The sequence below is a fragment of the Lissotriton vulgaris genome, chromosome 4_1 (assembly GCF_964263255.1).
Source record: "Lissotriton vulgaris chromosome 4_1, aLisVul1.2, whole genome shotgun sequence".
In the NCBI taxonomy this organism is placed as follows: Eukaryota; Metazoa; Chordata; class Amphibia; order Caudata; family Salamandridae; genus Lissotriton; species Lissotriton vulgaris.
In genome coordinates this window covers 23,931,357-24,075,535 of record NC_141691.1, presented here as the reverse complement: position 1 = coordinate 24,075,535, position 144,179 = coordinate 23,931,357, and the positions used below count along the sequence as shown (strand labels likewise).

Sequence of the window (144,179 nt, the reverse complement as noted above, 5' to 3'; positions counted from 1 at the left end):
AAATCGATTTTTGAATAACATGTAAGAAACACTGCGCAGGACTTATATACTAACATACAATTTCACTTCTAAAACATAACTATCTGCTTCCAAATATTTTGTCATAGAGCAAATAAATCTCTATCTAAATTAAATGAATCATTACTTACCTTTACAAATGCTTTTGGAGATTGAAAACAGTGTCAGACACACACACCATTTTTTCTTTAGCAGAGCAAAAGGTGTGCTCTCAATACACTGAAACCAAGACTGGCATAGAAAATCTCTATCTTTGTACACATATGCCTTAATTCAACCAATGAAAACTCTTCCCTCACTATTTTCAAACCAACACCCATCCCCCTCTCAAACCTTTCTATCTGTTACCATAGCAACTCCCTCCTAACTGAACTGTAAGGTTCAAAAGTTTATCTTACAATGTTGCAAATTAACTCAGCAAGGATGTTTGACCTCTCAATACAGCAGCCTATACAGGGTATTTTTGCTTTTGGTGACTTTTTTTAAACCATTCAAATTGCTTCTTTCACACAACATAACCATGCACCCTAACTTTCAGTTTTCAACTATCTGAATCCACCAATCATTGCTTGTGATTCAAGAGCAGAGAAACTCCACAATTATTTTTTTGTAAACTCCTACTGTTCCAACTGCCATTTCATTCCCACACTTCATCTGACTGGACCACAACCTTCTCACATCATGTACTCTGTTTGGATTATTGGACATAGCTACATCCACTGGGCTCAAAGGTATGCAGCTAGCAGAAATTTTCATAACCTTGATTTATCAAATGTGGAAATCAAGTGGATTGGCCACAGAGGATTAAAATGTCACCAATTGATACCATTGGTGAAAACCTTTTTGCATCTGCCAGAACCTGACCTTATAATTGTGCACTGTGGTGGAAACGATCTAGGCACATTGACTGGGGTAGGTCTGGAAATGCTTTTAAAGGACACCTTTCATCAATTGATGATACTTTTTCCCCACACTGCCTTGGTATATTCCAGTACATGCCAAAGACAGAAATGGAACTGGTCCAACCAATTTTGTCCACAATTTGAGAAAGCACGGAAACATGTGAATAAATCTGTTTCTGCTTACATGAGAGACTATGGAATGGGTTCAATATACAATAATAACTTGCGTTACAACATGCAAGACATCTACAGAGGAGATGGAGTGCACTTCTCAGATGAGGGGAATAGAATATTCCTCCTGAATTTAAGAATGTGTATTGGAACCTACTTGTAGGTACCTAAATCAACCACAGAACCCAAAAGCTCTTTTCAGAGCTACCCTACCTCTGATCATTCAAAGCGTTTATTTTTTTCTAACTTTTTTCACTATTTTTCACCAAAGTACGCTTTCCGGTACGCTTACCGGTGCGCGTACCGGGCGCTCCCCCCGCGAAAAATATTACAATTTTTTTTAGGTTTTTACCTTTATGAGCCTCCTAAGACCCCCTCAGAAAACCTAGAGGGTCAAGAAGTCTCTACTGTGCCCCCTTCTAGCCATACCGAACATTGATTGCCCTCCATCTTGTGTCTCGATTGTACCGAAACACAAAATGGATGACTCCCGTTACGCTGCCGGTGCGCGTACTGGAGCGCGCACCAGTAAGCGCAAAATAAAAAAAGGTGGGAAAGTAATTTACGGAAAACCCAATGGAGACACTTTCATCAAATATAGAATACACCCTACTATATAGCAGTCCCTACCATTTGCCCAAATTTGGTGAAATTCCATTGAGACATTTAGGCTACAGGCCTGTCTAAATATCCTGAGGTAAATTACATGACAAAAACACACTTGTAATGTTAGAATTTACAACCAATTAAAAAGTTTCTTTCATTTTCTACGATTATTTCCTGACGTTTGATTGGTTAAGTACAAGAATATATATAAAAGAAGAGAGGGAAACACAGCCATTTTGACTACTGCTTCCAGAAGTACATTTGAAAACAAATATCACTGACAACTTCAACTGATTTCTCTAAGGTAAGTTCTAATTATGGAAGTATATTGTACACTTTAAGTTAATTTCTGAAAAAATATTCTGTTAGTTATATGCTATCCCTCTTTAATAGTTAGAGATAGAGATAGACTTCTCTGTAATAGTTATGGATTGAGTTAGGCTTCTCTGGTATACAGTACCCTAACTCTACTAATATAGTTAATTTGTATGCAATTTTCAGAAAGAAAATGGAAGGAGAAAATCAGGCAAATGATACTTCAATCAAAGTAAAGGTGGAAAAACCAGAAGATCAAAAAAAAGAAGTTGATTTCATGGATGACTCTTTGGATGAACAGTTTATTGAATGTTTGGAACAAATGGAATCATATACTAATAATTATGAAGAAATTCCGGACAATATTATGTTAGAAATTTTATTAAATTATGAAAAAGAATCAGAGGAATAAATTTATATTTAATAATTTCAAATTGTTTGAGACAATAATCATTTTTATATGGAATTCATAAAGTATTACCAAAAATGTTTAAAATATAAAGTGAGACTTATAGTATACTGTTCAACTATTTTTCTGTTACATAGTAAGTTTACTCATAGTTACTACCTTTCTCACACTATATTATCTCCTATGTATATTTTACACCTCTTTTTCATAAGGGAGCAGGATAGACTACTCATGATCCCCTAGAAATTCTCAGGGAGTGCTTAAAAGATCTGTTTCTGCTTTCCAGACAGACTATGTTATAACTTCCATATACCACAAGAAATACAATAACAACATGCAAGATATCTACAGAGGAGATGGTGAACATTAAATTAAAGTCTCTGCATTGGTACCTACATGTAGATACTTACAAAAAATAAAAAAAACAATTAATAAACATACAATTTTTTAAAGTGATTATTTTTTCATAGTACCCTCCTTGGAGCGCTTCCCAGTGCGCTCCCCGGTGCGCGTACCGGGCGCTTCCCCCACGAAAAACGCAAAAAAAAAATTTTTTTTGGAGGCCCCGCGGGGCCCTTTAATGGCCCCCATATCAAACCTAGGGGGTCAGGGGGGGTCTACCCTGCCCCCTTATGGTCAATTCCACCCTTTGTTTTTGCCACCTCTTATAACTAGATTTTACCGATAGACAAGATGGCGGCCGCTCCGGACTGTTTAGAATGTTTACAGACAACTGAGAGCCAATCAGCTTTCTGCGCGCAAGTCGCGTGTCGCGCCCGGTGCGCGTACCGGTGCGCGCACCGGTGAGCGGCTACAGATATATATATTTTTTTGAACGTTAATTTCTCAAAATCCACTGAAGCACATATCTTGAGACATAGCAAAGGCACATCAGGCTACCAGTCCCTACAATTTTGCCAAGTTTGGTGGAAATCCATTCAGCCGTTCGGGCTAAAAGTGAAATCGACCGCCCTATGGAAATTAACATGGGGAAAACGCGTTTTGAGACCCCCCTTTTATCTCGCCCCCCGCTTGACGTATCCCCCCCAAACTTTCAGGGAAGGACCGGAACGCCGCGAGGCCATTTTCAGGAAATTTACAGGCAGATTCGTCAACCGGCGCAAAAGTTATTCCAAATAGAATTTTGAGATTTAACATTGAAAAAAATCCTAACTATAACTACCTACTGGCGACCGCCAGTAGGTAATATATATATATATATATATATATATATATATATATATATTCACTGAAAAAACCATAGGTTATAGACCATAAATAGTTAGGAATTCGCATTTACAAAACCTTATTTTATTCACACAAAACCATTGAAATTCCATAAATAGTTAGTTGCACTAACTATATATCGCGCACCCGCAATCCACTGCTGATGATGTCACATATTACATCATTCATGACATGGTCAGTGACATCACTGATGACATCACTGATGACATCTCAAATGATATCACTGATGACATCACTGATGACAACATCCAGTGACTGTATGTTTCTGTAAAGTTAAAATATGACTTACATCTTAAAGAATGAGTGGATGTATAAGTGTCTGGATGAAGGATTTAGTAGGTGCATGACTGACTGTATGAGTGAGTGATTAAATGTGTCTCACTGAGTGCATGGGTTAGTGACTAAACTGTCTTAATTCGTGCATCATTATGTCTGTTGTTCTGTAAACTGTTGCATGTGTTGATAAGTAGCTATATGAGTAACTATATGGGTTATTGATTGGTTGCCCAAGTATTTGTATGGGAGACTGAGTGTGTGTGTGGGTGGCTGGGAGGTGTATGACTCTGTGCAAAGATGTGTGAGCAGTTGATTCACTAGATGTATGGTTTCAAAAGTGCATGTGGAAACAGCTGTATGGGCGGTTGACTGTGTGCATGAGTGTATTTGTGAGTGAATGGATATCTCAGTGCTACATGTCAAAGTAAGTACATATGTAAAACACAGTACATGTGAGAGTTGACATATATAAATAACTGTGCATAAGAGCCAATGAATGTGTGAGTGGCTGTATAGATCATTGTGAACTTGTATCAGGGATTGTATAAGAGAGTAAATATGTGTTAGTATATGTTTGAATAAGTAAAGTTTGTATAACTGTATAGTTGAGGAAATGGAGGTGTGATTGATTCTTTGCATGACTGACTAGGTGTGTGAGTAACTCGATGGATGAGTGACAGTCTGTGAGTGTCTGTTTACACTGATTGTATCTAAGGTTATATTAGAGTCTGAAGAGGTTCATCGTATTATCACATGAATGATATCATCAGTGATGTGATCAGTAATGTCAAATGAGATGTCATCAGTGATGTCATCAGTGATGTCATTTGAGATGTCATCAGTGATGTCATCAGTGATGTCATCAGTGATGTCACTGACCATGTCATGAATGATGTAATATGTGACATCATCAGCAGTGGATTGCGGGTGCGCGATATATAGTTAGTGCAACTAACTATATATGGAATTTCCATGGTTTTGTGTGAGTAAAATAAGGTTTTGTAAATGCGAATTCCTAACTATATATGGTCTATAACCTATGTTTTTTTCTGTGAATTTTCAAGGTTTTGTAAATGCTAATTCCTAACTATATATGGTCTATAGCCTATGGTTTTTTCAGTGAATATATATATATACATACATATATAAACATATATCATCTGTATATCTATATAAATACAAACATAAATGCATGCATACATATACTTATATGCATACAGATGCATGTTATTTACATGAAAGTTGAAAAAACACTAATAAAAGCAAAGCTAAAAAGCCACCTCATTACAAACAGAATGGCTTTAACTTAAACGAGTGCGAGATCATTTGCATTTTCAATGCTTGTTTACTTTGGTTCCATCAAGAAGGCATTCAGATGTGTCACACATTTGCCATAAATTCTGAATGTTAGCACTCTAGTTGCACATTATATCACTGTAGTAAAGCTACTGCTCACCAGGGACGTCTGCTGCTGGTATTCAAAGTGCATGTTTCAGTCTGCATGTCAGAATTTTTTTAATGAAATAGAAGAGGATTTGAGAAGTCACTCAAAATGATCCCTAATTTTTCTTTCTGAAGCACTAATCATACTTTCTATGGCAAAATTAACCCCCTCATGTTGTTCCTTTTTAAATTGAGTGTTTTCAGACTTACCACTTCATTCCAATCAAGATGGCTTCTGGTGTGCCATACTTTTGTCATAAGTAGGACTGTTAGCGCTCTAGTTGTTCTTTAGAACACTCTGGGACATTCTGTCATTGGGCTATACTTGGGCTACATCTGGGTGATATTTGGGCTACATTTGGGCTCTTTTGTCTCTGGTGGCCATTTTGGGAGACTGCATGTCAGAATTTTTTAATGAAATAGAAGAGGATTTGAAAAGTCACTCAAAATGTGCCCTAATTTTTCTTTCTGCAGCACTAATAATACCTTCTATTGCATAATATACCCCCTCATTTTGTTCCTTTTTAAATTAAATGTTTTAAGAGTTACCACTTTATTCCCATCACAATGGCTCCAGGTGTGCTATACCTTTGTAATAAGTAGGACTGTTAGCGCTCTAGTTGTTCTTTAGAACACTCTGGGACATTCTGTCATTGGGCTATACTTGGGCTACATCTGGGTGATATTTGGGCTACATTTGGGCTCTTTTGTCTCTGGTGGCCATTTTGGGAGACTGCATGTCAGAATGTTTTAATGAAATAGAAAAGGATTTGAGAAGTCACTCAAAATGTGCCCTAATTTTTCATTCTGCAGCACTAATCATACTTTCTATGGCAAAATATACCCCCTCATGTTGTTTCTTTTTAAATTAAATGTTTTAAGAGTTACCACTTTATTCCAATCAAGATGGCTTCAGGTGTGCCATACCTTTGTAATAAGTAGGACTGTTAGCGCTCTAGTTGTTCTTTAGAACACTCTGGGACATTCTGTCATTGGGCTATACATGGGATACATCTGGGTGATATTTGGGCTACATTTGGGCTCTTTTGTCTCTGGTGGCCATTTTGGGAGACTGCATGTCAGAATGTTTTAATGAAATAGAAAAGGATTTGAGAAGTCACTCAAAATGTGCCCTAATTTTTCATTCTGCAGCACTAATCATACTTTCTATGGCAAAATATACCCCCTCATGTTGTTTCTTTTTAAATTAAATGTTTTAAGAGTTACCACTTTATTCCAATCAAGATGGCTTCAGGTGTGCCATACCTTTGTAATAAGTAGGACTGTTAGCGCTCTAGTTGTTCTTTAGAACACTCTAGGAGGCTGCAGTAGAACACAAAGGAATCAACTGACAGTCTCTGTCCTTGTTGGATGTACATGTTTTACTGAGAATGTCAGACTTCATTTTCACATGACTGAGAAAGATAATGTGAATTTACAGAAAATATGCTTTCAGTTTAGCTTATAGATCCCCTTCCAAACCACTGTTGGAAAATCATGAGATATTAGTTTTCTTTCAAACAATATTCATGATATCACAGCAGAAAGTTTTTTCACATGGTAAAATCACCTTAGAACTCACCACAATTCCTAAAACGAGTATGGTACCATCAACAAATGATTTATAATGTAACTAAAGTCCTAAAACCCTCTATTAACTACAATGCTTTTTAATGAGGTGCTATCATGTATATTGGTCCCAAGAAGGCTGCCAACACTTAGGCTCATATATGTTGATATATGTCTTCCAGCGGCTGTGCGGCCGCCATCTTGTCTCTCGGTAGGATCGAGAGAGAAGAAGAGGTGAAAAACGAAGGGGGAATTTAATGAAAGGAGGCAAGGTAGACCCCTCTTGACCCCCTAGGAATGATGTTGGGGTTATTAAAGGGTCCCGTGGGGAAAATAAAAAAAATTGATTTTTCACGGTAGAAGCGCTTCCCGGGCCGCGAATTGGGCCGCAAACTGGTAGCGAAACGGGAATTTGCCATTTTGTGTTTCGTTTTAATTAAATTACTAGGTATAAGGGGGTGCGGGAGACGTATCCTGATCCCTTATGTTTTCTGAGGGTGGCTGAGGAGGCTCATATATGTTGATACATGTCTTCCAGCGGCTGTGCGTGAGCTTTTTTTTTTTTTTTGCTGCGTGACGTCTGTTAACGTTCGATTCGATGGAAATCAGGAAGTGTTGACCGCCAATTTGTCAGTGCGATAAAATATTTTGTTATAAATGAGTCCTTATTGATAAACATTGTCTGCGCCATCTTGCCTTTTTACCAATGCCACAATTTTGTCGTGCACGGCAGCCATTTTCGATGCCTTGACCAGACCCACTCTCTGCACGCCGTCGATTCTCAGCACGGCTCCCCACCCCCGCAAGCATCTCCCCCACGCACTGGTCACCCCCGCTCTCTCTCTCATGCATGGGCCATAAACTTCCCCCCATCTGCGCTGCTCTTCCCTGAGAATCACACCCTGTGCCCGCCCGACACCTCCCTTTCACCCTATTCACTCCCGCACCCTCTGACACTCCTCTTCCTCTGTGTCTGATTCTCCAGGCCGGTCCCAGGCTATCACCTAGCCCTGCGGATGTAGTTCATGGCCCCAGCTGTAGAGAATCCAGACATGCCAACCCTCCCGATTCAGGCGTGAGACTACCGATTTCAGTGCTAGTCTCCCGCCTCCCGATTCCTGCAAGCAAAAACCCGGGGGCATATTACCAACAACTAGCGATAATTTTTGTCTCTAACTTGTTTAGAGACAAAAATTATCGCCGCACATCGGCGATTTTTATCGCAGATAAACCTTGCTATTAGCAAGGTTTATCGCAAATGCGATAAAAAACGGCCGCAATGCATGAATATCGCTGAAAAGTCAGCGATATTCATGCATTATCGAGCAAATGCTCTTAGCCATGTTATCCACCTCCCATTGGATAACATGGCTAAGAACTGCTCAGGGCAGGTGTTAGCTGTTGGAGATATTCGCGCTTAGCGCAAATATCTCCAAAAGTTGGTAATAGGAGATAGCGATGTTAGGGACTGTTTCCAGTCGCTAACATCTTGGCACGCACACTTTGCATGTCATTAGTGATAAATATCACTGACATGCAAAGCGGGGCCCAAGATGGTAGCTATCTCCTTTTAGCTGTCACTAACTGGTGTTAGCGACAGCTTGGTAATAGGGAGATAATTGTATCCCTTTTTTTTGGGGCTTTTAAAGCCCAAAAAGCGGAAATAAACCCCCTTGATAATATGCCCCATGATTTCTCGGGGGTTTCAGCTTACAGGGCTTGGTATTGTGTTACGTGCTAATTTTTCCAGGAAACGTCAGAGGGTCGATGCAGGGGTTCTAGAAGGGGTGATAAACCATTTAAGCCTCATGAACAAGCGCATGGTCTTTTAAAGATTTGTGAAGTTAGATTTTAAAACTTTATTAACATTTAACTATAATGAACGGAACAAAAACTGTAAAAACATTTAAACATTTTTCACCCAAAAAAGCAACAATGGTCAGAAGCTGTCTTTTGTGCGAATAGTCCCAAGGCAGCACAACGTGCAGAGTTCTGGACGGCACCCAGGTGATGTCGCCTGGGTGCCGCACTGGTTTTGGGATCCTACAATGCTGCTCCGAAAATTGGCGTGGGGCGTCCCGGGTGGGGCGGGGGGAGGCCTCGTCAGTAGCGGTCTGTTGTGCGAATAGTCCCAAGGCAGCAGAACGCGCTGAGATGTTGATGGCACCCAGGTGATGTCCAGTAAACTGCCGCACTGGTTTTGGTATCCTACAATGCTGCTCCGAAAATTTGCGTGCGGCGGCCCGGGGGGGGGGGGGGGATTGGCGTGGGGGAGACGGCGTGAACGGGCCTCCCCAGGTGGCGGCCATCCAGCTGAGTTGCGCCCGCTCTTGCGGCTACAGCGTCTCGCTCACCATGTTGTTGAGTTGCTCCCACTCTTGCAGTGCAGCGATAGGCGCCTGCCACATGACTCTCAAAATGGCGGACGGCTCTTCGGTTTTGGGCCTGGTCCACTGAAATGGCCCTGGGACACCTTGGAACTCGGACGCTTGCCTGCTAGGGCTTGGGCTCCATTCTCGAAAAGCGTCCCCTCAGCCGTGAAGATTCTACAAAAGTCTTGGGGGCCCCCGACTCCCGCAGGCTTCCGGTGGGGAGCGGCTGCCATGATTGCTCGCGGAATGACCACGACGGAGCCACGAGATGGTGGTGCTCTCATGCTGACGCCAGCTTCAGTCTGAATGATCCAGAAACAAGGTGGGGCTTTCATCGTTTGGGAAAAAAAAATGTTCCAAACCAATGAAAAGTGTTATTTTTAGGTCATATGACCAAGCCTTCCATCTTTAGGAAACCAAAAGTAAAATGATCCAATGAAAAGTTTTATAAACAAGTCACATGACCTGTTATGCGGCATAGGGCTACAAAAAGCGTAGAAAATCCGTTGGCACGTGAGGCGGCGTCAGTAGCGGACCGATGTGCGAATAGGCCGAAGGCAGCACAACGCGCCGAGATCCGGATGGCACCGAGTTAGTGTCCAGCAAGTTGCTGCACTGGTGTGGCTATCCTACAATGCTGCGCCGAAAGACGGCGTGTCCAGCTGAGTTGCGGTCACTCTTGCGGTACAGTGACTCGAACGCGCCGAGATCCGGATGGCACCGAGGTGGTGTCCAGCAAATTGCCGCACTGGTGTGGCCATCCTACAATGCTGCGCCGAAAGACGGCGTGTCCAGCTGAGTTGCGGTCACTCTTGCGGTACAGTGACTCGAACGCGCCGAGATCCGGATGGCACCGAGGTGGTGTCCAGCAAATTGCCGCACTGGTGTGGCCATCCTACAATGCTGCGCCGAAAGACGGCGTGTCCAGCTGAGTTGCGGTCACTCTTGCGGTACAGTGAGTCGAACGTGCCGAGATCCGGATGGCACCGAGGTTGTGTCCAGCAAGTTGCCGCACTGGTGTGGCCATCCTACAATGCTGCGCCGAAAGTCAAATGAATTCAAGTGAGAGGCCTAATTTCACTTGTGTGTGTTGTCGTCGCACTTATTATAAGAATCAGACTAAGTTGAAGACTGTCTGAAGCTTATTTGCACCTGCTGCAGCTTCACTATTGCCCTGGTGTGGCCAAAGGTCGCACATGACATAGGCGGCCGGCTCCCGAGGTCCGGCGGAACTTTTTTCCTTTTCCTTTCTGCTTCTTTTCCCACAATCCGTTTGACCTGAAGACACGACCAGGTCCCTGAATGTGTGCAGGGGGACGCTATTGATTGAATGAAAATGGCGGCTTGACACAAAGCTGACTCAAGCGTTGCTGTTGATGCTATACAGACAAAAATTGGTTTTCAGTTTGTACATTCTTCAGGATTTTTTTTTCTATCCAAGTCTGATTGAGAGTTTGTAGAAAAATGGCTTCAGATTTTCCACATACTACTCTTCAACATTCTTCCTAAATGAAACAATGTGAAACTCACTAGGAGAACGGCTGTTTCTGTTTCCTTTCAAAATGCTGCCAACAATATTTTCTGAATGGAAGACACCATCTTGTAGCATAAAGGGCCGAAAGGGGTTCTGGTCTGGCCGATGGTTGGTGGAGACATTTTGACTATATCTTGGACCTGCCCGGCCTCGCCCAAAATGGTGCCGGTATAAATGGGACTCGTAACTCCTTGCCCGCAAATGTATATCTAGAAAATGTTATTGTAAGTGGCCCTGTCGTATTTTAATTACAAAATGTACGTCCACCGATTCCGCAACTGTTAGACACCTTTGTTCTTGCAACCTAATGGCCCGCCCGTTACGTTCCTCTACAGTGTAAATGTCTCCTCATCATATACGATTTCAGTTTGCTCCGTGGCCGGCCCACGTGGTTATAGGCCCGTATTTGTATACTGACATTTTCACAATAAAGGTTTTTAAAACAAAACACGGTAGTAGTATTTACATTGGTAAAGTTTTTACTTTTAGTCACTGTTTTCGAATCAGTAAAAGGCAAGTGAAATAAAGCAGTCCAATTACATGACGGATAAAAGGTATAATATGTAGGAACGCAGTAAAGATAAATGGTCAAGGGCAGTTGTGTTTTTCATTTCTGCAACATAAAGTGATCGATAAGAATCTGATAATCAGGCGTATCGGCGACTAAGACAGCAGGCCGAATCTCTTTTACTCAACGGCTCCGTCATGGAAGGAAGAAACGCCCTTTTTCTCGAAAAAGGAATATATTTTACTTGCACGACAGTTGTAAATTTTCCGGGAAAGTACATTACCCTGGAATATTATAACATATGTTTAAAAAAAAATAATGTTCGAAAACAATAAAAAGCGTAATTTTTAGGTCATATGACCAAGCTTTTCATCATTAAAATAACAAAAGTAAAATGAACCAATGAAAAGTTTTATTAACAAGTCACATGACCTGTTATGCTTACGTTACGCGCTGCGTGCCGCGCCTCGGATCACTTCCGGGTGCGCTAACGCGGCGTGTCATATAACGCATTACGCGACAACGTAGGTCAAGAATATAGTCAAAATGTCTCCACCAACCAGCGTTCGGAACACAACCCCTTTCAGCAGTCCAAAAAGTTCTGTTAAATGATAACAGAGGGGACAGGCAACAAGAACCATCAGTCAAAGAGGGGAGGGCAAGTTCTTCTCTTCCTGGTCATGTTGGGGCGCTACCGGAACTGATCGAATTGTAGTCTACAGTGTTTCTGGATGTTTCAGACTAAAGCTGGCGTCAGCATGAGAGCACTACCATCTCGTAGCTCCGTCGTGGCCATTCCACGAGCAATCATGGCAGCCGCTCCCCACCAGAAGCCTGCGGGAGTCGGAGGCCCCCAAGACTTTTGTAGAATCTTCACGGCTGAGGGGACGCTTTCGAGAATGGGACCCAAGCCCTATCAGGGAAGCGTCCGAGTTCAAAGGTGTCCCAGGGCCATTTTAGTGGACCAGGCCCAAAACCGAAGAGCCGGCCGCCATTTTGAGAGTCCTGTGGCAGCCGCCTATCGCTGCACCACAAGAGCGGGAGCAACTCAACTACATGATGAGCGAGACGCTGTAGTCGTAAGAGCGGGCGGTAAACAGCTGAATGGCGGAAGAGGCACAGTGTAGCAAAAGCGGGCGGAATGGCAACTGAAACGGTAAAGGGGCGCCCCACTACAGCGTGTCTTCAGGTCAAACGGATTGTGGGACAAGGTCCAGAATTGAAGAGTCATCAAAAGGCAAAAAGTTCCGCCGGACCCCGGGAGCCGGCCGCCTATGTCGGGGGCGATCTCAGGCTACACCAGTGCTATAAGACTTGGGGAGGGTGTCGGAGCCAAGCGTCTTCTCCGAGTCCATGGCCATCACACCGCCCCTCAGGGGCCTCCGTCAAGCTGTTTAGGAAGGTAACATATCACATTGTTTTCTAATGCAGTCAGGTCCACACACGACACTCACTTACTTTGAGAATAGTGAAGCTGCAGTAGGTGGAAATAAGCTTCAGACAGTGTTAGAAGCACTGCTCAGAACTCTTAACTATGGCACCCAACATCCAGAACTTATGCCATTTGAGAATGGCAGTGACATTGAAGCAACTCAGGGACCAAAACCATTAACGTACTTTCACGTATGAAAATCTTACTTGGGGAGGGGGCAGGAGCGAAGCGCCCCCTCCCAGTCCGCGCCACCACACCGTATGTTGAAAATCTGAAGCCATCGTTCTACAAAGTGAACCAACCTTGGATTGAAAAATCTAGAAAAATGTACAAACTGAAAACCAGTTTTGGTCTGCATAGCATCAGTAGCAACGCTTGCTATCAGAGTGCATGAGTTTCATGCTCGATCGATTGAGCTAGCCGGATCGGGCAATAAAAAGTATAAAATAGTTATGTAAATAGTTATTTAATAAAATGTTTTACCCTGTTTCTTTGCTGGTGTGTTGTCTATATTTTTAATATTTGCATAGGGTTTGTCGTTATTTTGGGCGGGATGGGTGACGGAGTCGAGCTGTCTTGCAGCCCTCATGGTGTGGAGCTCAGTTCATCTCACTATTTTCGTATTTCTCATGAAGGGTTGTTCCTAATATTTCTATTTTAGCGAGGTCAAAAAGAGATCCAATTAGTGGCCTACTGATTTTGCTCGATTACTTTTATTTTTTTACACGATTTTTCATGATTTTTCACTATCTGCAAAGACTAAACAGAGTATTGCGACTTTGTGCTTGTTTGTAAATAGAGAATGAACCAAAGAGAATCAATTGTAAAACAGTAAATGCTTGGATAACAATCAATCAAATGGAGAGACAAGCAGGCACGACGGATTACAACGGGGGTAAAGGCCTGCGTTAACTACTCTTCACTATCTGCAAAGAGAGAGTACTACTAAGAGAAAAGAGGGGAGGGGGGGGGTGCAGCGTTCAAAGCACATCAGCGTGCATAAATACGAAAATGTTTTTATCTATCACGTACTTGACATTTTAAAGCTTTTCATATTTGCTATTAAAAAACCAATGAAATTCACAGAAAAAACCATAGGTTATAGTGGATATATAGTTAGGAATTTGCATTTACAAAACCTTGAAAATTCAATGAAAAAACCATTGGTTTTAGGCCATATATAGTTAGGGATTTGCATTTACAAAACCTTATTTTACTCGCATAAAACCATTGAAATTCCATATATAGTTAGATGCGCTAACTATATATCGCGCACCCGCAATCCACTGCTGCTGATGTCACATATTACATCATTCATGACATGGTCAGTGACATCACTGATGACATCACTGATGACAACTCAAATGACATCACTGATGACATCTCAAATGACATCACTGATGACATCACTGATGACAACTCAAATGACATCACTGACAACATCACAGATGACATCATTCATGTGTTAATACGATGAACCTCTACAGACTCTGATATCTCCTTAGATACACTCAGTGAAAACAGACACTCACAGACTGTCACTCATCCATGGAGTTACTCATACACCTAGACAGTCATGCAAAGAATCAAACACACCTCCAATTCCTCAACTATACAGTTATACACACCTTACTTATTGAAACATATTCTAATACATATTTACTCTCTTATACAATCCTTGATACATGTTCACAATGATCCATACAGCCACTCACACATTCACTGGCTGTTATGCACAGTTATTTATATATGTTAACTCTCACATGTACTGTGTTTTACATATGTACTTACTTTGACATGTAGCACTGAGAAATCCATTCACTCACCAATACACTCATGCACACAGTCAACCGCCCATATAGCTGTTTCCACATGCACTCTTGAACTGATACACCTAGTGAATCAACTGCTTACACATCTATGCACAGAATCACACACCTCCCAGCCACCCACACACATACTCAGTCTCCCATACAAATACTTGAGCAACCAATGAATAACCCATATAGTTATTTATATAGCTACTGATCAACACATGCAGCAGTTTACAGAACAACAGATATAATGATACACAAATTAATACAGTTTAATCACTAACCTATGCACTCAGTGAGACACATTTAATCACTCACTCATACAGTCAGTCATGCACCTACTAAATCCTTCATCCAGACACTTATACATCCACTCATTCTTCAATATGTAAGACATATTTTAACTTTACAGAAACATACAGTCACTGGATGTTGTGATCAGTGATGTCATTTGAGTTGTCATCAGTGATGTCATCAGTGATGTCACTGACCATGTCATGAATGATTTAATATGTGACATCATCAGCAGTGGATTGCGGGTGCGCGATATATAGTTAGCGCATCTAACTATATATGGAATTTCAATGGTTTTATGCGAGTAAAATAAGGTTTTGTAAATGCAAATCCCTAACTATATGTGGCCTAAAACCAATGGTTTTTTCATTGAATATATATATATATATATATAGGAAGAGGTCACCTATATAGCTGACCCATAGTATGATCTTCTCTAGAGCTTGATGGTTATTTGGCCCCAGGATATTTCTCTTTCCCATCACCCCATGGTGAGATTAACATAATATGGTGAGAAAGAAATTCCCATGGCGGTGCCGCAGAGTTGATGGTACAGACTCTGATTGAAGAGAAACACATTATGTTTGATGCATATTTCAATCATTGAGATCTGCATTGCTGACTAATGGAGTTTGCATATACTATGTTGTTTCAAAAAGTATGCACAGTCCTATATGCCTATGTCATGATCTACCGATGTGTATAAAGATACAACTTCTATTGTTGCCATCATGTATGTAGGCCTCGTGTGGTATCTGCCAGAATACTGAGAAAGTCGCCTGTGTCTCTTAAATAGGAGCAAAGATCATGTACTATCAGCGCCTAGTAGTGATCTACATAGGCAGAGACATTTTCATACAGAGAGTCACACGAGGAGACAATCAGTCTCCCTAGTGGATCATTAACTGTTTTGTGGATCTTCAGTAAGAAATATAACATTGGGATGGTTGGTTGTTCTTTGAGTAAGTTTTGTAATTCTTTCTTGTTGATTAAGTTCATCTTTTTCCACTCTTGCAGTATCTCTTGGAGAACCCATATCATCTGATTTATGGGGTTTTGATCAAGATTTCTATACTTAGTTTCATTGTTGAGTTGTCTGTGGGCTTCTTTAACATAGTCTATCTTGTTTTGGATGAATATGTTTCCCCCTCTATCCACCGGTTTTATAATGATATCCCTGTTCTCCTTTAAGTGCTTTGGGGCTGCACGCTCCCTTATGAATAGATTTTCTCATTTGATGTTAGTTTGACCTTTCTCCATTTGTTCTATTTCCTTCATGATAGATCCCCAGAAAATGACAAATGTATTCCCTGTGGATAGAGTGGGATGGAATTTTGACTTGTGCTTTAACCCACTTGGGGGATGTTTTTGAGTCTCGACAGAGAGCTTTTCAAGGATTTGAATCTCTGTTTCATTGTCTTCTAGATTGTACATAAGATCAAACATAGTTTTCATATCTGGGATTTGTTTGATGGTCCGCATTGTCCATTTGTTGACTTGTTGATTTGTTTCATTTTCAAATAGAAATTTCTTTGTGTTCACTTCTGGACGAGTGCCGTGGATTTTTTCCAATTTAAATTTTCGTATGTATTTGCATACGTCTATTTTGGTATCAATGAGGTCAAAGTGTTTCTCCGGGCAGAACGATAAGCTTTTAGTGAGTAGAGTATTTTCGTCTTTTGTTAATATGTATTTAGAAAGGTTGACAATTAGGATTTATTCTTCCTCTGTTGATGTTACTTTTGTTCCCTTTTGCCAAGTTGCAGAGAGGCTTTTGTCTTCTTTCTCCTAGATCTTCTTGTTTTTCGTTTTCTTTAAAGATTTGGAACCTCCTCTTCCACGCCCTCTGCCTCTTGGTTTGATTCCTTTCCGACCCCTTGTTAGAGTCTGGTCCAGGAGAATCAGCCTCATCATTCCTAAAAAAGTGATTCCTTCGGTTGAGCCTGAGGCATTTGCTCCTTTATTTTCACTGACATCTGATTCACTAGTAATTTTACCTTAAATTATGGGTGTACCCTTGGCATAATTTTGTTTGGGGGCGTCAAACTTTCTGGCCCGGGTCAGTATTCTTCCTTCCTTGTAGTCTTTCTCATCTCTCAGAAATTGTATCTGTTTCCTTTCTTGAATCATTTCCTCATATTTTTCAAGGCGTGCCTATATCTCTTTCCAGTGTTTCACTCCTTCTTTTTTGTGAGTCTGTTGTATTTTTCCTTCTATTTCTTGAATAGATGTATTCAAATCATCAGATCAATAGTTGCACGTTTGATTAAGACTTTTTAACATGTTTAGGGAACATTGGAACACTTTCTGGGAGATGCCGATTGGCTGAGAGATGGCCGCGACCACTCCCCCTCACTTCCTCTCTGACCTCAGATGGCAGCAACAGCTTCGAGGAGCTGCGAGGAGCTGCGAAACCGCTGCTGCATCAACGCCGAGGATCCGGAGCTGTGGAGCTTCAGGAGATGGTTTATTTGATATTCCAGCGGGCAGGCAGGCAACCGGCAACTGGCTGCTCCTTACTTCATTAAGAAGGGAAAATATCTATATCTCTCCCCGTCTGGAGGCCAACCCTTTGTTTAGCTTTTTTTTGTGCTTTTTTATTTCCGCTCCTGGCCTTAGAAAGCACTAGGAACCAGTAGGAGGAGCCAATTGCACCGCAGGAACAGGCCAGAATAGTAGGAATAGAAAAATCTGGAGGTGGAGCTGGCGTTAGTAATAATGAAAGACAAGATTCTTCCTGCTTTAGTGCCATGGTACATCGGACCTTGGTTGGCTTGAACGGACGCTGACTGCAGTGGTACGAGGATTGGGGATCATTGTCTCTGGGGCTCCAGGTTTCTCTCCAAGAGGGGGTAAGTGAAGATCTCATTCTTACTCACCTTGGTTGAGGGTCGCTAGGGAGGCCCCATAATGCCCCTTTAGTAAATTGGGCAGAATTCCTGATCAGTAACTGGCAGAGGGGATTTGTAAGCAGTACATCATGTGAAAATCTAGCAAAGGAGCCAAAAGGATTGTTCAGTCTGAGTCTCTGAATCTTGGCCAAAAAGCGAAAAAAGTAGTCTGCCAGGCCAATGTGCGGTCGAACCATGCAGCCGCTTTCAGCAAAGAACTTCCCCTTCTATCGGAATTTGTTGAGACAGCATGTGCGGAGACTTCTAAACACAACCTTTATGATTAGCTCCAGCAGATTCAGACACTTCCATGAGCCCTAGTGAGATGGCTTACTTAAGGGTGGATACTTCAATCTCCACTGCATTGACTATACATCTGGTGGCACTGTGCAGGGATCTACAGAGTTTAGAAAATACCCTATCTTTAAAAAAAAACAGACAGGATGGGCTCTCAGCTGAAGCCGAGCAGGAGATGGAAGGGTACAACTAGCTGATAACTCTTTGGACTTAGGCCCGGAAAATGTAAACATCGAGGGTGGTAGTCATCCTTCCGTCGCCACCCTTCCATCTTCCAGCGTGATAAACCCGCTAGCTGGAGAGGAGTTCATGGGTCATTCTTTTCCAGTGGCTCCAGAAGTATCTATTCAGACTTTACCAGAGACAGCTGTGCTAATTGATCCGGAGTGTTCTAAGGAGGTGGATAGTTGTAATGTAATCAGATTAATCCTTATCTAGACAGCAGCTCTTTTTCCATGCAATGGGACGCAAGAGTCCTCTTAATTTTATTTTTGAAGACATTTGTGAGTTAAAGACCTCCCAATCTGCAGAGATTGCAGCATTCCATGCCCAATACAGATTGAGGAAACCATGGCTCCGATCCCGCACGGCTCTCGGCAGCAGAAACCAGCATTTCTCAATTGGAAGATCATGTGTCATCTATGAATCTCAAAGTTGACAGCTTTCAGGCCAAGAAAACCACACTGGAATTTAAGCTGGAGGAGTTGGAAAACCTTTCTAGGTGCTTAAATATTTGAATCTTGGGTATCCCAGAGGGCATTGAGGGTCAACAGATGCTACACTGGATTGACTTATTAATAAAAAAAATGTCCTGCTGGAATTTAACGTAGATCTGATGATAATGAGAGCTCATCATGTTCCAGCACACCTCCCTCCTTATCCCAATTTCCAAGGACTATCTCGGTTAACTTTGGGGACTTTAGGGTCAAGGAACAGATTTTATCAAAAGCCATTAGACAAAGACAGTTTTCCTCTGCAGACGTACCATTATGCCTCTGCAGCAAAAGGGAGTAAAGCATTTGTCAAAATGTTACATTTGTTTAAGGCACTAGGGCCGCAAGCTATGGTAGCCCAACAGAGGAACTGAAGGTGCTAGTTAAGGGTAGATTCTACATCTTTTGCATTGTCCCAGATGCACAGGAATTATTGCAGCAGATATCTATGGACAAACCCTAATGGTGTTACGTTAGTTCTCAGTTAGGAGACTGCAAGGGACTATTTCTTGGAAAGGTAAATAGCTACTTGTTCTGAGTGGGTTGTTATTGTGTCTTCTATTTTTGTCCTTTTCTTGATTTTTTTTCTATTTTGATGTCAAAATACTGTTAACACGTTGCTTTTTATTTTTTTGGGGGAAGGGGGGGAGGATAGGAGGAGAAGGGCTGATGAGCAGCACTCGGTACTAAGTCATTGTGCCAGTTGAAGGGTGGGGGGATAGGTTGTCTGGCTCTGAGCAGGGGCGGCTATCTACTTGGACGACAATGGACCAAGGAAGGGAACACAGACTGGAAAGGGAGCATGTGGGAAAAAAATAAAATCCATATTTTAGATTCCAAAACATTGGTTCATCACTATTTAGATATGAAGAAGGGAGGATGAAGGGGGGCAAGTTTTCTTGTTTACCTTGAAGTATACATTGTGTGTCAAAGTAGGAGTTCTAACATTTTTGTTTTGTCTATCAGGGAATATAAAAGCATGACTTTTTATCATAAATGGCAAATTGCAAACAAGATAACTGGGAAATAGGGAATGTCTGAAGGTGGTCTCTTTTCATGTAAATGACCTTAATAATAAGAGGAAAATGAGGGCCTTTCAGGCCTGGATTAAGACAGAGAATCCCTCTGCTATCCTGTTACAAGAAACCCATATTCCAGCGGGGAAAATAGTAGATTTTTCAAAGTTCAAAGCTTGGGCAGTGTATAGGGGTTTCTCTTCATCTTCTGCAGCGCAAAGGGGATCAGCAATTTTTCTCAGTAAGAAATTTCAGGCCTCAGCGAGTGATCAAAAGGGAAGATAGTGTTGGGTCAACTGTAATCTAGGACACAGATCTTTGGCGCTCTCTGGTCTATGTGCCACGGTAAAGGATAATCCTACACCATATGAGGAATTCTTTCAATCATTAATCCAAGTTTCACGTGAGCTGATTGTGGGGGGATTTCAATTTGCTAATGTATCTAAAATTGATTCCTCATCCAATGCAAAAATACATTAAAAGGAAAAATATTTTAAATTGGTTTAAAGCTGTAGATTAATGCTTGATACGGCTGACCCATGGTGAGACGCATTTGCCACTGAAATCGTTTATACTTGTTTTTGAGGTACATTCAATACTTTCTCGCATATTGATTTTTTCCTTATCTCAAGGAATTTGTTTTTTAAGTAAAAAACAATTCTCCAGAGCGGGCTCTCCGATCATGTACTGGTTATTTTCGATTTGGAACTGGGCAAATGTATGAAACGGCCAAAAGATGGCAGCTAAATTGACAATACCTATTTGAGGAAAATCGGGTTTCTTTTATTAAATTAGAAATCAGAGAGTTCTTCTAGAAAAATCATGGCTAAGCTCCACTACATGTGGTCTGGGATTTGTTTAAAGCCTTTTTTTGTGGGCTTGCTATTGCTAAAGACGCGGTGAACTCAAGGAGTAGGAAGGCGGAAAAACAAACACTTGAGCAAAAAGTGCACAGGTGTTTTGATAGATTCCTCTCTACTCCCTCTGTTGAGAACCATCAACAGCTGGAGCAGGCTGAACAGAATCTAGCAGATAAACATTATGCTAAAAGTGAATCCCTATTTCAGAAGGATAGGCAAACGATTTATGAGGAAAGCAAATTTACAGGCAGATTTTTGGCATGGCAGGTAAGGAAACAGGCTGTAAGCAATCAAATGATCGCACTTAGATGTCCCACTTCAGGTGCCTGTTCGGAGGATTTAGGAGCAGTAGGTAACATCATGGTACAACATTATGAGAGGATATATGGTCAACATCAATCACTAGATATGTCAGCTTTGGGAGACTTTCTCCAGGTAAATGAGTTACCTGTCTTAACAGACTTAGAAAAAAGGAACATGGCAAGACCATTTGCAAAAAAGAGCTAGGTGGGGTTTTCAAAAACCTCCTGAATGGTAAAGCCTGTGGGCCCGATGTCCCCCCTCCTGAGTTTTTAAAAACATTCTCTAGTGTAATTATGGATTATTTTCTTTTATTGGCATATTCAATTCTGAGAGGAGGTTCTATACCTCCTTCTTTTAGAAAAGGGAATGCAGTCAGCTTTTTAAAAAAAGGTAAAAATAGTGAGGACCGTAACTCTATTGCCCAATAACGCTTTTAAATTCTGACTACAAATTAATTACTAAACTCTTAGCCAATCGTAATAATGAGAGCGGCTCACATTTAATCCATCCTGATCAGAACGATTTTATAGCCGAGAGGCAGCTCTGAACCGATATGCATTTTTTAGTGGAGGTACTAGACTACTTAGAGACCTGGAAGATTCCAGCATTAGTAATTTTTTTTAGACGCTGAGAAGGCATTTGCTTTGGTTATTTGGGAGACTTTATTTTGTATTTTAATTACATTTGTCATACCCTCTAAAATTACAGGGATGGTTGATAAATTATATATGAATGCAGAAGCCAATATTTTCATCTGTGCCACTAAGGTTGGCCAAGTCAAAGTCAAAAGTTGAACCAGACAAGGATGCCTGTTATCCCCGGTGCTATTGGCCTTTTTCATTGAGTCCATTACAATAGCAATCAGGAATAATGGGGATATTTTCCCTCCACTTCCAACCATGGGGAAAGTTAAACTATACGCCAACAACATTATGCTTTGTAGCCAAGGCTTATCCCAATCAATCAGGGCAGTGATTCTGGTACCATATTCATCCTGCAGCCAACTGGACTCACATAATATTACAGTGCCCCCTGATTCAATACTTTTGAGTATCTGGCAACAAAATGCTTGATATCAATCGGGTTTAACGATCGACTGATAGTGTGGGGTTATTGCCCAGATCTGCAGTTACCCGAGAAAATGACAAAACATTTATATATTGGCATGACTGTCACCAGATCATTTCTACTGCAAAGATGGCGAACAGATTTAATTCCATCTAAAACAGAATGGGTTCATAAAATGGGTCAGGTTAAAAGAAGCAAACAAACTTATGCTTCACGAATTGAAGGTCTTAAGAAATTTGAGAAGATTTGGGCACACATTTTGTTTTGATCTCTAAAATTAGTATATAACCCACTATATCCCTTGAATCTGTCCTTCTTCTTATGAATCCTAGAACCTAGAACCTCGAATCTTAATATTGATAGTATAATTCATGTCATTTGATCAGATTTCCTTTTCTTTCAATCTTATGGTTTGATAATGTGTTTTTGGATCCCCCTGTTTATTCATTAGATTTGTTGTGTATTGATTAATTGATGCTATTTATTACCCCTTCGAATGCTATGATTGGATTTTAAAAGATGTATATTTGGATGTAATTCTATGTATTTTCCATGGTTTTCAATAACAAAAATGTAGAAAATGTTTAGGGACATTCCATGTTGTTAGCTCCCCAATATTCCAGAAGTTCCGTCTTTGATTCAGGATGTGAAGGCATAATGAAAATGATTAGGCTGCTTGGGATATGGTTCACTTCCACATATTTTTTTAATGCAATCAATTCCCAACTTTTATCTATTTCCTTCTTGTATATGTATTCCACTTGAGAAAAGAGCTGTTTTACTGATGAGTCTTTTGTTTTGTGGTATGGATGGCGGATTCATTGTGGACATTGCTAAGCTAAAATGAGCTTCACTGCCTTGAGGCTGCTTTTGCACATGTTACTACACGCCTTTATTTTGTAAAACTGTGTTTGTGCCTTTCACATGAGAACTGTCTACTATACGCGTTCTCTGCTGTTCTCTGAGGTTTAGTCTGCAATCAATGTATATGGTTGATAAACAATGCACTTTGTTATTCTGTTCTGGTCAGTCCCTCGCACCTAGACTTAAAATGACCCACAGCTGCACTACTAAAAGTGGAGTGCTTTTAATATTGATGGCATGCACGTTATTCTTACATTCGGAGAGACACCTTTCGAGACAGAAGAGCTGTGCTGGTGCTGAGATGTATGGGGTCTGCTGACTGAGCCACTAACTTTTTCTGGAGGGTAATCCCTAATACCCAACCCAAGCAGCTATTTGAAGACAACCTTCTCAAAACATGCTGAATACATTTACGTCAAATAATGAAAAGCACCGTTTCTGAGTAATGGTCTAACTACATTTGGTGTAAATCCATTCCGCTCTATTCTCCGTCTGAAACTGATATTTTGTCCCCTCCTCTTTTCTTGGCCTGTGCTTGACAGATAAGTGCCAGATGTTCCACGGAGGAGTCAACAAGAATACACTGTTTCGGGATAGTTTTGTGTTGATTGAGTGAACAACGAAAAATATAATATTTAAAAAATAAAGCCTTTACAATAGTATCCGATTCTTTGGTTTATAATTAAAACCGAAACATGTGAAGTCAGTAGTTCTCATAAAGAAAGTCATGTCGACTAGTTTGTTTGGCGTCATTGTTTATTGATTGGATTTATGAATCAACTACTCACAAACAGTTGTAATCACTTTTATTACTCAACACATTATATTCAGCTTGATCTAGCATGCTTCGCTTTTAATAATGCTTCAGTGTGATTTTAATGAAACTACTAAAGATTTAATGAGACAAATGCAAAATAAATGTCATGTTTGCCTAAGCTTGCTTTTCCATCAGTGTGCCTTGTGGCCATTTCTTCTACAGGAAGATTACATTTCTCTTTCTTTGCGCGCTTTTAAAAAGGCAAGATATTTATAATCTGTTACATCATACAACTTTTCTGAATCCCGACCATAAATGTGAAATTCCTCAATGACATAACCAGCCCCCTTGACAGCATCCTTCAGAAAATCTGCCTCCAGGCAGAAAAGAGGAAACTTAAAGTCACCACACATGTAAAATGTTGTTTGGATAGCTGCAGTCATTATTAGAATTCCACCGGTCTTTACCAGTGAAGAGACATTTTTCAGAGCTTTGCAGTAGGACTTCTCATCTGTGACAAAGTGCTCCAAACAGTGTGCCAAGACGAGGCAGTCAGCCTGGGGGTGGATGACTGGAGACAGCGGGTTACAGCTGGTGACATCATGTGTGAGAACTTGTTTGATTTTTTTTTTAAACATATCTTGCTTCTCAATCCATTTTTCACTGAAAGAAAAGAGGTACAACTTGATTAATCATGCTTTTAATTGCTGACTCACAGGTGATTCTGAAATATACTGCCTTGATGGGCATTGTATAACAATGTATATAAATGTTCAAGATTGCTGCCTCCATAACCAGTGCTTTGGACTTTGTACCACTCTTTGAACCATTTACAATCTATGAACCCATCATTTAGATGTCTTTGCTTTATATTAAAGAGCATTGTGTACGTTTATGAGTAGGCTTCATAGAAATTCCAAAACCTAGGCATTTTGAGCAAGTCATGGACTGATACATTTACAACTAGTACCTCTTACACATCACAGACTATTAGGGCAGTCATTTCCCTCACTGTTAATCAACCTTTCATGCAACTTAACCTTCTCACGCCCAAAAGAAACACAATGTGAACCAATTTAAGAGAACTACTTCCAAACTATTCTCTAAGCACATTGATGGACATTTGCTTGCATATCAAGATGCAACACAAAATAGTCCCCACAGTAGTTATTTCTAGATACTGGTCACACCTAACACTAAGTTAGTAAGTAAGTTACTTACTTACCTAACACTAAAAAATGGATGTCCTCCAAGACCTGGCACAAATGGTACATGCCCCTTAACCTCATTCAGGCAACAATAGCATCCACCGACCTCAAAGAGAATCCTCTCCATTCAAGTGTCTTCAGGATATATTTCACTCAATTTCAAACATCATTTTGACACGACAAACTTCATCCACAACAATATCCTTGACCTGCACTCCCTAACAGAAACCTGGTTAAATGTCTCCTCCCTCGTGATATTGGACAACCCCAACTCCACAAGGTGGCACTCATTCACAGAAACCCATTTCAGAGTTTAAAATATAAACACGTCTCTACCTATAAATCTCTGTCAGCACAAATGAAACTGGATATGAGGTACATCAAATGTATGCCAGCTACCAACCTCCCAATGATAACTCTGTCTTTGCAGAACAAGTGATAGAAATCAGAATAAAAAAAACAAATCTGTCCTCCCAGGGAACTCCAACTAACAATAAACAGTAGAGTTGAAAAAGCTGTTTCGTAATTCTATCTCTCTCTACTCAATGAAGATTTTCCTTACCTAGGCTTCATGCTCACTCATGATAAGATCCCGCACTTGGATTGATAATCACCAAGGAAGGAATCCTGAAAACTGAGCCGGATCTTAGTAGATTGATCAGAGCTCCACTTCAATATGTTCTCTCTCCTTTTTTTCAATATGGTGACTACTGAACACCAACATCAACCTAAGTATTGGGTAAAGACTACAAACGTGTTGATAAGTCCAAACTTGCTTCTCATGCCACTTTCAACCTCAAGAAGACCACAACTACTACAACTAAACAATGTCATAAGTCAGGAAGAATTGACACCCAAATCAAAAGAGACAAAAGATCCAAATGGATCTCAAAAGATATGATCAATAAAGACTGTGATTCATATTTACAGACACAGCTAGGCATTATAGACAAAGACTGAACAAAATGAAAACACATTTGAAACCAAGGTGACAACCATTTTGAGGGGAAATGACTCTTAAAGAAAACAGTCCAGATAAATTGAAAGAGGATGTCAAACTAAACACAAACAGCCCAAGGCTACTTATGTCAGACAGCAGAAGTGAAAGCTGTCAAAAATAGTCACTTTTATTTAAAAATAAAAATGATAAAACAATCAACTTTCTCTCACCCAGTCAAAGAACAGCTCAAGTTAGCAAAGTTTTGAAATCAGTAGGCACTTGGTCATCTTTCAAAGAAACAACCTCAAGCATACCATATCACTACAAGGATTGTATAACAGGGAATACCACCTCTCTTGCACTCCTTAGAATAATCTGACTACTGCCTTGCTGCCTTAGTGCAAGCATGAGACAATATAAAAAAAATTGGTTAGATCTCACCTCTATAAAAACAAACAAATCAGGAGCAGACCTAGAAGAAGTGAACAATTTCTGTTCTATCTCGTACCTGCATCTTCAAGACAAAGCACGGAGAGGTCATGTGGAAACACAACTAAATCAATTAGTTGCAGAGCATAATGTTCTCAATGACTTCCAGTGCATGTTTAGGTCTGAATGGAGACTGAAATCATGCCCTCAAATACTCAGTAACAATCATATTTCTACTAAACGCATACGTAGCTTTTAATGTAGTCAAACAGTGCTCTTTCTTAAAAACCCTGAAATAATTTATGGACATATAAAGGGACAGTTCTTCAATGATTCATGTCTCATTTTCACAATTGCGTACAACAAATTAAACTGTGTGATCATCTCCCACACCAGTCCTCCCTGCTCTGGGTAAAGGAGGCAATACTTAATCTTATCCCCTCCTAGCTTTTCAGTGCACATCTTTTCATTACGGCCTCTCTTGAAATTCTACAACATCCATATCATCTATCGAATGATAACACAGAGCTTCTCTTGGAGATTTTGCAGCTATTGCAAACACTATCCTTTTGTTGATACAATGCAGAATACGCTATTCTTGTCAAGGCCAGGCTTCAAAATCTCAAACTACATGAAGGGAAATTGCAGTAAATCTGGGATCATTCTTCAGTGAAACTTTGATTTCACAGCAAGAGAAAGGTCTGTGTAAAAAGAGCACAATAACACATCCGACTCCTCACGGAGGATAAAAATATTAATACAAAAGGGCCCGTTCACAAAAGTAATCTTAGACAAAATCCTAACATTACAACTTTTGGTATTCATAAAAGGCATTTAGAAGTACTAAAGTTAGAATTCCTAACTTTACTACTACTAAATGCCTTTTGTGAATACCGAATGCCATAAAGTTAGGATTTTGTGTCAGTTTAGTAGTAGTAAATTTAGGAATCCTACCTTTAATACTACTAAATTACTTTTGTGAATACCAAACATGTTAAAGTTAGGTTTTTCTCAGTTTAGTAGTAGTAAAGTTAGGAATCCTACTTTAAACTTTAATACACTAAATGCCTTCTGTGAATACCAAAAGTCGTAAAGTTAGGTTTTTGTCTCAGATTACTTTTGTGAATCGGGCCCAAAGATTTTAGCCAGTTATACAGTCTGTAGTTCTCTCTTGAGTCAACTATGGGAACATTCTACTGACAGGCACTACCATAATCCACCGAGGCACTGAAAGGCTCCTCTACATGCAGCTGTAATTTTTCCGCCATGAACGGAATGTTTGAATATGTCATTCTACCTCTTTTCCCCCTGAAATTGTAATCATGGAGTCAGGAAAATTGTTTTAGTTTGTATACATACAATCCAATATTCTATCACCTGGCACATAAAATGTGAGGTGGGCAGATGTTGCAGAATCTGACTGAATGGAATTTAACAGTCTTACATAAAATCGCTGCAAGATTTCACTCTGTTCTGTCAATTGGCTGAAATATGCATGTTGCACTGCTCGAGCTGTGGTGCAAAATCAGTACGAATGACAAGACATGGTGCACCAGGGGGTGCAGATACTATTTTTGATTTTGCTGCCACTCAAGTAGATTTTCTACATCAGTGGCAACCTTCTGACCGCAAATGGTAGTGACAATCCACAACAGCCTGGGTTTCAAAAATCTCAGTGAATGTCCTCCTTGGGACCGGAAATTATGCTAGGGGAGGTCAAATCTCACTCACACTTGCCAACTTACAAACCTGGAGCCGCGCATGAGTAACATTTCTGTCAGGTAGAGATTGGAGGAACTCTGTGATACTCAACAAAAATCAGCCAATGTTCCTGATGGACTATTTTACCCTCCCCTAAAAATAATAATGGAGGCAGCCCTTGGCTTCAGAACTCGTGAAACCTCCAGTAAAGAAAAGAAGAAAAATTAATCATTCTTTCCCCGAGAGCAAATCCAAGATATTGAACTGTACCTGATACACTCAGATACAATTCCTCCTATGGAGCTTTTAAAAAGGAGCTGTGAGAGCTATTCGAGCAAAAACACTACAGCCTTGAGTAACTGACTTCTGAATGTTTTCATAAATCCAGCGGATTTTCTGCCTGATTACCTATGTTGTTTTTTGACACTTTGATTCTTACATTTACAGGATAAATAAACAGTCTACCCTCTTGAGGATAGTTCAGAAAGTGACATCCAATGTATTGGGTACCAGTTACCAGTTCCCATATTCACTCTGAATCTTGTGAGTTTGTCTGTCCACTTTTTTGTAAGTGGTCTGTAACTCTAAGGATTTTCATGCACTATATGAAATCCTAAACATAAAAAAGTACAGCATTATGTCATTATACAGTGAAATGCTAAGGCAAGTGTTATGTTTTGGAAAGGGAAACTAACTAGGAAAACTAAGTAGGAATGTGAGACAGGGAAGAAACTCATTTCACGAGGGATAATATTTTAGACTGTTTGTCTCAGGAAGGTTGTAAAAACGTTCCCTGGTTAAGCTATATTGCCAGTCTTCTGGAAGAATGCAGTTTACCTGTGAATGATTTTCAACCAGGAGATGTACATCATCCTAGCAAGGCTAAACTAAAAAGGAGTTTCTTGAGTGTTAGCGCGGTCTGTAGAGACAAGGTCTCAAATTCCAAGAAAACTGTTGTAACTTATCTTGAGGGACCCTTGGTTACGGGTTTACAACTTTCCTCGTTTTTGTAACCAACGTACAACATAGATTCTACCTAACCAGAGTAAGATTGTGTACTTTACATTTCTTATTTGCATTTCCTAATAGGGGTAAGTGGTGCTCAATCGTGCCAAATTGTCCGTGTGACGGCAGGTCTAAACAAAGTAGCCTTCACTTTTTATTGTTTTGTAAGTTTTATACTGAAATTAGAAAAATGTATCTCCGTCCTATTTTTAAAAGCAACAGCCTGTACTCCTATAAAACTGCTTTTAATTATGTACACAACTTGGAAAAAATCTCAGTATGTAACTCAGTTATTTGTTATATAATGACGGAAATGAAACAAAGGAATGCACTTGCTCACTTAGAAAGACTTAATTATGAAGTACTGTAAGCACACCTGTCGTTCGGAGTCTGTGCTCATATAATTTATGTGATGAATTGGTGTCTCCTGATGTTTTTTATTCATATGTGTTTCTTTTTCAATTGTAAACGGATTTCAGAATTTTTATATAGCATGCTTTTGTGGACATTTTGTATGATCCAAATAAAGCATTTTTTGACTTTGACTTTGAGACAACCACATTCTTAGCAAGAATCCCCAAAGAAAATAATGTCATAATGGATCCGACATGATTTAGGTGTGTCTGAGTTTTCCTGAATTGGCACACAAAGTCAAAATAATTGGCATTACCAATTGTTGTTCAATTTGGACTAAGAATTTAAAACTCATTGTTACACAATCAAACCGTTCCTGGGATTATTGGCTCCATTTCTTTTCACGCAGTTGGTTGCAAGGAGCATGGCATTCTTGCAAGCTGCAGAGATTCAAATTAGACCTTTATTGGATGAAGCTGCCTTCTACTTCTTCACCTCTCTAGCATACAGAGAGGCAATGTCTTGACAATAAAGATCAAATAATAATAAAAACCTACATAACCTCAGTAGATTCCTGGGATCTATTGATATTAAAAGTAAACAATCTTCAAAGTGAAAGGGGTTAACCCCTTCTGTGCTCATGACGAATTCAGCGCGTCATGAGGCACAGTGCTCGTGTGCTCATGACGAGCTGAGTGTGTCATGACCACACCCATCTTCTTTGACTTCCAGCACAGGGGAGGAATATCATGAGCATCCAAGGAGTTAAATTGTATTCCCTGAGTTCAACAGTACAGTGTTAGTGACCCAAGGGAGTCCAAAGTGGAATGTACAATATGAGAAAACTCTCTCAGACCCACAGCAAGGCAATACATGCAACACTGGCACCAATGGAAAACTGTACCTGCAGGCAAGTTTCAGACACTTCGGAAGTCCAGATGAGGTTATCACCCAGAATACTTGAGGAAGAAGTAATCTCTGATCATTAATGAAGATCGCAGACATTGTGTCTTCACAACCAGAAATTAAAGACCACTAATATTTTACCTGGCAAAGACTGATCTTGATGTTTTTATGACCTGAGGAAGTCAAAGGTGAATGTACCACAATAACGAAACATGTGTTTGCTGTGTAGAGTGTAAAATGTATGTACACTAACTGCTGCATAAGACAAAATAAATCATAGCATTATCTGTGGATCAAATAAAAAAGACAGAAACATCATGACTCCTTGTAGGACATTTAAACTTAATTCCCTTTTGAGTGCTCAGAACAATTTATATATTACATTTTATATATTATAAATTCCATTTTCAACCCTCCTTGTTTGGGTCATATTTGGAATGACCCAGAAAATGTGTATTGATTTGATATTCAGTCACATTCTGCTATTACGTTGTGGATAGCACCCACTTGCCTGGCAACAGGCCCTCTTATTCATTGTACATGTTAACATTTTAGGGTTAGGGTAAGATTACACAGTATCACACACCTTACATTCTCCAGCAGTATCAAAATCAACTTTAGTCTTTACAATGTTGTGAGTTACATGTCAGAAAGGTCAGCCCACAAACAGGAGCATTATTTTCCTTTCTAGCCTGCTCAATGAAGGTGCAGAGGTGACTATCAGAGTAAGACAGAAGGACATGTTGGAAGAGGAGGGAAAAAGTACAAATCATCAAAGAGCCAAATGCAGTACACTAGTCACCAAACAGCTGCTGATACCGTGTAATGGACCTCTGTGTAATGGAGATGGTAAAGGGTTTTTGGATCAACGCCACATATAGTATGTATCCTTTGTAGTCAAAAGAGGTCAGAGTGTGGTAGATGTGCAGATCAAACCCCTTTTGACAGGTGCAATTGTCTCATCCCCCAGCAATCATTAGCTACAAGCAGGCATTCCTGCAGTATTCTGCCCCCTGCCTGGATGTGATCACAGATGCACCGACCCTTCTGTATTTCCAGGTTCATCAGAGCGCGCTTACACTCAGACAAATTGGACAACTCCCATCTCCACTCCTTTATGGAGGGAACTGTTGGGGACTTTCAAAATATGGACAACTGTTGACGGGTCATAACTAAAACTAGGTCAGCAAATTTGATGGCGATGATCTTAAATTGCGATTCAGTAAACATCCCTTGTAAAGAGAAAGCTGGAGTCCTATTTAAGTTCCAGACGGTGGCAGCATTGATAAGGCATAGCACCTTGTCTCAATAATCTGTGAGGGTCAGGCAGTCCCAAACCATATGGTAGAAATATGCCCCACCTAGATGGCATCTTGGGCCAGGCGCCTGCGATCCCAGGAAAATCCTATTGATGCACTTTGGGGTTGAGTGTAATCTGTAAAGGCGATAGCATTGAATTTGCTGAAAAACGTATATTGAATGGTGATGGAAATTATCCAGCATACGGATAGTCTCCTCCATGTCGGAGTGCTCACCCCGCATATGCAGGAGAAAATAATCTACATATAAGGAGACATAAAAGGCTGACCTTCTATTCCAACCCACAAAAACGGGGTCTGATGGGGAGCGTGAAGGCAAGGGCATCCATTGCCAAGGCAAAAAGAAATGCTGAGGAGGTCAATCCTGACAAGTGTCCCTCTCGATTGGAGTATCAATCTTTATATAAGCCACTAGGTTTGTATATAGCAAATGGCTGTATCCACTTGAGGAACCGGCCGGCCTACCCATACTTGATATAGTAATATGTAGGTAATCTCACTTTGAGGAATCAACAGCTTTCTTAATACCCACGGTGAGTACTAGCGCTTTGAGAAGCTTATAAAATAATCCATTTATTACATGTACCAATTTTGGGATATCAGTCACTGTGTTCAGAGTGGAGATACAACCTAATCGATCTTCATGGACGAGGTCACCTACATGACAATGTAATCTATTCTCCAAGACTTTTCGCAGTATTTTAGAGTCGATACCTAGGATGGAATGGGGCCTATAGGAGGACACTGTTTCATATACTTCATCCGTCTAAAAATGGAAAACTCTTGTATTGTTGGAGTAAGATAACCAGAGGCCATGGGCTCATTAAATCATTTGGTTAGTATAGGGAGAAGGGTATCATCATTCGCTGAATAAAATGTGTTATGTAATCCCTCAATTCCAAGTACTTTTAGCTCCTAGACTGATGCTTTCTGCCCCAGGGTAGTATATCCAATTCTATTTGGAGGTCCTCTTGCTGGTAAATATATCCTTAAAAATATACTTATATCCTCCCCAGTTCTCATAGTACATATAATGGGTGTTTCAAGGAATTTCGGGATTTGTGCTTAAGAAATGCATGCCAGTGAAAAAGAGAATGCTCCATCGAGCAGCAACCCAGATTTAAAGAAGAGACAGCCAGCTGCGTTCAGTCAAGTAGTGGTGCCAAGCATTCTGTAAAGTCTGATCCAACTGAGGATGTCTTAGAAGTTCTGACCAGGTATTACTATGCATAACAATGTCATTCAAATAGGCTGATAAATACCTTTGGTGGTTTTAGTGTAGGGTGTTCAGAAGCCTTTGAAAGGTGGCAGGAGCACTGTGTAGGCCGATGGTAGGTCCATGAAATGGTTTAGGCCATTATGGGTGGCAAACGCTGTTCTGTCTTGGTCACAAGGGTGAAGGGAAACTCGCCAATACCCTTTGGTTAAATTGATGGTGGTGATACATTGGCTATCTAATAGTTTCTAGACCAGTTCATCCAGTCTTGGAAAGGAGTATCCATTCATTTTAGAAATTTGTTTGACAGCTCAAAAAATCAATATAAAACCTCAGGCTCCCATCTACTTTTTGCACGAGTATGATTGGAGTACACCAATCTCCTATCGAAGGAACTTTAACTCCCATTTGCAAAATGTCATCTATTTTTGCCTGAAGAGCTGCTTTTTGGGTTGCTGGAACCCTGTATGTTCGCTGAATCACCACAACACCCTCTCGAGTAGGAATGGAGTGTGATGCTAGGTTGGTCCTACCAGTTCATCTAAAAACAATTCTGAAATTAACTGTAGTACTTGCAAAAGGCTTGTCCTTTCCTCTACAGAGAGAGTACTGTTGATGTTTGTGTTTACTATGGTAAGGCCCAAAGGATTCAGCGGTATCACAGTTTGCACTGCTTTAGGGGGTAGCCCTAGCCATTTCTTTAAGATGTTAACATGGCATATATAATCCCTCCTTGTTGAAAGCTGTAAATGGTAAGTCACATTTCCTATCTTTTAGGTTATTTCATATGGTCCATGCCAGCTGACTTTCATCTTAGCAGTGGAGGTAGGCGGAATAACCAAGACTCATTCATCCACTTTGTACTCTCTTCACTTTTCCCTTTGTGATGGAACAATGTTTGTTTTTGTTGGCTTTTTTCCACGTTTTCATGTATTAGGGCCTTAGTTTACCAATATGAGTTTTTGAGTTGATTGGTATACCCAAGAAGTTAATCTGCCTCCTCTTCGGCATCCATCTCCCATGCTTATTTTGAGATTTCGAAAAGGGGGTGAGTTTTCTGCCAAACAGCAATTCAAATGACAAAATCCCTAGACTATCTTCTCCTTGGTTTGCAATACAAACAGCACCAGTGGTAGCAGCTGTTCCCGGTTTTTACCATCCCCACACAACAGTATTTTAGTTCAGTTTGAGGCTTCCCTTATATCTTTCAATGAAACTGTCTGTCTGGGGATGATAAGTCTTCAAATGATTTACCTCTAGTTGCTTGAAGATTTGTCTCCTCAACATTGCGACAAAGGCCGTACCTTGATCTGTAAGGATTTCTCTAGGAAACCCACAAGCAAAGGTATGGCCTCTGCATACCTCGTAACATGGTCAACTATGACCAACACGTACTGAAATACTTTTGTGGGATGAGGTAGAGGACCAATGAGGTACATTCCTATCCAATTTAATTGTTTTCGCATTTTGTCAGATGGCACACTCCTAACAATATTGATTTGTCTAAATGTGTATGCTGGGCCAAAAGAAATGTTGTTAATGTTATTATTAATGTTAATGCCATTTGTAAAGCGCTCTGTTACCCAATGGGTGTCCTGGCGCTGAAAGATCGGATGTCCTACAGAGGCCTAAACAAGACAGAGAAGGCAGATTAACTAGACTGGAACAGCCACGTCTTGAGAGCTTTCCTAAACTCCAGATGATTTAGTATGACTCTAAGCTGAAATGGCAGGTCTTTTCATGCCTTAGCTGCTCCGACCATGAAACGTCTACATCCCCAGTTAGATTTTCTAATCAAGGGCACCAGTATCTGTTTTTCTTCAGATGAGCCAAGGGTTCTCCTAGGCACATACCACTGGAGGTTCTGTCAAAGATGAAGGGGTCCAAGTCCATAGAGGGATTTATGGACCACACACAAAGCCTTAAAGCTAACACGCTTCTTAACGGGCAACCAGTGAAGCTTTTTTATCTCTGCTGATATAGAAGCATGTTTAGGTATTTTAGTAGGCAGTCTGGCTGCCGCATTCTGAAAAAGTTGAAGCCTTTACATAAGTCCTTCCTGGATGTTTAAGTATAGACTGTTACAATAGTCCAGTGTGGACATGACTAAGACAGTGATGACAGTTTTTTGACTATCCGTAGGAAGAGGCAGAATTTGTTTTGCAGGATCTTAAAGTAAAGGATGTTGTTGAGACCACTGCATTGACCTGGTCCTTACTATCAATATAAACTCCCACATTCTTTACTTTCCCAACGGGTTGAGGGAGAGGGCCCATTTTATCCGGCCTCCAACCAGGTGACCAAAAATTAGCATTATTGCAAACCAGAACAACCTCCGTCTTACTAGAATTGAGCTTAAGGCAATTTTGATTCATCCAGCATCCTACAGCTGTTAAGCAGTCCTGGAAGCGGGTGGTCGTATCATGTAACATGTCAGGTAGCAGTGAAACAACAATTTGCGTGTCATATGCGTATGAGGTTAAATCGAAACCAATGGACTCGATCAGTGGTGCGAGTTGAGAGACATACACATTAAAAAGAGTCGGACTAATGGAAGATCCCTGAGGGACTCGGCATGGTAACATGAAGGGTTTTGATGTGAACTTCCCAAGGGCAACCGACTGAACCCTGTCGGAAAGAAAAGATTTAAGCAGCTTCCAAGCTGCCCGATCTCTCGCAGCCTGTCCATCAATAAACTGTGATGGACAGTATCAAAGGCTGCTGAGAGGTCCAGCATGATCAGGGCTATTTTTCCCCCCTGATCCAAAATGGTTCTAATCTCATCTGTGGATTTGAGGAGAGCGGATTCCGTACTGTGTCCACCCCGAAATCCATATTGAGTAGGGTCTAATCTCTGGGAGGCTTCCAGAAATGCACTATGCTGTAAGTTCATGATTTTTTCAATTATTTTAGCCGGTAGAGGAAGTCTAGAGATCAGTCTCAAGTTATTGGAGTCCTTGGGATCAAGATTGGATTTCTTCAATAGGGATATTATAGATGTTCTTTTCCAAATATTAGGAAAATAGCCTTCTTCAAACATCGCATTGAAGATGGGTGTTAAAATAAGTGTGATGCTTCTGCCACTAGTTTAAGTGTAGCCAATGGGCATGGGTCAGTGGATGAGCCCGATTCGGCAGACATGATCATTTTAAAAATCTCCGGGACTAAAACTGGGAAGAATTTATCAAATTGGACCAAGGCTTGAGGTGTTGGAAACAAGTCTGTATCAGCTTTAGGGTGGATCTTAGTCATGGAACCTGACAACGAGGCAAAAATAGTGTCAACTTTATTTAAAAAAAATTCCGCTCTGCTATCACACAGCTCTTGACTAGCCACACTGGGAGCGGGAACTGGATGAGCCAAGGCAGTGACAGTTCTGAACAATTCCTTTGTCACATTTTTTGCTTGTTTGATTTTATTTACAAAAAAATCCTGCTTTGTTTTTGCCAACAGCTTTGTATATTATGCCAGGGTCTGTTTGTATTCTTTTCTAGCTGTTTCATTGTATTCCTTCTTCCATGCTCAAGTCAAGTTGTAGTATGTTTTTCTCCTGCTCTGAATGGTCGGCCATAAGATGGGAGGGTACAAAAAAGAGGACTTGCTCCTGGAATTCAAGCAAAAGCAGAAGTTGGGGCATATTGTCCTTCTTCCCTATTTGAGAGAGTTAGTACTTTTGGAGAAAGAATCAGGGGTATATAGGATTAGATGTGTCTTCCATCTATTTGGCACTCTGCCATGCAATCTGTAAAGTTAGATCGATTAGTGGAGACACCCTCAACCGTTTATCCAATACTCAAGGTTCAGTTGTAACAAGTACATTCTGGGCGACAGCAGATTTGTCTATCTCACATTTTATGCTAGAGTTCTCAAGGGGGAAGGGACCCAGGTTTGTTACTTTTTCTGTAACAAGTCAAGAAAGTAAGGGTTGTTTTTTTCTGATAAAAAATGTGGGTGTAATCGTTCCTTCTGCATTAGCTACGTTTAGGTGAGCCACTGGAAAAGATTTGGTATCACCATAGACACAACACATCCCCACATACTTTCTTGGCATTATTTGTGAGAGATATTTCATAGATTGATTGACTACATTTTCCCGATACCCTGAATCTAGAAGAGTGGTAACAAAATTACAGTTGACCATTAGACTCATGTGAGATATAGGTCCATCTCCTGGGCAAACTGGAAATACTGTTGTCCATAGATGATGACCGTAGGATCTTCTTCTCTCTTATCTTTTTTCTTCCAGCAGAACTCCGTAATGTGACCCCATTCCCTACATTCCAAACATTGTGGACCAGAATGTAGTGTAGACTAAGGGAAGGCTGTTTAGAATTTTATTGGTTCTGGAGTAACTTTGCAAGGTTTTCTGTCAAACTTCTGTCCTATCGATGGAAGAGGTTTATTCGTTTTCTCAAAGTCTGATGGGGTTGGATGGGACTAAGCCCAAAGCGACAGTGGTAGTCAATTGTATGGCCAGTTCCAGAGTTGACCTAGCAAGTTGCCCTAACCACTTTTGAATGTGAAACGGAAGAGTCTCAAGGTATTGTTCTAAATACAATATGTTGATTATTTTGTCTCTTGTAGATTCAAGGGGCCTTAAAAATCTGTCAGCAACATTTTTTTGTTTGTAGAAGATTGTATTTGGGGTATCACCAGGTACTCCCCTTTCTTTGAGGAACTTAAGTTGATTAGTCTTGCCATGGACCCCAGATGGACCATTATAATTTTCTTTACATGGCCATCTGTTGTGGCACCATCCCTGTTTGAAATCTGAAAGGCTGGTTGTACTTTCCCTGGTAGAAAGGGGGCCAAGTAGAAAGGCCAGCGATCAACTGTTCAGGCACTAGCCTGGGCTAAGCATTCAAAGCAGAAAAATAAAGATACTGAGTCTTCCCCAGAAACATATTTTTGTAGTGGAACCATGGCCCCTGGCACCACTGGCCCTCTTCCTCAAACATCTTGGTCTCATGTTTCTCCTTGTGAGCGGATAACATTTGAAAAAAAGGTACGGTCAATTTATTCTTGATTTATATGCTTCTATACTGCCAGTTCAAATGGTTTTGCTCCTCCTTTAATGAATGTATAAAGTTTTCCATCTGGTATAAGATGGCTTCTCCATCACTTGTTAGACATGTGTAAAGTTAAAGCCAAGCACAAGAGAGTTGATTGCAATTAGTTAGGACTTTTTATTTGTATTATGCTTTCTCTGTACATCATCTGTCAAGTAAACAGGCATCTTTTCTTTCTCTTCTTATTTCAGGTCTGGTCCACAGGAAGCCTCCCACTGTGCCCTTGAAATAAAGAAAGTGCAGGTAAGTAAATATATCCTTAAGAATATACTTGTATTCTCCACCAGTTCTCCTGGTGCCTACAATGAGGGTTTCAAAGGACTTTAGGTAATTGTGCTCAAGGAATGCCTGCCGGTAAAAGAGAGCAGAAACCTGCCTTTAGGGTAGAGATACACCACTGGGTTCAGTCAAATAGTGGTGCTCGTAAGTCCCTGTGTAGCACCCTCCCACTGACCCCAACCCCAAAGTTGGTCATACACCTGTCTAAGCTAAGAACATCCAGGTACATGGTTAAGATTAGTGGTGTACCAGCATGACTCTTTCGGGGTGTTGGATGATTGGGGGCTGACTGTCAACACAGCTCCTAGAACATTTAGTGTACCCTCCTCTAGAAGTTGAATCCTGCTCGAAGTTCCCTCTGGGTCAGTCTCTCTCCACCGTCCATCTCGTGGTTGCTGCAAACTTCCTGTAACAGTCTGGTATCTAAGGTAGGGGTCCAATTTCCTAGGCCAAGTTTCAAGACCTGCCGCCTGAGGGCTTCAAGGTGAATTTATTAAAGAGACAGGACTAGGAGAAACCTTGTGAGCAAATAAAGAGGGCATCTTTCATATGAGCGTAGCGGGGGGGTCATATGAGCAACCTACCTCCTCACATACCTACAAGTGCAGGCAGTTGTGTGGAGCCCTTCTTCACATGGATCATGTGTCCCATGGGGCAGTGTGGAAAGAATGGGGCATGCAATCACAGAGGGCTGGACAGTTAGGGGATGGGCCTGACACATTAGTTAATGCAGTGTAAATCAGTGCAAATGGGGAAGTTTAACTGTGCTCAATGTAGTTTTAGTAGGTGAGTAGATCAGTGGGTAGAACTCACATAGCCTGTGGCCTCAGTGTCACAAGCTTTTGCCCTTGTGTCACCAACAAGGAGCAATAGTTCAGGCAGTTATACAGTTTGCCCTCCAAGCGTCCCTAGAAAACTAACACTGAACAGAAGGTTGAATCTGTGGGGATGAGTGTATTTTTAAAGAAAGGGCACTCCTTCGCTGCCTTTCGAATAATATATCCAGGTTCCAGTAACATCAACATGCCCTCCAAGCGTCCCTAGAAAACTAACACTGAACAAAAAGGTTGAATCTGTGGGGATGACTGTATTTATAAAGAAAGGGCACTCCTTTGCTGCCTTGCGTATAATATATCCAGTTTTGTCGGATAGTATTTACACCCTTTAACAATGGCGCCGGTTTACGAGAGATAAATACATACATACACGCATGCGCGACAATTCCTGCATTCTGAGGTGAATATAATCGTCTATTTACACATCTTAATAATGGCGCCCAGGTCCGCCAGGAAACTACATGTTTCTACGCATGCGCGTCGAATCATGAGAAAAAAAGCAGCTGTAAACAATTATTCGTAATGGCGTTTTCTCCACATATATACAGCTACGCCATAGCCTCACTTTAGCAGAGAGGCAATAGAGAACTGGACGTACCCGTGGCTGCGTGTCCTAGCACAAGACCAAAGGTAAGCGGAAAGAACTGACGCTGTTTGTTTGTTTTTCCGTTTCCGTTCGTATAGCGTTCAAGACAGGTCCCTTTGCCCTGTATATATTTTTTTCACGAGGCGCGTAATAAAGCGTCTGCTTAGTCGTAAAGGGGCATTCGTTTGTAGAATAGGAGGACGGTCTGTTAACAGGAGATACGAGGGTTATTATTAATTGAAACCCCTGAACGAACGTTAGTACAAATATGCTGAAGAGCTTTAATAAAATAACGGTAGATGCGCCACCGCTGATAGCAAGGGGTATTTCTCAAGACTTAACCCTTTGAAAATACCAGGCACTCCACATAGCTTAACCCACTTAAAATACATGGAGTGCAACACGAGCAAATGCCAGAAAAATGAGGGAGCAATAGAATGTTGCTAGTAGATAGAATTAAATAGTGAAACTTACCCAGAATACCGGCTGTCTAATAAGGGGGCAACAGGTATGAATGGATGGTATATTCCACACATAGTCGAAATTACTTAAAAAAATAAATATAATAAATTAGAACTAAAACCTAAAAACTAACCAAGGGTAACATTTAAAAATTTGGGTTACAAATTGCAATTTGCTCCCCATGCAGATTAAACTAACGCTACAACATATCCCGTTACCATTATCCAGAGTGGAATGGGAGTGAAATAAAGGAAAGTAAACCACGGGAAGGAGGCAATCCCTGACTTTTGAAGGTATGTATACACCTATGGGGTGTTAATGGGGCAGAAATAACTATAGGGCATATTTACTCTAAAGTAAATGTCGTTATCATCATATATAGGGGCTCCAGTGGACTAAGTAGTACAAGGAACACCTGCTAGTCCTATGATCCAGAAGGCCTTAACCAGTGCCAAAATTCTAGATAACGTCTCATCGAGAAGCAAGGCAAAGCCTAACTCCTGAAGGTAATAGGAAGACTGTATCCCTTTAGCCAGAAATGTTTCCATGTTATGAGGGATTTATTCAAAGGAACACATAGAATCCCCGTAGGGATAACACTATCCAATGTGTATTCTCCATCAGATTTTACTCCACAAAGAGAAGATCAAGCATAATATCCAACACTTCGTGGATACGACTCTCATATTAGTCATATGAGCCTTACTAGACAAGGTCAGTAACTATGGTGTGAATGGTGGGATTTAGTTCATCTATGAATAACTGGTCACAAACTAGGTTATAACGGAGGTTGTAACACAAAAGCTAGAAACCAACCTTAAAGGCAATTCTTGCTTTACGGGAAGGGTTGAAAATAAATGGAAGGAAATGGTAGATTTTTATAGACTTAAAGTGTCTGTCAGAATGGTGTAGATAAGGTAGGAATAGAATCCTAGATGTTATAGATGTACTCAAATGAGACAATACCAATGTACTGATTAATCCTTTTCTACACACAGGAAGGATACCATATTTTAAACCCCTAGCCATCTTGAACTGTCCTGAAGAAGGTGTACCAATATCCAAGGGCAATACACCGAAACGCGTCGACGCATTTCTTGTTCTATAGAATTCAAGCCCAGGAAATTCCTAAGATCAGACGTACTGTCATATAGGATATATATGAATATGTAAACAGGGCTTTTTGAATCTTATGATCAGTAACAGACATATGTACTCTGCTTACATTAGGGGTTTCAATTTCTGTTTTGGTTCATAGGAAACATCTCTTGCCTTAGGTTAATATATCGTTTCCACTTATGTCTGAATATGTTGACACTTTGGCATTTGTAAAAAAATTGTTTCTTTCCCTGCCTCATCTGTATATGTTTATGAATATTTTTTAATGTTGCTTTTTATTGTGTGCACAAATTGATTTTATTTATGAATTGTATTGTGTAATGATTTTTTTCTATATGTATGTTTTTAATAAAAGTCTGTGAACGGTATAAAATAGTTTCTGACCAGTCACTTAGAACAGGGAGTGTGAGTGAATGTAAGAGTTTTCCAGGGATTATCTTTAGACTTTCCAGTTATACAGTTTGCCCAAAGAACAGCTGGAGCAGTAAGGAGGCCGGGACCCCCAGGTCTCTTGTAAGCCCAGCTCTGGTCCTCAGCAGGATCCCTTTATGGCACTGGGCATGGATGTGGCCAGGCAATCAAAGTGTGTACCTCACGCTGCTTGTACAATGTCATATCTGAGGATGGTGGAGTCACTATTTTCTTAATAATATAGCCTCCAATCTGATGGTAAGATTCACCAGGCAGCCAGCAGTATTTGAGGCACATCAGTTCCTGAGTAGTCCTTTCCAGGAAGCCATGAAGCCACCTCCACATCCGGTCCCCAAGTGATGGGTCCTTAAGCTCCAGCCAATCACACCGACCTCTCTTGTGGGTCCACAATGGCTGCTTCAACCAGTGTTACGATTGCCTCAAAGTCCCCAGCAGATTTTGTGCTTTCAACTTATGTGACTCTGTGGTGCATCAGCAATGCTCTCCCAAGCAGCAGCAACAACAGGAGTGAAGGACTCCCTACAACAGTCCCCTCATCCCTCAGGCAGGTTTTGATACCGTCAGTTCACAGAAGGAGTCCCAGGCAGGAAAGCAAGGTGGTAAACTTTGGGGGTAATTGGGAGCTCTGATTCGGTATTTCTCATGTCATGGTGGGTGGCTCTGCCTCCTTGGAACAAGTTTGACTTACTTAAGTTCTACCTGGAAGAAACCACCAAAATCAATGATGGAAAATGCAATGAACCAATGTGACACATTTGTACACAATGTAAAAAGCCCTCCCTTTGTGATTGTTAAGGGGTGGTGAATTTTCAGTTCCACCAGTAGAATTGGAAGACTTTTGGCGACTCTACATTACTCGTGTATCACAGTTCCAGCCAAATCCCAGCATTTTTTGAGTAAGGTGTCCTAGTGTAACTTCTGGTTCCAATGAGGACTTCTGGAGACATTTTCCTAACATGGGCATTTGGGTGGTTGCAATGATTTGTGGTCAGAAGGCAGCTGCTTGATTATAACATCTACCCAAGTGGCAGCAAAATCAAATTGAGAAGCTGTGCACTCTAGCCTTAATACCACCATGAGCAGTGGTTCCACCGATTGGCTGAGTCTAGCAGAGTTTTTGTGTTACTCTGAGGAATTCAGAGTGCAACCTACTACTACTGATTACTAAATATGTTGATTATATTCAGTGAACAACACACAGAAGTGAAGGTTTTATTGCAACACAACACTTACAACATATTCACAATCATGATAATTTATTTGCCTTTATAACTCATTCAGAAGTGTGCACATTGCGCTTTGCACTGCTGAATGTATTTGTTTTAAAGGATTAAGGAGCATATTTATCATGTATTCTATCATGCATCACCTAATGGTGCACATGGGTTATGCAACTACGAAGCATGATTTAACAAGCCACGTAAGGTCACCTTGCATAGCCCAGCATGGCTTGATAAATTTAGAGTAATGCACCACTGCGCAAATAACTGTATTGTGTTACTCTGCACATAGCATAGTGTAGAGTGGTTGTTCCCTTACATTCTCCCATGGATTGTTATGCATTGCTTTATTGATAGACCAGGGAATTTGTCAACATGCTGCACCTCCTCCATTGAGGTGCATTTGCCTGTTGAGGTAAATTCTACAGCACACACAGAAAGAGGAAAATGCTTACAGGATGGTTTTTGTACAGGGAGGTGCCCATTCCTACATAAAAACAATCCTGTCTGAAAAGCATCACAGTTCAAGGATCACTGTAGATTTTTGTCCACATAGGGTATCCACACTAAGTTTGCATCCTTTTTTGTCAACACCCTGGGGGTTCCAAAGGTACGCAGGGTTTGTGAATTACCCCGGAGGTGACTGAGAAATTAGCCAGAATACAACTGCTGTAGAAGGAATTGTCTGTTTTTTCCTCCTACAAATGGTAGCAACAAATGTTTTGCAGTGCTACAATCACTGTCGTCCCAGCTTCAGGAACAAGAAGACTTTTATGAGACAACCAAATGTTTCCACACAGTTTTGGCATTTTAGTGGCACACAGCCTATGTTCCTATAATTTGTGCTTTCAACCTCCTTAGGATAGGATAGTATTTATGTTGGTGTTTTATAGAGGGCAAACTTGACCCGTTAGGGTTTCAGAGTGCTTTACATAGCCAAAGAGTCATACAAAAGACATGATATCACAAGAATATACTGTACATTAGGGAGGGGTACTGCATAAAATAGGGGTGAGGAAATACACAGACAGTCAATATACCGTCTCTGAGGACCCCCAGTTTCTAGGTGAGGCAAGTACGAAGGAGGAAGGCAATAGTCTCTGAGGTGGTCGTGGGATTGGGTTTAGCTAAGGAATTTACCAATGAGGAAGGATTTAGCCTCCTTTTTGAAGCGTGCCAGAGAGGGGACTTTTCTAATGGCGGGTCGGAAGGAGTTCCATATTCTTGGTGCAGCCCCAGTGAACGACCGTTTATAGGTTTTTTGTTTCCGAAAGCGTGCAGGCTGGAGAAGGAGGGCACTGGCCGATCGTGGGTTTCTGCTTCCTCCGGATATCACCAATTTCTGTGTAAGATATGTGGGGGAGTTTGTGTGTAGGGCCGTGTGCGTGATGCATGCCAGCTTGAGGTGGATTCTGGCCTCGAGAGGAAGCCAGATCAGCGCTTTCAGGTGAGGAGTGATGTGATCAAATGTTCTTGTGCCGGTAAGTAGTCTGGCTGCTGCATTGAGGCAGGCTTTCAAGGGTGCTAGGGAGATCTTGGGTAGAACAGAGAGGGTGGAACAGTCATATTCCAGCCTAGAAATACCTAGTGCGTGGACTGCCAGTTTTAGGTCGGGAGCGTCCAGAAAGGGTTTCAGTTTCCATCGGTCGCTCCGGCGGAATCTGGATAAAACTCATAAAGCCCACTAATACCCGAGGTGTTAAGATGCTGGGCAGGCGGAGAGGAGAAGAAAGGCACAGATCAGCCAACTATTTTGAAAATAGCCACGTTTTCAGCAGCTTTCTAAATGCCGGAAAGTGTTCAGTGTTGGGGATAGAGGGGGGCAGGGTGTTCCAGTGTTTGGCGGCTGCTACTGAAAAGGAGTGTCAGCCCCATCTGACCTTGCGGAATTTAGGAGAGATCAGTTTTTTTCTGGAAAGAGGATTTCGGGGTCCTCACAGGGGTGCACCTTTAGAACATGGGTTTCAGCTGCAGCAAGCCTTTAGTGTACAAGACTTTGTATACTGTACTAAGGACCTTGACGAAAATGCGCTTCCTAATGGGGAGCTGGTGCAAAGCACGGATCATCTCCCTGGCTGATTGTTTTTTTAGAATGTTAAGGATCATCCTGGCTGCTGTGTTCCTGAACAACTTGTTCAGGAAAGCCACATTGATGTTGAGGTGCAAAGCATTTCAGAAATGAAGCTGGGCGGTGACAAGTGCAATAATGGTGGGCTGATGCAATTCAGACGAAATATACAGTAGCACCTTTATAAGGGTATTTCAGATATAGAAACAGGTGCTGACAGTGTGGCTGACCGGGGCATCTAAGGGTAGAACCTCGTCAAAAGTGACCCCCAGGTTTTTTGCTGTCCTAACCGGAGGTCAATGGGTCCTTGTGCCATCTTTGTTTTTTTCTACGGCTGTCATGCCTAAAGGAACTGATTTATTCTGAGAACCGTGGGGCCAATGGTTTAGCCTTTTAAATAATGCAATTTTAAAAGGTGCAACAGAGTCAAGGGCCCTGTTTATCCAGTTGCGGAAACCCTTCGCCTTGGGAGGGAGGGAATGGGATGTGCCTACTCACACAGGCCGTGGCCAAGGCAGCCTCCTATTTTGTGGCGTGAGCTTGTTCAGTCTCCTACAGTGAATGCAACTTGGTGTGCTGCCCTCCTTCATCATAATGGGAAGGGTAGGACAGACTTTGAACTCAATCACCCAGGTGTCCACCCAGCTAAAGGGCTGCACATTCTCAATCACTAAGTATTGTGGTTGGTGAAAAGGCCATCCAAGGTATGGCCAGCGATATGGGTAGGAGATTGAAAAAGTTACTCATGTCCCAAGGATCGTTACATGAATGGGCAAACCCCAAAATCACCGGGACCTGGGTATAGAACAGTACAATAATGGGTGGTCCCAGTAAATGTACATTCAGCAGTGTATACAAATTATATAAACAAAGGTTTCACAAACTCAAAGAAAATGTATGTAAATTGCAACAGTGTTATTTAATCACACTAAACACATATTGATTGCAAAAACACTTTTAAAAAGTGCCCCGAGGAAAAGGGTGGGAAAGAAGAAGTAGGGAAAGATCAGTGATTTAGGTGAGGGTAACGGGGTACATGAAGCTAGAGTATTGTGCACATCACATTATTCTAATTGCATGTCACATCATTTAGCCAAAAGTTTCAGAATTCCATTTGTAATATATTGTATTCTATAGCCATGTCTAGGAAGCAACACAACAGCAAAAAAGAATCAGCAACATTCTGATTCTTTTTTGCTGATTTACACCTTCTGACCTGCGTTTATCAAGAAACCCTGACTGGGAACCCCCTTCTATTTTGTAGGAAGCAACACAACACAGTAAAACTATTACTGCTGATTATACTGGTAACATTTGAAGTGTCGGCGTTTTGACCCCAAACAGAGTGTAGGTCCTTGCAATCCTTACAAAGGGGGTCTTTCTCAGGACTGTAGTGAAGGGAGATGAGGGGGGGTATCTAGAGATTGATTACAGCAATATAACTTAGCACTCAGATGACCTCAAAACACTAAAAACATTCAAAGTAACAGAAGGTCATCAGTCCGTATTATTTACCTTGAAAGGCCCCGCACAGGGAGGCTGGTGAAACAAGTCGGGCTCAAAGGTTCCAATCAAAGGAGAGCTAAAATACGCAACTGAAAAAACAAGGGGCATATAAATCCACCCATCTATTGTGTTGGGTTGGGATACATTATGGGCAATGGTAAATTATAGCCTCTTACTTGGAGGGTGAATCAAAATAATAATGTCCTTTTCACCATATTCGCTTAAATGAGAACCAGAATCCTTGGTTAATTCAAGTAGTATTGATATATAAAATAGAGCACAGGAAAGAAGTGCTATCAAAGACCCTTAAAAATGGTGGGTAGTGTATTAAGGCCACCGTGTCATAACCAATATGTATAAATACCTGTCAGTTTCATGAATTACAGAGTCAACCATTTGTCACCACAATCTGAAAATAAGTACAAGTAGAGTGTAAGTCTCCTCTGACTAATTAGACAGTCATAACACCATTGCTTGATCAGGCGATCAGCCTGGGAACTAGGGAAATACAACTGCACTAACTGCGTCAACGGGAATGCCGTGAAAGCGACTGGTGGCGCTACGGTGCAAAATCTGCAAATGAAAGCATTAGGCAAAAGGATCAGTCATTGCTGATGTTAAAAGGTAAAGCGAGGCATCAGTAGTGATGTCTCTACTCAAACAATTCCGCATCTTGATAAAGAACTCACCGCTACTCGCCGGGGATGCTCTTTGTAATGGAAGGGAACCGGTGCGGTGACACGTGATTGGCTTAAATACAGCCGAAAATCGCCGCGGCCTTGTGCATGATTTCGGACCGCAGACACTAAATGCTTCTGAAAACGAATAGCGTGTGCCATCAAGGGAAACCTACTAAACCCAGGTATTTCTGAAAACTTTGCAACCCAGGGAGTCTAAGGATGTGTCGCTAGTATGGACCCCCAAGCATTTTCTTAACCAGAATCCCCTGCAAACCTCAAATCATATTTTCCGACTATTTCTATCAGTGATCACAAATTTCTACCAAGCCTTTCCCTCGATCTCCCGAGTAAAATGATACCTCACTTTTGTGGGTGGGCCAAGGGTCTGTGACTGGCAAGGGCCAAAACATATGGGGATTGAGGGGATAGCACAGCAAGCTCTAAGCACTATATTTCATATTTATAGGTGTTTTTAGGCTGATTCAGCATTGGACACCAATATAAGTGAGGTATTATTTTTATCAGGAGACCAAGGGGAACTCTGGGTGGTAGGACATTTGTGCTGGTGCCGTGATTCCAGGAAGACATGTAAGAAAAATTCAATTTTTTGTGTTAATTTGAGGTTTGCGAAGGATTCTAGATAGGAAAAATGTTAAAGGTGGGCGGAATTTGCGGAATAGCTTTACGCAAATCTCTGCGAAATTGTAACAAATCTCTGCGAACACGTGGAAATGCTTGCTCGCAGTGCTTTTTCCTGTTTGCAATTGCTATTTGCGTGCTCGGGGGGTAATATCTCACGAACACGCATTTTGAGAACGCGAACAAGCAAAAACTTTGCGAAGTCGCTGAACGCAGAATTTTGGGCAATTTTGCGTTCAACGCGATTCAAAATCCTAATTTTATGACTTTCGGTATTCACAAAAGGCATTTAGGAGTAGTAACGTTAGGATTCCTAGCTTTTCTACTCCTAAACTGAAACAAAATGCTAACTTTATGACTTTTGGTATCACAAAAGGCATTTAGGAGTAGTAAAATTAGGTTTTCTAACTTTACTGCTCCTAAAATTAGACAAAATCCTCACTTTACAACTGTTGGTATTCACAAAAGGCATTTAGGAGTAGTAAAGTTAGGATTAACCCCTTGGGTGCAGCCGCGATTCTGCGCCTGTGCGGCGTTTTTTGAAGTGGGCGGGTTAATGGCGGCCCCCAGCTGTCATTAGCACAAGAGCACCGTGATGCATGACGGCTGGGGGCCGTCATCAGCACCAAAGGGGTTAAGTTGTACAGTTAGGATTTTGAAGACTCCACAGTATGTTTTGGCCTATGTAATGTCATGGGCACTAAGCCTAACCACACAAGTGAGGTACCATTTTTATCGGGAAACTTGGAGGAATGCTGGTTGCTCGGATGTTTGTGACGCCCCACAGATCAGGAGGAAAATGTGTTTTTTTACAAGTTTGAGGTTTGCAAGGGATTTTGTGTAACAGAACCTGGTGTAAGTCAAAACCCCATCCTGGATCACCCTAGAAGTCTAGTTTTAAAAAATGTAACTGTTTGCTAGGTTTTACTATGTTCCGGTTGAGCTAGGGTCCAAAATCCACAGCTTGGTACACTTCAAAAAAGAGTTAGATTTCACTGGAAATATTTGTTGTGTCCAAGTTGCATTTTGAGGCATGTCATGTCACAAGCATTAGGTCTAACCACACAAGTGAGGTATACTTTTTATTGGGATACTTAGGGGAATGCAAGGTAGGTGGCTGCTTGCATATTCCAGAAATTTCCATCACAGAAATATGAAGAAAATATATTTTTTTACAAAGTTTGAGGTATGCTTGGTAACAGAATCCAATTGCAGCCACAAAAATCATTCCATCCTGTATTTCGCCAGGTGAACAGTTTTAGTTTTAAACCTGTTTTATTGGTTTCAAATGCGAAAAAGGGCGTTTCAATACAGCAATCAAGAAGCAGGCATATATTGCGAGCGAGACAGACAGGCACGTCTTCTCTAAACGTCATCAAGGAAGTGAAAACAATATGCCAACAGAGACATGTATAGCCAGTGCTGCAACTTAGGTGCCATGTAAAGGGGTCAACCGACCAAAACAAGAAGAACCAACCCCCCCTCCCTCTTCCCAACATCCCTTCCCTCCCTCCACCCCGACCATTATGCCATGCACTAGGGACCTGCGGTATGACACTGTTAGAGCTGTGTGTTGTAGGGTGTTCGAGCTCACTGAGGATCCTGCGGTGGCCCTGTGAGTCGCAGAATGCGAAGATATTTGGGGCAAGTGATTTCATGGAATTCTTTGGACAGTAGGGATAAAAGTGGCTGCCAAGTTTTCTGAAAGGAGTCTGTGGTGTGTGTCAGTGTGGCCTGGATACACTCCATGCCGAGCGTGAACCACAATTTATGCAACCATCCAGTGTGGGTAGGGGTGGTGGGCGATCCCCAGAGTGACAGGATATGTTATGACGCTGCTTTCATGGCAATGCCCATCTGTTTGCCGCGCGTGGACCTCAAGGGAAATGTGAGCAGGTTTGGCAGTCCCAAAATGGTATACGCGGGGAAGCGTGGGATTTCGGTCTGGAAGGTGGAGTCAATATCATCTAGGACCGCTTTCCAATAGTCCCGGACAGTGCGGCAATCCCATAGCAGGTGGGTCAAAGTGCCCTGTCCGCCGCAGCCTCTCCATCACAGCGCGCTCCGAAGAGGGTTGCCACGATAGAGTCTGACTGGAGTGAGGTGCCAGTAGATGGCCAATTTCACCGCTGCTTCACTGGCAGTGGTGTTACGAGTGGTGTGCGCCGCTCTGTAAAATATAAACCCCCATTCCTTAGACAACAATGCCCTGCCCACTTCCGACTTCCAGCGTTTCTGTCCCGCCGTTTTGCCCGGGCCGGTCGCAGGTGAAAGCATCTTGTAAAGGTCTGAGATAAGATGTCTGTCAGAGTTTTTTGTGATCAGCCACTTCTTGAACGGCGTCAGCTGCCGACTTACTAAGGGGGCGCAGTCTGGGCTCGACAGCCAGTGGCGGAGTTGGAAGTACTGGAACAGGTGGGGTTTGGTTACCCCATAGTCCTGCACAATGTCGTTAAGGGGAAGAAAGCTCTCTGATTCAAAAAAATAGCCAGCAGACTGGTATTCCTTGTCGCGCCTTTGTGGAAAGGCGCAAGGGTCGTTGCCCGGTGGGAATTCCGGATTGTCTAGAATCGGGGTGAGCGGGAAGGGGAAAGTTGTTAAACCTTTCTTGACCGCCACCATGTCCCAGGCTTTCATGATGGTGCGCATGATGGGGAATCGAAGGTCTGTGTTGGCGAGTGAGAAATGGTATCTTCCATAGTGACGTTTGGGCCATTGCCCTGTCCTGGAACAACCACCTCTTCTCGGATTCTGGCCTATACCATTCCACCAAATAGCGTAGTTGTGAGGCCTGGAAATATTGCAGGAGGTTGGGAACTCCAAGACCCCCCTCATCTACAGCTCTGTGCGCTACTTGTTTATGCAGGCGCGCACGTTTCTTTCCACAGATGAACTGGTGGAGGGAGGCTTGTAAATCCAGCAATGCACCAGGCGGCGGCAGTATCGGGAGAGTTTGGAAGATATACAAAATCTTAGGCAAGGCTGACATTTTCACTGCCGCTATGCGGCCTAGCAGTGAGAGGGGTTGTTTCGACCAGCGGGCAAGATCGGCTCGGATCTGGGAGGTGAGCGTTTTATAGTTAAGGGATGCTGTCGCGTCGGTGGTGGAGGTAAGAGTGATTCCCAAATATGGGAGCTGCGAGGATGTGTGTAGGCCGCACCTGAAATCAGGTGCAGGAGTGCGAGGGTGGGCATTACTGCCCAGCGGCAGAATAAGGGACTTCCCCCAGTTGATTTTAAAGCCAGACACTGCCCCAAAGTTCTCCAGTTCCTCCAGGAAGGCAGGTATAGAGTGGGATGGTCTGTTCAGGGTGGCAATGATGTCATCGGCATACAGCCCCACCACGTGAGATTCATGGCCGAAAGTGATACCATGGATATTAGGATTATCTCTGAGCTTCTGCGCAAGCGGCTCCACATAGAGGGCGAATAGGAGGGGTGAGAGAGGGCACCCTTGACGCGTACCTCATTGTATTTCGAAGGGGTCTGATTTAAGACTACCCAAGCGAACCTTGGCTTGAGGGTGGTAGTAGCAGCTCACTATCCAGGTTTGAAATCGGTCGCCCAGTTGGTATCGTTGTAGGACCTTTAGCAAGTATGTCCAGTCGACACGATCAAACGCTTTCACTGCGTCTATAGCCAACAGCGCCGAATCCGAGTCCTGGAAGTGGCCTTTATCCACTAGGTGCAGGAGCCTTTTAGTATAATCGCTGCACTGGCGATTCGGAACAAAGCCCGATTGATCTGGTTCGAGGATACCTGGAAGACAGGGGCCTAGGAACAGTTTTAAGTCCGGATTAAGTAACGAGATGGGACGGAACGCTGAGCAGTGTGTTGGGATCTTACCTGGTTTGGGCAGCACCACTATGTCTGCTGCTAGCATATCTGGAGGTATGGAGCTCGGGACTTCGAATGAGTTGAATAATCTTGTGAGTATCGGTGCCAAGAGGTGGCCGAAGAGTTTAAAGAAGCCTGACGAGAAGCCATCAGGACCAGGAGATTTAAGTGGGCGCAGGATGGAGATAGCGGCCAGGACTTCGTCCGAGTGAATAGGAGCGTCTAGGGCTTCCGTATTCGTTTGGGACAGCGGTGTAATATCAGCCGATTGTAAGTATGCGTCTATGTCAGCAGGCAACACATTGTCTTCCTTGTATAGGGAAGCGCTAAATGAGCGAAAGGCGTCCGCAACCTGCGCTTCGTCAGTAAGGCCCTCTCCAAGGTCGTTCAGGAGGGTGGTGATTTTGGAGCGCTGGGTCTTGGCTTTTAGGGCGCTATCTAGAAGGCGCCCAGTGTGGTTGCCCCCCACATAGTAGGAGTGGCGGAGTCAGAGGGCGGCGAACTCAGCTCTGTCGGTATCAAGGCTGGCCAGTTGGGCCCTAGCGGCCTTCAACTGTCTCCAGATTCTCGGAGCTCCGGTGCGGCTGTGAACCCTTTCCAACTCGGACACCTTTGTCATGAGATCATCTCTTTTTTCTTTGCGAAGTTTGGCGTCTGCAGCTGTTATAGCAATCAGTTCCCCCCGCACTACAGCTTTCAGGGCACCCCAGAGAGCTGATATGGAGGTCACGGAGTCATCATTGATGGCGAGGTAGTCCAAAATGCATTTATGGATTTGTGAGGTGACAGCCGGTCTCTGCAACATGGTTTCGTTAAGCCGCCACGAGCCCGGGGTGCGCGTGGTTGTGGGTATGGTAAGTGTCAGTTCCACCGCGTCGTGGTCAGAGAGGGCCGCCGGGACAATGGAGATATCAGTGATGCGGGCCGCGAGTTTTGAGGAGCCTAGGAAATGACCCAAGCGTGCGTAAGTGCGGTGTACATGTGAGTAGAATGTGTAATGTACTGTGTTGGGATGTATCGCCCTCCATAGGTCTAATAGGCCCCGTTCCCGTAGCCACAGCCCACCCGCTTCAGATAGCGCCCCTGTGTCCCCATACCGATGTCCGGACCTGTCTTTGTGCGTGTCCATAACTAGATTAAGGTCCCCCACAATGAGCAGGAGGGAGTTAGGGGGTTGTAGGGCTTCCAAGAGTGGGTTTTGGAGAAAGGTTTCTTGGCCAGTGTTTGAGGCATAAATGGAGCCAACTGTTATTGTGCTGTTCCCTATAAGGAGGGTGTATGCCAGGAGGCGGCCCTTGATTTCTCCCACTTTGACCCCCACTCGGCCCCGAAAGCGTCGAGACACAAGCATGGCCACTCCCACTTTTTTAGATGGGAGTGATGAAAAAAATCGTTGAGGGAAGGCCCTGGATCGCATCCTGTGCCAATCCTTAGGTAGGAGATGAGTCTCCTGCAATAAGCAGACTTCTGCCCCTGAGTGTTCCAGGTACGAAATTACAGCCCTCCTCTTAATTGGATTGTTGAGGCCCTTCACATTGAGGGACAATACCTTAAGTGCATCAGACATCGTGGAGTAGTACAGGTGTATTACAGCGTAGCAGCATACCCATCGACATGCACAGGGAATAATTGTCGGCGCACCAGATCTGTCGGTGTCCCTTGGCATACTGGTCCCCTCCCTCATTCCCACCCCTGTCCCCCCGGCAAAACTGAACCCCATCCCAACCCCAAACAACCCTCCGGGCGGCAAGCTGTCTGTCCTCCCTCTTGCCCGGAGTCAACCCTGTCCCTCCCATCCAACAACGTTTGCCTCCCTTTCCCACCCTAACCCCAACTCGTGGTTCCCAACCCAAAGTCATAGTCCCAGGCCTATCCAGAGTCAGTTCAGGCCCGTAGGTTGAAGAAGTAAAGGAGACTGTGGCAGTGGCAACCCATGCGGCCCCCCGCCCCTCTCCCACCCCCCCACTCAGAGAGAGTGCATCAAGTATGGCCCCCAGTCCGAGACACACTTAGGATTTAGTGGCAGTGTCTTTAACGGCCTCTTCGATGGCCGTGGCCTTATCCTTTGCAATCGTCCCCGGGTCCGGGCGGAGGCGGTTTTTCGGCGCGCGGCGTCTCCTCACTTGTTGCCAGCCTCCTCCAGACGGCTGGGTCCGGACTGCTTGCGAGGACCCCGGATTGGAGTCCCCGTCAGAAGTGTCGTCGGGAAGCTCGAGGCCTAGCAGGGCGCAGGTGTCTTGAAGTGAGCGGAGTTGGTGCAGGGTACCCTCCCGTTTGAAGATCAGGCGAAACGGGTGACCCCAGGAGTATGGCACTCCTTTGTCTCTTAGGAACGTGGTGACGATCCTGAAATCTCTGCGCTTCTGAAGAGTGATAGCTGAGAGATCTTGAAAGAGTTCAATGGGGCTGTCTCGGAAGCGGATGGGTTGCGCCCAACGCGCCTCCCTCAGTATCCTCTCTTTCAGGGGGAAGTCAGGGAGGAACGCCAAGATGTCCGATGGGGGGGCTGGAGCCCGGCGGGGCAGTCCCACTCGGTGCGCTCGGTCGATGCGAATGGGGAAGTCAGCAGGTTCGTTGAGGACCTCTCGGAAGAGGTCTTGGAGATATTCCATGACGCTGTTCCCCTCCGCTTTCGATGGCACTCCCCGAACCCGTATATTGTCCCATCGAGAGTGGTTCTCAAGGTCCTCTGCGTGGGCCTGGAGGCCCACCTGCTGCTCTTGAAGACGGATAACTTATTGCTGGATATGCACCAAGTCTTCACATCGCGTATGATAAGATTCTTCCACCGCCACCACTCTTTCCCCCAAACCATCCAGGTCCTGGTGCATTTCCCTTTGTTCGCTCACCAGTTCCTGCTTTAGAGTCTGAAAGTCTTCATGCAACGTGTTGAAGAGGGTTTCTAGAAATGACTTTGTGATAGGGGCATCTTCAGCCCCCTTGGTCGGGGTGGCTGTCTGAGCCGTTGGTGATGTGGGCGCTTGGGATTTCTCTGATTTAGAGGAAGTTTTCATAAGTAATTCATTAATCAGCCGGCCCCCTCTGCGGTTGGTATTGGACATTGTGGGGTGAGAAGAAGAGCCGCCTATGTCCCAGTGGGGTTGAAGTGCAGTGTCATATTTGGGCTTGCAGTTCCAGTCTCCTGATCGCCCTGGCGATGTGCCTTGAGATGTAGGCGAGTATTGAGTGTGCCCTATCCCCGCCGGAGGCTCGGTTTGGCAGGGGGCAGGGCAGACAAGGGCAACACACCACTGTCCGAGTGGTCCACAGGGCCCCCAGCACGCGCCCACGGCATATCTGAACCTCAGCTCTCTCCCACCTGGGCACTGTAGGCAGTTTTTAGTGGGTCCAAAGGGGGATTCGGCCGTGGTCAGACACCAGCTCTCCTCCCGCCAGGGGCGCAATCACCAGGCCCCCCGAGCACCCCCCAACTCCTCACCTCAAGTGTTGCCGTGCTTCGGATCATCCACTCTGCTAGGCGGGATGCATGTGTCACTCCAAGGCCCCTCAAAACTGGGTAGGAGGCCCGATTCCACAGGTCGGGGCAGACCCCGAGTATGCTCAGCAGCCACCCCGAAGCGGGACCGTTACTCCTGGCCTCCGTCGAGCCCGCAGTCGCATTCCATGAGCTCAAGCCGGGGCCTGGATGAGGCGCTTCTATGTGGGGCCTGATGTAGGGCATTGTGTGCTGCAAGGGGGCTCTTCTGGAGACGGGGAGCCTGGGCGCACTTCTGTCGTGCTTGGCGGGCTTCCAGCGTCTGTGCGCCAATCGTCCCTCTCTGCCTTGTAGGCCCAAGCCGGGGCCTGGCGTGCAGCGCACCCCGGCCGCAGTTTGCCTCGGGCGGTCGTTTGCCAACCTCGGCGTCCACCGCCCCACAGCTCAAACCCAGAGGACAGCAGTTCTGTGCCGGCTCCAAGTGTATCCCTTCGTCGGCAGCCTGGGCGGCCCAGAGTGGCATCCGTGCACTCCCTCACCGCTGGTTCCGGGGCCCGCGCAGGCCCAAGCCGGAGGTTATATTTGGGTACCGCCTGGGACCCGGCGCGCCCCAGCCGCGAGACGCCTCTTCACTCCAGGCGGCCTACCTGTGTCTTGGGGGGGCACCTCACGCCGGGGATTGGCCTCCGATCAGCTGATACAGCACCGCGGTGAGTTCCTGGTGACTGTAGGGCCGCGGCAGGCCCGACCAGCGCAGAGCCCGTTCCTCGACACCTTCCCGCCTCAGTCAGCGGTGGCAGCGGACATGGGCAGTTGCGGCTCCATAGGCTCGTACACCGGGGCTCCGGGTCTGCCCCGCGTTGTGCAGTGCGTGGGGGCCAATTCAGCTATTTTTAGGGGCTATCGTGGGGGTTGCAGGGGATCGGGGCGAGGAGCTCCGCGGCTACACATCCGTCCCGATCGCCATCTTGGCCACGCCCCTCCAGGTGAACAGTTTTAAAAATGTACAGGTTTGCTAGGTTTTCCTTTGTGCCGGCTGAGCTATGGTCTAAAATCCAAAGCTAGGCACAATGTGAGAAAAGGGGACGTTTTCACAGGAAAAAGGAGATGTATCCATGTTGTGTGTTGGGCTGTTTCCAGTAACAGGCACAAGGCTTACCCAGACATTTTTTATCTGGAGACTTGGGGGTATGATGGGTGGGTGGAATGTTGTGGTTTCTTACAGATTTCAGAACTTTCCATAAAAGAAATGTGAGGAAAATGTGCTTTTTGGATAGATTTGAGGTTTGTAAGGGATTCTGGACAACAGAAACTTGTGGGAGCTACACAAATCACCCATCTAGGATTCCCCTGGGTGTCTAGTTTTCTAGAATTGATAGGTTTTATAGGTTTTCCTAGGTGCCTGCTGAGGTAGGGTCCAAAATCCACAGCTATGCACATTGGACAAAAGTGGTCAGATTTCACAGGAAAAATTTGATGTCCATGTTGTGTTTTGGGATGTTTCCAGGCAGAATGCCTACCCATACAAGTGAGGTAGCATTTTTATCAGGAGACTTAGGGGAATGCTAGGCATGGTGAAGTATTGGCTCGCCACAGATTGCAGAACTTTCCTTCACAGAAATGTGAGGACAATTAGTTTTCGATTTTACAACATTTGCGGTTTGGGTTTGGGTAAGCAGAACCTGGTATGAGCCACACAAGTCACCCCATACTAGATTCCCCTGGGTGTATAGTTTTTAAAAATATACAGGTTTGCTAGGTTTCCCGAGGTCCCAACTGACTAGGGTCCAAAATCCGCAGCACTGGAAAATTTGCTGTGTCCTATTTGTGTTTTGGTCCCTTTCCTGTTGAGGGCAATAGGCCTACCCACACAAGTGAGGTACAGTTTTAATAAGGGATTTGAGGGAATGCCAGTTGGTTGGAAGGTGGTGGCTACCAACAGATTCCAGAACTTTTCATCGCAGAAATTTGAGAAAAATGTGTTTTTTGTTTGGGTTTGCAACAGATTCTGGGAAACAGAGCCTGGTGAGAGCCACACAAGTCACCCCATCTTGGCTGGGCATGGGAACAAGAAACTAAAGATAAAGAAGGAAGAATAGTCATTGTTTACTAATTGTCTGCACAACTTGTGAAATTATATAGCGTGTGCTCATGGGTTATATATTTATAAGTGCGCGGATCCTTAGGATGTACAGTCTTGCCAGGTTTCGCTAGGTGCTAGGTAATCTAAGGCCTGAAATTCATAGATAGGCACATTGCAAAAAGAATGTCAGTGCCTACTGGGCTTTCTGTCCCCTTATTGGGGCAGATTGGAGGCTACTGCACAGATATGCCCCCAAAGGTAGAGCAGAAAGACTGTACCATTTTGTATGGGGAGTGGGGTCATTGGCATGCCCAATCTGGCCACCCACCACTTCTTGTGGCCCGCCGGGGACATATTGGGTACTATTGCCCCACCTACCCACTAGGGGAGGCAGAACAACCATGGTCCCCAATTATGTAGGGTGGAGGTATGGCCATGCCCATTGTCTACAGCCCACCCCTCTTTTTATATAAAAAAATCCCTGGTGGCTAGTGGGCTTTCTGCCGCCTTGGGGGGGAGATCTGGGGTAATTAACCCATTTTGCCCCACTGGGGGCCAGATGACTGTCCCAATTGTATGTGCGGGTGGGGCCATTTAAATAGCTATTTTGGGCAGCCCCGCATGCCTACATACTCAAACAAAATATTCTCTGGTCCCTAGTGGGTTTTCTGCCCCAGGATGCATTTTAGGGGCTAAGGTACCAATTTCCCCCCTCCCCCACATGGGGCAAAAAGTATGGTAAATATGTAATATAGGTGGGGCATTGTCTTGCCCATTGTGGGCAGCCACCACCACTCTCTCATAAGAAATAAAACCATCCCTGGTTTCTGTGCCCTCAGAGGGCTGATTTCGGTAATAACCCCAATGTGCAGCCTGGGGACAGAAGACTGTCCAGTTTATTTGGGGTTTGGGCGCATTCCCATGCAAACTTTAGGTATCCTTAATCCCTAAATGTACATAATACAATCCCTGGTCCCTAGTGCGCTGTCTGCCCCCCCCTTGGGAGCAGAATGAAGGCGAGGGGGACAGAAGACTATTTTCAATTACAAGTGCAAGACCACTGACTCATTGTCAGTGAAATTGCTCTCCCACCCTCGCAGCTTCACCATTAAGTGAGGTGCCCCTGCACTCTTGAGTTGACCTCTGTCTCCTTTCTCTCACTCTGCTCCTTCACTCGTTTTTCTATCCTTTGTATCTTTCACCCTTCTGCACTTTTCTGCACCTCTGCTCTTTCTTGCCTTATTTCTGCCCATTTTCCCTTTCTCTCCCTCTGCTCCTTCACTCGTTTTCACTCGTTTTTGTACCCTTTCCATCTTTCACCTTTCTGCGCTTTTCTGCATCTCTGCTCTTTTGTGCCTTATTTCTGCTTATTTTCCCTTTTTCTTTATCCCTTCTTTCCTCCCTTTACCTTTCCCCGCCGCTGCTGCCCCCACGGCCCCCCCCCCCAGCGCGACCGGCCCAATCCAGCTCCTCTCCTCGCTCCCGCCTCCCAGCTGCCCAGCCCTCCCCGACCCCTACTTAATGGCGGCCACTGCGGGGACAGGCGAGCAAGACCACTGACTCATTGTCAGTGAAATTGCTCTCCCACCCTCACAGCTCCACCATTAAGTGAGGTGCCCCTGCACTCTTGAGTTGACCTCTGTCTCCTTTCTCTCACTCTGCTCCTTCACTCGTTTTTCTATCCTTTGTATCTTTCACCATTCTGCACCTTTCTGCATCTCTGCTCTTTTGTGCCTTATTTCTGCCCATTTTCCCTTTCTCTCCCTCTGCTCCTTCACTCGTTTTCACTCGTTTTTGTACCCTTTCCATCTTTCACCTTTCTGCGCTTTTCTGCATCTCTGCTCTTTTGTGCCTTATTTCTGCTTATTTTCCCTTTTTCTTTATCCCTTCTTTCCTCCCTTTACCTTTCCCCGCCGCTGCTGCCCCCACGGCCCCTCCCCCCCCAGCGCGACCGGCCCAATCCAGCTCCTCTCCTCGCTCCCGCCTCCCAGCTGCCCAGCCCTCCCTGACCCCTACTTAATGGCGGCCACTGCGGGGACAGGCGAGCAAGACCACTGACTCATTGTCAGTGAAATTGCTCTCCCACCCTCACAGCTCCACCATTAAGTGAGGTGCCCCTGCACTCTTGAGTTGACCTCTGTCTCCTTTCTCTCACTCTGCTCCTTCACTCGTTTTTCTATCCTTTCTATCTTTCACCATTCTGCACCTTTCTGCATCTCTGCTCTTTTGTGCCTTATTTCTGCCCATTTTCCTTTTCTCTCCCTCTGCTCCTTCACACGTTTTCACTCGTTTTTCTACCCTTTCTATCTTTCACCTTTCTGCACCTCTGCTCTTTCTTGCCTTATTTCTGCCCATTTTCCCTTTCTCTCCCTCTGCTCCTCCACTCGTTTTCACTCGTTTTTGTACCCTTTCCATCTTTCACCTTTCTGCGCTTTTCTGCATCTCTGCTCTTTTGTGCCTTATTTCTGCTTATTTTCCCTTTTTCTTTATCCCTTCTTTCCTCCCTTTACCTTTCCCCGCCGCTGCTGCCCCCACGGCCCCTCCCTCCCCAGCGCGACCGGCCCAATTCAGCTCCTCGCCTCGCTCCCCCCTCCCAGCTGTCCAGCCCTCCCCGACCCCTACTTAATGGCGGCCACTGCGGGGACAGGCGAGCAAGACCACTGACTCATTGTCAGTGAAATTGCTCTCCCACCCTCGCAGCTCAACCATTAAGTGAGGTGCCCCTGCACTCTTGAGTTGACCTCTGTCTCCTTTCTCTCACTCTGTTCCTTCACTCGTTTTTCTATCCTTTCTATCTTTCACCCTTCTGCACCTTTCTGCATCTCTGCTCTTTTGCCCACCACCGGCCCATTGGCCGAGCTGCTCCCGCCACCCAGCTGACCCGCCCTCTCGTCCTCTTCCTATGACGCCCCCAGAGCGACCGCGCAGCGGACGCGCACAGCGGGAGCACCGACTGAGCGCCAAAGGTGCGCCAAAGGTAAGCCTGTCTGCGCCCGTCCGCGCCTGGACCGCGCCCAGCGCCAGGACCCCTGGCCCCCGCAGACCCCAGCCCACCCGCCGGACGTACGACGCCGCCACCCTCAACGCACTCAACGCCGGCCGAATCCCAGGATGCTACAGAGCCACCCCGAGACGCACCCACGGACCCTTCTGCTGCAACGCCTGCAAGTTCACCTGCATCCGGACCAGCACTACTCCAGCACCAACCAAGACCAAGACGAGCAACAGCAGCAGCCTCCTGAAATGCATCCTGCTCAACACCCGCTCCGTCCACAGACACGCCATCGAGCTCTGGAACCTGCTCGACACAACCTCACCAGATGTCGCCTTCCTCATGGAAACCTGGATGAACACCTCTTCAGCGCCCAACATCACCATCGCCATCCCATCCCAGACGGATACAAGATCATCCGAAGGGACCGCATCAACCAGACCGGAGGAGGCATCGCCATCATCCACAGGAACACCATCCACATCACGACCAACACCGACGACACCCTCGCACCCGCCGAACACCTGCACTTCCAGGTCCACATCAACCCCAAGACCACTCTCAGAGGCACCCTCATCTACAGACCCCCGGGAACACGCACACAATTCAGCGAAGACATCGCCGACTTCATCAGCCCGCACGCCCTCCTCTCCACTGACTACATCCTCCTCGGGGACTTCAACTTCCACCTGGAGAACAACAACGACCGCAACACCACCACCCTGCTGGACAACCTCGCAAACCTGGGACCACCCCCACCGTGAACCTGGTCACCACCCCCACCCACTACGCCGGACACACACTCGACCCCGTCTTCTCATCCAGCAAGGACATCGCCTTCAGCCACGCCACCGGACTCCACTGGACGGACCACAGCTGCGTCCACTTCAGCTTCAGAAGGACCACGATCCACCACCACCAGCAACAGTTTGCACGCAGAAGCTGGAACAAGATCACAGCCGACCAGCTCGCGACCTCCCTGAGCATGAACCCTCCCACCAGCGCAACAAACCCAAGCCAGGCGGCCACCAACCTCGCGAAGTGGATCAGCAACTGCGCAGACGACCTCGCCCCTCTGAAGACCCCGCCTAGCAGACCCGGTAGCAAGAAAGCCCCATGGTTCACCGACGAGCTCAAGAGCTCCAAGAAAAACTGCAGAGCCCTCGAGAGAACATGGCGCAGAGACCCAACACCGGACAACATGACTGCCCTCAAGCTCGCCACCCGAAAACACCACCAACTCATCTGCGCGACCAAGAAAACCGCATTCAAGGAACGACTGGACAACAACACACACAACAGCAAGGAACTCTTCAACATAGTTTAAGAGCTCTCTAACCCCAACGCCGGAAACAACGACATCACCCCTTCGCAAGACCTCTGCAACTCCCTCGCCTCCTACTTCCACAACAAGATCGCGGACATACACAACAGCTTCAGCACTCAACCAACGCATGCCACGACCGAACCACCGCCCCCCACCACCACCCTCCGCGCCTGGACCCCGATCAGCACCGAAGACACCGTCCGCACGATGAACTCCATCCACTCCGGATCTCCTACCGACCCCTGCCCTCACCACGTCTTCAACAAGGCCGACTCTGTCATCGCACCCCACCTGCGGAACATCATCAACACCTCCTTCGACACCGCTACCTTCCCAGAGAGCTGGAAGCACGCCGAACTCAGCGCTCTACTAAAGAAGCCATCAGCCGACCCCACCGACCTCAAGAACTACCGCCCCATCTCGCTGCTCCCGTTTCCTGCTAAAGTCATCGAGAAGACCGTCAACAAGCAGGTGGCCGCCTTCCTCGAGACGAACGGATCCCTCGACCTCTCGCAGTCTGGCTTCCGGGCCAACCACAGCACCGAGACCACCCTGATCGCAGCCACCGATGACATCCGAGCACTGCTTGACAATGGAGAAACAGCAACCCTCATCCTCCTAGACCTTCGACACTGTCTGCCACCATACACTAGTGCAGCGACTCAGCAACGTCGGAATCCAGGAGAAGGCACTGGAGTGGATCATCTCCTTCCTCGCCGGAAGGACACAGAGAGTCCGCCCGTCGCAGCCACATCTCCGGACACCTGAGAGACCTGCACTGGCTCCCGGTCAACAAGAGAATATCATTTCTTTCTCCTCACCCACGCACACAAAGCCCTACACAACCAAGACCCAGGATACCTCAACAGCCGCCTCAACTTCTACGCTCCCAAAAGCCAACTTCAATCGACCGGCCACGCCCTCGCCGCCGTCCCCCGCATCCGAAGAGCCACCACAGGGGGACGGTCCTTCTCCTACCTCGCCGCCTAGACATGGAACTCCCTCCCGACCCACCTCCGCCTGACCCAGGACCACCTCGCCTTCAGGAAGCAACTCAAGACCTGGCTGTTCGAGCAGTAGCGGACTCCCCTCCCCCAGCGCCTTGAGACCCTCTGGGTGAGTAGTGCGCTATATAAATGCTTTGGTTGATTGATTGTTTTGGGTTGGGGCTGCACCCCTCCTTTATAAAAAAAATCCCTGTTGTCTAGTGGGTTTTTTAATACCCTGGAGAGGCATTTCAGGGGTAATAAAACCCCTATGCCTCCAGGTGGCAGAAGGAATGTGAAGGTTGTTAAGCAACATTGAAATGCCCATTTATGGGCACGCCCACCCAGAATTTTCACTGAATAAATCCCTGGTGTATAGTGTGCTTTCTGCCCTCCTGGGAAATTTGGTGGCAGTTGCTCCCATTTTCCCCCAGACAGATTGAATATGCTCAGAAACCTTGGGGGGAGCCATGGCCTTTGCCCAAGGGTCCGCTCCCCCTCACTGGCATGTGGTGTCTAGTGGGTGAATCCCTGCTTACCATTTGGAAATCAGAAATTGTTTTTTTTTCCAATGACATCTCTCCCATTTGCCTTGGAGCTCAGGGGGCTGAGATAGCGAAAGTGAAATGAACACATCAGCTCATTTCACTTTTGTTTTCAGTGAAATTATTAGGCCTGGGCGATAAATTCCGTTCCGCTCGAGGAATTTGGGGAATTTGCATCATTTCACGTTCTGCGGAGAACGCAAAATTGCCCAAAAATCGGCGTTCCGTGACTTCGCAAATTTTTTTGCTTGTTCCCGTTCTCAAAATGCATTTTTTATGAGATATTTCTCCCCGAGCACGCAAACAGCAATTGAGAACAGGAAAAAAGCATTGTGAACAAACAATTGTGCCTGTTCGCGGAATTTCTGCGTGTTCGCAGAGATTTTTTACTGTTTCGCAGAGATTAGCGTAACGCGATTACGCAAATTCCGCCCACTCCATGAAATTATGTCAGTATGACATGCCTGCTGTTTGTCATTTTGCTTAAAATCCAGAACAGCCTCAGGAACTGGAGAAGCTATTCCCCAGCTCCTAAGGCTGTTTTGGAGTAAATTAAATACCTCTGGTGCTTATAACAGATTGATTTCCAGTGCTATTGGCATATGAGCACCGTAGCATCAGACGGCTCCTGGCCACTTGACATATGAAAGGGGTTAACATAAAAACAACAACTCACAATTTATGTTATAACTATTTTTTTTTCCCACCTACAATTTTCACTAACCTTTTTGCTGGTAATACATCCAGTACGAATGAACTGTGTCTATTTTTAATTTTGTTAAGCGTGTTGGGTCTAAGCATATACAGACTTTGATTGAAATATATAAACGTAAGTATATTCCAATTTTAACTTACAGTTTGGTCATTTGGAAATATAGGACAACCAATAGTTTTGAAGTTCAAGAAAGAATGATTCTGTAAGTGACTGCTAGATTTCTCACCTAATAGTTCCCACTATTTTGCCCATGGAGAACTCGAACACAGATATGCTTGAGATCAAATTAAACTTGCTCCCTTGTTACTGTGACTGTTGGTGTGGGATAATAAATATGCTTCCTTAAATAAGGACATAATACAGGGTTGTTTGGACTGTGACAATGGAAACACAATCCACTATGAAACTTCCTAAGGAGGCCTGGTCAGTATTTCACATCCACAAAAATAACCCAGAAAGATAAAGGTTCAAAGAGGTTTTAACTTGATATTTTTATCTGCCTATGATTTCGTATTTTTGTATTTTAATGACATTTTAATGAGAATGAGAATGATGATATGTGTACTGCATGTGCTTTAACTGTAGCAAAATAATTATTTTTGATAATGATAATGAGTTCCTAAGTTGGTCAGTTTTTATAGTTACTGGTCGAATCATGAACTTCTTCACATTTGTAATGAAGGTCTTAGTGGTCACACAAATTGTTATTCCTGGAATTCTTTAAAAAACAATGATGTGTTGATTTATGAAGCCAGTACTGATCGTACAAAATACCTACCTGCATGTCATTTGTAACTTTCTCAATCGACACTGTTTGTGTTGAAGCCAAATAGATCATTACCCACTTCCTGTCTTGATTTGAGGTTTGCTATTTATTTCATTCATGTATCAACCAATGCATGCTAGTTTGCTGCAGCACTTCCATAAATATCACTTGCTTAGTTGTATAATCCTCATGCTCCTCTATGCTTTACTACTCATATCCCAGTACAGCGCATGTGTCCTGCCTTGCAATAATTTGTGCCCCTTTCAACTCTTCCTATCATGTCTCATAAACATGTCACAGGAACGGAGCATGAGTCCCTGCTGTGTGCTGTTGTTCCTGTTTTGTTGCATTTAGTGCTTTTTTCATCAGGCATACAACATCTCAGGGTCCATTATAGAAGTGAGGGTCCCTTTTGGGCTGAGAAAAATGCAGGCTTACTCTCCTCACATATTTTGATGTAATCTCACAAAGGTTTCCTGTAATTCCACAAAACTACATTACAGCAAACTATGAAAAGCTTTGCCCACTCCTACTCCACATCAGAACTCATTCAATACAGACCTCCTATATCCCTGGTATGCACTGAATTCCTCAATATTCTCATGAACCTGCACTGCTATCTAACACTTTCGCTAATGTTGCACTCACTGGAGTGGGAATAGTACATTTTAATTCTACGCTATCCAATGCTTTCCCTAGTGTTGTTCTCAGTGGAGTGGTAATAGTAATTTTTACCCTCCCGCTATCCAACGCTTTCCCTACTGTTGCACTCATTCGAGTGGGAACACTACTTTTGACCCTCCTGCTATCCAACACTTTCCCTACTGTTGAACTCACTGGAGTGAGAATAGTAATTTTTACCCTCCCGCTATCCAACGCTTTCCCTACTGTTGCACTCATTGAAGTGGGAATACTAACCCTTTCGCTATCCTATGCTTTCCCTACTGTTGTACTCTCTGGAGTGGTAATAATAATTTTTACCCCTACGCTATCAAACACTTTCGCTACTGTTGCACTCAATGGAGTGGGAATAGCAATTTTTACCTCTACGCTATCCAACACGCTCCCTACCGTTGCACTCTCTGGAGTGGGAATAGTAAATGTTACTTCTACGCTATCCAACGATTTCCCTACTGTTGCTCTCACAGGAGTGGGAATAGTAATATTTACCCTCCTGCTATCCAACGCTTTCCCCACTGTTGCACTACCTGGAGTTGGAATAGTAATTTGTACCTACCTGCTATCCAAAGCTTTCCCTACTTTTGCACTCATTGGAGTGGAATGGTAATGTTTATCCTCTCTCTTTCCAACGCTATCCCCACTGTTGCACTCACTGGAGTGGGACTAGTAGTTATTACTCTTCCACTATCCAATGCTTTCCCTACTGTGGCACTCACTGGAGTGGAGATAGTAATTTTTACCCTCCTGCTATCCTTCGCTTTCCCTACAGTTGCACTCACTGGAGTGCGAATAGTAGTTTTTACCCTCCCTCTATCCTACTCTATGCTTTTGTTTACTTACATTATTATGTATTTATTTTAAGGTCATTTAATTATTTCTAAGTATGTTTTAGTTAGTTCTATTAATTATTTTATTCATTTGACATTACTTTTAAGACATTTAGAAACAATTATATTTTAACAAGCTACATTATTTACAACAATATTTCTGGCATTCTATAATTTTGCCTCAATATTTTGGCAGGTCAATATTTTCCTCCTCGATATTCTGTCAGTGATCCTCTCCATAGATCTCTTTGAAGTCAAACATGGATTTTCTAGCGGAGTAAAATTATATGTTGGCTGAAAGAGAACTTCGGGCCATCAAACTGGTGTTCACTGAAAGGAGGCCATGCCTACAGGGGGCTAAACATATAGTCACAGTATTCTCAGATCATAAACATTTTCAATTCGTTAGCTCTGTCAGGGCTCTCCCCCCCCATCGAGAGTGATGGGTACATTTCTTTAGTGTGTTTGATTTCATCATTGCCTATCGCCCAGGGACCAATCAGGCACAGTATGATGTTCTTTCTAGACGTGGAGTATGCTAACTCTTCCCATTATAATTCAGACTCACCTATTTTCATTCCACCGGACAAGATAGTCGCAAACAGAAAGGGTGAAACCTTTATGGTGGCCTTACATAAAGAATATTAAAAAAATAAAGTCCGAAGAATGGATCAAAACACCTAACCATACTATCATAAAAAAGCTGTTCCTTCATGCTTAAAAACTGTACATTGGTACTGTAGAATTAAGACATCAGGCAGTTCAATGTAATCATGACACAGCTTTAGCAGGGCACCCAGGTATAACAAAAACCTTAAAGAATTGTAATAGAATCACCTGGTGGAACAACATGTGGATGAATATACAAGAATATGTATCTGTTTGCCCAACTTGTGCACAAATCACGACCACTAACACTGCACCTGCAGGCCTTTTACAGCCTCTGCCTGTATCTCCATTAGTCTGGATTGTATTATTAACCTTCCTTCAAGCAATAATAATATTGTTATGTGGTATCTCCCACCCTGACCTGTTGTCACCCCCCTGCCCTTCCCTCGCCCTGGTGCACTCCGTGGTGACATCACATAGAATGTCACGACCGCGAGCGTTCTAGGGTGAGCGTCGACGGAGCAGGGGTGAAGAGAAGTCGCAGCCAGACTGTCACCCGTGGCTGGGGTCGTTTGTCAGTATCTACCGATTTGCTGTGATACTAATAAATCCTGTGTTGTACCCAATTTGGCTGCTGGTTCGTATCCTTTTCACAATGGCGATGAGGACCGGGAGCAGGCATACGCGACCCCAACACGGGAGGCTGGCGAGGAATATAGAGGACGGCGTGACGTGCTAGAAGGAAAACAGTCGGGAGGTGAACTGAATACCCGGTCTGTGAGTAACGTAATGTGAACTCCAAGAGGAAGAAATGGTGTCTGTGTAGGCGCACCTCGGCGGGTGAAGTATATGTAAGAGGAGAAGCGCAGAGCGACAGCTGGTCCGAAAGGTTGCAAGTCAATGAAGGATCTTCAAACTGTACATTGGTACTGTAGAATTAAGACATCAGGCAGTTCAATGTAATCATGACACAGCTTTAGCAGGGCACCCAGGTATAACAAAAACCCTAAAGAATTGTAATAGAATCACCTGGTGGAACAACATGTGGATGAATATACAAGAATATGTATCTGTTTGCCCAACTTGTGCACAAATCACGACCACTAACACTGCACCTGCAGGCCTTTTACAGCCTCTGCCTGTATCTCCATTAGTCTGGATTGTATTATTACCCTTCCTTCAAGCAATAATAATAGTGTTATGTGGTATCTCCCACCCTGACCTGTTGTCACCCCCCTGCCCTTCCCTCGCCCTGGTGCACTCCGTGGTGACATCACATAGAATGTCACGACCGCGAGCGTTCTAGGGTGAGCGTCGACGGAGCAGGGGTGAAGAGAAGTCGCAGCCAGACTGTCACCCGTGGCTGGGGTCGTTTGTCAGTATCTACCGATTTGCTGTGATACTAATAAATCCTGTGTTGTACCCAATTTGGCTGCTGGTTCGTATCCTTTTCACAATGGCGATGAGGACCGGGAGCAGGCATACGCGACCCCAACACGGGAGGCTGGCGAGGAATATAGAGGACGGCGTGACGTGCTAGAAGGAAAACAGTCGGGAGGTGAACTGAATACCCGGTCTGTGAGTAACGTAATGTGAACTCCAAGAGGAAGAAATGGTGTCTGTGTAGGCGCACCTCGGCGGGTGAAGTATATGTAAGAGGAGAAGCGCAGAGCGACAGCTGGTCCGAAAGGTTGCAAGTCAATGAAGGATCTTCAATCACCGCTCAAACCGCTATGAGTGTGGCGTTCGTTGTGAGTTCTGAGAAGAAGTCTGCCTGGCAACGCACACTCTAACGAGGAACACTAACAAACTGAACGTGCGGCAAAAGGAAAATAATGTGTGTGGAGCAAGAGGAGGGTGCTATCTCACGTAATAGCTAGAGCAGAGATCGGTGAAGAAGAAGTGCAACGCGGGGGGTGGAGGCTGCGCAGTGCGGCGTGAATGGACTGGTTCAGGAACGTAATTCACGAAGAGTATCTGAAGAAATCCCCGTCATCCGAATAATCCCTGTGAAAGCCAAGCTAGGGAACACATCACCATCTCGCCTTATCTGGGCTCCGCATGCAGTCGTGTAGCAAAAAGACTCACAGTAAACTCACTCGGTAGCTTGATTGAAGCAGGAGGGGCCTTCTCCCCACCGTACTGTCATTTTTTGGGAAACTAAAGTGAACATCTGCGCAAGTGTGGGGAATCTGTCCCTCATAGAGATAAACATTTCTTGATCAACGGTGCCACCTTGTGGATGCATCAAGTAACAAAAAATTTAAACTCATTTCAAAAAAGAGAATGCATTTTCAAAATTGAGGAAGGAGTTTTGTTGAACGTGGTTAGCACAACCCTTATAATATAAGTGGCATTACCTGTTTGCTAGTGATATAAGGGAAGGATAATGCAGAATGTAACGCCACCCCCAATGTTTTTAGTAAACCCAGGGGAACCTGCAATACAATGGAAGAAGTGGAAGAAAATGTTTTTGAACTATGCTGTTGTGTGCGGGCCAAATCTGGGGTTGGAGAGGAAAGTGGCCTTGTTAGCATACTATTTGGGAGCAGAAGGGGAAGAAGTTTTAGAACACCTCTCAGAACTTAGTACTCAAGAGGCGAAAGGGCTGAACGAGTTTGAGATAAGCATTAAAAAACTGGACCTACACTACCTCCCTAAGACTAGCACCATCATGGAAAGGTATCATTTTGGGAAGAGAGGTCAGAAGGAAGGGGAATCCATGAAGGACTTTGTGTCTGACCTACGTAAAACTTGCTGGGACATGCAAATTTGGGGGCTCTTGTGAAGAAAGGATCAGGAACCAGTTTGTGTTAGCATGTAGAACGGAACGGGTATGGGAGGAGTTGTGGCTCACGGATGACCCTCCACTAAGAGAAGTACTTATTGTAGCCAAGCAGGTGGAGCACATGATGCAATGTGTGAGTGAGATAAAGCAAGACAGTGAGGGCAAAGATAGCGAGGGGAAGGTTAAGGTGAGCGAAGTAGTGACAGAAGAGGACAAGGTATTGGAAGTCAAAGGACAGAAATTGGGTCACAAAGAGCAGAAGGAAGGTAAGGTAGGCTGGTCCGTTAAAGGGAATTGTTATAGGTGTGGAAAACAAGGCCCCGCACTCCGGTTCACATGCAACAAGTGTGGCAGAAAGGTACATTTCCGACAATTTTGCAGGAGTGGTCAAGGGGTCAAGAAGCAGTCTAGTCCACTGACTCATTGTCAAGTGTTGGTGATCGAGGCCCTCCTCCACCCGCAGGTTTCCCTGCGCCTCATCCCTGGTGGTCCAGTGGACCTCTGTCTCCTTTATTTCTTTCTGCTCCTTCACTCGTTTTTCTCCCCTTTCTATCTTTCACCTTTCTGCACCTCTGCTATATTGCGCCTTATTTCTGCCCATTCTCCCTTTCTCTCCCTCTGCTCCTTCACTCGTTTTCACTCGTTTTTTTTCCCCTTTCTATCTTTCACCTTTCTGCACCTCTGCTCTTTTGTGCCTTATTTCTGCCCATTTTCCCTTTCTCTCCCTCTGCTCCTTCACTCGTTTTTTTACCCTTCCTATCTTTCACCTTTCTGCTCTTTTCTGCATCTCTGCTCTTTTGTGCCATATTTCTGCTTATTTTCCCTTTTTTCTTTATCCCTTCTTTCCTCCCTTTACCTTTCCCCGCCGCTGCTGCCCCCGCTGCCCCTCACCCCCCAGCACGACCGGCCCAATCCAGCTCCCCTCCCCACCTCCCAGCTGTCCAGCCCTCCCCGACCCCTACTTAATGGCGGCCACTGCTGCACCGAAGGCGAGTCAAAGGCAAGCACGTCTGCGCCCGTCTGCGACCCGTCCGCGACCAGCACCAGGAACCCTGGACCTCCGCCCCGCCAAAGCTACGACCCAGCAGCACTCCACGCACTCAACTCAGGCTGCAACAACAACTGCAAGCTAGCATCACCAGCCGACACCCATGGACCCTTCAGCTGTCACCGCTGCCGGCACACCTGCAGCACCGCCAAGAACACGGATCCAGCACAACCCGCCCACAAGACCACAACCGAACCGAAGACCCTGCAATGCATCCTCCTCAACGTCCGATCCCTCCACAAACACGCAACAGAAATCTGGGACCTCCTCGACAGCACCACCCCAGACGTAGCATTCTTCACCGAAACCTGGACCAACACCACCTCGGGACCGGACATCGCCATCGCCATCCCCCAAGGATACAAGATCTCCAGGAAGGACCGCCCCATCCACCCAGGAGGAGGAATCGCCATCGTCCACAAATCCCACCTCCGCCTGAGCACACTCCCTGACGAGTCCACAGAACTGATGGAACACCTTCACTTCAAGATACTGGCCAGCCCCACCGCCGCCCTCCGAGGAACCCTCATCTACCGACCCCCTGGACCCCGCGGACCCTTCGCCAACTCCATCACAGACATTATCTCCCCGCAGGGCATCGCATCCACCAACTACACCCTGCTGGGAGACCTCAACTTCCACCTCGACAATCAACTGGACCCCAACACCACATCCCTCCTGGACAACCTCCACAACATTGGACTCCGCCAGATCGTGACCGAGCCCACGCACTCAGCAGGACACACCCTCGACCCCCTCTTCACTACAGGAAACTCCATCACCTTCAGCCACACCACCAAACTCCCATGGACCGACCATCGTTGCGTCCACTTCACCTTCAGAACACCCACATCCACAGACACCAGCACCTGCTTCCACAAAGAAACTGGACCAAAATCACTGATGACCAGCTCACCTCCTCACTCAATAACTCCACCCCAACCATCGCGGAAAACGACGACCCCAACACCGCAGCCCGAACCCTGCATAGATGAATCTCGGACAGCACCAACACCATAGCCCCCATCAAGAAAAACAATACCCGTGCCAAGAAAGCCAGCTGGTTTACCACCAAACTTCGAGAGTCCAGGCGCACATGCCGCCGCCTTGAAAAGGCCTGGAGAAACACCAAATCCACAGAAGCCCACAACAACTTCAGAGCCGCCACCAACGCCCACCATCAATTCATCAGAGAAACGAGGAAAAAAGCGATTGAAGACAGAATCTCCACCCACGCACACAACAGCAAGGAATTCTTCAGCATCATCAAGGAGTTCGCCCAACCCACCAGTGAGTCTACCGACATCCCTCCCTCCCAAGACCTCTGCGACAAACTCAGCATCTTTTTCCACCACAAAATCAAGAGCATCTACGACAACTTCGACGAAGACAACCAACACACTGAACCCTCACCAAACACCCCCGACACCCGGAAACCAGCGATTGATGACTGGACAGCCCTCACCACCGAAGACACACTGAAGACAATGAAGTCAATCCACTCAGAGGCCCCCACGGATCCCTGCCCCCACCACATCTTCAACAGAGCCGCCAACACCATCGCACCCATGCTCCGCCAAACCATCAACCGCTCCCTGGCGACCGCCTCGTTCCCCGACGACTGGAAACACGCCGAGGTCAACCCCCTCCTAAAGAAACCCTCAGCGGACCCCACCGACCTCAAAAACTACAGACCCATCTCCCTGCTCCCGTTCCCAGCGAAAGTCATCGAGAAAGCCATCAACAGCCAACTCGCCACATTCATTGAAGAACACAACATCCTCGACTCCTCCCAATCCGGCTTCAGAAAAAACCACAGTACGGAAACCGCCCTCCTCGCCGCAACAGACGAAATCTGCACCTTACTGGACAAAGGAGAAACAGTAGCCCTCATCCTCCTCGACCTATCAGCGGCGTTCGACACAGTCTCCCACCGCACCCTAATACGCAGACTCTACGATGCAGGAATCCAGGACAAGGCCCTCGACTGGATCTGCTCCTTCCTCTCCGGCAGGACGCAGCGGGTCAGACTCCCCCCTTTCCTCTCGGACCCCACACCGATCACCTGCGGAGTCCCCCAGGGTTCCTCCCTCAGCCCGACGCTCTTCAACGTCTACATGGCTTCACTTGCCCCCATCGTCAGAACCTACGGACTCAACATCGTGTCATATGCAGATCACACCCAGCTCATCCTCTCCCTATCCAACGAGCCCAACACCGCCAGACGCAACTTTCGAGAAGGCATGGAAGCCGTCGCCAAATGGATGAAAAACAGCTGCCTTCAACTAAACACCAACAAAACAGAAGTACTCATCATGGGCCCAAACCCCGACGCCTGGAGCGACACCTGGTGGCCCACCGCCCTCGGAAACCCGCCAACCCCCACAGACCACGCACGCAACCTGGGAATCATCCTGGACTCCGAGCTCAAAATGGACCGCCAGATCAACTCTGTCTCATCTTCCTGCTTCCACACCCTCCGCCTCCTTCGTAAGACCTTCAAATGGATCCCCCTCGAACACCGAAAGACAGTCACTCACGCCCTGGTCACCAGAAGACTCGACTACGGCAATGCACTCTACGCCGGAATAAACAAAAACCTCATCCGCAAGCACAGAACATCCAGAACGCCCCCGCAAGACTGGTCCTCAACCTGCCAAAACACATCTCCCAGCACCTGCGCACACTCCACTGGCTCCCCGTTGAGGCGAGAATCACCTTTAAGATGCTCACCCACGCACACAAGGCCCTCCACGGCACCGGACCAGCAAACCTGAACAGCCGACTCAAATTCCACGCACCCCAAAGGACCCTACGATCAGCCCAGCTTTCCTACGCCGTGGTCCCCCGCACCAGAAAGACCAGATCGGGAGGCCGCTCCTTCTCCTTCCTCGCCGCCAAAGCATGGAACGCACTTCCGCTCCACCTCAGACAGACAACATCGCTCCCCATCTTCGCAAGAAACCTCAAAACCTGGCTCTTCGACAGACCCCCTCCTGATGGAATGAAACCTGCACCCCCCCCACCCCTAGCGCCTTGATACCCTTACGGGTGAGTAGTCGCGCTTTAACAAACTCCTGATTGATTGATATAGGAAAATTTTAACACAGTGTGTGATGAGATTGTCCTTCAAGTAGGGAATGGTCAGGTCAACAGTCCAAAAGACTACATTGAGATTGAGGGGACAAGCATTAAGGCCATGTTTGACTCGTGCTCGAAAATCACGATCATCAATGCTAAAGAGTTTGAAAGTGTGGCAAAGGGCAAGATCAGGTTGAGCAGAATGGACCTTAGACCAGGGGGATACAGTGGTCAACCCATTAGCATGAAGGGTTTTTTCTGGAGCACAATAGAATACAAAGGTAGACTCACTGCAGAGAAGGTGTATGTATCCTCCAAGGGAGACAACATCCTGGGGTGGAAAGCACAAAAGGAGTTAGGCATATACCTTGACCCTAACAAAATCCCACAGATCTTGATCCATGAAGTACAGGGAACCAGGGGCGACATTGAGACAGAATACAAGGAAGTGTTCAACGACGAGTTAGGGTGCCTGAAGAACTATTCACACAGGATAAAGCTGAAGGAAAATGCAGTGCCTGTTGTAGCCAAGGTGAGGAACCTACCACTGGCTATTCAAGAAGCGGTCAAAGATGAACTGGAGAAGCTGTGCAACCTGGGGGTCATAGAGCCAGTGGAGGCAACGGAGTGGCTCACGCAGATCGTCGCAGCAAGGAAAAAAGATGGATCTGTCCGCCTATGCATCGACCTCAGGGTGTTGAATAAGAAGGTGGTCGTGGATAAATTTCCCCTGCCCAACATCATGCAGATGATGAGCATGCTGGAAGGTGCGAGGGTATTTTCAACGTTGGATCTAACCTCAGCCTACTTCCAGATTAGGCTCCATGAATCTCACAGGACCTAACTTCGTTTGTGACGCCCATGGGTGCTTTTAAATTCAAGAGAATGCCGTTTGGGCTGGTCTCCGCTGAAGCGGTGTTCCAGAGAATCATGGGGAGCATACTTAGGGGTATCCCCGGAGTCTTATGCTACCATGACGACGTACTCGTGTTTGGCAGAGACAACGAACAACATGATGGAAGGTTGAGGCAAGTGTTGGCGAGATTTAAGGACCAGGGCCTCACAGTAAAAAAGGAAAAGTGCAAGATCAGGTGCAACGAGCTAGACTTCCGGGGGCACAAGGTGACCCAGGATGGTATCCGGCCTAAAGCTGAGCTACAGAACACCATAGCGAATTTGATGCTGCCAAAGGGTAAAGAGGAGATAAAGTCTTTCCTGGGAATGCTAGAATTCTACAGTAAATTTGTAAGGAACTTCGCTGGCAGAACCTTTACCATTCGACTCCTGCTCAAGAATGACGTAGTGTTCAATTGGGACGAATAATGCCAGAAGGAGTTTGAGGAGGTAAAGAAAGCACTGGCAGAAGCCACCAGCCTGAAAGCTTTCGTTCCCAACAGGAAGACCGTGGTAACTACTGATGCGAGTTCGAAGGGACTAGGGGCGGTCCTTTCCCAAGTTGGTGCGAAGGGAGAAGAAATCATAGCCTTTGCATCCAGGTCACTACAGAAGTCGGAAACCAACTACTCAGTGATCGAGAAGGAAGCATTAGCGGCACACTGGGCCATGAGCAAGTTCATAGACTTCATCTGGGGTACCAAGTTTACCCTGCGTACCGACCACAAGCCCCTAGTAGAAGTGTTTACCAAGAAGGGACTCAACGCGATATCGAGCCGAATCAGGCATTGGGTTGTAAGCCTACAAGAATACACGTTGTGCGTTGAATACGTACCCGGAACGAACAATCTTGCTGCAGACTGCCTTTCGCGACTGGTAAATGATGAGGCAAAAGACGAGCCCGAAGACTTCAAAAATTAAGAAAATGAAGACTTCCAAACAGAAAACGTATACGTGATCACACAAGGGGCCATAAGTGAGGAAGCGTGGAAGGAGGCCTTGGAGGCAGACGACCTATTGAGAAGAGTGAGTGAAAGAGCAAGAGAAAGGTGGAGACATGAAGACAAGCAAAGCGAAACGCTACGCCCATACTGGATGGTCAGGGAAGAGATATCTGAGAATGACGGATGTCTGTTCAGGGGTACAAGGTTGATCCCACCCAGAACGGTGAGAGAACAACTGGTAGATTTGGCCCACGATGGACATTTAGGCATCACCAAAACAAAGCAGAGAATGCGAGAGGATTACTGGTGGCCGTGCATGGACCATGACATCGAAAGGAAAGTAAGGGACTGTATCCTGTGCACAGTTAGCGACAAGGTCTTGAAACAACATACTCCGCCAATGGTCTGCAGGCCACCTCCCTCGGGACCGTGGGATGAGGTGGTGCTAGACATAATAGGCCCGTTAACTGGAGAAACAAGCACACTATACATCTTAGTCCTGGTGGATTTGATTTCAAGATGGCCAGAGATGAATATTGCGCCAGAAATCACCACAAAAGCTGTTGTCGAGTTCTTACGGGAGCTATTCCTCAGAGAAGGAGCACCAAGCAGTCTACTGACAGACAATGGAGTACAGCTATGCTCAAAGGAGATGAAGGAGTTCCTCGAGAGTTATGGGATCGTACACATGCGATGTGCACTTTACCACCCCGAAACTAACGGAATGGTAGAACGTTTCAATAAGACCCTGAAGGATAGCATCCAACTAGCCAAGTCTAACGGTTTGAACTGGAAGGGAGAAATCATGAAACGTCTGGAAGCCTATCGCCTAACTCCACACCAGACGACGGGTGTAACCCCGTTTGAACTACTCAAAGCGAGAAGACCTAACACCAAACTTACACCAGGGTGGATGGGTTGGCAGAAAGGTTAGACTGATCACTCTAGAAAGGCTACATCACTTGATAGACAGGAGAAAGCCATGCTAGAGAGGAATGAAAGATTCGATAGGCTGCACTCCACCCAAGAAGTAGGTTTCAGGGTGGGTGACGACATAAAAATCAGAGCACCTACAGGGAGGGCGAGTTGGTTGGTGTTCAGCAGACCCACCAAGGTTGTAAAGGTATTCAGGAATGCAGTGAAGACCCCGGAAGGGAACATTTGGAACTTGGGAAGAGTAGTGAGGTACCACCTCCCGAAGAAAGTTTCTGTAGAGGGGGAAGCGAGGAGAGAAAAGCCCCTAGTGCAAGGTGAACAGCCCTCTTGGAAGCGTGAAGAATTAACCCATCCAGTCAACTGTACTAGTCAAAGGGTGGTCAGAATGCCCAGACATCTGGAACAATACTTGACTTAGTTTGCAGAATTTTGTCTGTCACCGACATGATGTTTTACTGTTATATTTTTGTTTTGTAGGGAAGGTGGATGTGTGATATCTCCCACCCTGACCTGCTGTCACCCCCCTGCCCTTCCCTCGCCCTGGTGCACTCCGTGGTGACATCACATAGAATGTCACCACCGCAAGCGTTCTAGGGTGAGCGTCGACGGAGCAGGGGTGAAGAGACGTCGCAGCCAGACTGTCACCCGTGGCTGGGGTCATTTGTCAGTATCTACCGATTTGCTGTGATACTAATAAATCCTGTGTTGTACCCAATTTGGCTGCTGGTTCGTATCCTTTTCACATGTTAGCCTTCTTACCTGCCTTCCACCCACACACCGACGGGTCAAAGGGCCAACCAATCCCTAGAAACTAAACTAAGATGCTTACTATCCATTTACACAGGACAATGAGACCAGGCCTTACGACTAGCTGAATTCACTTATAATAATAGCATGCAGTCAACCACAAAGTACACACACATCTTTTTCATGTCAGGACAACATTCTTGGGCCTTTCTCATTGATATAATCAGTTGTTTCTGCTACACTACCTTCCGCCACAGAAAGATTAGAACAACTGCATGAGATTTAAGAACCTGCTAGGACAAGTTTATCAAAAGCCAAATTGGTCATTAATTTCAAGCATAGAACTCCAGCACCTATATACAAGGAAGGAGACAGGGTATGGTATTCAAATAACATCTACAATGGGAAGGCCCGAGGAAACTAAGACCACAGTTTATAGGTCCTTATGACATTATCAAGATAATGAATCAAGTTACCGTCAAGCTATTGCTTCCCCCTGTTACACTATCCACCCAGTGTTTCACTAATCAAGCCATACAAAAAGATGCCCCACCAATTCTCATTAATGGACAACAAGATTATGTAGCTCACTGTATCCTGGGCTCTAAATGATCTAAGGGAAAACAATATTACTTTATAGATTGGAAGGGTTATGACCCTTCAGAGTGTTCCTGGGAACTGGCCTCCTCAGTTTATGCCCCCATCAGGTGAGATGATTTCATACCCTCCATTGCACCATGTCACAACCTGTAAGACTGACTTTGGGAGGGCCGAATGTCAGGATTCAAGCAACAGCTCACCTCTCTTGACTATCACAATATACCAGCATGACTCATATCATTTCTCCAAACACTTATGAATGAATACACGTTTTGTGCCCTGAATTGTGACTATATTATATGTTGTTAGTAATAGCTAGCTGCAACTGAGGTTCCCAGATTGTTTGAAAAGGCTTAGTAACTTTTACAAATGTTTTACAATGCATATGCAAATTCAGGTTTTAGGTGCCACAGAAACAATTGGAAAATCCACCGGAATAAGCGACAAGCAACCAGCATAGATGACCTCAATGTGAATCTTCCCAAAGAGAGCCCTAATCAAATTAATCCCCTGCGCCTGTTCCTTGCTATAAGCAATTGGAATGCAACCCTTGTGAACATTTTAAAAAATTTTTTAGAAGACAACCGCGTCAAAATAATCATCTACACCTTTCCTGGCTATAAGCAATTAGAACACAGCATTTGTGAACATTCTAAAATACCTTCTAGAATACATCCTCATCAAGTTAATTATCAGCACTTATTCCTTGTTATATATTAGAATGTGACCTTTATAAAAATATTAAAGCTGTGTTCTTTAAAGACGATTCACACTCCTCCCCTACGATTAGCCTCTTTGCCTGCCACTAACCTGTTTCTGAGCTTTTAGGACTCTGTCTCGACACCTCCCATGATCCTCCTGCTTCAACCTCACCACAAAATACATCCTGCAAAAGCCACGGACCTTCTCAAAAAAAGGAACAAGAAGGAAAGGAAAAACGCATTAAAAGACTTGGGGCCAGATGTATGGACATTTTTTTGGGCCGGAAACTAAGTATGGGCGAAATATGCGAATTTGCGGTCCGCGAATTCATACGAAATGGCAAAAAAACACCTGCGAGTTGGCGAATTTTCACGCAAACTCACGGATTTGTATGCCATTTTCACAAATATGTGACCACGTGTGCCTGTAACTTTGCCAGCGTGCCAAAAGGCTCCGAGGTCCCTTGAGTGAGCTCAGACGTGAGTCCCATGCTCTCCACACCACTGGAGTCAAGCTATCCTGGCTGAAGACGGCTGATAGCCAGAAACAGGTCCTAGGATGCTTGATTCCGGTCCAGGAAAGACATGGCTTGGCAGTTCGGGCTGGACTGTTCCCATGAGGCACAGGGTCAATGCTGATTTGCATATGGCCATGTCTGAAATGGGGTGCTGTGGAGTGCAAAAAAACGATGGATTTAGGCCCAGATCTCTGCACTGGGGTGAATGTATGACATTGTTCTGCATTCTGTCCATCAACTGTTGTTTTTGCAATTGTCACCCCGAGAGGGAAGGGTATGCTCAGATGTGAGTCCCATGCTCTCCACACCACTGGAGTCAAGCTATCCTGGCTGAAGACCGCTGTTAGCCAGAAACCGGTCCTAGGATGCTTGATTCCGGTCCAGGAAAGACATGGCTTGGCAGTTCAGGCTGGACTGTTCCCATGAGGCACAGGGTCAAGGCTGATTTGCATATGGCCATGTCTGAACTGGGGTGGTGTGGAGTGCAAAAAAACGATGGATTTAGGCCCAGATCTCTGTACTGGGGTGAATGTATGACATTGTTCTGCATTCTGTCCATCAACTGTTGTTTTTGCCCTTGAGTGAGCTGGCCATTATAGTGGGGACGGGTGGGAAGACGTTTCATACCGCTAGTGTGTGGTGAACGGGGCCAACCGGGGCAGCAGATGAGGAGAAAGCAGCCTCCTGCTCACAGGAGCTACACGGGGATGGCGCTCTGGAAACTCATGGATGCAAAAATAAGTTTGGCACAGGACCCCAGAATTCTTCAGATGTCCAAGGTAGCTCTGCTGCGCGTGTTGGTACAAAGCCATTCTGATACTGCTCAGTGGGTTCAGGCACATGCAGCTGCTGCTGCTGGACAATGTCCCATCTCATACTAAACTGCCCCGTACAGGCATATGCTGGCGCTGGGCAGTAGGGTACAGTGGCATGCGGGTGCTCCACGCCTGGTACATGCACATACCGGTGCCAGGGGGGAAACGTGTTTATTGGTGCTGTGTAGCAAGTTATGATTTTACATTTTGACTGCACCAGACGGTGGTACCACCTACATGGATCAGGAGCATCCAGGCACCAGACTTCATGTTGCAAGAGCATAATGGTGCTGTGCGGTACAGGTATATATGTACTGGGAGTAGGGGGGCACTTAGCACAATGTGTGCTCACACCCAGAGGGCTCCCAGGCAATTGAGCACAAATGATTTTCACACTGAGAGGGCCCAGGGGCAGTTCAGCAGCATGGGGGCTCACACCCACTGGGCCCCAGGGCAGTTCAGTAGCATGTGGGCTCACAACCCCTGGGCAGCTCAGCAGCGCGGGGGCTCACACCCACAGGACTCCCAGGCAGTTTAGCAGTGCCACCCTCTGGTTCATCACAGCACCCTCTGGTTCACCCCTGCCACCCTCTGGTTCATCACTGTCACCCTCTGGTTCATCACTGACACCCTCTGGTTCACCACTGCCACCCTCTGGTTCATCACTGTCACCCTCTGGTTCACCACTGCCACCCTCTGGTTCACCACTGCCACCCTCTGGTTCATCACTGTCACCCTCTGGTTCATCACTGCCACCCTCTGGTTCACCCCTGCCACCATCTGGTTCATCACATCACCCTCTAGTTCATCACTGTCACCCTCTGGTTCATCACTGTCACCCTCTGGTTCATCACAGCACCCTCTGGTTCACCACTGCCACCCTCTGGTTCACCCCTGCCACCCTCTGGTTCATCACTGCCACCCTCTGGTTCATCACTGCAACCCTTTATTCACCACTGCCACCCTCTGGTTTATCACAGCATCCTCTGGTTCACCACTGCCACCCTCTGGTTCACCCCTGCCACCATCTGGTTCATCACTGACACCCTCTGGTTCATCACTGCCACCCTCTGGTTCACCACTGCCACCCTCTGGTTCATCACTGCCACCCTCTGGTTCACCACTGCCACCCTCTGGTTCATCACTGTCACCCTTTGGTTCACCACTGCCACCCTCTTGTTCGTGACTGCTACCCTCCGGTTCACCACTGCCACCCTCCGGTTCACCACTGCCACCCTCTGGTTCATCACTGCCACCCTCTGGTTCTTCACAGCACCCTCTGGTTCACCACTGACACCCTCTGGTTCACCACTGACACCCTCAGGTTCACCACTGCCACCCTCTGGTTAATCACTGCCACCCTCTGGTTCATCACTTTCACCCTCTGGTTCATCACAGCACCCTCTGGTTTACCACTGTCACCCTCTGGTTCATCACTGCCACCCTCTGGTTCATTACAGCACCCTCTGGTTCACAACTGCACCTTCTGGTTCATCACAGCACCCTCTGGTTCACCACTGCCACCCTCTGGTTCACCACTGCGACCCTCTGGTTCATCACAGCACCCTCTGGTTCACAACAGCACCTTCTGGTTCATCACAGCACCCTCTGGTTCACCACTGTAGATTATGGGGAGAAAGCACACCTGCCCAGCCGCAACCGGCGGCTGGTTAATGTGTTACTAAATTTGAGCTTCAAGTCCGGCACCTGCTTCCTTATCTGTAAGTGCTTCCTGTTGTGATTTAATTTTTATGACAGCCTGGAGCATTGTGCCATACTTGTAACTATTCTCTGACCCTGCTTCAAGGGTCAGAGCAGGGTCAGAGAATAGTTGCAAGTAGGCAACAACTCTGGAACAACCATTTTGTAAATGGTTACAAAGAAATTAGCTTCAACTTGGGCACCTGCTGTAACCCTGTAAGTGCTTCATGTACTTCAGTTTTTGAAATCCGTCCCGCACGCGATTTCGCAGATTTTTCTTCAATTTCGCGAGATTCACGGACCGCGAACTTGCAGAAAATCTGCAAATTCTACGAACGGAACGGATTTTACGCCCATGCTAACCGCAAACGGGAAATCAGCCTGTTTGCGACTGCAAGAAAGGGTGCTGGCATGTACAAAAACTGTTTTGCGACTCTTGCCATTAGAAAGGGTCATCTATCCCTAACTGCAAGTCACAATGGAATATACAATTTTGTTGTGACCACATTGGCAGCTGCAAAACAATTGCAGTTTACCACCTACTTCAATTCAAGTATGTGGTAAGCGTTTTCCCCTTTGTGAGTGTGTGCAAAATAATTCTTAAGAGCAGGCAATGGTCCAAGACACCACTGCCTGCTCTTCAAAATTTAAACTGAAAGGTTTTATATTTTCTATTTTAAATGCATCCAGTTTTCCTTTAAGGAAAACAGGCTGCATTTAAAAAAATATATATATATATATTATTGAAAAAGCAGTCACAGACATTGTGGTCTGCTGACCCCAGCGACCCCTTTAGGAATCGCTAACAGTGTCTGCAAGTCGCAAAATGTAAGGGTCGTACATCTGGCCCTTGATTTTTACTATGCACTGAGCTCAGTTCCAACATTGTGCTGCAAATAAAAGTAACCATTGTTTTTGTTCAACTTGTACATACTGTTGGTAGGGCTATTCCAGAAAAAACTTGGGTGAAACTAACCCATCCACATTTTCTTGTGGGTTTGAGGCTAAAATCATACTCACAACAGTGTCTGCACTTTTGATAAAGGAGCCTCTAAAGACAATCTAAATGAAAGCAAAAACATTAACGAAACTAAAGGTTGGTTGAGATTTGAAAAGCTTTCATGAGGTGATACCTTAAGTGACAGAGTTAATACTAAAGTATTATAATTTGTTTGTGTATAGGTACCATATCAATCAATCAATCAATACATTTGTAGAGCGCGCAACTCACCCGTAGGGGTCTCAAGGGTCTGGGGAGGGGGGGAGAGGTGCCGCTACTGCTCAAAGAGCCAGGTCTTGAGGAGTTTCCTGAATGTGAGGTGATCCTGGGTCAGTCGTTGGTGGGAGGGCAGGGAGTTCCATGTCTTGGCCGCCAGGTACGAGAATGATCTTCCTCCGGCGGTGGTTCTGTGGATCCGTGGGATAGTGGCGAGGGCGAGGCTGGCGGAGCAGAGTTTGCGTGTTGGAGTGTAGAACGTGAGGCAGTTGTTGAGGTATTCGGGACCTAAGTCGTGGATCGCTTTGTGTGCGTGGGTGAGGAGCCTGAACGTGATCCTTTTGTTGACGAGGAGCCAGTGCAGGTCTCGCAGGTGGGCTGATATGTGGCTGTGGGTGGGGGATGTCGAGGATGAGTCGTGCAGATGCGTTCTGTATGGGTTGGAATCTTTTCTGAAGTTTGACTGTGGTTCCTGTGTATAGGACGATCCCATAGTCTAGTTGGCTGGTGACGAAGACCTGGGTGACCATCCGTCTAGTTCATGTAGGGATCCACTGGAAGATCTTACTGAGCATGCACAGGGTGTTGAAGCATGATGATGAGATGGCGATGACTTGCTTGGTCATTGTGAGAGAGGAGTCCAGGATGAATCCTTGGTTGCATGCGTGGTCAGTGGTTGTCGGTGCAGTGCCCAGTTCTGTGGGCCACCAGGAGTCGTCCCAAGCAGAAGGGGATGGGCAGAGAATGAGGACCTCCGTCTTGTCTGAGTTCAGTTTCAGAATTCTGAGTTTCATCCATTCAGTGACGTTTGTCATTCCTTCCTGGAGGTTGAGTTTGGCGGTGGCTGGGTCTTTGGTGAGGGAGAGTATCAGCTGGGTGTCGTCGGCGTATGAGATGATGTTGAGGTTGTGTTTGCATGCGATGGTGGCGTAGGGGCTCAGGTAGATATTGAAGAGGGTTGGGCTGAGCGATGAGCCTTGGGGTATGCTGCAGATGATGTGGGTGGCCGCGGAGCGGAAGGGAGGGAGGAGGCGTCTCTGGGTACTGTCGGAGAGGAACAAGGTGATCCAGTCCAGAGCTTTACTTGGATACTGGCGTTGTGGCGGCAGGTTATTAGGGTACGATGGCAGACTGTATCAAAGGCGGTTGAGAGGTCTAGGAGGAAGAGGGTGGTTGTTTCCCCGTTTTAAAGTAGGGTCCTGATGTCATTGGTGGCTGCGATGAGGGCGGTCTCGGTGCTGTGGTTGGCTCTAAATCCAGACTGGGATGCATCGAGGAATGCGGTCAGCTGTTTATTGACGATCTTCTCGATAACTTTTGCAGGGAAGGGAAGAAGAGAGATGGGGCAGAAGTTTTTGAGGTCTTTATTGTCCGCTGTGGGTTTCTTCAGTAGGGCGTTGATCTCTGCATGCTTCCAGCTCTCCGGGAAGGTGGCAGACGTGAGGGAGTTGTTTATGACGTTCTGTTGGTGTTGAGCGATGATGGTGTCGGCTTTGTTGAAGATGTGGTGAGGGGATGGGTTGGAAGGAGAGCTGAAGTGAATAGTGTTCATAGCGTGGGCGGTGTCTTCAGTGCTGATGGGAGTCCAAGCGTTGAGGGTGGTTGTCGGAGGTGTTGGTTCTGTGGCTGGGGGCAGAGTCTGGGCACCAAAGCTGTTGTGGATATCGGCAATCTTGCAGTGAAAGAATGTGGTGAGGGAGTTGCAGAGGTCTTGCAACAGTGTGCTGTTGTTGCTGTTGGCGCTGGGATTGGAGCGCGCTTTTAAGATGCTGAAGAGTTCCTTGCTGTTGTGTGTGTTGTCCAGCCGTTCTTTGAACAATGTCTTTTTGATGGTGCAGATCAGCTGGTGGTGTTTGCGGGTGGCGTTCTTGAGGGCTGTCATGTTTTCTGTCGTCTGTTCGCGGCGTCAGGTTTTCTGGAGGGTTCAGCAAGATTTCTTCGATTCTTTGAGGTCGTCGGTGAACCATGTTGTTTTCCAGTTGCCGGGCTTGCCTGGAGGGTTCTTCAGTGGTGCAAAGGCATCAGCGCAGTTGATGATCCACTGTGTGAGGTTAAGGGCTGTGTTGTTGGTGTCAGTATTGTTGATGGTGAGTTCAGGCTCAGTGATGTGGTTAGCTGGTCTGTTGTGACTTTGCTCCAGCATCTAAGGGGGATCTGTTGGGGGCGGTGGTGGAATGTGGTCTTCTTAAAGGTGAAGTGGATGCAGCTGTGGTCGGTTCGGTGTAGTCCAGTGGAGTGGCTGAAGGCAACGTGGCTGCTGGCAGAGAAGATGGGGTCGAGCTTGTGGCTGGCGTGGTGGGTGGGGTGTTCACCAGTTGCTGGAGTCCGAGGTTGGCGAGGTTGTCGAGCGGGGTGGTGGTGTTGTTGTCATTGTTGTTCTCCAGGTGGAAGTTCAGGTCCCCTAGGAGGATGTAGTCTGATGAGGCGAGGGCATGTGGACTGATGAAGTTGGCGATGGCTTCACTGAATTGTGTGCGTGGCCGTGAGGTGTGTAGACGAGGTGGTCTTGGGGTCGGTGTGGATCTGGAAGTGTAGGTGGTCGGCCGTGGTGAGGGCATCTTCGGAGCGGGTCGTGATGTCGACGGTGTTCCTTTAGATGAAGGCGATTCCTCCTCCGGTTTGGGTGACGCAGTCCTTTCGGGTGATTTTGTAACCGTCCGGGATGGCTATGGCGATGTCGGGGGATGAGGAGGCGTTCATCCAGGTTTCGGTGAGGAAGGCGACGTCTGGTGCTGTTGTGTCGGGGAGGTCCCAGAGTTTGGCGGCGTGCTTGTGGACGGAGCAGGTGTTGAGCAGGATGCACTTGAGGTAGTTGTTGTTGTTCCCTGCTCTGGGTGGTGGGGTGCAGGTTCGGACGCAGGTGAATTTGCAGTATTGGCAGGCGAAGGGTCCATGGGCACTCTTCGGAGTGGCTTGGTAGCAGGCAGTTGGTTGGCCGGTGTTGAGGGCGTGGAAGGTGGTGGTGTTGTATCTCAGTCGGCGTTCTTTGGCGGGGGCCAGCGGTTCTGGTGCTGGGCACGGTCCAGGCATGGATGGGCGCAGACGGGCTTACCTTTGACGCTCCTTCGGCACGCCAACTGCCTTCATATGAGGGGCTATGGGAGGGAGGAGCAGCTGGGAGGCAGGAGCGGGGTGGCAAAAGGGGCACAAGGGAGCAGGGCCGCAGGGAGGCAGCGGCGGGAAGTGCAAGGGAGGGGAGCGGGTAGGGCCCAGGGGGGAGGGCACAGGGCACTGGAGACAGTGGAGAAGAAGGAACAATAAGGGGCAGAAAACCAGGAACAGTGGCAAAAAGGAAAGAAACAGTAACAGTTGGCACAAAAGGAAAAGAAAGCAGACCGAGGCAGAGGAGAAGAGGACAGCAGCAAACAGAGGCAATCAGGCGAGGACACAGCGGGCAGCGGCACAGGGGGACATTGTGACAGCTGAGGGGGGCGACCTACCTGGTGACAGATTCAAAGGTCGCTCCCTTCACACCGCGCGGCCTCCATAAGAGGGATTATGGGAGGGAAGATTAACTGGGAGGCAGGAGTGGGGTGGTGAACAGGGCACCAGGGGGGCGGGCCGCAGGGAGGCAGCGGTGGGAAGTGCGAGGGAGGGGAGCGGGTGGGGGGCAGGGGCGAGGGCACAGGGCACTGGCAACAGTGGAGAAGAAGCAACAATAAGGGGCAGAAAACCAGGAATAGTGGCAAAAAGGAAAGAAACAGTAACAGTTGGCACAAAAGGAAAAAAAAGCAGTCTGAGGCAGAGGAGAAGAGGACGGCAGCAATCAGAGGCAATCAGGCAAGGACACAGCGGGCAGCGGCACATGGGGACCGTGTTGTGGCTGAGGGGGGTGACCTACCTGGTGACAGGGTCAAAGGTCATATCTGCTCGTACCATTCATCAGACTGGCAATAATGCCTGCTGCAGTTTTGCTGTTGAATCGAAGCATGGTCTCAGAATCTCCCAAGATAGGCCTGATACTCCACACTGACAAGAGTCTGATGACTTTGCCCACTACCGGGTTATCACTCACCTACCAGCCAATGTCAAGACCATTAAAACAGAAGTCCCAAAATCAACCTTTCCACCATGGCTATCAGTACATCTTTAGACCGCACTACAGCATAGCGACAGCTACCTTGCAAATCATAGACAATGCCCTCCTGACCATAGATAAAGTTACGCCTGTCTCCAATATTGCTGGACCTGTCAGTAAAATCCTGTACTATTGATCATCACCTCCTTATCCACACCCTGAAATCTGAAATGGGATTAATTAATTACATCTTTCACTGCTTCTCCTCCTACCTCTTTACCAAATTATTCCCAGGGACACTTCTGGGTTGCATACGATCTCTTTCCCCTGCAGAGTGCCCTATTTATCCATCTTACCCTTCATGACGTTGCCCTCTATCTGTGCTTATGAGTTGCTGAGTCGGTGATCATAGAGGCTCATGTATAGCACATAGAAGAACATTACATTTCTTCAGCTTTCCCCCCTGCCATGAGCAAATCAGAGTTTGAGCTCCAACAAAGCATCACAGTCTAAAATTACTCACAAAATTGGCGAAAGTTCCAAAGTATATGCTTGTTTGCTGGTAGGCTGGTATAACTGCTGGTTGATGTGTCTGTGATTACCTGCTCTTGTATTTCTCCAGAGATCTTCCAGCAGGGCAGCTACTGAAGGTGGTCCATTGTTCCGAAGCAAGGCCTGATAAGCTTGTTTACATCTGATCTACGTCATCGCTGGACTGTGAAATCTAAATAGTGTCACTGCTAGAGGGTAGACTGTGCAAGGCCTAGCTTAGGAAACTACCATGGGTTAAGCAGAGGTGATCAGCGTATCTTGAATTTAATTCTTTCATAGCAAACACTTTAGTTAGTACATTTGTGTATGCCAAGTTAAGGATAGGAAAAACAGTTACCTATAACTGATGCAATAGTTCTCGGTAAGTGCCATTAGGAATGGGATATTATCGATGAAATATGAATTATAACACTCAATGATTTTGGTAATCCCAATTTGTAAGCCACCAGGCAACTGCAGAGGTCACCACATTCTGGCATATAAAATGCTCCAGATAGGACTCTCAAGTGCTTCTTTCCACACCGTTTATGATTTCCAATTTATTCATTTTTGGCAAAATAGTGAAGAACTTTATGTTGCATTTTGCATCTCTGCACATGGTGTGCAACATTTCACCCTATCCATGAAGTTGTTGCTTACACTTCTCCACATTTCTGGGGCCATATCTTTTATGACATGTACTTTCTGTGCATAAAATAATTAAGATAATCAAACGTTTCTGTCTATTAGTGCTCATTTTAGAAACAGAAAGCAATAACCCTTGTTCATTTCCTTTGGTCTGTCCCTCTGTCAATTGGGCATGTCACTGTGGGGGTAAAATTGGGCAGTCTCATATTGTCAGTTGTTGCACTTGACACAAAAACGTTTAACATAAACAAAATTTAAATTTGAATTGGTCTAAAAAGGTTTTGATGCGGTAGCACTGTCACAAACTAAAATACAAACTTAGGGACCATTTGGATGGCGGGCGGATGGCTTGCCAGATGCTCTCTCATCACCCCCACTATAGTAGTATGGCGAGAGGACCGCAGTGGATGGAAAGGCTGTCCACCGCTTTACCGCTGGTCGTATTTCTGACTTGGGGAAAAGGGCCTGAATATGTGGCATATTTCATGCCATTCCATGGCGAAGACTCCACAGTGGAAATACATGCAGTGTTTTCTATGGGGGCCCGTTGAGGGCCCCCAGGGGGTGGAGGAGTGGGGGGTTGCACTTGGGGGCACCCATGGCACCCCCCTACATTGACAAGGACAAGGTGGCAGGCCTGTCACGATGTGCATGCGCCTGCACAAAGTCCATTCACAGCATTGTGGCGGGCGAAGTTGTGAATGCAGGATGCCACTGCCACAATGGCGGTGGCATCCTAATAGACGGTGTCGTACTGCCACACCACTGGCAGCCGGTTCCAGCACTGCTAGGGTGGCAGGCGGACAAGAGTCCGCCTGCCTTCCTAATGGAGCCCTCAGTTAGCCAATCTACAGACCCTGCACGTTTTATTTTTTATTAAAAAAAACTCAAACTAGAATTGTTAACTACAACCAAGATGCTATCCATGTTACCGTCATGTTGACTCCACCCTGAATGATGTAGTCATAGGTCATGAGGCAGGAGCACATTGGGTGCCTCCAATTGATAGATGTTTATGTTCCTGTTATAAAGAATGCCACATTATGTGAATGAGGATTCATCATTTAAAATGATAATCCTATAAAGATTTAGTCACCAAGAGGAGAATTGAACTTTGTATATTTTCACAATTAAAGTGGGGCATATGACAACAAGCCAAAACATCACCTCCCTATCACTCCTACTAGTATTCAACATTCATCACACAGGCTGAGGACATGAAGGTACCAGTAAATATTTGGGTGCATGGAAATGGTGGTTTGATCAGCTCTTGATCAGAACTTTTATCAGGACCTAGAATTATAGTGGAATTGTATTATGTGAGGAAAACTATGTTAACATGGAATCATTGGTAGTTTAGCAAGAATTTGGTTTATCTGTGTTTCTGAGTAAATGAGGCTGTGATCATAGAAGCCCAAGTATAGCACATAGAAGTGTATTCCTTCTTTTACAGTTCACAGCAATGACATAAAATCATTATTTTCCTTTAATTCTCCCCAGGCCATGTCTGCTCAAGTCTATGAGCAGTAACCTTCATAAAAGGGGATCTAAAAGAAGAGAGAGAATAGTAAATCACAGTCGGACCGTCTTACTAGAGAGCAGGACTCTTACCCACAGCCTTGAAGCTCACAAATCATCTTTATTATATGACTCCAGTCCAAGGCATCAGGTTCATTCTTCAGCCATTTCTGTATCTCCTGGATGGAGTTATTATCTGCACAGGCAAAGGTGATCTCATTGAAATTGTCACAGATTGGGAGGGTGTATTGAACAAAGGGACCAAAGGAAAGTCCGATCAGGGTTTCTCCTTTAACATCACCTGTGTTGATTAGAAAAAGGTTCATGCTTAAGCAAACTCCAAACCTAAAATGTCACATGTTCGTTCCTTATCAGCAAACCGTAATACATGTATGTTTGAAATTGGGTTGCTAGTTGAGGGGGGTGTGAGACCTTCAGAAGCAACAGCCACAGACCTTGTCATGGTGAACTACAAAAGTCAACAACTTACCTGTGTTTAACCCTCTGGTAGCTTGCCTCAAAAGCAGTCAGACTTAATTTAGCTGCAATGTGTACAGTATCTATGCACTGCTTAGCCTGTAATTAGCTTAAAACACGACACAAGAAAAAATACAGTATTTATTTATTTATTTATTTAAAGGTTTTATATAGCGCTAGCTGGATCCAAGAGTATCAGAGCGCTTTACAGAATTTGTTTAAACATAGCGAACAGGCTGAACTAAATACAATTGCTAAAATAAGGTAAGGCAATCGAGTTTCAGTGTGACTAAAGATAAGAAGTTCAAAATCATGTAGCAGATTGTAGATAGTAGATCAGGAAGACAGAGAAGAATTATATAGTAAGTTATTAGTTGGAAAAAGGCGAGAGATTTAGGTAAAATTGTGGGAGGGAGGGATGAGGTGAATTATAGGTAGAGGGGAGCCTGTATAAGTAGTGAATAGAGGAGGAGTACATGGCCAGAGACAGTAAGTATAATTAGTAACCCCAATATTTGTTGGGAAAAGCAGCTTGAGTTTTTTTTGAAGGAGTAGGATGGGTTACAACGAAGATCTTTGGTAAGTGAATTCTAGATAGAAGGGGAATTACCAGAGAATGAGCAAGATTGAGTTGCTTTTTTTAGCTGAGGACAAGAGCGTTAGTGCTCCTCAGTATTCTAGTACACCCGGCTTTTTGGAGTTTGACGAAAGGTAGGAAGGGGTATTTTGGTGTAGGGCTTTGTGTGTGATACAGGCATTCTTGTAGGTGGATCTGCCTTCAATTGGCAGCCATTTGAGGTGTTTTAATCTGGGGAGATGTGATCGTATCGCTTACAGTCAGAGATAAGCCTGGCAGCGAGGTTAAGAACGGATTTGATAGGGGCTAGGTGTTCTTTAGGGGTGCCAGAAAGAGTGGCATTGCCATAATCAATTCTAGACAGGAGCAGTTAATGTACAACTGATTTAAAGTCATCAGCTAGAATGAAGGGTTTAATTTTTTTGAGGTGATGAAGAGTGAAGAGAGCACCTACATAGACAAAGAAGCAGAGGCCTCACAGTGGAATGTTGGAAGACCTTTAATATGACAGACAAATTGGGAATAATGCATTTCTGCTTACGAGCCTTCTTCAGATGCCGCCATGTTTAGGGTACTGCATCTCACAATCTGGTCCCTTATCATAGAGTCAGACAGTGCACCAAATTCACATGTAGCTGCTAATCCCTTCAAAACCGCTACATAATTTGTGATTTTCTCATCTTTCTTCTGGCCCCTTTTATAGAACTTATGCCTCTCCAGCACAACATTAAGTTTCATTTTAAAGTGTTCCTCCAGTTTTATCAAGGTATACTCATATACATTCACCCCTTCAACCTCTTCTTGTTCATCATCTACTAGCCTTCCAGTTATGTCTTCGAACACCTTCCTCCCATGTATGCCCAAATTATGTAACAGAATGTGTTGTTTCCTAACATTGTTATAACTTCCTCCTCCAATCGCTATAAGATAGGATTTGAAAATCCCGACCCACCTCTTCCATGGTATTCCCGGCTCCCCCAGCTCATTTAGGAAGGGTGGGGGCTGGCTCATTCCTGCACCTGCCATGGCCATACAGTAGAGGAGCCTAAACCACTGTGATTATAACAAATTCCCAATAAACCTGCAGCTGGAGGTGGAGAAAAATGAGCCTCACTGGTTTGGTTAATAGGTGCAATTTTGTATGGGCAAAATACCTAGATGTAACTAGAAGAGTGTTACCCACTCCCCTAAACTCTTAAATAACCTAGTTGGCACTTAACACTGGCTTTCATATCACATTGCTGAGTGAACAATCCGAGTCCTCTTTCTGCCTCTTCGTTTCTCTCAGTTCTTGGATGTGGGCGGGAACTTCCTGTGGTGAGCGTTGTCACCTCCCCGAGCCTCGCCGTGAGGAAAACTACTCTGCCACGGTTCAATGCCCTTAACGCCTAGCTCCCATTCGCTAATCCTTCGTGCGAAGACAGAATGGGGTTTAATGCTTCCACCCCTTCAGACAAACGAAATGGAGACTGCGTGGCAATCGCGTCAGGCGTGGGCTGTTCACTCGATGTCTCCTCGCTTCTCACCCCGACGTCTCTTCACATAAGCGGTGTCTGACTAATTGCCTCAGCGGGTTGCGCAGTACTCCCAGTCAATTACAGTTCACCAACACGGCAGGAGCCGTTATTATTTCACTGGCTCCTCGCCGGCTTATCTCTGCACCATGGTCAATGGATCCCCCGCTATTGCTTGCCTCAGGCACCCCTCCGCACACCGCCTCTCACCTCAAGCAAGTCCCTTGACATGCGAAGCACGAACCTCCTTTCTGCTGCGAACGGTTTTCTCGCAGCACACCCCGCCGCCAACACCAGCTCTACCTCAGCTTGTGGCACCCAATTCAAACTGGCCTGGGTTGTCACTTTCTTCATGTAGTTTTTGTTTTTCTGCGTGCTGTGGTGAAATGACGCGATGCTGAAGAGGGACTCAGCGGAGATGCCGGGCAAGTTTTCACACATATGGTAAGATCTTATTTCTTCAAATCTTCCGTCCCAGCAAAGGTTTGTCCAGGGGGGCACACCACGCTGACCCTGGCTCAGCTCCTTGACCCTCGTCGCCAAAAAGTGTAGTAAGGACGCTCTACACAGGATAAAGGTTAGTACGATTTATTGAGCATTAATCTTCAGGTGCACCCAGCTGGGCGGCATAACAAATCTCAACATTCCAAGGCTGCCTCCAGGCTGACAGCTTGGGTTATACCATCATGGGGGAAAGGGGAGGGGGGGAACGGCAGGCAGGGAGAAACCAATTTAAAGTTACAACACCTTCCCTATGTAAAAATTCCCGACCCATCTCCCTCATTATTACTGATTGTAAACTGTATGCGAAAATTCTGGCTTTACGGATTAATTCCATTGTCCCTGATTTGGTCAACATTCATCAATCCGGCTTTGGTAAGGGAAGATCCATTACAGACAATTCTAGAACCCTTCTTAATATCATTCATCTTTCTGCTAAAATGGACAGTCCCTTGGCTGCCATTACTCTAGACGCCGAGAAGGCATTTGACCGTGTCAACTGGGATTTTATGTTTGGCGCCCTTCGCTGGCACGGTTTCAGTCCCACTTTTCTTAAATTTGTTCGGTTGCTTTATTCTGCTCCTTCCACTTTTATATGGATTAATGGTATGCAATCTGATTATTTTCCCCTTCATAGAGGAACCAGACAAGGCTGTCCACTTTCCCCCCTTCTCTTTATTCTGGCACTCGAACCCTTCCTTGAGAAAATTCGACAATCCCCTTCCTATTCTGGCTTTCTTTATAAAGATGTTGAGATTAAGTTTACTGCTTATGCAGACGATATTTTGCTTTACATTTCTAACCCTGTTGTTGCCCTTCCCGCTTTCTTTTCTTTATTACATGATTATTCCTCTGTGTTTCTGGATATAAATTAAATATTGATAAAACTGAAGTCCTTCCCCTCAATAAATTCTGTCTTCCTCACATGTTTCAGGGTTCTGGTTTCCAATGGAACTCTGGCTCTATCAAATGTCTTGGCGTTTTATATGCTAACACTATTAGAGAAACTATCAAAATTAATCACTCCGATATTCTTAAAAAGCTCTCTTCTCTATTAGAACGTTGGTCCCCTCTTTTTCTTTCCTGGTGGGGTCGTCTCTCCACTATTAAAATGATGCTCCTTCCTATTGTGAACTTCTGTCTCTCCATGCTTCCTATCTCTCTCCCCCATTTCTTTTTTAAGTCTATCAATAGTCTTTTTTCCAAATTCCTGTGGAATAAGCGTAAGGCTAGAGTCTCTCTCCTCCGTCTTCAACAACCTAAACATCTTGGTGGTGTCAACTTCCCCAATATCTCACGCTTTCATTCTGCTTTTACTCTCAAGCAAATTTGACCTTTTCTTGATACCTCGTCTCCTCCTTCTACGGCTTGGAGCTCTCTGGAATTGGCTGAACTTCACCCCTTCTCCTTCCGTATTGCCTCCAATCTCACTCAACCACCTCCTAAACTACTTTCTCCTATTTTCAAACACTCCAAAGCTTTAACACTCGCCCTTTTTTGTTCATTCTCTGTACCATCTACTCTTCATATGAATACCCCACTTTGGTATAATAAATCTCTTAAATTACGCAATCGTTCGCTCTTTTGGAAGGAGTGGATTGACAAAGGAATTCTCACTTACCGCCATCTTATTTCTGACAATTCCTTATTAACCTTTCCAGCACTTTGTGACTCCTTCGGTATCTCTAACAAATACTGCATACACTTTCATGAACTTCTGTCCAAACTATCCACTGTTATCCTACACAACACTCCTTCATCCTCTTCACCTCCCCTCCTTGCCTCTCCACCTAACTTTCAGGTTCCCCTTAAGGCCTCTGCTATTTATAAATTACTTTCTCCCTCACTTATTGACAGGCCTAAAACTAATCTTGAACTTATCTGGGAATCGGACCTCAATCAAACTTTCCCCTCACTTACCTGGGACTCTATTTGGTCCAAACTTCATTCCACCTCTCGTTCCGCTAGTACCACACAAACCCTTTATTTTTTTTATAATAGAATATTTTATACTCCCTGTGACTTGTTTAAATTTAAATTGTTAGACACTAAGAAGTGTTGGTCCTGTTCATGCACTCCTGGTGACTTTGTTCACATGTTTTTTCTTTGTCCTAAGGTCCAACTTATGTGGTCCCACATTTGGTCTACACTTAATAAGATTTTATCTACTAATGTTCCCTTTGTTATTTCTTCTGTATTCCTGGGTGGTTTGGCCCCAGTTTGGGATGTCCCACTCCATACTCGTAAATTTATTGATCTTTGCATAGCTATCGCTTTTCAAATTATAACAACTAATTGGAAAGACACTACAAACGTGGTTTATAATGCTTGGTGGAATTTGCTCTGCCATCATCATTGACTAGATCGTACATGTGCTTCTTCTATTCCATTGTTGATAAAACGTGATTTACTTTGGTCCCCTTTAACAGACTTTTTATCTAAAAGTGCCTCTTGATCTCATGTTATTGTTATATTTAGTATTACTGTTATTATTATTACTGTGAACTTCTCTGTATTTCCTACCTCTTTATTTCTCTTACCATCTATTTTTCTATTGCTGTTCCCCTTCCATTCCCCCATTTTCCCCTTTCTTCCCTCTTTCTTTCTCTCTTCCTTCCCCACAAAATGAAAAGTTATAAAAGCATTTTTTCTTTGTATAGCGTTTTTCCCTTTTGGGGCCTTTCTTGTTTATTGGCACATTATTCTCCACAATTATTTTAATTCCTATTTCTCTTTATTTGTGCTGTTGTACTGATGTTTTACATTTTTTTCTTCATCTCAATAAAGCTTTTCAAACTTAAAAAAAAAAAATTCTGATATGCAGTCTCCCAAGATGGCCACCAGAGACAAAAGAGCCCAAATGTAGCCCAAATATCAGCCAGATGTAGCCCAACTATAGCCCAATGACAGAATGTCCCAGAGTGTTCTAAAGAATAACTAGAACGCTAACAGTCTTACTTATGACAAAAGTATGGCACACCTGAAGTCATCTTGATTGGAATAAAGTGGTAACACTTAATACATTTAATTTGAAAAGGAACAAAATGAGGGGTTTCATTTTGCCATACAAATGTTATATATATATATATTCACAGAAAAAACCATAGGTTTTACACACGTTATAGTTAGGAAGTAGCATTTAAAAAACCTATGAAATTCACTGAAAAAACCATAGGTTTGACACATGTTATAGTTAGCTGGAAATTTTACTGATATAAAACCAATGAAATTCCACGTTATAGTTAGTTGGACTCACTATAACTTGCACGTGCAATGCACTGCTGATGACGTCACATATTACATCACTCATGACATGGACAGTGACATCACTCATGATATCACTGATGACACCATCCAGTGAATATGTGTCTTTCTGAAAAATAAATATTAGTGAGTAATGTTTAAATATTTAAATATATATATTAGTGTTTCACTTTGTGTATAAGTGGCTACATGTGTTGGTAAGTAGCTACATGCGTATGTATATGGGTTATTAGATGTTTCTCTTAGTATCAGTATGAGTGTCTATATGGTTTGGTGGGGGTATTACTTAGCACATAGATGCATGAGTGACTGACTCTCTGTTTGTATGTGTTTTGAAGACAGCATATGTGCAGGACTGTATGGGTGGATGAGTGTGTATATGTGTTTGTTAGTGAGTGAATGACTGTCTCACTAGTGTCTTTATCAGTAACTACATATGTTTTAATCTAGTATATGTGAATATTGATGTATATAAGTGAGTATATGTGAGAGTAAGAGATTGTAAGAGTTCCTGTTTAAATAAGTATGTGTTTCTATAAGTGATTGTTTAAGAGAATAAATATGTGTAATTTTCAATAGAAGTAAGGTGGAAGTGTGTGTATAAGTCTATATTCAAATAAATGGATGTTCAATAGTTTATTTGCACGTGTGAGTATGTGTGTGAGTAACTTTTGGATAACTGTCGGTGTGTAACAGGATGTATAGGTGTATCACTTCATATGATGAGTGAGTATATGTATGAGTGACTATATAGAACTGTTGATGAATGAGTGGATGTGTATATAGATGGTGGAATTACTGAATTGCTTGTTGTAACTGATATGGGTATCTCCATTTTTTTTTAAATTTCAGTTTCTATTTTTGAATATGTGTTTCAAGGCTTACATTACAGTGAAAGGAGGTCTGTCACTATGTCACAAGGATGGTGTCATCAGTGATGTCATGAGTGATGTCACTGACCATGTCATGAGTGATGTAATATGTGACGTCATCAGCAGTGCATTGCACGCGCAAGTTATAGTGAGTCCAACTAACTATAACGTGTAATTTCATTGGTTTTATATCAGTAAAATTTCCAGCTAACTATAACATGTGTCAAACCTATGGTTTTTTCAGTGAATTTCATAGGTTTTTTTAAATGCTACTTCCTAACTATAACGTGTGTAAAACCTATGGTTTTTCTGTGAATTTCATTGGTTTTTAAAATGCTAATTCAGAAATATGTTGTGTATGCAACCTATACTTTTGTCAATAAAGTTCTGGCAATATTTTTTTCGAAAACAAGCCGTTTTCTTCACTGTTTAAGTTGCATAGAGACTCCTTGTAAAGCGATACAGAATTCGAAAGTCTGTACCTTGCATTTGCATTAACAAAGTCTGTACCCTGCATTTGCATTAACAAAGCAGCAGGCACTGCACAGTGCCTGCTGCTTTGTTAATGCAAATGGATTCGTTCATGTTTAGCATTGTGGCGGGCGGTGCTGAGAGACCCGTCCGCCACAATGCTAAACATGCAGGATGCGCCCGCCACAGTGGCGAGTGCATCCTAATGCCCCCACGGGACCCCCACCTTTATGGCGGGCTGTCCCAAAGACCGATCGGATGGCGGGCGGATTAAGTCCGCCTGCCATCCTAATGACCCCCTTAGTGTAAAAAGGTGTACGCTGCAAAATGCTATTTCCTCAGTAACAGGGTTGACTACTGTATTAAAAAGCATTGAAATGCAATATTACATTTAATAAGGTGATATTCAGAAAGAAAGCACCTATCCATTTAATTTGTGGATATTTTACAATATTTATTGCAAGCCTTATTCATTGGTAACTTTGGATGTGTAATGAATATTTTGGAAAAGGTACTTTTAGAAAGTTACCTTTGCTTTATCCAAAAAATCTGGATGTCCAGTTGTATGAACCCAGCTATCACCTGAATACATTTCTCTATCACACGGCTGGAGATGCTGTCCAACTAATTTACAAATTACGGCCAAACTGGTGGGCAGGAACTGCCATCACAGAAATGAGTTAGAACTTTGGCTGAACATGAAAGAAACATCATGCCCAGATCTGGCTGTAACATTAGGAGAAGTTCGCTGACCTCAATCAGGATCTCCTGGCTGTCAAAGAGATTATGCAGTCTCTACCACAGTTCTCCATGAAGATGTAGAGGGAATGGAATATACTCCCTCCACATGGGAATGTGCAATGCAATCCTCCTAGAGTCTTCGGGGATGGGGACGAACAATTGTTTTCCAGATTCCCACTTAGTTCCAGGTGGATCTCCAGGCCTCTTCCTAACCATCACCCCAGACCTCGTAGGTTTCAGTCTCAGCTGTCATCTGAAGACATCCTCGGTCTTGTATTCTCATACAGTGGCACGGGTTCTTCCACCTACCTCTTTTTCTGTTATTAACATCCCCGCTATTTCCCCTGACCCTGACAAGGAACCCCGGGTCAACATCAGATTTGTAATAAGGAAATACTACTCCAAATAACTACTGCTCATCAGAAAGAGATTAACACCTCATCTCACATTAATTTGATGCTGCTCAACTGCAGATCGGCTGTGAAACATGCTGCTGACATTTCTGCACTCATCTTAGCGGAAGATTTGGACTTATTGATTCTCATGGAAACATGGCCTAATGATGTCTCCGCCTCTATTCTCGACATTTTAGTCCCGCCTGATTATGCCATAATCTGCTGTGATTGGCCGTGGATAATAGCGGGGGCATTGCATGAATTCATCGTCCAGCCTAGCCAAAAAACAAACTCAGAAATATGGAATAAGGGCAAGATTGTCTGTGTGCTTCACTCGATTTACCATCCTCCGGGTGAGAATTTTCTCTTCATAGTGCAAATCTTGGCGGTTATGAGCTCGTGTTTGGATCAACTATACGATATCTTCCTTGGAGACTTTAACCTCCATTGGAATGACACCAATGATCTTTTTGTCAGCTCCTTTAAAACTTTCCTCTCCAATCTCAACTTATCTCAGTTCTGTAAGGGACTTACCCACAACAAAGGCACCACCCTTGACCTCATTATTGTAGAGACTATATAATTTAAATGGAAGACATCCTACCTTGTGACTGGTCGGATCATCATTAAATTGCCTTCCACATACTGGAAAAGACCACTAGCAGAAAGGGACAACCTTTTAAAGCTAAAAAATTGTTTTATAACAGGAGAGATGTCAACATCAATGCGTTTACTTCCATCACTATGACTAGACTTCAGCCTCCTCCTAACATGACCAACCTAGATAATCTTTCTGATCATTACATTAGCACTGTGGCTAATATCTTTGATTCCAATGCACAGAAACAGGATTCCTCTCAAACAATCCAAACCTTTGTTTAATGGTTACCTAAATGACGAATGCCGTAAACTTAAACTTTCAGAGAGGATCTGGAGAAACTAGTCTTCCACCACTGGCCTCTACCAGCTAAGGAAAATGAGAAGCACCTACAGTAAAAAAAAACTGCATTGCTAAAACTGAACATTTCAGGGCGCAGCTGGAAGGTGCTAAAAACAGTCCCAAGATGCTATTTGAAATGATCAAACAGCAAGCAAACATCACTTCCAACCCCAAATTATCTTCCCTGACACCGTTTCCTAGTGCGGAGAACTTCTAAGTGCACTTCTTTAAGAAATCTAGGAAAATTGTGGTGCCGCCTCAAATCCACACCACATCTCCAGCAGAGCCTGTGGTTCCCTCAGCAGTCTCCTTTCTTCACAGCACCTAAGTGTATTTTACCAGCAAATCGCAAAGTCACCTTATGTCCCCAACTTTTCTTCCTCAGGTGATACATGAACGCGCATTGAGACGCGCAGTAAATACTTACATGCTCTATCTTTATCTCTGCAGGCCCACGACTCGGAAATACTGACAGGGCTACAACTGTTCAATATTGAATGCCATTTTGCAGTTGTATTATAATCTATTTTCCATTCACCTGTATATACACATAGCACACATTGTTGCCAACCTTAGTGAGTGACAGAGTGATCTGACCCCGTCCTGACGAAGAGGCAGTCAGCCTCGAAACATGTTGACAACACCGAGAGAACTAGCCCATTGTTAAGCTAGATTGTCCTCACACTCACTCAAAACACTTCACATAGCACTTACAATATCTAAGTGCTCCAGCGTAGTCGCTAGTCGTAGCACGCCCCGTCCCGCAGCAGGGCGGGAAGACCCCGATGATGAAGAATGACACAAGGGCCCTTTTGGTGTGTGAGGGGTATTTTACCAAATACTGTGTATGCCTGATATACTCTGGCTCACAGAATACCTTCTAGAGGTGGACCTTGTTGCTTACTTATACCATTAACTGGAGGAGGGTGCGCCCACTGAAGTGCTTTTAGCACTACCTCTTCACTCCCCCTTTGGATTCTTTGTTTACTCTTCAGACAGCGTACAGCTGTGGTAGTCCTGATAGCCGGAATTTCTGGCCAAAGGTAGACGATTTATTCTCATTTTGTCTCCTTTCTACCACTTGTTTTTTTATCGATTTTGAGGAACAAGCCCGTTTCAATCACAAACACTACACATAGAGACACACACATAGCACACACTCTAATTAAAAGATGGAAGAAGCAGGAGGTCTGAGTTTCGACGATGAGGAGGTCGACAAAATCCTAGCAACCCTCAAACCTTTTGAAGGTTTAAGCTTGGGATGAATTAGCAGCCTTGAGAAGGACACAGATAAAAACAGCTCTACATGGTCTTCTAATGACCGAATACCTCAAGGCTAAAGCAGCACCACCAGGCCTAATAGTAAAAAATGAACCTTTCATTTTCACTCACGACGCGACATTCAAAAAAGACTGGTCACTAATCAGCTGGCATTGTACCAGGGACTGGTTGGTCCTTATTATCAAGACAGCAACCCGGCTGACTCAAGAACTCAAGCTGGATATACAAAAACTAGAGGTCCAAATTAAAAGCTACCAGGCCCCGGCAGTACTGAAAAAAAGATTATAAGAACTGAATCAGGAAATGATGGATTTTGAATTAACATTTTAAACAAGCAAATTCAAGAAACTGAAAAAAGATACTGATGTGTTCAGTCATGAACGTGTATCCATACATAAAAGATGATTATGTATCAAGACATAGTTATAGTGACCAAAGTACAGACACTGATCCCTCTGATACCAGTTCCAGAGGGTCGGGATCGAGCAGGAACAGCAATCACAGTAACAGGGGAGGCAGAGCTCATTTTCATGGACCGCATAGACCAGGGGCTAGAGGGTGGGCACCCTACCAACTCCCGCCTGGCTACATGCCATACCCACCGGTACCACCTTACATGGACAATCCATTCCCACAATGGAACCAGCCACCACCCCCTAATTTTGGTTACTATGGCTCACCGCCTTTTTTAGGGCAGCGCTGCGACCCACGAAGAGGCAGGAATCGGAAGGGAACCCTGGTCCACTGGAACCAGAATCCAGAAGCACCTCCATGTGTATCAACACGCAGCATGACAGCTTCAACCAGCCGGGGCACCTAGTAGTGAACCTATCAGACCTTCAACTTACTGATTCCCAACCCAAAGTTCTAGAGAAAGGGTTAGGTTTTGTCCCAACAAACAGAATGGACAAATTTAGGATTTGTCTTGAAATTAAACAATGTATGCGAAAACTAAAACTGCAAACCTTCTTCAAGAACTCTAATGAGAATACAGGCCTGAGGAATAAGTCCACCTTCACTCTTCCAGATTCTACCATACCAGTTGAGTTATTGGCTTTCGAGAAAGCAGTAATGGAGGAGCTAGAAAATCTCGCCACCACTGACAAGGCGCCATTTCAGAACACCTCACAAAAAGAAAGGGAGGCCCTACATGAGGTCCTCATTCAGAGCAACCCCATAACACCTTATTTGTATACCATACCCAAAATCTACAAGGAGGCACCCTACCCACCAGGGCGCCCAATAGTATCCGGTATTGGTTTCATTTTGGAACCCCTCTCCAAATTCGCGGACGCGTTTTTGAGACCGATAGTCCAACAAACCGAAACCTACTTTAAAGACACGAAGGCGGTACTACAATTGATTGAGGAAATACCTTTCGACCCCGAGCATGACCTACTGCTCGGTTTGGATGTGGAAAGCCTCTACACGAGTCTTCCCCATCGTGAAAGCCTGGAGATAATAGAAGAGGTACTTTTTTCCACACCATGGAAATACCAGACCCCGAGACATGTGGTTCTGGAGTGCATCAGTCTGGCTTTAAAGAAGAATTTCCTTCTTTATGAGGGCACACATTACCTACAAAAGCACGGGACCAGCATGGGGAGCAACTTTGCTCCGAGCCTGGCTGGTCTCTATGTTCACCATTTGGAAACTACTAAAATTCTCCACCAACAAAACCCTGTCCATGATCAAGTGGTCATATGGAAATGGTACATTGATGATGTGCTTGTGATTTGGAGGGGCGACACCCAGTCTGTCCAGGATTTCATGGTCTGGCTCAACCAGCAAGACCTATTTCTGAAATTTACCCACACAGTATGCAATGACATTTTTTTTTCTGGACCTATACATTTACCCTAACCGAGGCAGACTACATACCAGTACCCACTTCAAACCTACCTCTAAAAACTGCATCTTACTGTACAACAGTTTCCACCGAGACACTTACGAGATAACCTCCCTTTCGTGCAGTTCCTTCGCCTCAAGCGGAACTGTTCCAACATCACTGATTTCAAAAGTCAAGCGGCAGACCTCGAGCAAAAACAACTACACAGAAACTATCCAAGAGAGATTGTGAAAAAAGGCCTAAAAAGGGCTAGGAACAATAATGGAGAAGCTCTATTGGAACCCATGTTGGCAAAGGAACAAGAAACCAGACCAATATGTGTAACCACATTCAACACCATCTCAAACAAGATCACTAAAATAGTGAACAAACATTGGAAAATCTTAAACTGTGGCTCTTTGAATTTCCCGAAACCAATGTTCTCCCACAGAAGGGGGCGCAACTTAAAAGACATTTTGGTCCACAGTAGACCAAAAATCATGAAAGACAGTGGCCCTCCTAAATTGACATCTGTAAATGGCCACCATCCTTGTGGCTCATGCACATCTTGTGAATCCACCAGAAAAAGCAAAACAATCAAATTCTCGAATGGCACGACATGGGAACAACGTCGTTTCACGAACTGCAACAGCAGAAATGTTGTCTACCTTAACACCTGCCCATGTGCCAAAGAATACATTGGAATGACTTCTAGACCAGTCAAGATTCGTATTGGTGAACATCGAAGCAACATACGTTGCAAAAAAAACATGACTAAGATGGCCTCCCACTAACTAACCATGGGCAATGGTATTCAGAACATTTGACCTCCTGAGGCGGAAGCCGGGAGAGAAGCTACGCTACTATTTTAAAACTTGTGATTGTATATGCTGTGTTTTTAACTCGAAGCACTTACACTCTCCCCTGGGCAAATAGCGCGGTGCAGGTGAAAACGCTGCCAAGCCACCGATCAGTAAAGACCTTAGAGCGGGACTATTGAATTGTAGATCACTTGCAAAGCATGCAGATGATATCTGGCTGCTTGTGGAAGGGCACCAGTGGGATGTACTGTTTCTAACAGAAACTTGGCTCAACGATGATAACATGACCGCCATTGCACTGGCTATCCCCCCTGGTTATAAAATATGCTTCTCCAACCGGCTAGGTGATAAAAGAGGGGGGGAGTGGCTGTCATATTCAAAGAACAGCTTACACTCACCTCCTCTGCCCCCATGTCCATTCAGGGTCTAGAGGGACTACACTTTTGTTTTCAGGTGGGATCTCAGCTATCCCTAGCGGGATTAGTTATTGACCGCCCTCCGGGGGGGGAAAGACCCCAACCTGACTACTCTGATGGATATCATCATCCATAGTTCCCTCCTTCACCCTCAGTTTCTTGTCGTTGGGGATTTTAATATTCATATGGACAGGGTAGATTTCTCCTCAGCAGATTTACTGAGGTCTACACTGAATTCAGCCAACCTTAGACTCATTAACGAGGACTCCACACATAGAGTGGGCCATACGCTCGACCTAATAATTTCCAGCATCATTAATGTGTTGGCAGATACACCGCTACCTCTGATATGGTCAGACCATTTTCTGATACCATTTCTACTTAAAGTAACGGCTGACAAACCTGTGCCAAGCAAGTGCTCTTTCATGAAGAGACAATGGAGCAAGCTGGTTCCCGCCATTATGGGACCAGCTCTTGCTCAGAACCCTCGGACCCTTACCTCCAATGTTGACACCGATGCCCAGCTACTTAATGACTGGATCGGGAACATGGTAACATCCATTGCCCCGGCAACAGCCGCTATATCTAAACGAGACTCTCCATCTGCTCCTTGGTTTTCTCAGGAGCTCAGATTGCAAAAATCGGACTGCAAAAGGCTGGAGCGACTTTGGAGGCAAAATTATGAACCTTTAAACAAGACTTGCTACAAGGAAGCATCCAAAAAAATGCATAAAGCTATTAGAAAAGCAAAAAACAGTTCTATGCGAACTCTATTCATCAAGCTGAACACTCAGGCAAGGAAACCTTCAAAATAGTACAGTCTTTCTTCAAACCTATGTGTGTCGAGAGGGAAGTTCTCCCGTCGATCTCATTTTGCAAAAGCATTTCTGACTTTTTTGACTCTAAAATTAAAAAAGTCTACAAGTCCTTTGGGCCAGAGAAGATCACGGTAAAAACCGATCTAGCTGGTAAAATATCGGACCGTGCCATCTTGACACAATTTGATCTAATAGACCTAAATATGGTTAAGCTAGAACTAAGTCGATGCAAATCGGGCTCGCCGGACGACCCTTGCCCTCCTAAACTTTGGAGTCGCATAGCTGACTTTGTGGCCCCCACTATTCAGCATATATGGAATCTGTCCATTTCATCGGGGGTGTTCCCGAATATTTGGAAACAAGCCACTCTCCTCCCCTTAAAGAAAAAACCTAACGGGGACCCCAAGGACCTCAATAATCTCTGTCCGATTTCTTTCTTGGCAGCACCAGGCAAAATGCTTGAGAAAGTTATCCAGCGTCAATTAAATCAATTTATCGAGCACAATAAAATATTAGACGAGACGCAATCAGGCTTTAGACCCGGCTTTAGCACTGAAACAGCACTAATTGAGGTGGCCGAGTCAGTGAGGTGGTCGATGGATTTGGGAGAATCAGCAATGCTGGTGCTCCTGGATCTGTCGGCCGCCTTTGATATGGTCTACCACGCTATACTGCTGTCACGACTGGCGGAGATAGGTATCCAGGACCAGGCTTTGGAGTGGTTACAATTGTATCTGACCCAAAGAACTCAGAAGGTGGCGCTAAGGGATGTCTCCTTTACACCTAAAGCCCTTAGCTGTGGTGTCCCCCAGGGCTCGGCCCTGAGTCCACTCTTATTTAATGTTTACCTGGCTCCACTCTTCACGTTGATTGCCAACTGGGGGATCAAGGCAATCTCATACGCCGATGACACCCAATTGGTGTTCCCATATTCAGAAGTGTCAGAGGCATCCTTCCTGAGTTTTAAGGGGTGCCTACAAGATGTGGCCTGCTGGATGAACACCAATAAACTAAAACTTAATGCTAGTAAGACAGAGGTGATCTTTTTCGGCGAAGGCCCCCCTCCACCATCTGATCTGTGGTGGCCGGCAGAGATGGGACAAGCCCCCTCGTCTAGCCATTCAGCAAGAAATCTAGGGGTACGGTGGGATGACAAGCTGTCCTTTGTATCACACATCCAGCAAGTTGCTGGCTGCTGCATGAGTAAGTTGAGGAATCTTCGTAAGATTCTTCGACTTTTACCAGCTAGCTGCCGTAAAACTGTAATCCATGCCACAGTTACATCTAGGCTGGATTACGCTAACGGTTTGTATATGGGCTTACCAAAGTACCTTATACAGCAACTGCAACTGGTCCAAAATGCGGCTGCGAGACTTTTAATGAGGATTCCCTTTAAGCACTCAGTCTCTCCGCACCTCCTCTCCCTTCATTGGTTACCAGTTGCAAGCAGAATAAAATTTAAAGCACTCACTCTGGCCTTCAGATCTCTATACGGTAACTGCCCAAACTACCTGAAAGCCCGACTACCAAGGTACACTCAAGCCCGCTCCCTAAGATCCAACAACTGCATTCGTATTGCAGTCCCTAGAGCAAAAAGGTGGACGAACTTTTTCGGCCAATGTGGCGACATTATGGAACTCGCTGCCCCCTGCTCTCCAACAGGCCCCATCCGAAGTCTGCTTCAAGCGTTTGCTGAAAACCTGGCTGTTTGCCCAGCCACGCTAGATGTCACCCTCTCCAGCTTTCTACGGTCATAACATTGTTCTTACAGCGCCGGGACACCTCCTCGTGAGGTAGCTGATTGCGCTTTATAAAACTCCGTATTATTATTATTATTATTCAAGATCTTCAGTGGACAGTGGTTGAATCAATAAAATTCTAGAAAGATCTCCTCGAAAAAGAGCAAAGATGGGTGTTTCGTCTTGGGACACACATTACAGGGCTGAATGATGACATACCCTGGGCCCAACTTAGCCAGTAACAACTTCTATCAGGAGATCAAAACCCTAAAAGAATTGGTTGTGGTCTCCCCAACTTGAACTAGTCACACTAGTTATAGGGTGTTTGCACTCTGCATGCCACTGTAGAGTAGTGAGTCATTCCACTATGATCTGTCTTTACTTTGCACTCGCATGTGTTAGCTTGCCACTTTAATCACACAGCGAATGTGCTGAGTTAGGGCCCATTGTGTTCCTTACCCTACATTAGTATTGATTACCTGTTTGCCAAAATATCGGCCTACTGTGTTCCCTACCCCACATTTTGTCTTTTGGCTAGTATGCGGCCCCATAATACCTATTAACGTGAGGCTTGGTACTGGATCCATGAGGCAACCCTCCAGACCTGATCCAACTACACAACTGAATATCAGGTTCCCCCATTTTGCGCTTTATAGGCAAGATGTCCGCCCAGATTTCACAACCAGTTCGGTTTCACCACTGGCCTCTCCAAGATGGCGCCCATGTTTTTGATCCTTGATACCATTCCAAGATGGCTCCCATCTCAGTCCCCGGTACTGAGCTTACACCGCTCAGATGTTCAGCTCAATCAGCCGCCCTTTCCCGCCACAGGTGCTAGTAATTATCCAATTGACTCTAGTATATAACCGCATGCTCCTCTCCTTCCTCTCACACCACGGAAGCCGCGGATGATGGAGGATGCGAGGACTGCTCTTGAACTAGTAAGTACAGATGTCCGCTTTAGGGAGCCTGATGCCTAGACTTTTAACACCTGCTACCATGACCTTATTCTAAACCATGGCATGCCCCACTTTTATTTCACTTTACCAACAGATGGAAGTTCCATGTACCCCTCTTGCAGTCCGGCTCATGAGGCACTGACTCCCATTTATTCCAGTATGTATTTATTCCTTAGCCCTTTTTACTTTTACAGCTCACCATGGACTTGTACAGAACTTCACGATATAGAGAGTGTGTTTTATGTTAAATGTTGGTTTTGTCTTGTTGTGTTTTTTCCTTTCTCCTACAGGTCACAGCACCCAAATGTAATTTACCGGCAAATCGCAAAGTCACCTTATGTCACCAACTTTTCTTCCTCAGGTGATATATGAACGCGCATTGGGACGCGCAGTAAATACTTACATGCTCTATCTTTATCTTTGTAGGCCCACGACTCAGAAATACTGACAGGGCTATAACTGTTCAATATTGAATGCAATTTTGCAGTTGTATTATAATCTATTTTCCATTCACCTGTATATACACATAGCACACATTGTTGCCAACCTTAGTGAGTGACAGAGGGATCTGACCCCATCCTGACGAAGAGGCAGTCAGCCTCGAAACATGTTGACAACATCAGGAGAACTAGCCCATTGTTAAGCTAGATTGTCTCCGCCACACTATTTTTAACGGTACCAGCCTATGACTAATAAATAATTTTTTGCTTTCATAAGGCCAGGTATTCTTTTAAATCTCACTTTTCTATATCACTCCTGATCCTACTCACACTCACTCAATACACTTCACATAGCACTTGCAATATCTAAGTGCTCCAGCGTAGTCGCTAGTCGTAGCGCGCCCCGTCCCGCAGCAGGGCGGGAAGACCCCGAAGATGAAGCATGACACCAAGGGCCCGATGGTGTTTGAGGGGTATTTTAACAAATACTGTGTATGCCTGATATACTCTGGCTCACAGAATACCTTCTAGAGGTGGACCTTGTTGTTATCTTATACCATTAACTGGAGGAGGGTGCGCCCACCGAAGTGCTTTTAGCACTACCTATTCACTCTCCCTTTTGATTCTTTGTTTACAGAGAGTTATTAGCCACTTACATTGCAAGCCTGATTAGACTACAGCATACATTTTGGAAATCAAAATATACCACCGTTAACCAATTGATTATAACTGATTGTTTTAGATCCCCGTCTGCTCTTAAAATCCATTGGCTCAAATGTGTGCACAACTTCCTGGCAGACATTGGCTATTCTGAGTACTTTGACCATCCCGAGAGCTTGGCTCTTGTTCAACAAAAAGGACTCAAAATGTAATGTTTAACATCATTAGAGGAAAGAAGACTAGCATCTGAAATTCTTAAACCTTCTTTCCTGAGGAATCAGATGATTCTGACCAGCTTTTATGTGCGATTTTATTTAGCCAATGTGTTCAATGCACGCCACATGTTTTTCTGACTCGGTTTCACTTGGATATCTTCCACCATTTAATCAGCTTCCCCACCATGAATACCTGTTCTTCTGACCAATGAAAATGCACCTGTGATAATATCTCTCTGCAGAGCACTATGCACACAGTCCTGTTTTGTAAATATTTTTCTGAGATGAGGAAGAAACATGTTAAATCCTTGCTACTGCATCTGGGCTTTGTACAATCCTTACCAGCTTTTTTGTACTTGCAAACGCTGCCTAAAATATATATATGTGCTGTAATGTCTCGATTTCTGACGGCCATCATTAATTGTAGGAAGCAGCTATAGCAGTACTGGAATTTGCCATTGTGTTCCCCTGATGATGGTAATTGCATCTATGTACTGTATCTTTTTTAAAGCTTTTTAAATCTGTTTTAACTTTTATACTTGTTCTAAATCAATCTTTTATGGATGGAATAATGTAACTTTCATGTGTGAATTCGAATAAAGCTCATTTTGATTGCTTGAATTTAAATGTATTTTTTTATTTTTAGTTTAAATGTAGAATAAAATAAAATATGTTGCATACTTTTCACCTAATTAAAGACAATATATTAAATTAAATAAAAAATATTTCTGGAGTTTAAATTGAAAAGTAAATTCCCACCTGAAGGAATACATATTTTATTCTGCATTAATACATATTAAACTTGATGTATAGAATTAATTAACATTCTTGCATCTATATTTTGTTAAACATTTTTGCTATAATAATTCTAGAAATCAGAACAGGGTATTAAACTATTTTATAATCAAATATTGAATGTGTGCTATTTTTATATATGTTGTATATACAATTATATTTATTCATGTTTAACTATTTAAAATATTTTAATTTAATTTACTATTCAATTCAAAATCTTTATTTCGGTTCCTTTAGACCATAAAAGATACAATAAAAACGCATACGCTTCCAAGTACAAATACATAAGTGCAGTGAAAATATACAATAAATGTATACATAGGGAATATAATGGGAAGATGTTTGTGGGATCCTATAGCCCTTTTGTTAAAAACATAAATACAGATTTCAATATGTTTAAATAGGCATCTAAAGTTAAAAGAGGATAACTCAGGTTTTCAAATACTGTTTCAACAGCCATTCATTTATACTCTCATAATTTAATGGGGTAAAAACAAATAATAACATTTCTAATTAATGAATTGTACAGTACTATACTATTGTTTCCTATGTTATTTTTATTCCAGACCTCTATTATTTTGTGTATGAGGGTGTTGCAGTACCAGCAGTTGGCCATGTGTGGTGCTGGGCATCCTACTGTTTTTTTTTGTAGTAGCTTATGCTCAGATTGTGTGGATAAGAAAAAAGTAGTTAACTTAATAAAACATGGAAATTGCTCAAGAGCGTAATTTATCTTTCCGAACCAGCCTTATAAGAAAAGAGTGCTTGGACTGCAGAAACACAAAATCAGGATTTAAAACAAAACAGAGTGGTTGGTATGTTTTTGCTAACAAAAGTATCTCTGTGAGAAAAAATACAGTAACCCACTGAGCTATCCTGTGGAAAATGACTAAATTAGGTATACATAAGCGGCGTTCATTTATGTTCACCACAGCCACTGTTGAAAGTAAAGTGAAAATCGTGAAACATTGGCCACGCCATCTTGCCAACATAGGCCCTTTGCGCACATGTAAACGGCATCCATTTTAGGTGCCGTGGCCATCTCACGCTTTGCAAGCCACCTATGATTCACCCTAAACCCTGCAACCATCCCCGGTGCCCTGATTCACCATGACCAAATGCACTGAGGTCATAAAACCCTGCCCGCCCGACAAAGCCCCAGAGCCACTTCCTACCCTAAAACACATTTGTTCTTTCATCCCCTGCACATGAGCCGAGCCTTCCTATAACCCCCCCAACTGCACCTGGCCACTTGATCCGGTCCCAGGCTGTAAACCAGGCCCTGTGGACGCACCCTTTTTTGCCCCCACACAGCACGGTTACACAAACAGAAGCATTTGATCTTATCACTCACACAACCTTTTAGATCTGACCACTTTCATGCCCTATTGGAATGTCCAGCTGCAAGATGACAATCATCTGTTACATTTGGGAGGGGGAACGACATCTGGTAGATATGTGTGGGAGCAGGCCTGAAACGGGGATTCCGAGGATGTCTTTCCGTACATCAAAGTATTAACAAGAATGTGTTTCATGCAATAAAACCATAAAATTGTCTATAAGAGGCGAGGCAGCAGAGAAATTGGCAGAGCATCTCCTGAAGACATTCTGTGTGTGTGTCCGAAATGACAGGCTCTCCTCATGAGAAATAAAACCTGTTCTTGCGTTCCAGTTTCCAGCGCCTGTCTCTTTATTTTGGTAACTATTTGATATGAGAAATTAACGGCGTCTTGCGCCAGCAGCCTGGGTATTCGTTAGAAATTGGCTGTTTTTCCACAATGCCCACTAAATACAAATCTATAATCTGAACTATAACTAGAAAAAAAGCACAGTTCTCTCCAGCAAGTACTTTAAACACTAGGGGCCAGATGTAGGTCACCAAATACAGGTCAGTAACAGCCGATTTTGGCCGTTACCGACCAGTATTTGGAGATTGAGCTGTAGGGGCCTTAAACCGATTCGGTAAAATACTGAATCGGTAAATTTACCGAATCGGTAAATCTACATGTAGGTGGCACTGAAAACAGTGCCACAGGCCCTTAAGAATTTGTTATTTACCACAAAATAATATTTGGTGGTAAATAACGTATTCCTGTGTACATGCACATCTGTGCATGTACACCTATGCCATGTGGCACACATATGTGTGTCACATGGCACACAAGCCAGAACCAGGGGTGCAACAGGATGTCAAAGTGACACCATGACCCCCTTGACAATTCGGTAATTTTACCGAATCGGTAAATACCGATTTGGTAATTACCGAATCATACCGATTCAGTAAAAAATACCAAATTATCTCCTACATCACATTTACCGAATCTAGAATACGGAATCAGTAAAATTCGGTATTCTAGAGTCGGTAAATGAGATTTACCTACATCGGGCCCTAGAGGTTTGTTTTCATTATCTCCTGATAATTGCAGTCATGCACAGATCTATTCAGACTGTTCATGTCTGATCTGACATGCCTGTTCTGTCTGCTTTTCCCACCCACCAGCAGATCACAAGTAGTGCCCCCTGAGCTAGGTGCCCTGTGCCGTAGCACTGGTCAACCATCCCTAAAGCTAGACCTGGATGTCTGTGCTTTCTCTTGCAACAGAGCTTCAGGATTGTTATTTTACAGTGAAAGACTGGCCTCAAAGTGGGAACAGAGATATGTTGTGTGAAGCACAGCCCAAGGGCTGCTCTATTAGGTGAGTAGACCTCCTTATGAAGCAAATAAACCTATTTAATGATGAATATCCTTCACTTCAATTTTGGATAACCTACCAATCCACTCATGTGAAATTCCTTAGTGGTGCACTCAACTCATTCTTGGCCGCTATGATGTCTGTATGTAGCACTGTACAGTATTGATGCTTGTGTGGCCAGGCTGGAATGTATGTGCTCCTCAGAATGTTAAATGACTTAGAGACCTCTTGATTCCATTTTGGAAGTCTAGAGTTTTTAAAATGTGGAATGCAAATCCCAGACAGAAGATGTAGATTACTCCCATTCCCAAAGTTGGAAAAGACACATCAGAAGTCCCATTGATTCAAGGACGTTTTACTGGCCAGTGTTACCTGGGCTCATTCTGACACGAGGTTGGTCTGATAAGGTTCGTTGTCACTGAATGGGCAGGAATAATGATGTGTCTGATAACGTTGAAAACATCTGATAAAGTTGGTACTGAAGGACCAGGGAATTGTAATAGATGACATGGCATAAGCCACTGAACCTTTGGAGGCATATTTCAGTGGAGGCTCACAGCCGGCTGTGAGACCCAGTTATGTGCTTGGCCTGTATTGTGGGTCAATTTGAACTGCAAATGCTCCTGCTGTGTAAGACTGTTAATTTGACAAAAAACATAACACAGGAGAGGGCACTCTCAAATAACTAAACACCCACAACACACATTTCAAAGTTCCCAAAGGTTTTTCAACAGCCACACCAACATGGAAAGCAGATCTCCAATACTTCTAGCTGCTGAAAATGAGACTAGAGACCAAGATCTTCTAGTTCTTGTGCTGGGAAAGAGGCCATCAGCGAAGAAGCCACAATCACTTACCCTGATCACTTGCCCTAAGCCTTGAGCACCAGACTTCTGCCTGCCTGCAAAGATAAGCGGAACCTGTGAGGAAAAGGAGAGAACCGGGAGGGGATGAGGGCGAGGAGGGATCGTGCCAAGTGGATCTTGGTAAGCAAAGTGTGCCACAAGAGTACTTGCCATATGTCTCTTCTCATGGAAGTTGTTGACTCCTAGATGCCAGGTGATGACCACCATGGATTCGTAATGCATACCGACAGCCGGGAGAACCACAAAAAAAAGGTGTCCGACATAGATGACGCTGCTCGTGACATTTGGTAGACCGACCCATCATTGTGAATAAACTGCAAGATGTGTAGTTCTCTAGCATCATGAGGCCAAAGCCCATGATGTTGTGCAATTGCTGACTGGTATTGGTCCAATAACACTGTCATATGCCATTGGGACTTGCACAAAATTAAGTGCATACTCTACAGAATTTGATTCAGACTTTGACACATATTGACTAGCCTGGGATGCATCTGAATGGGGAATTCCCAGCTATTATCACTAGAAAAAAAAAGAGTTCTCAGAAATACCGCCCAGGATGATGCCAGCGAGCCATCCTCAAGAGACTGTGGTTAATGTTTAGTGGGCCTTTTCTAAGTTCTTTTTCTTTTAAAATTCTCCTTTTATCACAAAGGCAAGTGGGAATCACTTTTGTATTTTGAATATTGTGCCAGTGTACACCTTGCACGCACCTTTCCCGATGAGCCTTGGACAGGTTGAGCACAGCCATCACTAAGAGTCCAGTGCTGAAAGGGTCATACTTGGCCCAGTTAATCAGGATCCATTGGTGGTCATGCTGCAACAAGAACTCAGAAGTAAAAGTTCACAATCCCAATGATTGGGCCCTGCAACTGATGTGTGCCCTGGGGCGCTCTAAACGGCATCCAGTCTTCTTCCGATATTTATTGAGCTCCATATGTTGTCTGTATGAGCTGGATCTCTGTATAGTGTCGTAAAACAAAGTACACTGTGCAGAGTGTCTTGTGGATACTGATATACAGAGACAACAGTAGATAATAATAGTGCCCTTTTTTTTAGCAGTGTGGGTGAGCAGCTAGGTTTATTAGAGGCTACTGCTAAGCATTTGTTTAACTCAGAGATGCAATACATAAGACACACACTCAAGATTAAATCTGAGACCAATTTGCAAAAATACCATTGAATTTATTTGAGAAATGCATTCTAAAGTAAGTACTTTTTAAGTTATGATTTTTTAAAATTGTAACATGAATCACTGTTGTACACACAGTAGAATTACTTGGAAAAACTAGGAAAAAAGATATACATTTTCACTATGGGTCCCCAATGTTTAACTCCATGATTTAGGTAAGTAGCAAGGCCGGGTTCAGGATTCGAATGGGAGTACAGTGCTAAGGTAATTGGTAGCCAGCACTACTAAGAAAGGGGCTCACTGAAAACACGCTACAGAGAGGGACTTGAAGGTTAGTCCAAGGTCCTACTTGAGGGAGCAGGTTGCAAGGAACTCAGGACCACAGGAACACAGCCGGTTATTGTTACCCACCTGGGTGGGCTGGGTGCAGAGCAGATAGGGCAGCAAAGTGTTGTGCATCAAGATGGTCCTTGCGGTGAGGGGCAGGTAGGTTGCAGATATAATATCATTACAATTAAGGCCACTCATGGAGTGGGACTCTGGTGTCTTGAAGTCCCTTGATGGGTGTCATCATCTTGGAAATCTGGAGTCCAGATTGGAGTCTTTCTCCTTGGTCATCGGTGTAGGGGGGTCGGATATCCTGGGTATTTGCACAGGAAGGCTTTCATAGGTCCCTGTGTCCTCTCACTTGGTGGGGGGAATGATCTGACCGTCTGGAGCCGGTGTCCCTCTTATGGCTTTGGCGCTATATCAGGGGCGCTGGAAGCAGCAAGTCGATAAACCAGATGTCATGCATCAGTGACTGAGGGCTGCAGCGTAGTAGCTCCTGTGCTCCAAGGTAGGTTCTCAAAATATGTTCTAAGGCCAGAGGTGCTCTGGGGTTCTTCGAGGCCTCATAGTTGTAGAACGAGACAGCACTGCAGTTATTGAGTTAGCACCTCATCTAAGTCCATTGCTTGTCTTAGGTCTGTCAAATATGAATTCAGGGATAAAAATGAAACAATAAATTTAGGGTCATTATTTGGGGTTCTCAAAAAACAGGAGCCTAGGGGGAAACAGAAGCAGGCCGCCCCCCCACTCAAATATCTCTCATACAACAATGGCCTGCTCCTGAACAGCTCAAAGGCTAAAAAAGGAAGAATTTACTCTTGTGGTAGAGGGAGTATCTACCTTCTATCCACAGTAATACACACCGTTGCAATTTACAGTCTGGCAATGTTGCCAAGACGTGTGTTTGTATATCGGTACCACCACAGAGCTACATATATGTCCTCCCTTCCATACGTGAAAAAAGGGGAGGGGAGGTTGACAGTGCCTCACGGAAGCAACACCAAGGAGAGGATTGTATCAGACTGGTACTCGCCTGATTCCTCACTTCTCATCATCGGCTACTGTCAACCTTAAAGAAATGGGAGAAAAACAAACATAAAGAAAGTGCATATAGGTCAAGCAACCGTGAGGTGTTGTGAGTGCTGAGACCCGGTGTGATATATCCGTGCCCAATTAAGTGAAAAAAACAAATATACCACTATAAAAAGAGTAAGACTAACTGGCAACTCATGACTTTATTCTGTGCTGTTAGCTCACTCTGATTAAAAGTCAACCGAAATGTTTCATCACTTTGCCTTACAGTGATTTCTTCAGGGTTTCTTGGTGGGTCAGCATTTAACATGCACCTTTCATAGTCTTCCCTTATTGTACCTGTAGCGAGTGGTGGGACACAACAGACAAACACATACAAACATTAAAAATGTCTCAGCGAGTAGCACCGAGCCCGGTGCTCACTGGCAAATGACAAATTCCAGCACTATAGATTTACCAGGTGGCCTTCTGTGATGAGCCTACCCGGCCCCCGTGGAAGACTGCTTCACGTGTATCGTTCCCCGTCTCTGTACTGGGATGCTTTGAACCGCCAAAAGGTCGGTATCTGTGGCAAAAGACGAAGGCGGGAAAGTTTTGTTGTAATACATCTCGCTTAGCTTATGCCTATTAAATTGCGGGCGGACGTGATTTTTCCCTTTAGTTACAGCTCCCGCTCCCTCTATCTTTTAGCAGCCTGGTTAAAAAACTCCTTACCAAGTACGCGTGCAGGTGTGGTCTCGGCTCACCCCTCGTATGCTGTGGCGGTGCCGGTCGGCTGTTTACAAAGCCCGTTTTCGGGTCACGTGGACCAACGTGACGTGCTACGTCACGTCAACGGCGGGCGCCATCTTTAAACGGGAAAGTGTCTCTAAGGGTGCAATATTATCGCCACTGCGGCATACACTCGGACAGGTTTTCCTAGTGGAGTAGATTGCGGGACCCAGCCCCGGGGACTCGTGGAATTAAATACTTCATCTAAGTTGTGAAGCGGATTGGTGAATTCCTAATGTTATTGTACACCTCTCTACAAGGCATACCGCCACGTATATATAGCGATTGCCATCTTCGAGTGGGACACTTGGTGTGACACCCCCGCCAGTACGAAAAAGGACAGTGGATCCTGACATGATGATTTTATAGGGATCCGACATCACAGGCTTGTGTGGTTACTAGACCTGCGAGTACATGATCCTATTGTCACCATACCACAGATATTTATAATACAATAAAGGTTGAGTGACTTAACAACAGGTAGTGTGAAAACTCTACATAGGGTCCCCTATGGGTGGTACACATTACAATTTTCATAATAAGTGAGGAGCCACTAGTCTCAGTATTATGCTGTTTGCTCATATGTGATTCATCAGGATCGCACTCTAGGTCATTGAAACCTTATTCCACTCAATAATGTCATTGAGGCCTTGGTCAGCTGTTAACTCTTCATAGATCCATCGTGCCTCTTTCTTTAATAGTCTATTGCAAATATTGTGTGTATCACCTTGCACTCTCTCTAACACGATCCAACGGAGATCTCTGGGTTTGTGTTTCAGGCCATTGAAATGTTGTACCAGTTTGGTTGAGAGTTTTGCTGTCTTTATGGTGCTGAGATGTTCCTGAATTCTCACCTTGATTTTTCTGGTGGTGAGCCCTATATAGTGCAATCCACATGGACAGGTTAATCTGTATATCACGTTACACGTGTTACAGTTACTGAAGCTGTTTAGATGCCATGTACTTCCATTAGTCCTAGTGATGGAATTTGTTTTCATGGTTAGAGGACAGATGGTACATTCTCCACATGGGTAGTGGCCAGACGGAAGATTAGAGTGTAAATGTAAATGTAGTTGAGCTTATATAGCGCACAGCTACCCGCAGTGGGTGTCCCGGCGCTTGCTTAGGGAACCCGTCCTGATATTCCCCTGTGTGATAGCCCCAGCAGGTATCCACAAGGTGAAAGCCAGGCATCCCGCCGCGAGGGGCCGTTGTGGAGATTAAGCAAGCTATTGCCCAGAGTCGCAGAGTGTGAACCCGTGAGTCGAGAAGGCACCGGAGCGAGAATTATCGAGTCCGTGGAATTTTTAGCTCAAGACCCGCCGAGGCGGGGAATTGAACCCTGGTCCAGGACCGATCTCAGCTTCCGGGTCTGCCGCCTCTAACCCCTGAGCCACACTTCTCCAGAGTGGGGCAGCTTAACTTGTGGTCTTGTGTGGACCAGCCGGTCCTTCAAACTGGAGGATCGCTTGAAGGCGAACCTGGGCGGTGGCATTCGCATAGAGTTGGTGCTCAGGATATGCCAGTGTTTTCTCACTATTTGGCGGATTTTGGTGGAATGAGGTCCAAAAGTAGTGATTATTGGGATACAATCTTCGGTTTCCTTCGGTTGTCGCTCGAGTAGAGCTTCTCTTGGTGTATTCAGTGCTCGTTTCTTGGCCTGTTTTATCGTTTTCCAGGTGTATGCTCTGGCGATAAGTTTGTCAGCCAGTTTTTCAGATTGTTCCATGTAGCTGTCGGTAGTTGTACAATTCCTCCGGTACCTCATGAATTGTCCCACAGGAAGGTTGTCTCGCAGAGCCCTAGGATGGAATGATTTATAGTGTAACAACGAGTTCTTGTCTGTGGGTTTTTGATGTACTGATGTTGCCAATTTATTGTCTATGGCACTGATATCCAGGTCCAGATAGGTGGCTTTATATCGGTCTATATTCCAAGTGAACCAGGATCCACTGTCCTTTTTCGGACTGGCAGGGGTGTCACACCAAGTGTCCCACTCGAAGATGGCAATCGCTATATATACGTGGCGGTATGCCTTGTAGAGAGGTGTACAATAACATTAGGAATTCACCAATCCGCTTCACAACTTAGATGAAGTATTTAATTCCACGAGTCCCCGGGGCTGGGTCCCGCAATCTACCCCACTAGGAAAACCTGTCCGAGTGTATCCCGCAGTGGCGATAATATTGCACCCTTAGAGACACTTTCCCGTTTAAAGATGGCGCCCGCCGTTGACGTGACGTAGCACGTCACGTTGGTCCACGTGACCCGGAAACGGGCTTTGTAAACAGCCGACCGGCACCGCCACAGCATACGAGGGGTGAGCCGAGACCACACCTGCACACGTACGCGGTAAGGAGTTTTTTAACCAGGCTGCTAAAAGATAGGGGGAGCGGGAGCTGTAACTAAAGGGAAAAATCACGTCCGCCCGCAATTTAATAGGCATAAGCTAAGCGAGATGTATTACAACAAAACTTTCCCGCCTTCGTCTTTTGCCACAGATACCGACCTTTTGGCGGTTCAAAGCATCCCAGTACAGAGACAGGGAATGATACACGTGAAGCAGTCTTCCACGGGGGCCGGGTAGGCTCATCACAGAAGGCCACCTGGTAAATCTATAGTGCTGGAATTTGTCATTTGCCAGTGAGCACCGGGCTCGGTGCTACTCGCTGAGAAATTTTTTATGTTTGTATGTGTTTGTCTGTTGTGTCCCACCACTCGCTACAGGTACAATAAGGGAAGACTATGAAAGGTGCATGTTAAACGCTGACCCACCAAGAAACCCTGAAGAAATCACTGTAAGGCAAAGTGATGAAACATGTCGGTTGACTTTTAATCAGAGTGAGCTAACAGCACAGAATAAAGTCATGAGTTGCCAGTTAGTCTTACTCTTTTTATAGTGGTATATTTGGTTTTTTTTCACTTAATTGGGCACGGATATATCACACCGGGTCTCAGCACTCACAACACCTCATGGTTGCTTGACCTATATGCACTTTCTTTATGTTTGTTTTTCTCCCATTTCTTTAAGGTTGACAGTAGCCGATGATGAGAAGTGAGGAATCAGGCGAGTACCAGTCTGATACAATCCTCTCCGTGGTGTTGCTTCCGTGAGGCACTGCCAACCTCCCCTCCCCTTTTTTCAAGTATGGAAGGGAGGACATATATGTAGCTCTGTGGTGGTACCGATATACAAACACACGTCTTGGCAACATTGCCAGACTGAAAATTGCAACGGTGTGTATTACTGTGGATAGAAGGTAGATACTCCCTCTACCACAAGAGTAAATTCTTCCTTTTTTAGCCTTTGAGCTGTTCAGGAGCAGGCCATTGTTGTATGAGAGATATTTGAGTGGGGGGCGGCCTGCTTCTGTTTCCCCCTAGGCTCCTGTTTTTTGAGAGTGTTGAGTACGGCAGCCTAGCCGTGAGAGCCTTGAAACACAAACCATTACACACAGAAGGAACACATTGTCTGGAGGTTTAAGTTCCCGTGACTTTGTTGAAGTGTATTTTAGATTAATTGTCTCAGCGAACACTGACTAACTGGTACCTTGAGTATCATGGCAAATTTCTGCCTGGCCTTCACGGAGGACCACATAGCTAATATCTTAGCGGGACCATCTCTATTACCAGACACCCCACTGGGCAGCACTAACACCGCTAGGGATGAGTGGGAAAAACTATCAACGCTTAGGAAACGTCAAATAAGAATAGCGCTGCACGGAGCACTAATGACTGAATATCTCCGAGCAGGGGCAGCACCCGCTAGCTTATTGGTGAGGTTAGAACCTAAGATCTTCCTAGAGGATAAGCAGTTCCGGGTGGACTGGAGCTACATAGCCAACAAGTGCACCTGGGACTGGCTTATTCTAATCATCAATACTGCCAAACGCCTTAGTGAGGAGCTGCTTACAGAAATACTGGAAATGGAAACCACCATAAAAAACGACACCACCATACTTGATGCAAAAGAACAACTAGCCAAGATCCAGACTGACTTGGGGGAGTACCAAACATACAAGGTGAATCAAAAAATAAAAGGCCTAAAACGTAACCTGGATAGGTTTAGTCATGAATGGGCTTTCCCATATACAGAGGACGAATACTATCAGCAAACTAAAGCCCAACCTCCAGCACCACACCGGGGTAGGGGTGGTAGACAACAGCCTAGGAGAACGCCACAAAACTGGGCTTTTGATAATACAAGTAGCGAGGAGGATGATCTGGAGATGCAAGCCCCGCAGGGCAATGCCCGGGTGAGATTTCAACCCCAAGGCACCTCTGACCAGGACCTAGGAGCCCTATTTAGAGCTTTTTTAGGGCAGCACCAGTCCAACCAGAGGGGGGCCAACACGAGAGGCAGAGGCAGAGGAAGGGCCCGACATATAACCAACACAAACCAACAAACCCACTCCCCAAGGATCACCCGCAGCAGGGGCCGCACGCCAATATAACTCCTCCAGAGAACATAGTGGTAAATCTTTTTGATTACCAATTGACACCACATGAAAACGCTGTGCTGAATAAAGGTCTCGGCTTCGTCCCCACCCCCAAGCATGATAGTTTCCAATTACGAGGTGAACTCAATAGTGTAATGAGAAAAATCAAATTACGCAAATTCTTTGAGGGGAAAGAAAATACCACTTCCAATACAGATTTCTCCACAGATCTAAGGCGTCCTTCAAACTTTACACCTTTGAATCAGCAAGTGGGCCCCGAGGTGACAGTTTTTGAGCAGAAAGTCCTACAGGACATTGAGGACTTGGAGAAACAACAATACCCTAACAAACCGAGCAACATGTCAAAAACTGACTGGCTGGCAGTTAAATCGCTGCAAAGCAATGATCTTATCACCATTAAACCGGCCGATAAGGGCGGGGCAGTGGTGGTAATGAATACCTCTGACTATGAGGCCGAGTGCAATAGACTCCTAGGAGTCAGGGAACATTACCAACCTCTGGCTAGAGACCCTACACCTGACCTACAAACCACTATACAGACCATGGTGGTAGCCGCCCGAGAAAAGAAGTGGATCACAGCAAAAGAAGCAGATTTCTTAATCAATCCATCCCCTAGAATACCAGCATTATATATTGTGCCCAAAATTCACAAGCCACAACGCCCACCACCTGGAAGGCCAATAGTCTCAGGTATAAATTCTGTACTTGAGCCGCTCTCCGAGTTTGCAGATTTTTTTCTACGTGAGTGTGTCATTACACAACACTCATAAGTGCAAGACACCACAGACGTCTTGAGACATCTCCAAACGGTCACATATAATCCTGAAGAAAATCTATTGGTGACGATTGACATCGAGTCACTCTATAATAGCATACCCCAGGAGGCGACGCTGGTGGCAGCAGCCCGCTCCCTGGGGGAGCTAGAATGGTTCTACGACACAGCACAGACTCTAGTACTGCAGTGCATCGAATTAGCTTTGACCCGCAATTTCTTTGCACACAAAGACCAACTGTTTCTGCAGACCTCAGGGACTTCAATGGGGGCAACTTTTGCCCCCAGCCTGGCATGTATCTATGTCGGCCAATTTGAAGCCAATCACATCTATCACGCTACCAATCTCTTCCAGGGGAACATTGTCCTCTGGAAGAGATACATAGATGACATTCTGTGCATCTGGAGAGGAACACCTGAGACATTGGACTGTTTTTTAACATGGCTCAACACACTGGATAGATGTCTCAGGTTCACTTGGAATATAGACCGATATAAAGCCACCTATCTGGACCTGGATATCAGTGCCATAGACAATAAATTGGCAACATCAGTACATCAAAAACCCACAGACAAGAACTCGTTGTTACACTATAAATCATTCCATCCTAGGGCTCTGCGAGACAACCTTCCTGTGGGACAATTCATGAGGTACCGGAGGAATTGTACAACTACCGACAGCTACATGGAACAATCTGAAAAACTGGCTGACAAACTTATCGCCAGAGCATACCCCCGGAAAACGATAAAACAGGCCAAGAAACGAGCACTGAATACACCAAGAGAAGCTCTACTCGAGCGACAACCGAAGGAAACCAAAGATTGTATCCCAATAATCACTACTTTTGGACCTCATTCCACCAAAATCCGCCAAATAGTGAGAAAACACTGGCATATCCTGAGCACCAACTCTATGCGAATGCCACCGCCCAGGTTCGCCTTCAAGCGATCTCCAGTTTGAAGGACCGGCTGGTCCACACAAGACCACAAGTTAAGCTGCCCCACTCTAATCTTCCGTCTGGCCACTACCCATGTGGAGAATGTACCATCTGTCCTCTAACCATGAAAACAAATTCCATCACTAGGACTAATGGAAGTACATGGCATCTAAACAGCTTCAGTAACTGTAACACGTGTAACGTGATATACAGATTAACCTGTCCATGTGGATTGCACTATATAGGGCTCACCACCAGAAAAATCAAGGTGAGAATTCAGGAACATCTCAGCACCCTAAAGACAGCAAAACTCTCAACCAAACTGGTACAACATTTCAATGGCCTGAAACACAAACCCAGAGATCTCCGTTGGATCGTGTTAGAGAGAGTGCAAGGTGATACACACAATATGAGCAATAGACTATTAAAGAAAGAGGCACAATGGATCTATGAAGAGTTAACAGCTGACCAAGGCCTCAATTACATTATTGAGTGGAATAAGGTTTCAATGACCTAGAGTGCGATCCTGATGAATCACATATGAGCAAACAGCATAATACTGAGACTAGTGGCTCCTCACTTATTATGAAAATTGTAATGTGTACCACCCATAGGGGACCCTATGTAGAGTTTTCACACTACCTGTTGTTAAGTCACTCAACCTTTATTGTATTATATATATCTGTGGTATGGTGACAATAGGATCATGTACTCGCAGGTCTAGTAACCACACAAGCCTGTGATGTCGGATCCCTATAAAATCATCATGTCAGGATCCACTGTCCTTTTTCGGACTGGCAGGGGTGTCACACCAAGTGTCCCACTCGAAGATGGCAATCGCTATATATACGTGGCGGTATGCCTTGTAGAGAGGTGTACAATAACATTAGGAATTCACCAATCTGCTTCACAACTTAGATGAAGTATTTACTTCCATGAGTCCCTGGGGCTGGGTCCCGCAATCTACCCCACTAGGAAAACCTGTCCGAGTGTATCCCGCGGTGGCGATAATATTGCACCCTTAGAGACACTTTCCCGTTTAAAGATGGCGCCCGCCGTTGACGTGACGTAGCACGTCACGTTGTTCCACGTGACCCGGAAACGGGCTTTGTAAACAGCCGACCGGCACTGCCACAGCATACAAGGGCTGAGCCGAGACCACACCTGCACGCGTACGCGGTAAGGAGTTTTTTAACCAGGCTGCTAAAAGATAGAGGGAGCGGGAGCTGTAACTAAAGGGAAAAATCACGTCCGCCCGCAATTTAATAGGCATAAGCTAAGCAAGATGTATTACAACAAAACTTTCCCGCCTTCGTCTTTTGCCACAGATACCGACCTTTTGGCGGTTCAAAGCATCCCAGTACAGAGACAGGGAACGATACACGTGAAGCAGTCTTCCACGGGGCCCGGGTAGGCTCATCACAGAAGGCCACCTGGTAAATCTATAGAGCTGGAATTTGTCATTTGCCAGTGAGCACCGGGCTCGGTGCTACTCGCTGAGACATTTTTAATGTTTGTATGTGTTTGTCTGTTGTGTCCCACCACTCGCTACAGGTACAATAAGGGAAGACTATGAAAGGTGCATGTTAAACGCTGACCCACCAAGAAACCCTGAAGAAATCACTGTAAGGCAAAGTGATGAAACATGTCGGTTGACTTTTAATCAGAGTGAGCTAACAGCACAGAATAAAGTCATGAGTTGCCAGTTAGTCTTACTCTTTTTATAGTGGTATATTTGTTTTTTTCACTTAATTGGGCACGGATATATCACACCGGGTCTCAGCACTCACAACACCTCACGGTTGCTTGACCTATATGCACTTTCTTTATGTTTGTTTTTCTCCCATTTCTTTAAGGTTGACAGTAGCCGATGATGAGAAGTGAGGAATCAGGCGAGTACCAGTCTGATACAATCCTCTCCTTGGTGTTGCTTCCGTGAGGCACTGTCAACCTCCCCTCCCCTTTTTTCACGTATGGAAGGGAGGACATATATGTAGCTCTGTGGTGGTACCGATATACAAACACACGTCTTGGCAACATTGCCAGACTGAAAATTGCAACGGTGTGTATTACTGTTCATTATTTGGGGTGACAGGTCCAATGGGCCACTTACTTTTAGGGCTGTGGTCTTCAAACCATCAGCAGTCCAGAAAACAATTGTTGGCCAAATTGGCCATGGTTTTGTGCTTGTCTGCCGGTTGTTATACTTCAGATGTGAGAGTTCTCAACTTGACAGGTAGAGTATTCACTCAGGAATTAATTTTGTTTACTATTTATGACAGAATGAAAGCTTTTCCACATTATATTCACTAAAATACCCTTACTGCTAATGCGCAGTTATGCATAGTTCAATGTCTAAAGGTATTTGAAGAATGTACACATAATTTACGACCTGCTTGTACGAGATTCTTGATTGCTTTGCAAAAACCTTTTCAAACTTGTATTATACATGGTGGATTCTACTTTTCAAGTCATAAAGGAATCTGATGATTTGTCTTCTGAATCTATATTTTAAAAGTTCTATTATAAACCTGTGGGTGAAATTACTTCGGTAGTTTTTGATAAGTGCTAAACTAGCATAATCTGAAGCTTCCGGTCCTGTAATAGAATAAAAGGTTGGCTAGCATTCGCATAAAATATTTTCAAATATATTTAGGATACTAAGGCTCAGATTATCCCTCCCATTTGACATTAACATAACTATGTTCCCACCCTTAAATTGTAAGCACTTTTTCCACAGTGCAGAACAAAAAGGAGAGTGATCCTTTTCCCGAATCCTTGGCAAAAAGAAGTATCACTAACATCTTTTGTCATGTATGGCCTGTCAAAAGGGAAAGGGCACCAATTATCCTTCAATACCCTAAATCCCATTTTTCACATTAGTAAGGCCTGTCTGACTAGAATAGGATGTTTGGCAATCATGCATTTGATTGCATTTACAATATTTGATTTCATTTTTAAAATAGTGACAGAAATTAACAGGAATGGCATATTTCAACATTGCCAATTTAGTAGAATAATTGTGAAAAATAGGGAGGGGACTCCAGTGATTTTATTTCATGGGGAGGGAGGGACATAACAAAATTTGTAAACCACTGTTTTAGGGTATCTACATCCTCTAAGTGACAGTTTCCTGTGGTAAGGGACACTACCTGAGCTCTGCTAGGTTACTTTCCAACTTAAAATGGATGAATTTGAAATGTAGTGTCCACATCGCCTGCCCGCCTTAGAGGTGGCGCTGGCTAAATGTGGGCACAACTCCTATTCTGGATACATTTCTTGCCTTTCCTTCCAGCCAAAAGAAGAACAGGAAAGGGGGGGGTTTCATACCAAAGGTGGCATTGCCTTTGAAGCTTCCCACCCAGGCAGGCGTGTTTCACGCCTCAGCCTAGAGCAAACTTTGTTGTTGGCTTCTGAGAGTGCTGGCTCTCATCCCATGAAGTCAGAAACATGTCTGGTGGTGGCAGGCCATTTAAGACTAGTCAGAAACCATACCAGTGCATGCTAGGATTTCAGGGGACCCTGTAAAGGGGTCTCCAGTGTGCATTTATTAATAACTCCAACACTAGCATCAGTGAGGATTTATTAATGTGAGACGTTTGGTACCAAATCTTAGGGTACAGTGAAGCCATCACAGAGCTAGGAAACTCGTAATGACAAATATCCAGCGCATGTACTCACTATGACTTCCCTGCGCACTTACAGAATCGAAGAATGAAGTTAGATATTGTAGGGTCATATCTGGTCATGCAGATACCTCCACACATGGGATATATAGCACTCTGCCTTAAGGCTATAAGGCCTGCAGTAGGGGTGACTAACCTATACCATATACAGAGTAAGTAGATATGGGGGTCACACAGGTGTGTGCCATTTTAACTCTTGTGTTTTCTCTTTACTAACACATGCTGCTTGCAGTGGCAGTTTGCATGGTTTTGTTGAAGAGTCCCTAAGATAACTCCATCTGTGCTGCAGCCCTAGTGCACTCTCCTCATTGCCCAGGCCCTAGTTACCATGGGTATAATTTACTAGGGGCTTGCAGGGAATGCTGCAGTGGTGCCAATTGTGATACCATTTTAGGAAAGAGATCTGCCAAAGGGAATCTGGTTAGCAGGGATCCAGTGCACTTTCGATCACATCTTGCATTAGGTAAAAACTGGGGGCTAACCATATAAAAAGTGGCACTTTCCTAAATGCCCTCCAAATAAAAGACAATGAAACTAACCTTCCCCTAGAGAGTCTTCATCTTTGAAATGAAAGAACCTGGAACTGCCATCTGCATTGGTATTATCAGTCCCAGGTCTGTGTTCCACTATGAAATCTAGTCCTTGTAGAGATATGGACCACTTTCCCAGTTTTTCGTTTTCGCCATTCATTTGCATATGCCATCTCAGAGGTTTGTGGTCAGTTTGGACAAGGAAGTAGATGCAAACAGGTATGGTCCCGGCTTCTCCAGAGACCAAACCAAGGCAAATGCTTCTCTTTCAGTGGCAGTCCAACACTGCCCCTGGGGGAGAAGCCTCCTGCTTATTAAAGCAACATGTTGGTCATGGCTGTTAAAATAGGTCTGGGACAGAACCACTCCTATCCCATGTTTAGAGGCATCTGTCTACTCTATGAGGTGCTTGATATAATCAGGAGTTTTTAGAATGGATGCTGAGCACAGGGTATCAAAAGCCTATTCACAGATCACTGTCCAGGAAATGTTTTTTACACGGCCACATTGGACCCATATCCCTGCAAACATCTCAGATAGTTGAGAATGATATGGACTTTGGATTCTCGGGTTGAACTTGGCCTGCACAATGTGGCACAAGTATACAACTGTGCCCCTCCCTATCTGACACTTGCTTGCCTTGAAAGTGAGGACTGCACTCTGCAGAAGCTTCAGAACCTTCCCATGGTGAATCAGGTGATCCTACCAGGTGGAGCTAAAGACATCAATATCATCTAGATAAGATGCACTAAAGGACTCCAGCCCAGCAAGACGCTGTGAGCACCAACTCTTATCACACAATAAGTCTTCGTAATGCTGGCTAAACATTAATTACAAAAATGTGGGCACTATGAATGGTCGAAGGCAGGCAGACTCTTGTCCAAAGGGGGCATAATGTTTTTTTCCAATGCAAAGAAAAGGCAGCAAATGCAAAGTACTTAGTCCAGGCGCTAAACTTTTTTTTCTAGTGTCCAAGACGAGGCTGCATTTATAGTGATTGATACCGAAAAAGCATTTAACCTTGTAAATAGGGATGCCTTGTTCTTCACATTAGAAAGGTTTGTATTTTTGGGGCGAATGTTGACAGTGTTTAAGAAGCAATATCAAGGAGTTTAAGCACATTTAGTAACTAATGTAATGTGCAAATTAAACATGTCACCCGGCAGGAATGCCCAATGTCCCCTGTGTCTTTTGTGCTACTTATTGAAGTAACATAGTGCTTTAAATGTTGCCCCCGTCTACAGTACCTGTCCAAACTTAAATTGTTTGCAGATGATATGGTCCTAAACTTAAGAGCTAACCAGGTGAATATCAATGGTTATCTGACTGCTGTACAAGAATATTCAAATTTGGTAGAGTACAAGGTTAATCAAGGTAAAACAGAGACTCTGCTTCTTAATGTTCAGCGCTGAGTGTTGCCTGCAGACATAAGTAACAATTGTGATAGTAATCACCCTATTTGGTATATTGGGATTCATGTGAGAAACAAATATACAGAGCTATTTAGTTTAAATTATGAGATGATGATGGAGAAGGTCAAAGGCCTTTGGAATAGATGGTCCATTCTACCTCTTATGTTAATAGGGATAGTGTCATTAGTGAAAATGTCTATCCTACCCTTCTTTTTTACATGTTATTTTTCCTGTCAAAGGATAATAGGGCATATTTTAAAGATCTGTAGTACCCTGTATTTAAATGGCTATAGATCCGGAAAAGAGTGAGATACTCAATTTTTCAGCTGGACAGAGAACAACATGCTTTGCCTCTTCCTAATTTTAATGTATAGTACCCGTACACATGGTTGGCTATTTTGGTAAATGGGAACAGTAGAAGGTGGCTTTCATCTCTTTTTTATTAGGAGAATGGTGCAGGAGAGTGGTGGTACCATACTAGAGTTTTCAAACATGGCAAGATTGCCGAAAATAACCCGATACAAGGTGCTACAATTGGACAGTGAACAACTAGTTTAAAATGAAACATTTCACAGTGTGACATGTTGGAGGACTGTTAGGGGTATTATTTACAATACTTAAAACAATTTGTAGGATTTGGAACTCCAAAGGGTATTGGTCACTGAGCGACATCTATCTAGGAACTTGAATTGAAAATTATTTGGAAATACAGCTGCGGAGAAGGATGCAACTTGTGAAGTTGTGGCACAGTTTTATTCAGATTAAAGGGTGCAGACAATATATACACAATTACTGAAGAGTAATATAAGGCACTCAAAGACAAATGGGACATCTTAGTGGCCAAATTCTAAAGTCTCGGAATATCTGCAGAAAACATCTTGTATTGCCCGCATAAGATACAACCACTTTAATATTTTACATTGGGTTTACCTCACATTGTATACAGATAGTATGATATACCCAGGAGCCCCTGCTGCCTGCCCTAGTTGCAGAGATGACACAGCAGATTTACTAAACATGATGTGCACTACTGGGCTGTGTTGTCAGTGCCATGGAAAGGACTGGTTTATGGAGCATAGAAGATGCTTGTTAGGGACACACCCACAGCACAACTGGCCACAATATTTGTTGAGCCAAAACCATGAGATGGAGAGCTGCCATGTGTCTAGCTTTAGACAACTGGCAGAAAGGTGTGGTATATAGGGCAGAGGTGGGAGGAAGAGTGCTCTTCAGTGAAGAAAGATGAGGGCCAGTGTTTGCTCAAATGGGTGTAATTTTTTGTACTTACATGTTTCCCTCATCTTCATTGCTTGATTTTATTGTAAGAAAGTGTCACTCACAGCAGTTGAATGTCCCTCATAATTACTTAGAAATTATTAATACACATTAGCAATCTGAAACCATGGCAGCTATGTGTGCTGACACGTGGCAATGCAGGCAATCATGGTGCAAGGGTGCCTGCATTATGAACAAGATTATGTTTGTGCCGGAAGGGACAGCTATCTGCAGAAAAACAATTCTTAAAGGCGATTCCCTCCATCTACGTACGCTGCAAAATGCAGTACACGTAGAAAGAGGAAATAACAAGGAGAAATATAGCTATTTCTCCTGGTTACTTCTCCGGGCTTGTGCCCATTTCCATGAGTGATACAAGGGATACATGGGAATGCCCAAGCTCCACCCTTGGAATGGAAACCACACAAAGAAACGCAAGGTAGCAATGTGTGCTACCCCACATTACTCTAGATTCACCTGTCAGGGGCTTATTTACAAGCTCCTTGTGACGCTGAAGACGCACGTTTTATGATGCTCTGGGGGTGCAGAGTTCAAACCCATATCTAGCCTTTCATGGCCCTCTGGATACGGTGTAAGGTAACGCAGCAGAATCACTGCATTGCCTCACACTGATTCAGGGAGGCGTTCCTTGGGTGCTGCAGCTGATTTTCCCAAGCAGTCCCATTTGCATATTTACAAGGACTGTCAATCTGGGAATGCGTCAAACTCATGCACCTTCCCAGGCCACGCGTAACAAGGAGAACTATTGTTACTACGCCGTGGTTTTTACTATCTCTATTTGTGCTGCATTCTGCATCACACATAGAAAGAGGAACACGCCTCCATGGATTGCTTTTCCTGAAAACAAACTATCCTGCCAACAATGCAACATGAAGACACACTTGAACCATGGTGCAACGGTGCCTGCATTGGTGCGAGGCACAACAGTGCGTGCCATTCTCCCTGAATGGACAGAAATACTCTGTATCTCATATATATTTGGTGCATTCTTCCCTTTCAGTTTGGATAAGGCTGCACAGCGAAAATACTTGCAGAATTGCGATACGTCAAATCATTGTAAACAAGGGACTTAGGGGCTTGGTTGCCTTGCGTCACCTTGAGTGATGCAAGGGCAGTGTAAACCCTTTGTAGATCTGGGCCTCAGTCTTTAACACAAAATACCCGCAGAGAAACTTTCATACATGCTTTGGGCGGGATTTAGTTTTAAGATTGCTTCAATAATACCATGTGCAAATTATTGGCCTCATAACTAAGAGTATAATTTAATGATATGTAATTAATTACAAATGTATAATTGTATGCATTGGCAGATATTTCTATGGAAAAGCATATTGCTATTGCATCATTCCCACTTAAGAAGTTGTAAAACTTGAACATTTTAATAAAAGGTTTAAAAAAATAATGATATTGATGTCATGCGGAGCGTTATTGATGCTCGGATGATCCAGGGCTTGTTCCCTAAATAAGTCTGTCAATATTACCTTAGTTCTTCTATTCATTTTTTTGACAAGGTTAAAACTTGTTTACCTTTGGAGTCCTTTCCTTCACTTTCTGGCAAAGAGATTGGCAGCTGCAAACATGAATCATTGCTCTATAAAAATGTAAGGCTTTTTTGGACACAGTGTTTATGTAAGATGACAGTTTTACTGCTATGTCCTAGTACACTACCCTGAGTTTATCTGCTTTCAAAAGAATAAATAAAGAAATATACTGTCTGTGGATAAGCAGGGACATGAATAGTACATACCTGATGATAACACTTTGATGAAATGAGAAAACATTTCAGTAACAGTATTCTCAAAAAAGCTGGATTCCTTTGAGAAATAGGTCTCTCTAATTGCCTTTCCAGTATAATACTTTTCGTGGAGTTCCTTCAGGTCCATGGTGGAGTATCTGGTGCAACCCTCTGCCACATTCTGCCTATGTTACACGCGCGCTTGCTAAATAGTCTAAAATCTGACTTTGAAATGATCTTCAAACAGACAGACCTCTGTGTACACATGCAACAGATGACTGCTTGTGATGTTTTACCATTTAAAGTAAACAGGGCGGATGCACATAACTAACTTAAGACAAAATCCTAAACTTACTACTTTTGATATTCACAGAAGTTAGGATTTTGTCTTAAGTTTGTCTTAAGACAGACTTAAGACAAACTTAAGACAAATCCTAACTTCTGTGAATACCAAAAGTAGAAAGCTTAGGATTTTGAAGACACGTGGAGGCAGCACCAAAATCAAAGTAATTTGCAGAGGCGAAATGTAAAAAAATATTTTTCTTTATATTAGTTTTTTCTTTTTTCAAGGTGCGCAAAACAGCCAACGCGTTTCGCTCCCCAACCTTGGGAGCTTCCTCAGGGCTGAAACCAATGTGAAACATATAAATACATTAATAATACATACAAACATATAAAATACAAGACATAAAAGGCAACATTAGGAAACAGTTAGCACAACAACTATAGGGGGAGATGGCATCTAAGATGAACAACAAACGGTCACATACATATACTAAAATAAAACTAAAACATTCATATGAAATAATACCCTACAATCAAATAACATGACCACATAGATCAACCTTTTAGAAAATGGGCCGCAATCCAAAAAGAAAAGATACGGAAGGTAAATAGTAAAGGGGGTGGGGGCAGGCGGGCGGGGTGGAGGGAGGAAACCAAAAGGAAGAGACAGACAACTAACATCACAAAAAATCATACCACCAATTATCAAAAAGCTATATTGAATGGGGAAAGGGACACAGAGCACTGCAGCGAGTTACAAAAAAGTCTCACCAGGATCAAACGAACTGAAACTTGTATAGGTCTTAAGATCAGATAACAATGGCACCGTCCATTACAGTGTAGCTTGACAGGCGTTGTGCGTAGGTATATAGTTCAAGCGACATCCAGTTAGACAGAGATAGTACTCTTTGAATTTGGGCTATTAATCAGGGACATAATTCAGATAACGAAATGCATCACTTCCTGTAGTTTGCCCCCCCCCTGGGCTTACCCTTATATTAGTTTCTCTGGCATATTTGTATGGCATATGACATTTAATTAATTTGTTATTGTTTCCCTTAAGCGATGAATCATGTACCTGTGTCCCTGATTTGGATGACTACTCTTTTAAATTGCCTGAAAGATTTGCCTGTACATACACCTGCATCGTGGCACTGTGGTTTTATCCTGTGCTATGTACTCATATGTGTTTGGAAAGCCTGTCGGCTTAATCCCAGCTCAACAACCCTGAACTGTATAGATTGAGGACAGGTCATATACTTTGATGACCTATTTGCTATTTTCTCTCCCTTCCCCCTCTTTTCCCCCTCTTCCCCCCCATCTCTTTCCCTTGATTTTATATTCAAACACTTTATTATGACTATTATGCTTATATTTTACCTGGTGACTCTAGATATTGTTCTGGCCCTTGGTGAGTTATTTTGTCACCTTGGGGCCATGTTTGGCCATTTTGCATCTCAATACATTCCAGTATGCAGCTTAGTGGCATTCATTTTATACAGACTGGCAATCACCATGATATTTTTCCTTTAATATTTGTTTATTGTACGTGTATCATCCTTCCGGAACACTGAGGTTTTCCTTCTGTTAGTTGGTTATTTTCCCTGATAACACTCGGGACTCGGTTTTAACCACTCTATCATAGCGGCTTTTTGTCCTTTTTGGTACTATTCGAGCAATTCCCTGTGCTGTCCTCACGTGACCTACATCAAGTGACCGGGTCCCGGTCTTATTACCCTGTTATGCCGCTTATGTAGTTTATATCATTACTGTTTAGTTTAATAGTTTCTATAACACCTTTTGGACTTCTCGGGGTAATTTCGAACACCGATGTGCACTCTCCTTTAATGTCTATCGGGACTTGGCTCGAGCATTTAAAAAATGGCGGCCATATTTTCCGTGGGTTGCCGTTCCAGCAGTTTCATGTATTGCTCACATGTGACCGTCAGGTGAGCCTCGGTCACCTCATTACATGACCGGGTGCTCGGTCCTTAAAACCTCGAATTGTAATCGCCATGGTGGTTGGCGTTTCTCACGGGGGACTGTCCGTTTGTCATCTTTATGTGAGGTAAGCTCAGCGGGTGGTTTACTACTCCTGGACCCACTCGGTTTTTGGGTTAATGTGTCTTTTTATTTTTGTAAGGACACTTTTAATATCTGGGTCGGGGTTATCACCATGATGATAAGTAAGCTCAGTGGGTGTCTTTGTACTTTTGGACCCATTTTGTTTTCGGGATAGTTTGTCTTTCCGACTTGACTAAGACACTTTCAATGTCTGGGTCGGGGTTTCTGCTTGTTCACTTAAACGTAATTAGGAAGGAAGGGAAGGGGGCACTCCTCCGTCTCTCCCGGTTTCAATTACCCCTGCATATATATTTAGGACTAGACGTTAATCCTGTGGATTACCTCTTGGGGGTATTGTCTATGTTTCCCTGTCGATACTATTCTGACCAATAGTGTGAGGCATTGCCCTGTAAAATTGAACCTACTTTCTTTGCAATTCCATTTGGGCTGCTTACAAACTGATATGTTGTTTTTGGCATATATCTCTCTTAGTTAACTAACGTTTTTAGTATAGTGGCCTACATGGGTAGTTTATGAAATTCTGCGATGGAATTCTCAGATCATCATTTTCTTGTTTCAGACTCAATATAACCTGCAGCTTATCAAGGACTGCTTATCATCATGACGGCACTCACATTGGCCCATATGAATATGTAATACATGTAAGCTATATTATATGCCCGAATTTTCTTAATTAACTATTTTTTTTTATAGAATTAAGTATGGATCTTTTCAAGACTTATTGATCCCCATTACATTTGGGTCCTTGAGTTTCTACTTTTATAACTTCACAATGATGTGCTGTTGTACTTGGCTTTATAAACTGCAATGTTCTGGCGAGATTGTTTCTTTAGTGAATATAATGTGGGCTGTGGGCATACGTCATATGTTACTGTGCTTAGTTGCATCGCTCTTCAGCCCAGTCGTGCTTCCCTGTGCTGACTTATGGACCCTCAGTACGTCTTTTTACTTTTCATGTGACCTTTACAGGTTTCTGCATACTATTGCATCTTGACTGTAGCGACTTATGGCCCCCCTAACGTGTTTGGACACACACGTGGAATAATCAGTCATTTCTACAATTTTTCTCTGGTGAGGTTTTGTACCTTGTGTCCCATATCATGTCTCTTTCACCTGTTACTGAACAGTCCCTGATATTTGCACAAGAGTTGATATGGTGCGGATATTGAACATATATTTTTCTCTGTCTTAAACTTCTTTTTTTTTTTTAATTTTTAACCAGGAAAAGCAAGAGTTATTTTACAAAAAATAGATGGGAGTAACATAACATAAATAAACTTATATAACAGGTGATACAGGCAGGACAGTTAATCAAACAGAAGAAGAAGCATTAAGTTAGACAGCATCAAGCGTAGGCACAACAATAAGCACTTAAGACATAAGAAAAGAATACAAACATTTTTGAATCAACCAATACCTCTAGGAATAATGACAGCTTTCCAGTTAGTAATTGGACGCCAGAGTGCTTCCCCGCGCGCCCTAGATTTGACTCATCTTGTTTCAAAAATAGCAATTTCGTATCTATATACCGCTAGGAAGCGCGCTAGCCACATCTAAAAACTTGGCGGGTCAGCTTCTTTCCAGCGAGCGGACAAAATTAACCTTAATACTGCTGTGCCTATAAAAAGTAATATTTCTTCAGATAAAGTTAAATTTAAGGAATAGTCATGACCTAGTAAAAACAAAGTTTCTGATTCCGGTATTTTATGGTTAAATACCTCTTCCCAAAAGGATAATATCATATTTTTTTTCTCAACATCAAGTCAGGACATTTATAAAACATATGAATAAGGGTTGCCGGCCCTTGGGTACATCTAGGACATAAATCATTCTCACATTTTCCCCACTAAAACAATTTAGCGGGGGTAAAATAAAGATCAAATACAGTTTTATAAAGTTGCGCTTTAAGATTGTTAGCCATAAGTAACTTCTGGCTCATCTCTAACACTCTATCAATGTCTACATTAGGATTGTTTAATTATTCTACCCATTTATTTTCAGTTTTATCAAGATCATCATGTTTCTTATTAAAGAGAATATTATACAAGGTTCCTATCCTGGTGTTTATTCTAGGCATATCATCCATAATTTCAATTCTAGAAAGACAGATTAGGGACTCTTTGGCCTTTAATTTAGCAAATATCTGCGCAAATTTAAAAAAATCTCCATTTGGTAAATTATATTTTACTTTCAAATCTAAAAAGGTGGTATCAAAATCATTTGTTAAAAACTCACCAATTGTTCTGATTCCCAAATTGTCCCATTTCTTTACGACAGGAACAATATCCTGGCCTTGAATGACATTAGAGCGCATGAGCGGCGTATATCGGTTATTCTTCCCAATATGCATATATTTGGTCACTTTATTCCAAATTCTCCATGCACTAGCTATAACTTCTCTCTTAAAATCCTTATAATTCTTTGCGTTGGTCTTCCGTAAGAGTAAGCCTTTAGCCTCCTGACCTAGAAGGAGCTCATATATTGAGGGTATTTCTCCAAAACCTTCCGGGCTCTCTAGACTAGAACCACTAATCATGGGAGTAAGCTGTTTTTAAAAATGCCGCCCAGTGATAGAGAGTTTTATTAGGTATAGTAAGGCCGCCTCTATCAAAAGGGAGTGATAATAATGCAAGTGATCTCCGAATCTTCCCATTTTGCCACATAAATTTTGATATAAGTGAATTAATCAACACTAACGTTTCCTGATCAATGGCTAGCGGAATTGCCCGGAATAAATAGAGGCATCTGGGTAACGTGTTCATTTTTAAATAATTGGCTCTTCCTATAATGGAGAGATGGAGGGTATTAACCCTTTCGAAATCGTTCTTGATCTTGACCACTAGTGGATCAAAATTAGCTTTTAGTAATAACTTAGTGTTTGCCCAAAGAACAACTCCCAAATACGTGGCCTTTTCAGCTCTTCATTGATCCGGGCAGATGGTATTATCAGAATACAAAATAATCGTTTTTCCTTTGTTAAGAGAATAACCTGAGCAGCGCCCGATGTTATTCCTAACATTTTTCTGACGTGTACAGAGTGCCAGCTGTCTACCAACTTTCTCCCCACTTTCATAAACTTGTTTCCTGTGTGTTTGATATGTTTGGGCAGCTTTCTGACTAAGTTTAGTGTTTAGTTTGGATTTCAGCACTGCCATCTGCATCATCACATGCCTGGCTTCTTGTTTTTGTATAATTTTGGCAGTATGTTCTTCCTCAGCTTTAGCTAAGGCTGCAATTTTTGATTCATATTCTTTTTTTAAGATTTTTCCGGCTTTATTTTGGAAGCTAATAGTTTCCCCCCTTAATGCAGATTTGTAAGTGTCCCTTACAATATTTCTTGACGCGCTAAAGCGTTTCATATTAAAAAAATCATCAGTCCAGGTTTTAATATAATTGATGTAATCATTGTTAGATAGCAGCTTCCTATCAAAAGACCAATAGCATTGTTGAGTAAGATTGGTATCGTAAGTGGTTAGCAGTACTAACGGATTATGGTCCGAGATTATTTTAGGTGGTTTGTCTTCAACTTCAAAGAGTACTATCTCTGTCTAACTGGATTTTGCTTGAGCTATACCTACGCACAACGCCTGTCAATCTGTCTGATCTTAAAACCTATACAGGTTTCAGTTCGTTTGATCCTGGTGAGACTTTTTTGTAACTCGCTGCAGTGCTCTGTGTCCCTTTCCCCATTCAATATAGCTTTTTGATAATTGGTGGTATAGTTTTTTGTGATATTAGTTGTCTGTCTCTTCCTTTTTGGTTTCCTCCCTCCACTCCGCCCACCTGCCCCCTTTACTATTTACCTTCCCTATATTTTCTTTTTGGATTGCGGGCCTATTTTCTAAATGGTTGATATATGTGGTCATGATATTTGATTGTAGGGTATCATTTCCTATGACTGTTTTAGTTTTATTTTAGTATATGTATTTGACCGTTTGTTGTTCATCTTAGATGCCATCTCCCCCTATAGTTTTGCCTCTGCAAATTACTTTGATTTTGCTGCTGCCGCCACGTGTCTTGAAACTTTCTTCTGGGAACCCAGTGGGACCTAACCACAGCAGGTCTCGGAGGTTGAACAGCACAAGAGACTTAAGATTGTATGGGACTTCTTGAAGTTTGAGGTGCTTTTTCGGTTGGTCCGCTGTGGAAACATAAGTTTAGGAGTTTGTCTTAAGTTAGTTCTGTGAATCTGGCCCAACATGTTTTATCTAATGCATCTCAACAGTACATTGGTAATGTTGTGCCTGTATCATGTCTGTATCACATCTAATGCTCTGGGCATGATGGAGCCGAGTCAGAGTTGTGGTGCTATCAGGCTGTCAAAGTGAGTTTTCCTGTATAGTGGATCTTTGTTTGGCCACCTGTGATGGGAGGGCACTTGGCCCCCTGGCCAATTATAGCACTTCTAGAGCATGACAATGTCACCCCTGGGGGTATCTATCCATTGAGGGGAGAGTTCTACATCACTCACAAACAGAAAACCTTGTGTACCTGTTCTTGGTCTCCTTACAGTGAGGAAAATGCTGCTGCATCCACACTAGGCCCATTGCCAACCTGACCTGGTCCACAATGCTTCTCAACCCTACCAATCACAGATGCACTTCTCTGCTTCCTGCGCTTACAGTGCAGATGTCCTTCATCAGAAGTTAAGGTGCCGAGAATATGATTCACTGTCACAGTCTACTGACCAAGCTGACCTGCAGACAACCTCTGCTCCCCAACCTCAGGGCGCCTCTTCCACTGACACTGCTGTCCATTGGAAGGAAAAGATGCTCATAGCAGCAAGATCTAGAGGCACTGACATTGTCTGCTATGGGGTGTGGCCATGCCCCAGGATACACTGCTTGACCTCTCAAGTATGAGGTGATGGCTGTGACTGGGTAACTATTTATAACTAAAAAACAGCATTGAAATTCAGCATTTACAGTTCATTGGATTTACTGTATCTCATGCCTTCTGCATGCAATGATTACAGACTCACATATTACAGCACTCATGAAAAAATTAAAATCCCTTACATATCTGAGAACATCCCCTAATTTAATGCACAAGCTGCCTAAGACATACCTCTTCATCTGTAAGTATATGTGTGCAGTGTTTACCTTATTTTGTATATAAGCACAATTAAAGTAAGTTATTCATATTTGTACTTTTTCATTTTCCATGATCAAGGTATATTCCCTGGGTAAAGTATGTTCATATATGGTGCCTGACCAGCTAAGAACGCATGGGTATCTGTAAGGAGTGTGCTGTCTCTGAAGTTGTACATAGAACAAAGGCTGTATTTTCCCCTTCACAACTTAGAGAGCTTTGAAGTATGCAGTCAGTGGGCTCCCCATGAAGACTTTTGCTCAGTGCAAAGGCTGTACATAGTAAACAACCTAAACATGCTTTGCATGGTGTCTGCATGATATTGGATCCAAGTGAACAGTTTTACACATGACAAAGGCTGTGCATAGTAGAGGCTTGACCATCTCTGGAGGCTTAAGTGTCCCAAGGGAGTAAGGTCTCCATGAAGAGCTATGCACAGGGTAAGTGCCCAGTCAAGTGCATGATATTCACAACTACTTTTTCAAGTCTCTCATGTTTATGTTTTTTCTTAGAGTGCTGCATAAGTATGGCACACACACACTTTATGTTAGAAATCAATCCACCCCATCCACAACTACAAGAACTCAATGTTTATGAGAGACTTTCGATCCTAACAGTGAATACATTATAAGCCAAAGTGAGAATGCGAACAAAAGCTGCAAAACAGCCTCTAAGTGAATTTTATGAAAGGCTTTAAAGGAGAAGTTGTATACCCTCTACCAAACCTTAATCAGACTATTATAACTCTTGGGGTAAATGGAGAAGTAGAAGAGATACCAGTGGTTCTAGTAAATGGTGTGGCAAGAACAAATACCTTGATATGCCTGGAAATGGTTATTATAGCGAAAGTATAGAATGTCATAGCGCACATAAAAAAGAAAAGGTCTTCCATAAAGCTGTAGCTGTAGATCAGGAAGTATGTTCAGGGGGAACTTCCAGTTAAAGTCTACTGATAGTGGATCGTTTGAAAGGGTGGAATCTGAAAAAAGCAGAAGAAATATTTGAACCCTATAGTGTAGCTTTGCGTCAGTGTCTTTTCGCATCTCTCCTAGCTCTGCGCCTCCGGCCGCAACTGAAAGAAGCCACCATGCTGAACATGCTCAGCTTTGAACTTGATCATGGGGTCAATGCACTTGTCCCTCTATTGAATGACGAGCGATTGACTCAGTTCGGCAACAAGAGTAGATTATTCAGGAGGGAATTGGTGCAAGGGGAAGAAGTTATAAGGAAATTAAATCTACCTGCTAAATGGACGTTTATGTTCAATTACACATTTTGGTGTATTGGCCTGCCCTTGCTGTTTTATCTGCTTTGCGATTCGGTGCAGGGATTGAAAGTGATGTATGCAAACATTAAATGTCTCAATTATATACCGGTAATTGCATTACTCTGAGTCCTACTCCCTCGCTTCGATTAATTACGTAATCGAGGCATCCCTGCCTCACCAGACACCCATAACATGTGATTTATCACGCGGGGGCAATACGTAGCCCCCACCCCCCTCAAACCTCCTGTATTACCACAGAGACTGAAACCAAACCAAAAGGTTGGCCTGGACTTCCAGGGAGGGAGAAATGGATGTAAGTAATGGAAGCAAGGGGGTAGGACTCAGAGTAATGCAATTAGTAGCAAGTAATTGAGACATTACTTCCTCTTCTCTCCCTCGCTTCCATTCCTTACGTAGTTTAGAAGTACAAAGCCAAACAGGACCACCAAAGTAGGTATGCAAAAACAGGTTTATTAAACAACACAGACAACAGGGAAAAACCACTATTCAGGAACCATCATGGAAAGAACCCTGTACCCAAAAACATCAGGACAGTCAACCTCCTGGCCAATCCGGTAATGAGAGGCAAAGGTCAATAGCGAAGCCCTGGTGGCAGCCCGACAAATCTCCAAAATGGAAGCCCCTTGGACTTCCACACAAGACGCTATCATGGACCGAGAGGAACAACCCTGAACCCCAGAAGGAGAAAGGTGCCCGCCGCCTTGTAGGCCAAAGAAATCAGAGACCGAACCCAACAAATCAAGGAAGGACTTGAAGAATGGAAACACCGATTCACAGTCCCAAAATTAACAAAAATCAAATCAGACAAACGGAAAGGAGTGACCTGTTCCAAATAGACCAGTAGAGCCCGCCAAACATTTAAAGAGTGCAGCTGCACCTCAGACTCTGACACCGGAGAATCAAAAAATGAAGGAAGGACCCACTCCTGATCCCTGTGGAACTGAGAATCCACCTTAGGATGAAAGGAAAGGATAGGTCTCAAACAATCCTGTCCTCAAAAATCAGACAAAAAGGATTTTTGCCCAGCTCACCCAGGCGGCGAGCAGAGTAAATGGTCACCAAAAAGACGGTCTTGAAGTAAAAATGGTGCAGATCCACAGAATGCAAGGGCTCAAAGTGAGGGGACATCAAAACCTCAAAGACCAGAGACAGATCCCAGGTGGGAAAATGCTGCAGAGGGGTCAGAAGAACATTACCCAAACCCTTAAAATGGTGACCAACCAACCCATCAGGATCCGCAAAAGCTCCAAAATGTCTTAATCACAGCCCACTGTAAACAAAGGGAAGAAATCTTCAAGCCCAAAGCAGCATCCCCCTGGAGAAACAGCATCACATCAAACAAAGAAGAGGAAGCAGGGTCCAAACCCCTGTCACAATACCACCGACTGAAAGAACGCCAGTGTCTCAGGTAAGATTTGTTGGTCGACATGCGCCTAGCCGCCTGCGGAGTAGAGGTCAAGCCAGCCGGTACACCTTTATGCAGCAGACCTAAGCATTCAACCTCCAAGCCGCCAAGTGCATCCTGACCAGAACATCCCATTGCAACACCGAGAACACCAAAGGGGACGGAGATAGAGGCAACAACCATTCCACCTCCAACCTCATCTCCACAAGGAGAGGAAACCAGGAGGCATGAGGTCAAGTCAGAGCCACCAGAATCACCCAAGCATCCAAGGAACGGACTCGAATAAGAAATCCGAGCAGAAGGGGGAAAGGAGGAAAGGCATAATGAAGCCTGCAAGGCCAGGGTCAAGAGAGAGTATCCACCGAACTCACCCGACTGCGGGATACAAGCCGGGCCATCTTGGTGTCACCCAGACATCTAAAGAGGTCCACCACCAGAACACCCCAATGCACCGTCAGAACCACAAACAACTCTTGATGGAGACAGAAATCCACAGAGGACGAGATGGCTCTGCTGAAAGCATCTGCTAGTGAATTGGACAACCCCTAAATGTGAATAGCCGAGAGAGCCACAAGATGAGACTATGTCCAACCGAACAACTGCGACACCACCAGAGCCAGAGATGACGACCTGGCCCCCCCTGTCTGTTCACATAAGCCATGGCAGTGACGTTGTCTGTTTGAACTAGATCAAATGTACCCAGCAGAAACCGGGAGAAGGCCAACAGAGCCAGACTGACTGCCTCCAACTTCCTCCAATTCGAAGACCCCCTGCCCTGAGAGGGGAACCAGAAGCCCCTGGTCCGATGAACCCCCAGCCAGGGCCCCAACCCCAAGAGGCTGACATCTGTGCCGACCACTACAGGAGCCAGAGGAGAGAGAGAGACCCCCTTCAGCAGATGATCCCAAACCAACCACCAACCCAGAGCTGACCTGATCGGAGGGGACATCAGAAGAGAGGGGAAGGCAATGGGGAGACCAATGCGCCAGAACATAAGACATCAGAATGTGCAAATGAATTTGGGCCCATGGAACCAGAAAGACCATGGCCGCCATGTCTCCCTGCACCTGCAGCCAACGATCCACCCCCTGAACAGGACCAGACAGGAAGTGTGATTGAATCTTGTCCACACGAGCCTAGGGCGGAGTGACCACCCCCAAATCTGACCAAAACCATGCCCCACATTGATAAGAAAGCTGTGCCCCCTCAAAACGGCCAGGACCACCTCTGTGTAACTGAGAGCCAACCAGAACAAGGGAACATGGAGCAACCAATCGTCCAGATTAGGATGGAGAAAAATCCCTTGGGCGTGGACTAAAGTGTCCAAAGGAGCAAGAAACTTGGAGAAGACCCGCAGAGCGGACTTCAGCCAGAATGGCAAAACCACAAACTGGAAGTGAGAGTCGCTGATCACAAAACATAAAAACTTTAGATGCCACCAAGCCACCAGAACATGAAAATAGGCATCCTGCAGATCGATAGAAGTCATGAATTCCCAGACCCCCACCAAAGGAATGATGGACTGCAAGGTCACCATCTTGAAGTGAACAGTCTGAACCCAAACATTTACTCTCTTGAGGTCCAGAATCGACCAGAACCCCCCTGACACCTCCTGGACCAGAAATAAAATGGAATAACAACGCTGACCCAGTTGTGCCGAGGGACAGAGACGATGGCCTTCTTCTACAGAAGATTCCGTACCCGCTCCAGAAGAGCCTTCCGCTTTGTCGGGGACTTGGGGACAGGAGTACGGATGGTGCCCCAGCCAGGAGGAATAGAGACAAAGTTGATAAGATAACCTCTCCTGACAACACTCAACGCCCAGCGATCCTTCACATTCAGACTCCAAGCCTCCAGAAAAAAAAACAGCCTTCCACGAACAGGTCTCGAGGCTGCCACACCGTTGTTGTCATGACTTCCGTTTGAAGGCATCCGACAGACCCTTGGACCAACCACGGGAGCTGCCTTTTTGGGCTGGAACTTATGCCGATGGTCCGAAAAGGCCCTTGAGGACTGCCGGGAAGACTAGAAAGAAGAGACCAAGGAAGGATTCGGATTCCAGAAACACCAAGAGTGAGATGCACACGGCTTGCCCTTTTAAGGCAGAGCATGCTTCCGGTCCTTAAAAGCTTTTGTGATCATACTGTCCAGCTGCTCACCAAAAAGCATTTTGCCGTCAAAGGGGATCTTAAGGAGAGAGGACTCCTCAGAAGAATCCGCCTTCCATTCATGCATACACGGGTTCCTCCGAGCCAGGACAAGGAACCAGAAGCCATGTCAGAAGAACAAAGCACATCCGAAGAGACGTTAGCCAAGAGCTTGCCCTGTTGATCCATGTGGACAAGCAAGCCGGAGCAGTCCGACTCATCCTGGACAACCGCGGCCCATTTCCCAAAGTCAGTCAAAAACGACTGAGCCGCAAAAGCAGAATAAATGCCAGCATGAATTGACAAGTTACCAGCAGAGAAGGCCTTCTTCAGCGCCCCATCCACCTTTTTATCAGTAGCATCAGCTGGAGAACAATTCTCAGGATTAATCATTGTACGACCAATCAGGGTGTCCAACATGGCATCCACTTTGACTGAGTAAGTAAGAGAAACCTCCCCCTCCTCCAAGGAGTACAGTTTCTGTAAGAAACTATCACGCCATTCCCCAGAAATCAAGTCCTTGATGCGCCCATGAAAGGGCATTGCAGGAACTGGGGGGCTTAATATACTGAGAAAACATATCATCCGACCCTTCAGGCGTAGAAAATGGCGGAAACTCCAAGTTCTCCCTAATGTGCTGGAGAATCGCAGGTACCTCCATCATACGCTCAAACATCCCGGAAGAGGTAGAGAGCTTGGCAGCACCTGAAGAAGAAAAGTCCTCAGAGGGAAAATCCACCGCAGAATAAGCCACAGCCACCTCAGTCATGTCCGTGACCTCAGAAACAGACATCAGTGCCAAAAATCCCCTGAACCCTTGGGCCTAGTCCGGCGAGCAGGAATCTGCTCATCATCGTCAGAGGAGCAGGACAAAACATGCCTACGCTTGGAAGCACGCTTCACCATAATGACCCAAAAACCAGAAGCACAGCTGAAGAAGATTAAATAGGGAGCAGTCAAGGGTCAGGGACTAACCAACTGGCACGAAAAACCAGGAGGGAACCCCAGAAAACCAATCAAAAAAGAGAGAAAAGAGGAACCCTCCCTGCAAAATACAGAAATTCAATCGAAAAACACCCATGAAATGATAAAAAAACTACCTCACATGTGGTTCTTACTGTAAAGAGGACCAGAAACAGTCAGCCAAGAATGCCAGATGAAATTCCCCTCTGCTGCCGCTTCCCTTTTCAGCCTCCAACCCGGAAAGACAGCCCCAGCCACACTGGGCCAGTGACTCCGCCAGCCGGACCCGCCCGGTCCACCACTAAGGGAAGGCACAGTGCTGCCCAGTCCAGCACCGCCAGCCCCCGCAGGCAGAAGAAATCGTGGGAGAGGACCACCC

At 44.5% G+C, this 144,179-nt stretch overlaps 1 protein-coding gene across 1 annotated transcript; it reads right to left on the bottom strand.

Annotated features, from left to right (window-relative positions):
* Positions 1-23,661: 23,661 nt before the first annotated feature.
* LOC147718256 (nicotinamide N-methyltransferase-like) lies at positions 23,662-130,712 on the bottom strand. Its single transcript, XM_086918247.1, has 3 exons — positions 130,549-130,712; positions 89,256-89,463; positions 23,662-24,343 (listed from the first exon to the last, which is right to left on the bottom strand). Exons 1-3 carry the CDS (start codon positions 130,682-130,684, stop codon positions 23,908-23,910), a joined length of 780 nt encoding a protein of 259 aa, XP_086774373.1. The 5' UTR covers positions 130,685-130,712; the 3' UTR covers positions 23,662-23,907.
* Positions 130,713-144,179: the final 13,467 nt, after the last annotated feature.

Coding starts and splice junctions, on each gene's coding strand:
- LOC147718256 (XM_086918247.1), bottom strand. CDS start 130,684: ATGGACCTGAAGGAACTCCACGAAAAGTATTATACTGGAAAGGCAATT. Junction 89,464..130,548: donor CATCAAAGTGTTATCATCAG/GTATGTACTATT, acceptor TAATCAACACAG/GTGATGTTAAAGGAGAAACC. Junction 24,344..89,255: donor TGTGAGCTTCAAGGCTGTGG/GTAAGAGTCCTG, acceptor CTTTTCTTTCAG/TGAAAAATGGATTGAGAAGC.